The 126,056-nt window shown below is 39.3% G+C and overlaps 3 protein-coding genes across 3 annotated transcripts; 1 reads left to right on the top strand and 2 right to left on the bottom strand.

Annotated features, from left to right (window-relative positions):
* Nucleotides 1-20,661: 20,661 nt before the first annotated feature.
* On the top strand, nt 20,662-24,722 carry CCDC190 (coiled-coil domain containing 190). The gene is made up of 3 exons (XM_070939209.1): nt 20,662-20,836; nt 23,184-23,301; nt 24,134-24,722. Exons 1-3 carry the CDS (start codon nt 20,662-20,664, stop codon nt 24,720-24,722), a joined length of 882 nt encoding a protein of 293 aa, XP_070795310.1.
* Nucleotides 24,723-30,886: 6,164 nt separating this feature from the next.
* Nucleotides 30,887-49,872, bottom strand: HSD17B7 (hydroxysteroid 17-beta dehydrogenase 7). The gene is made up of 9 exons (XM_070939208.1): nt 49,790-49,872; nt 41,422-41,625; nt 39,856-39,948; nt 37,924-38,038; nt 37,579-37,773; nt 36,235-36,339; nt 35,517-35,573; nt 34,905-35,003; nt 30,887-31,383 (listed from the first exon to the last, which is right to left on the bottom strand). Exons 1-9 carry the CDS (start codon nt 49,822-49,824, stop codon nt 31,285-31,287), a joined length of 1,002 nt encoding a protein of 333 aa, XP_070795309.1. The 5' UTR covers nt 49,825-49,872; the 3' UTR covers nt 30,887-31,284.
* Nucleotides 49,873-61,656: 11,784 nt separating this feature from the next.
* On the bottom strand, nt 61,657-125,602 carry DDR2 (discoidin domain receptor tyrosine kinase 2). The gene is made up of 18 exons (XM_070939211.1): nt 125,586-125,602; nt 124,591-124,595; nt 120,995-121,102; nt 105,288-105,390; nt 103,970-104,201; nt 100,249-100,396; nt 97,749-97,845; nt 91,519-91,702; nt 90,739-90,982; nt 87,025-87,087; nt 83,759-83,889; nt 80,976-81,186; nt 75,031-75,254; nt 68,581-68,708; nt 66,547-66,738; nt 64,582-64,816; nt 63,336-63,485; nt 61,657-61,983 (listed from the first exon to the last, which is right to left on the bottom strand). Exons 1-18 carry the CDS (start codon nt 125,600-125,602, stop codon nt 61,849-61,851), a joined length of 2,607 nt encoding a protein of 868 aa, XP_070795312.1. The 3' UTR covers nt 61,657-61,848.
* Nucleotides 125,603-126,056: the final 454 nt, after the last annotated feature.

Below are 126,056 nucleotides of genomic sequence, written 5' to 3'. Positions count from 1 at the left end.
CCCACAACGTGCTATACAAATGGAAAGGAAGTTTTAGGAAATTGAAGTCTTCAATTCTTCCAGAAATCTCTTTGATAAGGTACTGGTGCCGATTCATCCAATCTCCCAAGTGCAAAGTCCACAAATGGTTGCCAAGTGTTCCAAAAAACATTTTCTTTGTATATACCACTTCTAATTTTAATATCACAAGTCAATTTATCATTTAATGCAAATTTCCATGTTTCATTATACCATTCTTCTAATTTTAAGTCAACATTTAATTTCCAATATCTAGCAATTATAATTCTCCCCATTATAACCAAAATCCTCACCAATTCTCTTTCTCCAGTTGTTAATGTTGTTTCATTCAATATTAATAATAATATGGTTTCCAATTTCAATTTGACCCTTTTCTTAATCATTTCAAATATTTCATTTTCTATCCTAGACCAAAAAAGTTCAACCCCATTACATTTACACCACATATGAGCATATGTCCCGAGTCCCACTTTACATCTCCAACACATTTTATCCACTTTATTATCCATTTGAAAAAAGTCTTATTGGGGTCAAATACCACTTCCAAATAACTTTATAGTTATGTTCTTTAATCCTTATTGATAATGTCCTCATTATTCTACTAACCCAGTTCATATTCCAATTTTGATCAGAAATTTCAATACCCAGTTCTTTTACCCAATTCTCTTTCATTACCCTTCGTGAATTATTATCAAAGTTAATAATTTTATAAATTTTACTAACTAATCCCTTTGGCCCAATTTCATCTTTTATTATTCGAGATGTCAAATTTTCAAATTCCGTTTCCTTACTACTCTCATCATTCCTTTCTTTACATTTCCTATTCCATTTATTCATTTGAATTCTTTCAAACCAATTAATGTTTAATTTTCCATAAATTTCCTCTTTCCTCATTTCATTTTCTATAAATTTCAACCATTCACTAATTGTTTCCACTTTCTCTTCTATTATAATCCTCTCTCTGTTACTATTTAATTTCATTGGGCAATTCTCTTTCAGTTTACCTAAATACAATACGTCTGGTATTAATTTTTTTGCTACTCTGTCCCAATTTTTAGTCAAACTATTTAACCAGTAATTACAAATTTTAACCTTACCTTTAAAATTTTCCAAAAACCATTTGTATCCAAACTTCTTTATTTCCTTCATTTCCAAACTACCCCAAAGTTTAACATCTCCTTTTAAAATTTTTACTACTGTTTTTATATTAAATGCTCTATAATAGTTTAATAATTTTGGAATTCCTAAACCACCTTGTTTTTGGTTCTGATACCACATTTTCTTAATCAATCTTGGTTTTTTATCCCCATTACAAAATTTATCTATTTTTTTTTATATACTTCAATGTCCTTCTCGGTTAAAAAAATCGGAAGCATCTCGAATAAAAAGTTAAATTTAGGAAGTAACATCATTTTACATAAAGCTACTCTACCAAACCAAGATAACTTTAGTTTTTTATATTTCCCAATTTTCTCTTCAATTTCTTTTATTACTATGTCATAATTTAGTTTCTTTAAATTTTTAATTTTAAGTGAAAGTATAATACCTAAATATCTTAAATTATCCTTTATCCTAATTCCAAGTTGATTTTGTAATTTTTCTAATTTGTTTTCCCTATCAATTTCCATTAATAATTCTGATTTTGCCCAATTTACTTTCAAACCAGTCATATCTTCAAATTCTTTCAAATGTATTTGAACTCTTTTTATATCATTTGTAATAATATTTAAAATGACAAGAGTGTCATCTGCGTATAAATTAACTTTGATGCCTTTATAACCTATTAATTCTGAATCCTCTTCAATCAAAGTTGTTAAAATTTCCATTGCTAATAAAAATAGGGTCGGAGACAGGGGACAACCCTGTCTCGTCCCTGCTTCCAAATTTATATCTTGTGTAAATATACCATTTACCTTCACTCTTGCCGTACCCCTCTGGTACAATTTGGAAATAATATGAATAAATTTATTACCAAATCCTAATGCAGAAATAATTTCTTTTATAGTATCCCATTGTATAGAATCAAAGGCTTTAAAAATATCCAAGGCAAGAATACCTATCTTATCACCATTATTCTCAGCAATATCAATAACATTTAATACTCTTCTAACTAAATCACACATATAACGCCCTTTAACAAAACCTACTTGATTATGGTTTATATATTTATCTATAAAATTATTCAATCTATTTGCTACAATTGCAGTAAATACCTTAGCATCTTGGTTAATCAAGGAAATGGGCCGATAGGATTCAATCTTTTCTAAATCTTTACCTGGTTTCGGGATTAAGGATATAATTGTTCTATTCCAGGACATGGGAATATCACCTCCATATAATATCTTATTATACAATTTCTGTAGTTTTGGGATCAAAGTTTCTTTAAACTCTTTATAAAATTCTGCTGGTAACCCATTCTCACCTGGAGATTTTCCAAGTTTTAGCTTCTGAATCACATCTTTAATTTCCTCAGAGGTAATATCCTTTTCCATTTTTTCTTTATATTTATTATCAATTTTCTTCTGACCATATTTTTCTAAGAAATTTTTTAATTTACAATTATCAATTTCTTTTTTAACATATAATTCTTGAAAAAACTTTTTAACAATTTCACATTTTTCTAATTTTTTATAACATCTCTTACCTTTTTCATCTATTAGGACACCTATTTCTCTTTTTTCTTTTTTATCTTTCGCCATTCTTGCTAATAATTTTGAATTTTTATTACCATATTCAAAAAATTCTCTTTTTAAATAGCTTAATTTTTTTTAACTATTTCTGTATCTTCCGCTATTTGTTTATTTTTCAATTTTTTAAGTTCCTCCCATAATTTCCTATCCTTAGTCACTAAAAATCTATTTTCCAGTTCTTTTATCAATTTCTTCTTTTCCTCTATTTTTACTTTATAATTCTTATACTTCCTACTTGATAATTTAATACTTTCTCCTCTAAAAATTGCTTTCATTGTATCCCAAACTGTTCCATAATTGACTTCCCCATTATCATTCCAATCCCAATTTTCTTCCCATTTCTTAAGAATACGATTCTTCTCTTCCTCATTTTTATACAATTTTTCATCATATCTCCAACAATTTTCTTTTTTCTCCAAAAACATATCTAATTCTAGTAACAATTCTGCGTGGTCAGAGTCTTTAAATATTCCAACATCCATATTATCCACGTTACCCATCAGATTCTTGGATACAAAAATATAGTCAATTCTTGAATATGAATTAAATACCTTTGAATAAAAAGTATACATTCTTTCATTACCTTTAATCTCCCTCCAAACATCTACTACACCATTTTGCAACATCCAATTATCAAGTATCCCCATTTTTCTTATTCTACCATAGCGGGTAGGATTGGTACTATCCATCTGGTTTCTAATTAAATTAAAATCACCAGCAATAATTACCTTTCCTACCCTTTCAATTTGCAACAAATTGGTAATCTTATTCAAAAAATCTTTTTGATTCACATTTGGTACATATAAATTAACTAATGTTATTTTTTCCTCATTAATACATCCTGTTATTATCAAATATCGTTCATCGATATCTGCTATTAATTTGTTTTTTTCAAATTGGACTCTATTTGATATTAATGTTGCAACACCTCTAGATTTTGAGGACCCAAAAGCTTTTTCATAAACCTGCATCCCTTTTAAATACATCCTGTTTATATCCTCAGATTTCTGATGAGTTTCTTGCATAAAAAGTATGTCAGGAGAATCTCTTTTAATCTTAAATTCTAAACGTCTTCTCTTAATCTGATTCCTAGTACCTTTAACATTCCAAGTCATTACCTTAATTACCCCATTAATATTTTTAATTTTAACTATTCCCTCTTTTTCCTTTCCGTGACCCAAAACCCAAACAAATATATATAGACAACACATAACATAAAAAAATAATAAAAATAATAATAATAATATAAAACATGCAAACAACATAAAACAAAAACTAACATAACATACAACCACATAAAATCTTCATCTCCCACCGTCTTCATTAAGACACCCCTCGTTTTCAAGAGTGGGGGAGAGGGGACCCTGTCCATCAGCTGGGTCATCTCTTCATTGGCATAATTCTGGTTTCAATTGAACAACTACAAGTTCTTCGTCCCCGCACTCGGGCTCATCTTCCCTTTTATGTTCAGAGTCCAATGTAATCATCCTTTCCACTCCTTCACCAGTAACATCTCGACTTTTCTTCTGTACCTCCGCCAAGGATGGAGAAATATCTTTTGTTGGTTTTCTTTTCCTCTTTGGTTTTGGACCTAAACCTCCGACCGCTCCTCCTTCTTCCTCTGGTGTTGATGTATATACTTCAATTCCACCCATTTTGAGTAATTGTGATCTTAATTCACTTTGTTCTTCCTCTTTTTCCAAAAAGCCAAGCTCATTGTAAAAGCCAAGCTCTATTGTAAATATATGCATTCTATTTTTATAGAAAAATTTCATTCGCTGTGGTGGTCTCCAATTATACTTAATACCTCTATCTCTTAATATTTTAGTAATTGGCTTCAAATAATATCTCCACGATCTTTCCTCTCTTGAGATATCTTGAAAGACTTGGACCTGTTTTCCCTCAAGCTTCAGCACAGCATCACCATTTTCTCTAATTTTTGCCATTACTTGTAATTTATCATTAACACTTGCAAATCTCACCAAAACATTTCTTATTATTTCACGTTATCTTCTAAATCCAATTCGATAAACACTTATCAAATCTGTAGTTGTAAAATTTTTATCCAATCCGAGTTCATTAAGCCATTTCAAAACACGTTGTTTAACATTGTCCACTTTTTCTTCCACTATGCCTCTTATAACAATGTTAGACTTCCTAACTTCTTCTTCCAGAATACATATTCTTCTATCCTGTTTTTCATTTTTTTAAAAAATTTCAGTTATTTGCTTATCAATTTTTTTTGTTTGCACTTGTAATTGATCTACATTATCTTTTATCACTGTTACTTCTGCTGTGTATTTAGCAAAATTAACATTAATTTCTTGAACAATTTGTTCCAGCTGATTGGATCTTTCCTTCTTTTCTTCATCCATTTTTAAATGTATTTTTTGAAATTCTATATCCATTATTTCAATTTTATCACTTAATTTGTTTAATGCCAACACAATTTGAGCTGAGTCAATACTAGCTTGAGAAATCTGTTTAACCTTAGATTGCACCGACTCATCTTTAGATGGATCCATCTTAATAACTCCTATAATTTTTGACCAAATATTTCTATAACCTTATTCACAATTCAAAATCAATGGGTCATCAACTTGTATTTAAGATGTTGAATTGTTGAAGAGGAAAATTTTTAACCATCAGTTCTGTACCACAGATACTCAGAAGGGTCTTTTCAGAAGGACTTGGGCTTATTTTACTTTCACTTTAAGGAGCCAGAGACGACAAATAAAGCATTAAGGAGTCCCAAATTTAAAAAAGTTGAAAGTCCAAATTATTGAAGGCTTACTTACAATTGCTTCTTGCACCAGAGACAGTGTAAAATACAAACAGTGAAATTCCTGTAGTCACGTTAATCAAGATCAGTTACACTCTTCAGTGCCATTTTGCCCGCTGCGAACTTCAAACAGCAAACGTACTTTAGATTACTTTAAAACTTTTAACTTTTAGTCCACAATTTTCACAGCGTCTTCAAAAAAAAGGGATAATTGCTTTCAAATTTTCAGACGATCCCACAAACAAGCCATTTAAATATTTGGCTGTTCCCCCCCAAAAAAAGGTTCCTGTTCTCCACGTTTATGTCGACTCCAACATTCAGGCAGCTCTCATATATCTTATTTTTATCTTATTCAAACATAGCCATAAAACTTAATTTGCTGCCCTTCGCCCTGCGGACATTTTTTGTGGATCCAGCTCACAATTAAGTTCAAATTTATTGTTTTTCAGACCTCTTTAAATCATCATTTCGCCATTTCATCACCCCCTCTGCTCACTTTTATTTCCCCGAAGGGAAAGCACTTTAAAAAGAAGCCTCAATTAAAAGCAGTTCAGGGTGGCTTACCACATCAATCTTAATCCAACCAAAACAGGAACTCTTCAATAATGCATTTAGTTGTTATCGGACTTCAAAAATGCTGTTTATTTTTATTTTTATCCGCTTTCAATTTTCCATATGCCGCAGAGAGACGAAGACAATGTCTTCTAAGCCACAGCCATGGACACGCCCGGGTTGAGGCCATTTTAGCATCCGACCCACACACACAAAATAAAGGTTTGCCGAGGGCAAGGTTCGGTTGTGGACGCAGGCAGCAGGCAGAAGGAGAAGGTGACCCCCCCCACCCCTCCCCTGGCAACCCCAGGGCCAGCTGAGAGACCCCCTCTCCGCTCTTCTTCTCCTCCACAGGTCTTCTGGCATCCACGGGGCCAATCACCACCCACCCACAGGGGGCTCCTTTCAGTGCAGGGAAGCAGTGGGATGTCTCTGCATTCTTCCATTGTGTGGAGCCAGGTGGGTGGGCAGGGAAGTGAGGCAGGAGCCCCTGGTGCTGCCTTCCAGTCGAGGGAGGGCCAGAGGCTGCTTATAAAATCCACTCGTTGGAACTGCAGGCTCCCCTTTTCCTCCCCGGCCGGCTGGACTCCTTCACGGGGCTTGCAAGGGGCTCCTGGTTGCAGCTTGTCTTTTCTGGAGCGGCCACCCCCATCAGAGACCCATTTCTCCCCCAAGCTGAGGCCAATTGGCGGTGGGGGCAGGTGGGAGAAGTTGCAGCGAAGAGGTTAGAGCGGCAGGAGCCGCTTTTCAAGTGGGGCCAGAGGGTGCGGGCATGAGGGGGGGCTTGCTGGGACAGAGCTCCAGCACCAGTACCCCTCCCCCCCCAGTCCCAGGTCGACAGGACTAGGGCTGGCAAATTTTTTTGCGGTCACTCTTTGCGCCCACCACTAAGAGAAGGGGTGCGCGAGCTAGGGTTTGCAGGAGCGGCTTCTGTGAGGCCATTCCGTGTGGATGGCAGGGGTGCATGGGGCATGTTCCCCCTCCCTTCCCCCCCCTCTGGCCTTGTCTCCTTACATCGTGTTGTTTGCGTGGCAGCTGCGCATGTGTCTAAGTTTTGGGGGGGCTTATTTTGGAGGGGCTTATTTATATGCGCTCAAAAGCCCGATTGGGCTTATTATCGGAATATAGTTTTGGGGAAACATGGTAGAATGCATTAGAAAGCTGCTGGATACCAAGTAAGAATGATAAATTTGATCTTTGGGTTACAAGTATGGCATACTGACCAAAATGTGCCCAATTAAACAAATCATTATTATTAACAGAAAATGCTAGCATATTGTTGGATGTAGTGGACAAGGCCTTGCTCTAGTAGCTGAATGATTCATTTTTTTAAAAACAAGTTTTATTGGTTTTTTTCTTTTCTCCTCTCCCACCTTCACCCACTTCTTTCTTTTCTTTCTTTCTTTCTTTTTTTTTTTTTGGAACAGAGTCGTTTTTTATCTTATACAATTAGTCAAATTCAAATACATTTTACTCAATTACAATTTTTGTCGATATCGTCTTCCCCCCTTTCTTTTTGTTTGAATATACATAAACACCTTCATTTATCCCTAAATTCTAACTTTACTATTTGTACATATTTGTCCTCTTTTATTCTTCAACAATTCATTCTTTCTCTTAATATATTTATATCTGTTTATTTAGAGCTGCCTTTCTTCCACTTCATCTTTTTTTTATTGTACCGCAATCTTTCTCCTCAAACCTAACCTCTTCCTCTTCTCCTTCCAACTTTCTTTCCCCACCTTCTTCTTCTCTTCTCTACTTCCCCTTCCCTTCTCCTTCTCCTCCTCTCTCCCTCCCCATCTTACCTTCTCTCCTACTCTGCTTTCCCCTCCCTTCCTTCCTCCCTACTCTTCCATCCCTCTCTCTCCCTCCTCCTCCCTTCCAATTCCTTCATCTCTCTCTATTGCTGTATTCATTTTCAATTTAATGTTTTCCATTGTGGAGTTCAGGCACCCCAGATCCCTTATCTTTTTAATTATTAACCATATATTTCATCTTGTTCTCTTTTTTCCTTCAAATCTTTACTCAAACAATTTTCTAATCTCTTATCTTTTTTACTTTTACCAATATATTTTTTCTGCTTTACTTCTTGCAAGTATAACATTTAAATCATTTTTATCATTTCAATTTCATTCAGTTTTACATTCAATTTCAATCATTAAATATATTTCTCAAAACATCTTAACAATAAATTTCCACTTATTCAAATATATATTTATAAAGTGCATCTTAATCCTTTCTCATTTTACCCAATCCGATTAGTTCTTAAAATATTCTTAATTTGTCTTCTTTTTTCTTTTTAAATGTGTTTCAAATATATAGTTTGAAATATTTCAAATATTACATTTCCCCCAACTGGTTTATTCATATTGTTAAAATTTATCATTCTATAAACCTCCAATATTATTGAGCATGTGACATTTATTACAGTTTTCCCTTTGTTTCTACTTTTCTTTCTTTTTTGTATCTTTTTCTTATTAATATTTTGTATCTTAAAATCGTGAAATCTTTGCCCTTTATTTTCCATTATTTACCATCCCTTTTCCCTCTTTCTTATATTTTCACTGTAAATCCCAGTGTAATCATTTATGTTTTTAATATTTTTTCTTCTCCTCCACTCTCTTTTCCTTCTTTTCCTTTTGTTTTCCCTTTTTCTTCCTTTCTTTTGTATTTTAAAATTCTGCACTATCCTATTCTGTCCTATATTTCCCATTTTTTCTCCTTTCTCTTTCATTTTTTGTGTCTTTTCATTGTTAATCCCAGTTCTTTTATTTTGTCCTTTGTTTCTTATTATTTTCCATCTCTTTTCCGTCTTTCTTATCTTTCCACTGTAAATCTCAGTGTAATCATTTAAGTTTTTTATATTTTTCCTGTTCTACCCTCTTTTCCTTCTTTGTTTCTTTTCTTTTTGTCCATACTTAATATTACAATTGTTTAATTTTCCATAGTCAGTCTCTTTGTCTTTGTCTTCTTCATTATCCATCTCTCTTTCTTGTTTCTCATTAGTCATTTCCTTTTCATCTTCAGTGCATTCTAGCTTTGTCTTTGTCTCCTCAGATTTCGATTTTCCATGCAAATTTATAATCATTTTCTTTATTTCCAAACACATTGTCTTTATCAGTTCATTAAATTCCTGTTCCATTTTATTCTTTCTGGGTTGAATTATTCCAGTTTTAAGACACATTAAGGTCCTTCTTTTATAATCATCAAAGTCTATCCTCTTGTAGGCAAAACATATCTTCCTTAGTTCTCGCCAGTTATCTTTTTAAAAATTCAAGGTTTTATTTTTTCTTCTTCATTTCTTCAAAGGTTTTCTCAAAGTAAACAATTCCATGTCATGCTCCTCCTTCTCCTGCAGATGTCTCTCTATAATCCACCATTTTATTTGTAATTCACATCCGTATTTACCGAGTCATAAAAGAGAAAAAAGCCAGTTTTCACATCTTCTTTCACCTTTATATACCACCAATCAGTTTATAATCCAATCCAAATTGAATCCAAGTTCCAGATTTACATTTCCATTTGTCAATCACTTTTAATTCTTTATTTGGGTTCTTCTATGGCGCGCTTGTCATTCTCACTTTCTCTTTCCATCCGCCATCTCCCCCCGCCGCTATTTAGCCACAATTTCCATGCCAGGGTAATTTTAGTAATAGTTTAGTAGTTAAAAATATTTAGAATTTTCTTTTTATTGTCTGTGGGTTAGCTAATCACTCACCCAAAACTAGCACTCTGTCCAAATCTTCCCTCCTGCACATCGCTTGCTCCAGAGGCTCCAGCTTCATGGCAAATCACTCTGATCGCTGCCCCCCATCACTGGCTTGGAGAGAGTTTCTCAGGCTATCCAAGGGACTTGCCTGTCCCTCTTTAGACACTGAGCTGCCTCTATTTCTTCACTGTCCCTACAGGACAGCATCGATCCGAAGACCCTCCGGTGTCGGTTCGTCTGGCTGGTTTTTGCTGAGCTCGTCGGAGCCTGGCATTTTCCCAGCCAGTCACGCCGCGCCGCTTCCGGATTTTTTTTGTAGCTGAATGATTCTTGAAGTATGCTCTTCCATCACTTTAAGCCTCCACTCCTTTTTTATGATCTCAAATAGCAGAAGGGGATAGCCTTTTCCTTTACTTCAGATCTTGAAACTAGGGAGCAAGTTGGATAAGAAGAAAAGCAGAGCAAAAAAAGTAGTAGCATTCCTGGGTGGGCAATAGAGTACACTGGCAAACAATAGACCAGTGATGGCTAACCTTTTTGCCTTCACATGCCAAAAGCGGGGGGAGCGATGGGGGTCATGCGCACGCATGCCCACACCCATAATTCAATGTGCCCCGCCCCGTCCTCTGCGCAGCTGCACCAGGGGTGGGTTCTACTTACCTTTACTACCAGTTCGCAATGGGGCCACGCACACACGCTTGCTTCACTCGCGTGCGTGCGCACTCTTCTGCACAAGCATTTTGATGACATCAGGGTCAGTGGGTGGAGCCTCCTGCTGGTTTTACTACCGGTTCTATATAACTGGTGCGAATCAGAGGCAACCCACCACTGATCACGAAACGAGATTACTTCGCCACCCTCATTGCATCTGCAGAAAACCGCCCAGCGTCCCTGTTTTATGTGACCAGCTCCCTCCTCAGTCAGGGAGCGAGGGAAGACCCTTTACAGGGCCAAGCTGAGGATTTTGTACAGTTTCTGCATGATAAAATCGCTCAGATCTGAATTGGATTGGACTCTGACTGGGCAGAATCCAATCGGGAGACTAGGGTGGGTCTTGAGAATAATATCTGGATTGAGTTTGACCCTGTTTCTGTCAAGGAAGTGGACAGGATTATGAGCAAACTTAGTTCCTCCACTTGCTTATTGGACCCTTGTCCCTCCTGGTTGGTTTCGGCTGCCAGGGAGGTGATTAGAGACTGGATCCAGGCAATTGTCAACGCTTCGTTGAGAGAGGGGAACTTCCCCGCCTCTCTTAAGGAGGCGGTGGTTCGACCTCTCTTCAAGAAGCCTTCCTTGGACCCAGACTCACTTAATAACTATCGTCCCATCTCCAACCTTCGCTTCATCGCGAAGGTTGTTGAGACTGTAGTCTCAATCCCTCCAAGACTGAGTGGCTGTGGATGCCAGCATCTCGGGTTTCAGAGGCCCCATCACTTTTGATAGATGGGGAAAAACTTGCCCCCGTTGATAGGGCTCGCAACTTGGGTGTCCTCCTGGATGTTCGGCTGTCCCTAGAAGACCATCTAATGGCCATGACCAGTGGGGCCTTCGCACAGGTTCGCCTGGTGCGCCAGTTGCGCCCTTTCCTGGACCGATATGACCTTTGCACAGTCACTCATGCCCTGGTTACTTCCCACTTGGATTACTGCAATTCCCTCTACATGGGCCTGCCCCTGAAATGCACCCAGAGACTCCAGCTGATCCAGAATGCAGCCGCACGGGTTGTTACGGGAGCCCCTCATTACTCCCATATAACACCCCTCCTGCGTGAGCTACACTGGTTACCAGTGGTTCTCCAGGTCCGCTTCAAGGTGCTAGTTCTCACCTATAAGGCCCTACATGACTTAGGTCTGGGATATTTGCAGGACCTTCTCCTGCCTGCCTCTCACCATCCTGTTCACTCACATAGGGCCGCTCTCCACAGGGTTCCAACGGCAAGCCAATGTCATCTTGCTATGCCCAGGGGTAGGGCGTTCTCTGTGGGTGCTCCCACCCTCTGGAATGAATTACCTACCAAGCTCCGGATGCCTCCTGAACTCCATTCCTTCCATCGGGACCTGAAGACTTGGCTATTCAAACAAATAGGCTGACTCTGATTCCGGGCTTTATTATTTACTATTAATTAGTTATTTGGTTTAAAATTGGATTTTATTGTACTTGTTTCTTAACTTGTGTTTGCCGCCCTGAGTCCTTCGGGAGAATGGCGGCATATAAATACACGTAATAAATAAATAATAATAATCTGCATGCAACACCACCACTACCCGTGCTTCCCCCGCTTTTGGCATGTATGGCACAGTGGACCCAGTAGGCCCGTTTTTTTGCCCTCACCAGGTTCCAGAGGCTTTCTAGGAGCCTGGGGAGGGTGAAAACAGCCTTCTCCACCCATCCGGAGGCCCTCCGGAGGCCAGAAAAATGGCCCGTTCCCGACTTCTGATGGGTCCGAAAGACCTGAAAATCAGCTGGCCGGCATGCACATGCATGCTGGAGCTGAGCTAGGGCAATGCTTGTGTGCCCACAGATATGGCTCCGTGTGCCACCTGTGGCACGCGTGCCATAGGTTCGCCATCACGGCAATAGACCATCTCGCTGATTGCTGTATCTGAAGGATATAGAAACATCTGGTTGTTGTTGTTTTTTAAATGTCCCCATTAAATTCATTAAATTAAATGAAGAAGTTAAAGAAGTGACCCAGGCCTTATTATGCCAAAATAACACTACAGGTAGCCCTTGTGTTAAACAGCAATTGGTATCAGGATTGACATCACTAAGCAATGCGATTGTAAAGCGTGATAGTACATGATTGCACCACTTACCAATGACAATCATGGCAGTCCTGGTTGTCACTGTAACCCCAACACATGCAGGTTATTAAGTGAGTGGGGCCTTCCATGTGCCAGCCACAGCCGGGGACATGCCTAATGCAATAAAAAGATATCCCAATGAGAGCTAAGTGGGTGAAATAAATAGTCCTGAAGTTATTCAATAAACTCAAAAATACTTTTTTCAAAAGAAAAAAAGAAAAGAAACATGCATATTATAGATGTAAACTGCTTGTTGATATAAATCTCCCTTTCCTACCTGCCTACTACATTTTAAGAAGGAAGGTGTTTTTAATCATCATCATCATAATTGAAGCAGAAGTTAATAACTACAAACCATTTTTTGACAATGATGACATAGGAAAGATTGCAACTTGGAACAAAGAAAGTAAATTGTAGAGTTCATGCATTAATGAATAAAATGAAAGAGAAAAACATGTCTCGCATGAAATTTCAGATCACAAATGCAGCAAGTACATATGGAAGGCAAGTAATAAATATCATTTCAGACTGAGGAAACAGGTTGTCGTGGAAATTTCTCTCTGCTGTCTTAGCCACTCTGATTTTCACCTGTTTCTGTTTTTCATTTTAAAAATGCACCAGATCTTATGTCACATTTAATAATCTTTTGGTTTAAAAATATTTATTCAGTGTTACCTAAAATCATGTATAAATTTTTCTATAAATTATTTTCAATATGGATTAATTTCTATTTTTCCTTTTAATTGGCAAAATTATGAACAATTTGATTTTGTTCTCATTACCTTTCTGGATTGGTATTTTTTCCCATGTCATCAGAGGTGGGTTCCAGCAGGTTCTGACCAGTTCTGGAGAACCAGTAGCGGAAATTTTGAGTAATTCAGAGAACCAGTAGTAAAAATTCTGACTGGCCCCACCCCCATCTATTCTCTGCCTCCCAAGTCCCAGCTGATTGGGAGGAAATGGGGATTTTGCAGTATCCTTCCCCCGGAGTGGGGTGGGAATGGAGATTTTACAGTATCCTTCCCACGCTCACCAAGCCACGCCCATCAAGCCATGCCACACCCACCAAGCCACACCCATAGAACTGGTAGTAAAAAAATTTGAAACCCACCACTGCATGTCATCCATAGTATTCTATAACATAATGGAAAAACAAATAATATACAGCAAAAAAGACCAAAAAATAAACAATTAGGAAGTCAAAAAGAAAGAGAAGGAGGTAGAAGGAAAAGAAAAACATTAATATCTAATTTAGGAACTAATGGAAAGGCACAAGTTTTAATTTATTCCTTAAGATGGAAATGGATCAACATGACAAATGTCAATACAGATTTTATTTAACTCCGTTATTATTTTTTCAGGCACATTTGTTACCAATAACCACTTGCTGAACATATAAAAACATATTTAAAAAGTCTCCTGAAACACTGGTTCCATCCTGTAAATAAACAAACATGTAACTTTTGTACACTAACATTTTCTAATATATTTGACACAGTTATTTTGTTTGAAAAGTGCAGAGGAATCTGTGCTCGTAGCTACAAAGGCAAATTACAATTCTGTTCTGTTTAAAGATGCCTTAATCAAGGGCACAAGATGTTCAGATTTCCAATGTGGATTGTCCATGATAAATCTGAAGCATCTCTGAGGGGTTCTCTTCCTAACTTGGCTCCCAGGCTTAGCTCCTAAAAATTTAGGTGGAATTACAGTGACACCTTGTGGTAGATAAAGAGCACCATTTTATTCCTATTCCACTTTCTGCATTGACAGTAGTAATCTTTCATTGCTCCTCCTGGAACTGGCCTTCTAGCAAATGCATTCCTTTTTATCCTGCTTGTCTTCCTTAAATATAATAGAACATCAAAGACCAGAAAGGTAAGAACTTAATCTTTCCTGCTATTTGGAGAATTCTACTTTTGACAACAATCTTTTGAAAAATTTTCTTACAGAAGTGACTGTCTTTTGCTTCAGTAGTGATAATGGAAAAATAATACCCTCAGCTAATGTGGCCTCCCATAGTGCCAAGGGAAGCAAACTATAGTCCCAGGACCACTGACAGTCAGTGGTCCTGGGTGCCTCTTCTTTTTTTAGCTTTTAAGAGATTCTTGTGATTACGATTGCTGAAAACTGTTGGAACTTGCCAACTATTTAGAACATAGAATAATAGAGTTGGAAGGGATCTTGAAGGTCTTCTAGTCCAACCCCCTGCTCAAGCATTATACCTGTGATGGTGAACCTATGGCACACTTGCCACAGATGGCATGAAGAGCCCTCTCTGCGGGCATGCAAGCCGTTGCCCCAGCTTAGCAATATTGCACATGCGTGAGCGCCTCCTGCCAGCCAGGTGGTTTTTGGGTCTCTGGTGCGCATGCCTGGGGGAAAGGGCACATGTGGGAGATGTGCATGCATGCGCAAGGGGGCGCATGCATGGGGATCACACATGCATGTGTGGGGTGCACATGCATGTGTGGGATGCACGTGGGGGTTGCACATGCATGTGCCGTTCTGGGGTACACATGGGGGTCACTCACATATGCACGCGGCAGACTGTACGTAGGGATTGCAGGTGTATGCATGGGGGGCACGTGCCTGCACATTGCATTATGGGTGTGCGTGCGTGCACTTTCAGCACTTGGTGCCAAAAAGGTTAGCCATCACTGCACTATACCATTTCAGATAAATGGTTGTCCAGTCTCTTTTTGAAAGCCTCTAGTGATGGAGCATGGTTTATTTATTTAAAAATAAATAGATTAAAAGTGTGACCTAAAACCTCAAAGTAGGCATATTACAATTCATCTCCCTATTTTTGTTCTCAAGCTATTCCTTTCCTGCAATGTACATAACCCTATGCATTTGATGCCTTTACAAAATGTTGACTATGGCTCTTTGCCACGCAAGGGTTGCCCAATACTGCTGTAAGAAGAAACAATTTGACGTAATCTATTCTGATGTATTCAGCCCGGGAATTCAGACTGTGGAACCAGAACTGGGGAGGAATAAGGACCTAACCTGGAAAGTCAGTGCAGAAGATATATCAGTGCTGGTGGTCTTCTTCAGGTTCTTACTGCATTTTTAAAAAAACCAAACATTGCACTTCTGTAATTTAATAGTTTATTTTTATTTATTTTATTTAATTGTTTTGTCAACAACTACAAGGAAACAAGTATCAGTATAGACATAGACATGGCCACATGAAAAAATGGCACAAATAAATGAATATAAATAAGCAAAACATAACCATAAACACATAAAATGAGTACATATAAATGGGGACAGTAGGACAGGGATGGTAGGCACACTGGTGCGCTTAGGCACGACCCCTTAGGGACCTCTTAAGAAATGTGTAAGGTCCACAGTAGACAGTTTAAGGTAAAAGGTATGGAGGTTAGAGAAACTAACAACAGGATCAGGTAGAGTGTTCCAGGCATTTACTGCTCTATTGCTGAAGTCGTATTTTCTGCAATCAAGATTAGAGCGGATTACATTTAGTTTGTATCTATTGATAGCCCTCGTGTTATTGCGGGTGAAGTTAACTGTCAAGTGTTGATAATACAGTGTGGGTGGGATGGGGGTGGCTGGCATTGTTCTGGAGTACACAAACATGTTGCATGTTCATGTGATTATCTCTTCTCAACATTTTCACTATTGCTAACACTCCCTAGAAGCTAGGAAGGTAAGAATTGAGGCTGTAGAAACGCAAATCCTTTCTATTTCTACAATAACTATCTGTTCCTCTTCAGGATTTCAGTTTGGATCCTTTCCTGGCCTTTTTTAGAGTTGCCAGGACCTGTAATAGGATTTTCTGCATGCTGAGGGGGTATTTACAGAGCTAATGTTCTTCCATACTTCTAAAGTACTCAAAATGTTAAAAATTTTCATTCAGAAGTGTTTAGTCTTCTTCGTCAATATGTTGCTGTCTGAAACATACTAATAGCACCCTTGGCTACAGCCAACACTAGGGAAAAAAGCATGCAGCACCATTCAGAATATCTGGTGTTCTTTCTTGACCAATTATGCCATCCAAAACCAATATTTCAATCTGTTGTATGGCTGGGGGCTTTGGGATGCTTTTCTAGGAGCACTCAGAGGTGCATCATATGCTCAGGGGGAAACACAGATAAACAGCCTGAGAGCCAACAAATCTCTTGGTTTCTTGTTGCTAGGATTTTGATACAATAGCAGCCTTTGTGGCACTGTGCATATTTGTCTTTTGCTTGATTATACATATCAGGTAAACTCCACAAAGAATGAAAAAACGTTGTCCAGTGGCTCTTTAAGTCCCCTTCTTGGGGTTTTTGCATGCAGAAACTAAAGATTGTGGAGAAAGATTACCTAATACAAAGCTGGATACCTGAAAGCCTTGGATGACCTCCCCAACATATTGTTACCATACTACTAGAGTATAACATAAAAAAATAGGGAACATGTTTAAATATAGTCTTGGAAAGCAATCATATGAACTAATTTAGATATCATTCAAATGAAATCATATATATGGCCTTCCCCACAAATTTTTGGAGTGTGCCTCTGGCCAGACATTAAAACAAGAGTGCAGCCCTCAGCCTGAAACAAATTTCCCAACCCTGAAACTAACTAAGGGTCTAGGGTTGTGATGGTGAACTTATGCCACGTGTGCCAGAGGTGGCACGCAGAACTCTCTCTGTGGGCATGCACACCGCCACCAGCTGCTCTTCCGTCACACACACACACACACACACACACACACACACACACACACACATTCTGGTTTGGGTACTTGGTGCCTAAAAGTTTCGCCATCACTGGTCTTAGGGTTTAAGAAAAGGTCTCCACTTTCTTTGCCATTTGTTTTTATGTGTATTGATTTTTAACAGTCTAAAGCTTTGTTACTGTACCATAAGAGAGTTTATTTGGCGCTTGTGAAGTTTTTCCTGAGAAACTGGCAAACTCGACAAGTCTGTTCTCAGTATGACAGCATTTGACAGGCTGCTTTGTGAACCTTTTATGAGAAATGAAGATGGTTCTAATGGGAAGGAGGAAGGGAGGAAGGAAGGGAAAAGGAAGGAAACCCATTTTTCATAATGATTTCTCAGCAAATATATAGATTTCAATTGCATTGCATGGAGAGAAATTTTTGACAGGATTGACTTAATTATGTGTGTGAGAAAGAAGGAGGGAGGCAGGGAGAAAACTGTAAAATTGGCACATTTTCTAACTGTGTTCTGTCTAAAGACTTCTTTCTTCTGGGCTGCTCATCTGAGTCAAGCAGCAGTTGAAGTTCCATAATCTCCGCCTTCCAGGCAACAAGCAACAATAGCTACAAAGGGATTTTCATGAAAGGCTGAGAATGCACTGATTTCATTTGCTCTGTGGGCAGCCAGAGCTGCTGAAAGATTTTGCTTTTGCTTTCCTTGCTGCTGCACTTCCTCCATTTGCTCTTTTTTCCCCTGAAGGGGACAGGAGACAGGCTAATGGCAGTCTTTCATGTCCCTTTGAATCATGCTGGGTTGATAATTTCCTCACCCAGCTTCACATTCATCTTGTGCAAAAGAGCATTCTTCACTTCAGCAAGAATTCTACAACTGTAAGTGCAATTGCTGTTTGTCAGTATTCTTCCTATGTGCATTTGGGGCAGTGATGTACTACCGGTAGAGTGGATATTGTGGATATTTGAATTTTTTCCCATTTTTGTTCAATAGTCTCACTGAAGTTATCATGTCAAAACCAATCTTCCATAGGTCTTTTCTGCTTGGTTACCCATAAATTTCAGTAAAGAAAGTTCTGGGTTCACCTGAATAGTAGTTTTTAAAATTCTTTGTATCATTATTATGCATGGGTATCACTTTTCCTCCCCTTTTTCTCAAGTCTACCATGCATGGTAAAATGAGTCTTTTCCACATTTTCAACACTGATTAGAATACCTTTCTACACCTTGCATAAATCATCATTTTGTAAGAGTTCTTTCTTAAATTGTAATAATATGAATTTTAGTCCTTTGACCACATTCTCTCCCATTGGTCCATCTGAACATTATAACCAAATTCTTAGCCCATTTTATCATCTTTAACTTGTTCTTCCTCCATTTTAACTCTTAGCAGAAGTTTGTACAGTTTAGCAATCACAAATTAAATTTCAAATTCTATTCTATGTTTTTGAATTCCAATTACTTTTTTATTTATCTTTCTCTTAATTGTACATATTTAAGTTTCCCATGTTCTTCTTCTATCAAATCTTGATGTGTTAACCATTTTTCTTTACCCACTGTTTCTATTTCATAATGTAAAATGTTTGGGCTGAAAACAGTAAAGCCATTTTTGGGCACAGTTGGGGTCTGTACTAGCTATTCCTTATTCATAGTATGGCACTTCTAACATAATGGTTTTTAAGTCTACATTAACCTTGTCATGCCATTAAAAAAAATACCATCCAAACCTGAGATTGTGTCCTTCTAATTCTAACACAAACAAATGTGTTCTGATTTACTGGCCTGAAACACTCTGGTGATGTTTCTGTTGCCTTTGCTAATTGTGCCAGAATCCCGGAGTTCTCTGCATTCCACCCTATCCCTTCTTTGTTTTGCTCTCTTAACAAACATGGGACACCTAGGGGGAAAACTTCAGGACAAACCTTAAAACTACCATACTTGCATAGTTTGGAAAGTACCCTTCAAGTTCCTTGTTGCTGCTCTCATAACTTGGAGAGAGAAATAAATAATTTAAGACAGCACTGGCAATAATAGGTTCATTTGAACTTTAAAAGGGGCAAGTCAACACAAATGTTTATCTTTGAAGATTACACAACTGAATTAACAAAATGTATTAACTATGGGTTGAGCAACAACTCTTTGCATAGCAACTCAATCCCATGAACATAACAGAAACCTGTTCTCTATTCTGAGTTCCACTATCCAAAGGCTATTTCCTTACTTTACTACAAGCAGATTTGTAAATCTATTGACTCAGAAGTGAATTTACTGAGTTGATCTTTGGTTAAAATCAGTTTCACTACATGCACAAGGGATTGTGCTCAAATGAGGTGTATATTATATGTGTATTAGAAGCTGTAGCATATACTCACACACATAACTGCATATAAGCAAAAAACTTAGAAAAAGATGGGATGCCATTCCATGGGATGGGATGGGATGCCACTCAAGTCTTGAGTTTGCTGACATAGGTAAATCTTAGCCTTTCAATGATGCAGTAGAGTGAGTGAGTGCATTCTGGGCCATGAAGTCCTAGACTCAAACATTACTTCATTTAAAATGTTTTAATTTTTAAAAGTATTTAAATTAAAAAATATATATTTAATAAAGACTCTAGCCCTCAGATTCAAATTTTGCTTACATTGGAGGAAAATACAAAGCTGCAGTTTTTGCATTTTGTACCCTATGACATTTGGAAAGGCATATATCTTCTAGAATAGCATTTTTTTCTCTCTCAAGACCCCTTCCCACTTTTAAAAATTATGGAAGACACCAGAAGTGGTTTTCTTTGTATGAGTTATATTTATCGGTATTTACCATAATTAAAAATAAAAATTGAGGCATTCACTACTGCTGCCACTTCTCATGATTTGATGTTTGGTAGGATTTTAATATTTTTATTTTTCAAGGTAGGTTGGAGAATGATTTTGATTCAGTAGACCCCTGAGAGGGTCTTGAGGGGCACTTTGAGAACAGCTGCTTTAAAGAGGAAGGAAGAAGGAAGACAGGGTTATATTTTCCTCCTACTTTTCTTCAGAGTGAATCTGAAGGACCTAAAGAAGAAGCTTTCCATTCATGCAGTCAAAACTATGAGCAACTGTCATAGAGGATGGCAGAGTCTGGCAATTGCTTTCCTGTAGAAAATTAGCCAACTAGCAATGCCGACGCACTGATGACCCTCACATGGAATCTTACTTCTGAAAGATTTGAAAGTTGATAGACAGAAATGTTCTAGTGCCACAGGTCAGAAAAATGTTTGGAAAGAGGGTTAAATAATACATTTTTCTGTTTCAGGATAACATTATCCCAAGGTAAAAAGAGACTGGAAGTGAAGTCCCCAGGATGGTCAATACCAGGTGTTTCTTCTTTCTTTCTAGGATAACCATTGATAGGTTTTTCTGCAGCCTTTTCAAATAAGCATGGCAGAGGGAGGAGCTTCAAGGCACTGGGAGGCAAAGAGACGTGATGTCAAGAGGGCAGAGGCCAGACTTACCCTGGGGCTGCGCAGTTTAGAAGAAGCCCGGCTCTACTGTCTGAACACCATGACCAGGGAACAGCAGCGACTCCAGCAGGAACTCCTAAGGTTACAGAAAAGTGAGGGTGCCTTTGCCTCTTTTCATCCAACATTTTGACATGAAATCTCTACTTTCTAGTTGTTTAGCAACAACAGAGTAGAATTGATTTGCAGGAGTTGAGAAATGTTGCCAAAGTTGTCTTAAGAAAAATCCATGGTTAGAAATAGTGTAATTCAACTTGGGAAGAAAATTCCAACTCTACCAACTTACTGGTCCTAATCAAATACAATTAGGGTTTACTAGTTATATATAATTTGAATGCCAATTTAAACAAAAATATTTCAGTTTGCTAATTTTTCTAGGAGCCAGTTTGGTGCCCTGGTTAGGATATCAGGCTAAAAACTAAGAGATTGTTAGTTCTAGTTCCAAAAGCTAGCTGGGTGACTTTGGACCAGTGGTGAGTTGCCCCCAGTTCACACCGGTTCTATAGAACCGGTAGTAAAACCGGCGGGAGGCTCCACCCACCGACCCCGACATCATCAAAATGCTTCTGCGCGCGAGCGGCCCCATTGTGAACCGGTAGTAAAGGTAAGTAGAACCCACCCCTGCTTTGGACCAATCAGTTTCCTTCAGCACCAGTTAAAAGGCAATGGCAAACCATTTCTGAAAAACCTTGCCAAGAAATCTGCAGGGACTAGTTCAATTGGTCTCCAGGAATCAAAAATTGACCTGAATGCACAAACTCCCCCCCCCCACACAAAATCCATAGAGAGTGTTTTCCTTCAAAATAACACATTAAAAGTATCTCAGATATGAAATTTCATATTTTTAAGTTTTCAAGTCTTTTGGCTTTTGGCTTTCACAAGAATATATGTGGAAACTTAACTCAAGTCCTATGATAAAATAATATACCTTATTATGGAATAGCAATAGTGAAAAAGCAATTAGATAGCTGAATAAACAGCTCTTCTAATAGAGAAATATAAACACTCCCAACAATCCGTGATAAAACCACTGGTTTTAATTTAAATCATCTGAAAGTACTTTGTAAAATACACAGTAAGTTATTCTAAGTCCATAAAGGTATAATTTTAAAAAGTGTGACAAATTACAGGAATATTATTTCCAATTGGAGCAAAAGGATATGAAAATGTCAAATGTAGTGCAGTATAAGCAAATGTTACATATGAATAATTAACATATAATAGGCAACTGGAAGAGTAAAAACACAGTGTAGGGTGAGTTTTAAAAGTGATTTAAGAGGATTAGACAAGTCATTGTGATTATGTATATCTTCCATTATTTTATTTTATTTTTTCAACTGATTGGTAGCTATGTTTTACTTGTGGACTTATAGAAGGGAGAGGCTCTGATCCACTGTAGTGATTATTTTATTTCTTGTGATACCACTCATTATTGCATGAGAACAATGAATAATATGAGAACAATAAGAACATGAATTCAAAGATGCTAAGATCAAAAATAGAAAGATCAAGAATTAAAAGGCTGCTTTAATTTGAGTCTTTTTAGAACCTTTAAGAGCTGATCAAGAATTCAACATGGTGTGCATTCCTGGAGCAGGTAAAGAGAAGTTACAACCTCAGTTTGCTCCAAGACATCCTGCAGTAACTTGGGGCAAATCTCTTTGGATTAATTTAATAAACAGGGAGGATGATTTGCATTGTTAGACCTCTGGAAAGTTAAAATCCCAGTACTCTCCAGCCAGTGTGCCTTTTGAGCTAGTCTAAGTTTACAAAGAATATGTTTGTAGGCACCTTGCAGTTAATTAGTAGATATAGTTTTACCATGATACAGAAAGAAGAGCATATGCTACGGAACACTCCATCTCTTTCTGTCCTCCTTTTGCCACATCCATTTTAGACTTCAAAGACAAAGGGAGAAGGGATATTCCAGATATCTAGCCAGCCCGAGTCCAGTTAAGTGGGTTACTTCATACCTGCTTTCTCTTAACTGGTCTGCTGATGGAAAATCAAGCTTCCCTTCTGAAGATTGTGTTAATCTTCTGCTCATCACACAGTTCAAGGAATATATCAATTTAAATAATAATCTTACCCAGAAAAAAAAAGTCTTGTTGCACCTTAAAAGCCATTATATTGTGTGGCTTCATGGGCTCAAATTCACTTCAACAAATGCACAATGCAGTGTCCCAGCTGAGGAGAAGAGAAAAAAGAAATTCTCCTTTGAGGGGGATAAAAGACGGTTGAACAATAAATATGAACTTGGACAGATTTAAGAGACCCTTCCTTTATTTTCAAATTGGCACTCCTTGATGGCTTTTCACTGGAAATAACAGGGGGGGGGGAGAATCATCATTCTCAGACAGTTCACATGTGCTCTCTTATTATTGTCTAGTCTGCCTTTAGAGATGAAACTGGATAGCAATTATTTCTTTACCTCTTTCTTAGGCCGATCCAAGCAGAAATTCTCATTGGGCCCTGGACATATTCACTTTAAAGCAACATTTCCTCTACCTCCTTCTCTGGTTGTGCAGAATTCTGGTGACTTCCATTATACAGGATTACGGTAAAACAAATGTCTCATTTGAGTTGTTCAGTGATATAGGAGCCTTGGCTGTCTACATTGGCAAGTTCTACCTTATTAGTTGGCTGCAGTTGGCTGCACTTGTAGCTTTAAATTGAAAGGCAAAGATGAGATCCCTCAGGGATGGTACGCTGTCAGTGTAACTGTAAGAAACTAAGATGCAATTGGTCCAGGTTACACACTTAGAAGGACCAGGCCTTATTGAATTTAGTGAGCCCCTGGTATTCCTGATCAACAGCTATTGTGTGGCTCTTCAGTCTTTTCAGTAGTATTTCTACTAAGAGAAGAAAAAATTTGGAAGAAGCCACCAGAAAACATGATGGAGGGGGAGGTTACAGAGATAAAAGCCTCTTACAATAGTCATGAATGAGCTAACCTAATTGTGCAACTGCATTGCCTTACAATGGAAATTCCACTCCCAATTGTAATTATAATTGTAAGCTACCCAGAATTACTCTATGGCAAGATGGATGGCAAATAGATTTTGCAAATAAATAAATAGTGATTAGTGGTTGTAAGCCAAGGACTACCTGTGAGGAGAAGGAAGTTGGAGGTGAGTAGCAGTGGGCCACATTCATTTATTACCAATGATATGAACAGGAACTATTTTAAAGACTTTCAGGTGAGAAAAGGTTTGTTTCCTGTCAATTTTCTTTTCTCTCCTGAAGCAAGACACTGCCAGGCAAGATAATGATCTCCAGTAGGATGGATTAGATAGATGGGTTTTCCATGCCTCCATTAGAGACTACAATCCATTGATTACTTGTGAAAAGAATCCTAATGAAAGAATAGCATTTCTCTCCTCCTTTTCTAGATCTCGAAGAAAAACATTGCCTAAGACTGGGGAAGTTGCATGGACAAAGCAATCTCCCATCCATCCATGGAAGCTCAGTGGAGATGTCTCTGGTTGTGAAGGAAAGAGAAAGGGGCACTTGCCACCCTTAGAGGCCAAAGTCCCAAATGTTGCTGATGACAGAGATATGAGCAGCCTTAAAGACTCCATGGCTAAACAGCTAAATATTTCAGTAGAGTCTGTGGACCGGACTGATATCATAGAAGAGCAAGGAAAAGACTCAATGAAAGAAGAGCCAAGGGATTCTCAAGCCAAAGATACCATGGCCATCACCAAACCCATGAATCTCCCTGAGAATCGAAGATCTTCTCTTGATCGTGAGAAGCTGATCATGGATCCTGAGGCCTATGCTGCTGATGGACGCCTAAGGACTATGTACAACAGGCCTGATTTCCTCAAATCTTATGGTGAAGTTAGGAAAGCCCGCTATATTCGGCATAAGGGCATCCCAGCCTGGGAAAAGGAGCTCAACCTTCAAGATATATTTGGGCACAAAAAAAACATGGGGCATTCCGCCCAGGAAATGGTTGCTGCCAAAGCTAAGCCCTAAGCAGGCGGAATGGGCAGATCTAGCAAAGTAAAGTACCAAGAGGCCTCTGTTGAAAAGGCTGCAGAGACAAGATCATTTAGCTACTTGCAACAGGCTAGCTAAATGCAGCCTGGTCTCAACAGGCAGCAAAAACAGGTCTTTTATTTAGTCTCTGGTGGGCTGCTGTGCACAAGGACAAGGTGGGGAAGGAGGGGTGGGAAAAGGGGAGGTAAAGGCTCAAAGGTTCATTGGGAACATACAATTTGAGATCAGTGAATACTTGGTGACTTAGTTTTATAAGAAGGAGTAATCAAGTCACTCATGGCTTAAACCATACTGATATGAAGGAGGTTTGCGGAAAGGATATACATGATGGACTGTGACAGTTCCTATTCCAATTTTTTTCTCTAGAAGAAACTGGTAATTCTAAGTACATTTTGTGCATTAGATTCCAATATTGTACTAAAAATTAAAAGTAAATCAAAATAGGTAACAGAGCAGGATGTTTTTTAAAGCTGGGTCTTGGTTAACGTATTTTGACATCTTTTGAGCTGATAAACCTTTTTAGCATTTTGGTATGTAAATCCCGCCCCCAGCTTGCCTTTTAGTTTTTAATGAGGGAGGGGGAGAAAATAGCTATAGAGTGAATCTTCAATTCAGTTTGGCTCCTGGCATCTCTCTAGATGAGTCCCTGCCATTTTCTTGTCCCTGCCATTTTCCTAGCAAGTTTTCATAAGTGATTTGGCATTACCTTCTTCCAGCAATATTATGTAATGCCTTTATTAGGTCCAGCCAAAATGGCACAAAAACATGTGTATATTTCCTTCAGAGCAATCTATTAGGCTAAAATTGTTTCTAGAAAGTGAACAATTAAAAAAAAAGCAGGAAAGTTCAGACATTAGGGCATATATGGTGCCTGTGAGTTCTGTACTTTAAACTCAATCTGAATACATAAAATGCTGATTGCAGATATCAGATTAAAGGCCTGACACTGAAATCTGCAGGTATCAGATTAAATTTAACATTCTAGGATAAAGAAATGATGAGTTCCTCATTTTTGTAAACAATATGGTAGTCTATAAATTTGTCTCTTTCTCTGACAAGTTTGCTTTCTGGTTATAGATGACTGACAGTCCAGTTCTTCATAGCAGCCAATATGTTCTCAGAATTAAAAACATATCTTAAAAACATGTCTCAAAAAGATTAAAGGCACTTATTGCATTGCTTCATTAAAAACTCCAAACAATAATACCAATGTGCTTTTTTACTTAAAATGTCATAAATTAGTAAGTAAGCTTTCAAGGTTTGAAGAAACCAGGGGTTTCTTCCTTCCTGTTTTGAGAGGTCGCTTTCAAATGGAGCTTCAAGCTAGGGGACACAGTAAAGCCCTACAAGGGATTTATCAGAATTGTCCACTGGTGCTAGACTGCTTAGCTGGCAGGACTCTGACTTGTTCTAACCGCACAGACTTTTCTGGTTTCCTGGATGCCTGAGTGTCATGGCAGGACTAGCTATGAGGCAAGACACCACTATCCCAGCAGCAGGGAAAGCCCTTCCATTCTGTGACTGGAAATACAGAGTCCTATGAATGATGGTTATAACTATTTGGCATCAGTACCATGACATTAATCAAGTAGCACAAGCCACATCTTCCCCAACTTTGGTTAGAATTTTTTGCTAGTTTCTAAAACTCTCTTTTTTAGTCTGAATTATAGCTATATATGTATTTGGATTCACATATATTTCTTTTTAAGAATAAAAAATACACTCCTCTACCTTGAACCCCCACTGATACTACAATTCTGACAAACCCAGCCAGCATGACCTTATACCCAAGAAATTAAGACTTCCATTCCCCTTAATAATGTTTGGTTAGGAGAATCAGCTCATTTAATGCAAATACATACTGGGAATGATAAAATTAGAGATACTTCAGTTAAATTCGGTTACCATTTCACTTTTCTGTAACACAACCATTACTTTTCATCAGCATTTGGAAACTCGTGAGAGTATGTGTGGGCTTCCAAATGTTATAGTCTAGGAAATATAAATTTAGCATTTGTTATTAAAATGTTCTGGGAAATGGATGGTTCCATTATGCTATGCTTTCTTTATTGAATATCCCCTTTATGTGATTATGGGTTTGAACATCCTCTTTTCCGAAACTAAGAAAGTCTAGATCCGGTCAAAGATTGGGTGTGGGACTACTTGGAAATGCTCCAATACCATATTTGATTTGCAAACTCTATTTAAATATACCCCAAAGACACTTCAGGCTCCACTGGATCTTTTATGCCTTTATTTTTCAGTAATCTAAAGAAGAGATCTTTTTGGCCTTTCAAGACCCTGGCAAAATTATTTATCTTCACTGATGCATTGCAGTTATTGCACATTTGGTAGATTGTTTTGGCAGGGAGCATTTTTAAACAGGTCTGATAATCTGGTACTCTTTACAGTGTATTGACCTACCATATTTTTCAGAGTATAGGACACACCTTTTTCCCCCCTAAAAGGGGGTGAAAATTTAGGTGCGTCTTATACAACGAATGTAGCCCCACCCACCCACCCACTGGCCCCCATCATTTGGCCTCTGCCTCCCAGCAGTTTACCTTCTTGCAGCAAGCAGCAAGAAGAAACAACTTGTTTCAGCTTCAGCACATCCTAATTAGCACAAGTTGATTGGATCGGCCTCCCGACTCTCGGCTGTTTTGCTCTCAGCTGTTTTGCACAGCCTCTGCTGCTTGCTGCAAGGAGGTAAATTGCTAGGAACAGATTTTTTTTTCTTGTGCTATTCAAGCTATGCTGAAAACGAAAATGAAAGTAAAGCAGGCTATTTGCTATTTGCTGCAACAAGGCAAAATTGGGCAGAGGCAGATTTCTTTTTCTTGTTTTCCTACCAAAAAAGGTAGGTGCGTCTTTTTTTTATATATAAATTTTATTGAATAGACAAATATATTACAATTCAACCTTTTCGGTTTGGCAACGTGTAGTCATACTATATGCTTATAAATATGGTAGCTAATAGGTTGTATAGATGATTTACAGTTAGAACATAGGATATTTATGAAATTAATATAAGTCATAATATAATAATACATAAGTTAAGTTAGTAGTTAAGCGTTGTCCCCCTTAGTAGTTAACTTTTGCATTTATTTCCCAACCACCTATACCACAAATCCCATACCGTATAAAACTCGGAATCCTCCTTCTCATTTAGTACTTTGTTAATCTACACATTTCTGCGCATTCCAATATTTTGTTAACTATGTGTTCCTCAGTTGGACAACTTTTCTCCTTCCAATGTTGTGCATAAGAGATTCTCGCAGCTGTGACGATGTGGATAATTAGATATTTCTTCTTCTTCCCATATGCTTGTTTCAAAACTCCCAGGAGGTAGATTTCTGGTATAAAGGCAATATCCTCCTCTATTATTTCTTGGATCCATTTTTGTATCAATTTCCAGAATTTCCTCGCTTCAGGACACGTCCACCACATATGGTAGAAAGTACTTGCCAATGACCGCATTTCCAACACTTGGGGTTTGCGTTTGGGTATATCTTTGCAATCCTAGATGGTGCTAGATGCCACCTATACAGCATTTTATACTGATTCTCCTTGTAAGTTACCGCTCTTGTCAGCTTCAGGTTATTGTTCCACACTTCTTCCCAATCATCTAGATTTATTTTTGATCCGATATTCCTCCCCCAAGCAATCATCTGGTCCTTGAGTATTTCCCCTTCTCTATCATATTCAAGCAGGTATGAATATAATTTAGCTAATAATTTGTTCTCACCACCCATCCATATCTTATCAAAGCTATTTGTTCCCATTTCTATACCATCTTCCTGCTTGTCCTTCCTATATCGGGATTTAATGCAAGTGGCATTGGCCTTCCTTGATGCTCAGAAGGCCTTCGACAATTTAAATTGGAGATTCATGACCCAGCAAATTAAAAGGATGAATTTTGGGGAGCACTTTGAGAATGTGATAAACACAATTTATGATAAGCAGAGAGCAAACATTATACTTAATGGAGATATGACTAAAACACTCCAGACTGGCAAAGGAGTAAGACAGGGTTGCCCGCTCTCACCACTCTTATTCATACTGGCTTTGGAGGTGTTGTTAAGGAAAATTAGGCAGAATAATGAGATCAGAGGATTGGAAATAAGGAAAGAAAAATTCAAAATTCAAGCATTTGCCGATGATGTGGTATTGATCATGGAGGAGCCGCTAACAACCGGGAAAGGAGTATTGGAAGAGATAGATGAGTATGGGAGGTTATCTGGATTTAAATTAAATAAGACTAAAACCAAAATGTTAACTAAAAATATTACAGCAGGAGATCAGAAAATCTTAGAAGAAAATTTGGGCATCCAAATAGTTAAAAACATAAAATATTTAGGGATTTGGATTACAGCTAGATGCTCAACCCTGAAAGAGGACAACTATATACCACTACTGACAAAAATCGCGCAAGATTTGGAACAATGGGGGAAGTTACAAATTTCACTATTAGGTAGGATAGCCACCGTCAAAATAAGTATTCTCCCCAAATTGATATATTTATTCCAAACTACACCAATCAATGTAGGAAAAAAATATTTTGTAGAACTAAACAAGATAGTCAGGTGCGTCTTATAGTCTGAAGCGTCTTATACTCTGAAAAATACGGTAATTCTATTGCTATTGGCTTTCTTGACTGGAGTTGATGAGTATTGGTATCCAGGATCCCTAGAAAGTACCAAGCTGCCCGGATCTTCCTCAATATTTATCAGAGACTCACTCAAGCTACAGTGACTTCTGTATAGACATAAATCAGATTGTACTGTAACTTGCCTGCAATCATTAGAAGAATTTATTTCAAATAAAAACAGTGATGGAAAAAACCTAGGATGTCTTAACTTAATATTAAGTTATTAAGGTACTACTTATAGGCATGTATGTTATTTGTTTTGTTGTTCTGTTTGTCATTTATCTGGTGTGTTGTCTTTTTTAATGATAAATGTAAATAAAGATATTTTTTTTTTTTAAAAAAAAGATCATCTTGCTGTTGAGATACAACTTATTCCAAAGTAAGTTGTATCTGAACCGCAAAATAATGTTAACCATATACATGGTTATTCAGAGATAAATTCCATTTTCAAAATTGGGACATACTCAGTGGTTGAAAGAGGTCTGCCAACAAAAAGACAAAGATCTTCATTCCAGCAATTTAGACTCGGTAAATATTCTTAGTTTTTTTCATAGTAGAAATTAAAACAAAAACAAAAACTGAAGCTGCTGTTCCCTTGGACCTTGAGTTATGTGGTGAGAAACCTGGCTCTGCCATTGAGGGCAGATAGAATGACTTGTTGAAAGGAACACTATCTTGTTAGAGAAAAGAACAATTTTAAAGTAAAAGTAATAACATGATCATCTTTAGATACAGAAGTGGTTCAACACCACTGCCTTGATTATACAGTCTTTTGAGAAACAGAAAGGATGCCATAGTGTGAGGGTATACATAGTGTGAGGGGAAGAGTTTAAAAAAAGTCAAGATGAGAAGTTCAACTATAGGATCAAAACCCTGCACCATTTTTATGTGTTCCCCATTTAAATGAGGCTTTGATCAAGCATTAATGCCTGCCATCTTGTCCCTTTTGACTTCCCTTACAAATGCCCCTGCTAGAGTGAGTAGTGTCAGCCTCCTTGGGCTATGTCAGTCCAGATTGGTTTGCCAGTCCCGTCCCCCCCCCCCCCATTTTGGGGTCCCAAGAAGAGATGCTTGGATTTTCTCTCATAAAATCTATTGCCAGGACAGTGTTTGGGGGCCTAACCAAAGTACTTGGAGCCCCAAGGCAGGGTTAATTGAGACCCCAACTACAGGTGCCATATGTTGAATGAAGAAGCATCACCATTAGGGTGTTGGTCAAAAAAATTCATTATAAAATACCCTTGGGAGGAGAAACAAGGTCAATCAATCAGAATGGTGTCATGCTTCCAAGTAATGATCCTAATCAATTCAGGACTGTAGCTTTTCTCAAATATTTCCTTTATTTGGTATGTATTAGCACTTTTATGTGTGAATCCAACTCTAATATTTCCCACTGTTTGGTATAATTAAAAATAGCTATTCCCCACACCCCCACCCTCCCCATGTCACAGATCACGTTGACCAATCAGGTAAGCAGCAGGCTTCTCAGCTGCTCCCTCCAGTTGTTACGAGCGCTCATTGAAATGACCTTGGTTCCCACAAGCCCTATCACCGTTATGCCTGGCACATTAGAAAACATTTCACAGTACATTGGTCCCCCACCCCCAATATGTATGGCAACTAAGAAACGAAGAAAAAGAGAATATGGCTTCAGCTAAAAATGTTTTCAGAGTTGACAAATGGAGTTGGAAAGGACCTTGGAGGTCTTCTAGTCTAACCTCCTGTTCAAGCAGGACACCCTATACCATTTCAGACAAGTGGCTGTCCACACTCTAGTCGTACAATCCTCCCAGCAGTCCACTAGGAAAATCTGGTTTGCAAAGGCAAACAATAATAACAAAGAGTGTTCCAAGTGGAAGAAACATTTTCCTGTGAAGAGCTGTCTTGCTATTTTTTATCTGGGTGATTGTTGCTCACTAAAACTTGCTTTTCTAATTCCAACAGCTTCTTGTATAGTTTCTCTGCTATGTCTTCATTAATATCCATCTGGAAATCAAAGAAACAGATAATAATTAAATACGCATATACATTTAATAAATAAAATTAATAAATTGGGCGGGGGGAGACTTAAAGGGTTAGCTCAACTTCTGTCTCTTATGCGAGATCTTTCTCTGCACAAAGTTGCCCAATTAAAAGCCACTGAAGCTGAAAGTATGTGCAATTCAATGTCAGAAAAGCTGAAGGGCAAAAAGATTAAATGAGACCCTGCATGGTACACCTCCCAAAGCGGTGTGATTAGAAAAATCCCAGAAACTAGACTGGAGCGAGGAGAGACAAACTCAAAATGCTAAGTTTGGGTATTTCTAAAGATCCAGTTTGGGATATGCCTAAAGAATCCTGCTTCCACATCTGTCTGCCACATTTGAATAAAGTGGTTATTAGTAAAATCAACTCACATATAATATTTAGAATGACAAAATATGTACAGGTAGTCCTTGAGTTACGATCATAATTGCACATTTAAGTCAGAAGTCAGGAGGACATTAAGTGATTCATGTTAAGTGAATGAGCCTCCACTCCAGCTCTCCTTAATGCATTTGTTAAACAAATGCATGGGTTGTTAAGTGAGCATGGGATGAATCAAGAGTGGAGAAGACGATGGGGGGGAGGGGGGGGCTAGTGCAGGAACAAGACCACCTGCCTCCGGCCTCCCATTGCCTTCCCCCACTGAGATATCTCATGCCCCGCTTCACTTGGGACTCCTCTGTACCCAGCCCCTGCACCCACCACTGATCAATCACTCACTTATCTGTCGAAGATCTCCAGAGCCAAGGATGTCAGAGTAGGAAAGGAGGACAGGCTGTTCCTTACTGGGCCAGATGGCAGAAAAGCAGCTTTTTCTGAGACGCTGCCAAAGCTGTGTTTTCGGCAAAACTCTTTCCTTGCTACACGCTGCCTTTTTCTTCCAGCAAACACATGTGGTCACATGATGCTTCTTTCTCCCAGCGAAACAGCAGGAAATCCCCTTCCCTTGCTATCATTCTTCCTCATACAGCCACATGCAACCTCTTCCCTTGCTATCACTCTCCCTTTTTCTGCAGGCAAACGTATGTTCTCCCAAGGAATGGATGCATATTCCCTGCTGCATGTGTGCATTTGTAGGAGAAAGAGGCAGGGTGGGTAGAATGCATTTGCAGGGAGGAAAGGGAGAATGATAGCTAGGGAAGAGATTGCATTTGCTGGGAGAAAGAGGCAATATATGGTCATGTGCATTTGCAGGAAGAGAGAGGCAGCATGTAGCAAGGGACACTGCTTTTCTACTACTTGGCTCCATAATGGAGTGGTTTCTCCCCTTTTCCTACCCCAACATCCTGAGCTCTGGAAAGGTAATTGAGCGATCGATGATGGGGTGGGGGGGTGGGCAGGAGTGTATATAACTTGCAGGCTCAGTGCCTATGGCGAACAGGGGCAGGATGGGGGGAAATAGGTGAGGGGGGATTTGTGTTGCAGCATCTCTGCAGTCAGTCCCGATCCAGTCGTAAGGGCAAACGACCACAGAGGCGCTGCAACATATGTAACTTTGGGACTGGATCATAAGTACTTTTTGAGTATCTGTCGTGACTTTGAACTGTTGCTAAGTGCCCTATCATAACTTGAGGACTATTTGTATGTGCCTAGGCTCTAACACAAGAAAATTAGGGGGATAAAAAATAGGGATAGATGGGGATTGTTGCAATGAGTATAGCTTACACAGAAATCTCTCTCTAATTTTTAAAATTCCAGATTCATTAACATTTGCCTATGTGACTTTACAGTGGGGCAAAAACGTATTTAGTCAGCTACCAATTGTGCAAGTTCTCCCACTTAAAAAGATGAGAGAGGCCTATAATTGTCATCATAGGTAGACCTCAACTATGTGAGACAAAATGAGAAAACAAATCCAGACAATCATATTGTCTGATTTGGAAAGAATTTATTTGCAAATTATGGTGGAAAATAAGTATTTGGTCACCTACAAACAAGCAAGATTTCTGGCTCTCACAGACCTGTAACTTCTTTAAGAGGCTCCTCTGTCCTCCACTCATTACCTGTATTAATGGCACCTGTTTGAACTTGTTATCAGTATAAAAGACACCTGTCCACAACCTCAAACAGTCACATTCCAAACTCCACTATGGTGAAGACCAAAGAGCTGTCGAAGGACACCAGAAACAAAATTGTAGACCTGCACCAGGCTGTGAAGACTGAATCTGCAATAGGCAAGCAGCATGGTATGAAGAAATCAACTGTGGGAGCAATAATTAGAAAATGGAAGACATACAAGACCACTGATAATCTCCCTCGATCTGAGGCTCCACACAAGATCTCACCCTGTGGGGTCAAAATGATCACAAGAACGTTGAGCAAAAATCCCAGAACCACATGGGGGGACCTAGTGAATGACCTGCAGAGAGCTGGGACCGACGTAACAAAGGCTACCATCAGTAACACACTACGCCGCCAGGGACTCGGATCCTGCAGTGCCAGACGTGTCCCCCTGCTTAAGCCAGTACATGTCCGGGCCCGTCTGAAGTTTGCTAGAGAGCATTTGGATGACCCAGAAGAGGATTGGGAGAACGTCATATGGTCAGATGAAACCAAAGTAGAACTGTTTGGTAGAAACACAACTCGTCATGTTTGGAGGAGAGAGAATGCTGAGTTGCATCCAAAGAACACCATACCTACTGTGAAGCATGGGGGTGGCAACATCATGCTTTGGGGCTGTTTCTCTGCAAAGGGACCAGGACAACTGATCTGTGTACAGGAAAGAATGAATGGGGCCATGTATCGTGAGATTTTGAGTGCAAACCTCCTTCCATCAGCAAAGGCATTGAAGATGAAACGTGGCTGGGTCTTTCAGCATGACAATGATCCCAAACACACTACCCGGGCAATGAAGGAGTGGCTTCCTAAGAAGCATTTCAAGGTCCTGGAGTGGCCTAGCCAGTCTCTAGATCTCAACCCATAGAAAACCTTTGGAGGGAGTTGAAAGTCCGTGTTGCCCAGCGACAGCCCAAAACATCACTGCTCTAGAGGAGATCTGCATGGAGGAATGGGCCAACATACCAGCAACAGTGTGTGCCAACCTTGTGAAGACTTACAGAACAAGTTTGACCTCTGTCATTGCCAACAAAGGATATATAACAAAGTATTGAGATGAACTTTTGATATTGACCAAATACTTATTTTCCACCATCATTTGCAAATAAATTATTTCCAAATCAGACAATGTGATTGTCTGGATTTGTTTTCTCATTTTGTCTCTCATAGTTGAGGTCTACCTATGATGTCAATTACGGGCCTCTCTCATCTTTTTAAGTGGGAGAACTTGCACAATTGGTGGCTGACTAAATACGTTTTTGCCCCACTGTATAAGATGTACTGGAAAGGACTTTCTGGCAATCCTCAGTGGGAACCCTAATTTACACTGCCTGGTTGTAGAACTGTCCAGAAATGTATTGCGCAGCACCCTACATCCCTACAGAAAGAGTGCTTACTGTATCACTTCCTCAAAAGTATTGACTTACCTTGCGGCTCTCACTATAATTCTTCCCCAAAATGGTAGTACAACTGTAATATTTCACCAGGGGATCCAGCAACTCTGGCTTCTGCTTAAACAAGCAAATCTAGAAGAGAACCCAAACATTTCTTATTCCATAGGCTCTCCATTCAAGACACTCCATGACGGTGCTGAGAACATTTAACATCTCAGCACTGGGAGCCTAGTCACAGAAAACAAGGAACAGGGTGATCTATCTAAGGGATGGTAGGAAGAGACAAACACCTAAAGAAGATAATAAGCAGGTGAGTCCAGAGCACAAGCAATACAAATATGTTAAAAGAGATGGAAGCATTGCTCAGATTTCAAGAGAACTTGGCTGATTTCAGAATGCATGGAAACGAAGCCATCTCTCCTGGTCACTGCTGAGTTCTGATTCCAATTTCTAACTCTACAAGATCAGTCTGCAGCCCTCAGCTGTGAGAGAAAGAAATCTTGTACATGTCATACATTGTTTCTATAGACTACTTTTTACTGCCTATTTTTTTTTCATTAAAAGGAATTTAAGTAATAATGACAGGATAAAACCAAATGGATGTGAGGGTGCCCTGAGCCATGGATATATCTAACAGTAGTTTACCTGTGCTTCTGCTCCGTTGTACGGTGTCAGAGTGTATGTAGGGGTCAACAGGCGTAGCTGGTAGAGCAAAAAAAGCAAAAAGTTAGCTTTTTCTTCCCCCATGAAAACTCATTGAACTAAAAAACCTGTTTCAAATGAATCAGTTTTACAATTTCACTGAATATTAGCCATTGTAATATTCCTGTCAGAAAATTCTCAAATAGTATTTGTACTGTGGGTACTACAAGATACAATGGATGGGCAACCTTTCTGAGCTAAGAACCTAGTTTGAAACTTAACATCATATAGTGGATGTATTCACAAAATAGCCACCATGGGAACCTTGCCACAATGGACACAATCATAACAAAACAACTGTTTATTGGAAGGTAAGCCAGAAAGGTAGACTTGTTAATAAATATGATTCTAAGGACAAGTGCCTCCTTTGGCAATATGCCTGCTTCTATTTAATGGCTTTGCAAAGAATTCCTTTATAAATCCAGTGGGCAGAGAATCTGTTGGGCACCGGTGTTTAGGAACACACTGGCACCTGCAGGTTTGAAGTAGCTTATCCCTATATAACAAAGTAAGAGATATTTTAGTACAATTTTGTATTTTTCACATTATGCTGAATCCTGAGGTACAAATTCAGTTTTTCCTATGATTCTGTATGAAACTGAATCAATTCTTCTCTCCCTCAAGTTTACATCTGTGGTGCAATACTTCAAAAGGCACTTACCAGCCATAAGAAAGGGAAAAACAGCTTCCAGAAAAGAGGGGACATCATTTCATATGTCATATTGGTCATTACAACACCTGGACACATGACACTTGAAAATAAACCCTAGTTGAGGAAAAAGGAGACAGGGGAGCGATGGGAGGTGGAAAGAAGTTCATCATATAAAATATAATCACACTACACATAGAGTTATGCTCAGCTATGCTTGTTGACTAATACATACCCAAAAAAGGAAATAAATGTTTTTCTAAGCTTCCCTTTCCAAAATGGTCTCTTCTGCGTTTTATGAATATAAACAGCAGAGGACTAAAACGGTGGTATTTGGCCTTGAGGCCAATAGAAAGGGACCTCCACACAGTGAAATTGTTCTCCAGGCTTAGGGATCTTTTGGCAATGAGGTTGGTTGTTGTTGGCCAAATGAGACAATTCTCCCCATGTCCTGGTGGGTCTTTCAAAATTATATAAGACTTTAAAATTTAAGAGACCAGTAATTTAAATATTACAACCTAAACTACATAATGGCACAAGCAGAGAATCAACTGGTTGCAACTTTTATCTTAAAAGCAAACCCCATCTCTAAGATTAAGGTATCTACAGCAACCAGAGATTACATGACGAGGTTCAAAGTAGTCAGGAGAATGTTTGTTGTTTTTCTACATGGTAGCCTGGCTTTATCTTGCCAATTGCCTCCCAAATCTTGAATCTCAGCTCTTTCGTTTGTCTTCTCTCTAAAGCAGGCGCCTGGCCCATATAGGGAAAAATGGCAGTTAGAAGGACAAAAGAAGGACAAAAGAAAAGACAGGATGGGAGAGGTTATGGCTATGTTCTACTTTGATATAGTGACAATGTAATATGTACCGATAAGTAATATTTCTTGAATAATCAGACAGAGTCAGAACAATGGCAAATTCTAAATCTGCATCAATATGTATCTAAAAAGTAAAAATGTATCTTTATCTGAAATATGCTCATTTGATAATTTGTTTACAATAACTTATTTCAGGGGTGTCAAACTCGCGGCTCGCAGGCCAGATGCGTCACGTGCTGGCCTGGGCCCCGCCCGGTTTAATGAAGGGGAAAAAGTCCCAATACGTGACGTGACACTGCCGTGAGGAAGCAAGTTTAACACCCCTGCCTTACTTGATTCCATTACTTGCTATGAAGGTCAATGTTGTAAGATATTGAAATCTATAAAGCTGCCCTTTCTCTGTCTCTGAAGCTTTAGAAATCTCAGTTATGCATTATTTACAATCTTTGAAGCTTATCTTTCCAGCCACATGGACAGCATACTTGTTCTTTGATGTTTCTGCTGCAGTCCCCTGAAAATCAAGAGCTGAGCCTCACCTGCTTGTTGAAATGGTTGTTTAAAGCCACACTTGTAAGATCAGTGCAGTATTTAGAGGAACTGTAGGACTCTTTGCCCTGCTTGTGTTGGATGTCATCAAGGCTAAAGTTAGACTTATTGGCGCTGACTGAAGAAGTCCAGATGAGCTGGGAAGGATTTTCAAGGCAGCAGAGCAGAGGCTCCAGCTGCCGGATCTGAAAGTAAACAAACCAAGGTTTTCTAAGATTTCAAGCCTATAGAACTGGGAAACATAGCAGCTTTACAATATCAATGCTATGAAGACATGCCTATTTTCAGAAATTGAAACTACAAGGCATACATGCATTTACTCAAAACTTCCCTACCAATAGAAAATGTCCAAAGAAGTTGGTTGCAAAGACTTCCTGCAGGCCATCTGGATTGACCCTGTCCTGCTGGGTCATCAGCCCCTCTGCTGTGGTGAGCATTCGAAATACTCTGCTGAAAAGAAGATAAGACATTACATTTAATTTTACCAAGGAAAGGACTGGAAACATCATTTCCTTGCCATTAAGCATTTGTATAGAGGTCCAATTTTTCTTTTTGTTACTGTGAGAATTGGCAGAATCCTTAACTTGAAATCAAGTTTCATTTTAAATTTGACCATCAACAATCTCTGGTAAAGTTTCAGATGTTCTCTAAGACCTCAGTGAAAATAACAAAAAGTGAGACATGAGTTCTAGTATTTTTCTGTAGCATACAATTGGCTAGTGTCCTCTATTGAAATTGTTATTGAAAAGCAGCACTTTATTATGTTCTGTTTGGCAGTATAAATGCTTGATCCTGATCATTTTCTCTTAAACCTATGCAAAAAAGCAGTGCCTCTATATATTTTTCAACTTTAATGTGATCCAAGCCTCCTAGTTCTTTTTCCTGAAGCACGGCTAATTTGGTTGAAAATATTTGGCACTGGCACATAGATGCAGTGTTTATTTTCTTTCTGAAGCCTCCTTGTTGAAAAACTAGTTTGGACTAAACGTGACAAACTTCAGCCAGATTTATCCCACAACAATAGTCACCCTGACAAATGAAATTAGAAGGAACCACAGGGTGTGTGTTGTGAAGAACAAAACAGATAGTAGTCTTGGGCTTTTTTAAAGTCAAGGCTTTTAAATTTATGCCACCAGCATAAAAGCAAATTTTATGTCTAAGCTGTGAAACGTAGAAAGTGATTTTAAAACTTGGAAAGAGATTCTAATTCATGGATGTCCCAAGTTGGATATATATCTTCTCTTAGCAATATTGCACATAAGAAAGGACAAAAAAAGGCATGTCTGTGGACAGGAGTTGAATTCTGCTCTCTACAAAGTAGAAAGGGTCACACCTCATGGATCTGACTCCAAGAAGGCAAATTCGTAACTATTGTGTGGCTGTAATGTTTTTAACACAGGAAAAAGTCTGCTTGGGTGAAGGGTAAGGCCATGCTCCAACATTGGTTAACTTATCTATTTGTTACCCTTTACTGGAATATCCATTGTATCCATTCCTTGCGATGGGTCGGACACAATTTCGTGACTAACAATAGCAGCAACACTTTTATGAGAGCTGCATTGCTTACTTTACTTTACTAGTCACTGCTCTAGGGGGTGGTACTCACCTCCATTTTAAGGGGCATTGAGCCAGTGCTTTTTGCAGTCATGTAGCCAGCTTGATGTCAGAGTGCTGTTACTTTCCGACCAAAGTGATACCTATTTATCTGTTAGGTTGGCAGGAGCTAGGGCAAAGATATGAGGTCGCCCCACTGTGCGATGCTTGGGTCTCAAACCTGGGCCGTCAGCTTTCCAGCCAAGCCCAGCATCTTCATTGCTGAGCCACTGGACTGCCATGGAGGTGACTAGAAGATGGGCTTTCTCCACAATGCCCCCTGCTCTATGGAACATTCTCCCTTCAGAGATTAGAATGGCCCCAACTCTGTTAGCCTTTCATAAGGCTCTAAAAACCTGCCTATGTTCCTAAGCTTAGGATACTGAATGTGTCAAGGGTCCCTGGCTGTATTGCTGATTGGCCAGGTATCTCGGCTGTTATGTATATTTATTTTAGATGTTTTTATTTTTTTTTATTATTTAAAAATGTTTTAATGTCTTAATTGTAATGAATTTTTTTAATTGTAAACTGAGATGGGTGGCTATAGAAAAGGAAGAAAGAAAGGAAGGAAGGAAAATTTCTGACACTCACTGTCCATTTCCCACAAGGAAACGTAATGGGAAGTTTGAAGCCACTCCCACTGATTTTTTTTTAATCCAGTTTATATAACATACCTGGAGAAGAGGCCACGTAAAAATGCCCAGAAACTGACACGCGGATTGACCATGATCCCAGCATTCAAGAAGAGATAATCCAATCTATGAAATCTGTACAATGAAGATAATACCTGGTTATTGCAAGAAGAAACAGGCAGAAAATGCCTTGCCAAAAGCAAAAACCCTCTTAGTAGGGTAATTTAACTTGAAAGGCTTAAATGAATAACTAATCTAGAAATGTAATATGTCAATATGTAATAACCAGTGGTGGAATTCAGCCAGTTAGCACCACTTCGGAAGAACTGGTTGTTAACTTTCTGAGCAGTTTGGTGAACTGGTTGTTGGAAGAAATCATTAGGGCAGAGAAAATGGTTGTTTTCTGGTTCAAATCAAATTATTTGAATCCCACCACTGGTAATAACTAATAACACTCTATCTTCCTCCATGAGAAGATGGGCTAAATGTTCATGTTTATGCTTAACTGAATTGTTTCATGGAGAAACCAGAAGGCTGATTTTACAATGACCTCTCACTGAGCAGGAAGACAAAGAAAATCTTGCCTTGTATTCACATTTAGGAAGATTAGTTCTCTTAGCAGAATATTTAAACATTTATGCCTGAAGAGGAAGAGTCCAGGAAACGTTTTACTACTTGATTCTGCTAACTGTACAAGGACGCATTTAGCCATTAAGCAGTGGGACTAAGATTCTTACAAAACCTTACCATTAGATGTTCTTATTGGCACTGGTGAGTATGAACTTCAACATTTATGAAGGATACCCAAATGATCTATTTACTCACATACTACATAAGCACAATGATTTTTGTTATTGGTCCAATACGATTAAGAAAAGCTTGGATTAAGAACTCTGCAGTTATCTTATGGCCCCAATTTTTGCATATTCCATAATTCATACTGCATAAGAAAAGCATCTTAGGTCAGTGTAGAGAGGAAAAATCAACACGTCATTTTACATTAGAACAAACTACTGCTAAAGCCTAGACCAGGGGCCTCCAACCTTGGCAACTTACCAGGTTAAGCAGCAAAGCTTAGTCAAAGCAAAGCTGGCTGAGGAATTCTGGCAGTTGAAGTCCACAAGTCTTAAAGTTGCCAAGGTTGGAGACCCCTGGCCTAGACTGTAAAAGTAAAATTAGAAGTAGTTGCCACTGCAGGGACCAGCAAAAAGCATGCTTTGTAGCTACGCCCTTCCTTCACAATGCCTTTCTCCCATCTTTCTATTGCTTCTTTGCTAGACAAAGGTTCTCAGTTGTTTGCAGAAGAAATAGTGCAAGGACTCCATTGCCTCCTTTCCCTGTTGTTCTGTGGCTGGTCCTCTGGCTTATTTCTACTATCAAATGTTTCGGTCTGCTTTGAAAAAAAAAGATTAGTAGTATCCTTAACATAGCTACTTTTTGAAAAATTATTCAAGATTAATTTATTGTAGAAATATGCAATATGGATATGACTTAGAAATCCATCCTGGAGAACTGATTGAACAGAGCTTCCTGAGCTACATATAGCAACAATTCTTCTCAATAGACTGCTTCTAGCTACTCATCCATTTGCCCTTCTCCTCCCCATACCTCATCTTTATTTCTTGAGCTGCATGTAGGACAGAGTCCAGCCTGCCAACATCTATTTTAACAATGCTGATGTTTGCACGGGGGAAGGAAGATAATAAGTTGTCACGGGTGGCATTGGCTTTGTCCATGTTTCTGCAGGCTAAACAAATATGGATGTTTTCATCTTCTTGGAGCAGACGTTCACACAGCGCAGAACCAATCCCACTGCAAGAGTAACAACATACAGTTAAGGCCTGTCATCACTATCCATGCTCTATGAAGTTCATTGTGCAATAGTTGAGAAAATATATTCCCTAGTATCTCTCTGTAAATGTATCCATTCCATAAATACCAAAGTGATTTTCCTATAGATAATAGAATAGAATAGAATAGAATAGAATAGAATAGAATAGAATAGAATAGAATAGAATAGAATAGAATAGAACAGAACAGAACAGAATAACAGAGTTGGAAGGGACCTTGGAGGTCTTCTAGTCCAACCCCCTGCCCAGGCAGGAAATCCTACACCACTTCAGACAAATGGTTACCAACATCTTCTTAAAAATTTCCAGTGTAGGAGCATTCACAACTTCTGCAGGCAAGTTGTTCCACTTATTAATTGTTCTAACTGTCAGGAAATTTCTCCTTAGTTCTAGGTTGCTTCTCTCCTTGATTTGTTTCCACCTATTGCTTCTTGTTCTACCCTCAGATGCTTTGGAGAATAGTTTGACTCCTTCTTCTTTGTGCCAACCCCTGAGATATTGGAATACTGCTATCATGTCTCCCCTACTCCTTCTTTTCATTAAACTAGACATACACAGTTCCTGCAACTGTTCTTCATATGTTTTATCCTTGAGTCCCCTAATCATCTTTGTTGCTCTTCTCTGCACTCTTTCTAGAGTCTCAACATCTTTTTTTACATTGTGGTGACCAAAACTGAATGCAATATTCCAAGTGTGGCCTTACCAAAGCATTATAAAGTGGTATTAACACGTCACGTGATTTTGATTCTATCCCTCTGTTTATGCAGCCCAGAACTGTGTTGGCTTTTTTGGCAGCTGCTGCACACTGCTGGCTCATATCTAAATGGTTGTCCACTAGGACTCCAAGGTCCCTCTCACAGTTATTATTATTGAGCAAGGTACCACATATACGGTACCTGTGCATTTTGTTTTTCTTCCCTAAATGTAGAACCTTACTTTTTTCACTGTTGAATTTCATTTTGTTAGATAGCACCCAATGTTCAAGTCTGTCAAGATCCTTCTGTATCTTGAGCCTATCTTCTGGCTATTCCTGCCAGCTTGGTGTCATCTGCAAATTTGATGAGTTCCCCATCTATCCCCTCATCCAAGTCATTGATGAAGGTATTGAACAGTACTGGGCCTAAAACAGAGCCTTGGGGTACTCCACAGCATACTTCCCTCCATGTAGATGCAGTTCCATTGAGGACTACACGTTGAGTGCAGTTGGTCAGCCAGTTACGAATCCATCTGGTGGTGATGCTGTCTAACCCACATTTTTCTACTTTATCTGGTAGTAGGTTATGGTCTACTTTATCAAATGCTTTACTGAAGTCCAAGTAAATTATACTGACAGCTTTCCTCTGGTCCACTAATTTTGTCACTTTGTCAAAGAATGCAATAAGATTAGTCTGGCATGATCTATTTTTGACAAACCCATGTTAGCTTTTGGTTATTACTTTGTTTGCTTCTAGGTGTTCGGTGATTTGTTCCTTGATTATCTTTTCCAGAATCTTCCCTGGTATTGAGGTCAGGCTGATAGGTCTGTAGTTTCCTGGATCTGTTTTTTTTTCTTTTTCTTTTTTGAAGTTGGGAACTACATCAGCTCTTTTCTTGTCCTCTGGCAGTTCCCCTGTGCTCCAGGATCTTTGAAAGATATAGTTCAGTGGTTCTGAAATCTCGTCTGCCAGTTCCTTCAGAACCTTGGAGTCTAATCCATCTGGTCCTGGTGATTTGAACTCGTCTAGGGTAGACAGGTGTTCACTTACCATTTTCTTCCCTATTTTAACTTGTGTTAAAAGAGATGTTAAAAGAGATTTTATAAATTAATTGATCTGAGATACACTAGAGTAAGAACAGTGATCCAGCAGACCCTGTCTTCATTGGTGGACAGACAGTGGCTTTGCTTTGTCTTCAATGACTTCATTTAGCATGCTGAAGAGATTTTGGAAAGGGATCCAACTTAAAGTGCATCACTGTTCTCCTATCCTGTGACAAATAATCTCATTACCATTAATTGTGTAGCTATGATGAATGTGAATGTTGGGAAGGTAGGACATCATTATAAGGAAGAAAAAACTTATTTATAAGGGATAACTTGATTCTTTGAGTACAGATCCAACTGACATGCACAAAAGATTTATCTGCCATTATATATTTGAATATATTATATATTTGATAGAAGGCTATTGGTTCATTATCCAAATAACTGGTGGTGGATCCAGGAAAGCTCCCTGGTTTACCAAGGAGCTCAGGGAGATGAAGCGCCAGAAGAGACGTCTAGAGCGACGCTGGAGGACCAGTAACTCTGAATCTGACCGAACACTCTTAAGAGCCTATATTAAGACTTATTTAGTGGCGATACGGGCGGCAAAATGTTAACATTTTTCCGCACTTATTGCATCCGCTGATTCGCGCCCAGCCGCCTTATTTAGGGTGACACGCTCCCTCCTTGATGTAGGGGGAGTGGAGGAGCCCTTCCAGGATAGAGCTGAGGAGTTTGTGCCGTTTCTGTCGGATAAAGTCGCTCAGATTCGGATGGACCTGGACTCTGATTGGGCAATTCTGACCGAGATGATGGGGGCAGGTCTTAGTCCTATTGTGTGGGATGAGTTTGAGCCTGTGACTCCTGAGGAAGTGGACAAGGCTGCAGGGGCGATGAGTTCCTCCACTTGTTTGTTGGACCCATGCCCCTCCTGGCTGGTCTCGGCCAGCAGGGAGGTGACACAAGGCTGGCTCCAGGTTTTTTTATTTATTTATTTATTTTATTTTTATTTTTTAATTTGATTTATATGCCGCCCTTCTCCGAAGACTCAGGGTGGCTTACAATGTGCTCAGCAATAGCCTTCATCCTTTTGTATATTTATACAAAGTCAGCTTATTGCCCCCACAACTGGGTCCTCATTTCACCTACCTTAGAAAGGATGGAAGGCTGAGTCAACCTTGAGCCTTGGCGAGATTCGAACCCTGCAGTAATTGCAGGCAGCTGGTCTTAATAAGCTTAATAACAGGGTGCCTTAAACCCCTGTACTACCAAGGCTCTTTTTAGTTAATACGTCCTTGAGGGAGGGGTCCTTCCCGCAACCATTGAAGGAAGTGGTCGTAAGGTCGTAAGAAGCCTTCCCTTAATTAAAGAACTTTAACTTAAAGAATTAAAGAACCTTCATCCAGTCTCCAACCTATCCTTTGTGGGAAAGGTTGTAGAGAAAGTGGTGGCACTTCAGCTCCTGCAGTCATTGGATGAAATGGATTATCTGGACCCTTTTCAGTCTGGCTTCAGGCCTGGCTACAGCACGGAAACTGCTTTGGTCACACTGATGGATGATCTCTGGTGAGCCCGAGATGGGGGTCATTCCTCCATCTTGGTGCTACTTGACCTCTCAGCGGCTTTCGATACCATTGACCATGGTATCCTTCTGGGACGACTAAGGGAGTTGGGAGTGGGAAGCACCGTGTTACGGTGGTTCTCCTCCTATCTCTCTGGTCGGTCAGTCGGTGTTGGTAAGAGAACAGAGGTCGACCCCTAGGCCACTCGTTTGCAGGGTGCCTCAGGGCTCGGTCCTCTCTCCCCTCCTATTTAACATCTACATGAAGCCGCTGGGTGAGATCATCCAACGATACGGGGTGAGATATCAGCAGTACACTGATGATACCCAGCTGTATATCTCTACCCCGCATCAATTCAGTGATGCAGTGGATGTGATGTGTCGGTGCCTGGAGGCTGTGAGGGTCTGGATGGGAGTCAACAGGCTCAGACTTAACCCAGACAAGACCGAGTGGCTGTGGGTATTGCCTCCTAAAGACTATATTGATTGTCCATTCTTGGTTTGGGGGGGGGAGAAATTGTCCCCCTCAGAACGGGCTCACAATTTGGGTGTCCTCCTAGACCAGTGATGGCTAACCTTTTTGCCATCGCGTGCCAGGAGAGGGGTGGGTGGTGGAGGGGCGCACGTGCCCATGCACATGTGTGTGCAACCCCCTCCCCCCTCCCAGCACATGATGGCCTGGTAGGCCCGTTTTTCTTTCTTACCTGGTTCCAAATCCTCTCTGTGTATCTGGGAACGGCGAAAACAGCCTTTCCCACTCCCTTGGAGGCCCTACGGAAGGGCCCATTTCCCAACTCCCGGTGGGACAGGAAGTGACATTTTTTGCTGTCTCCAGCCTCCAGAATATCTCTAGGAGTCTGTAGGAGCCTCTCTAGGAGTCTGTAGGAGCCTCTCTAGGAGTCTCTGGAGGCTGGGGACAGGAAAAAACGTCACTTCCTGTCCCACTGGGAGTGGGGAAATTGGCCCTTTCAGCCTCCGTAGGGCCTCCAAGGGAGTGGGAAAGGCTGTTTTCGCCGTTCCCAGATACACAGAGAGGATCTGGAGCCAGGTAAGAAAGAAAAACGGGCCTTCCCCACCCCCCCACACCCTCCAGAGGCAGGAAACAGCCTGTTTCCCTACTTCTGGTGGGCCCAGAAGGCCCGAAAATCAGCTGGCCGGCGCACGCATGCACCCCAGAGCTGAGCTGGCGTGCCCACTAATATGGCTCCTATGCCACGCGTGCCATAGGTTCGCCATCACGGTCCTAGACTCACAGCTAAGATTAGAGCAACATCTGACAGCTGTGGCTAGGGGGACCTTTGCACAAGTTCGCCTGGTGCACCAATTGCGACCCTACTTGGATCGGGAGGCTCTCCTCACAGTCACTCATGCCCTTGTCACCTCATGGTTAGATTATTGCAATGCGCTCTACATGGGGCTACCCTTGAAAAGTGTTCTGAGACTACAGTTGGTCCAGAATGCAGCTGCACGAGCTATCGTGGATGCACCTAGATACACCCACATTACACCAATTCTCCGCGAGCTGCACTGGCTCCCTATTGATCTCCAGGCACAATTCAAGATGTTGGTTATTACCTTTAAAGCCCTACATGGCTCAGGGCCAGGTTATCTTCGAGACCGCCTTCTACTACATAGCTCCCAGCGACCTGTAAGATCCCACAGAGTTGGTCTCCTCCGGGTCCCGTCAGCTAAACAATGCCGGCTGGTGGGCCCGCGGGGGAGGGCCTTCTCTGTGGCTGCCCCAGCTCTCTGGAACCAGTTACCTCCTGATGTCCGGACCACCCCCACCCTATTAGCCTTTTGAAAAGCCCTGGCTTTTCTGGCAGGCCTGGGGCCGTTGATCTCGCTGTTGCGATCTGGTGAGATCCGGCCATGAATGGTGTGAATGGGTTTTAATATGTTAATTTTTAACATATTAAATGTTTTTTTTTTTTATTGAAAAAGTTTTAAAAACAAACATATTTTCCCCACAACCCCCCCCAACCCCCCTCCCCCTCCCCGACTTCCCAGAGCAGAACACAAGGTATTTCTATTGATCTTTAACAATAATCTAAATTGCATAACCAATCATTAAACTAACATCCCTATAAAAAAAAATTCTTAACCCCCTATATATAAAATCCTATTTCTTAAACATAATACTTCTAATGTCACTTATATAACGCTTATACAAATAAAAGAAATCATTCATAAGCTATTTGATATTTTTTGGTCTGATACTTATTTTGTATATAATCAATCCATCTTCTCCAGTCCTGTATGTACCTTTCTTGTGTGTGATCCTTCAGATATGCTGAAATTTTAGCCATTTCAGCTAAATTAGTTACTTTCAATATCCAGTCATCAATAGTAGGCAAAAAGTCCTTCTTCCAGTATTGTGCTACCAACAATCTTGCTGCTGTTATCAAGTTCAAAATCAATTTAGTCTCTGCAACTGTACAGTCCGTAGTTATACCCAGTAAAAACAACTGTGGAGTAAATTTCAGTCTCTTTTTGAGAATTTTCTGCATCACCCACCAAATCTTTATCCAAAATGCTTTGATTTTTCTACAAGTCCACCATATATGATAATAAGTTGCATCATCACAGTCACATCTCCAACATTTAGCTTGCACATTAGAATACATACATGATAATTTTTTAGGATCTAAATGCCATCTATAAAACATTTTATAAAAATTTTCTCTTAAATTTTGTGCTTGTGTAAATTTCACATTTCTAATCCAAATCTTTTCCCAAGTTTCCATCATTACTGGCTCTTGAAAATTTTGTGCCCATTTAATCATACAGTCTTTAACCAATTCCGTCTCAGAATCTATTTCCAATAAAGCATTATACAACCTTTTAATATGCATTTGTTTTTGATCTCTAATTTGTTTTACCAAATTCTCCTCATTTTGCACAAAGCCAATTTTTTGATCTTCTTTCCATCTAGCTTGAAGTTGACCATACTGAAACCATGTATAAATTAACATATTAAATGTTTTTATAATGGGTTTTTTTAAAAAATGCATTGTAAGCCGCCCTGAGTCTCCGGAGAAAGGCGGCATATAAATTGAACTAATAATAATAATAATAATAATAATAATAATAATAATAATAATAATAATAATAATAATAATAACTGGATATCATTAAAAATATAGATAGGTGCAATAGCGTGAAAAGCATATAGATAGTTGTTAGAACTAGAAAGGAATAATTAGTTATGGGGCATATTAGCACCAATAGTTCCAGAAGAGTTTTTTCCAAAAGGCAACCGGTCTTTCTTGGCTTTTTCTTCAAAAATGTTTCCCTTCTTATTCAACAAGCTTCTTCAGTTTTAATTTTAGAAGTGAACCTAGTAACCTGGATGATTGAGGATCTAAACAGACAATTAGCACCAGTAATATTTGAGAAATATAGCTGTCATTCCAGAAGCAAAAAAAAAAGTTTGGTAAGGAGGATGCTAAAATCCAAATAGTCCAAGATAAGCCACCTGCCACTTGTTTCACATATACAGTCAATGAAATTTCTTTGCCATGGAGACTACAATGGAAAAAAGGAATACCAATCCATATCAGTCTGACATAGATGAGGAGGTTTATGGTGGTTCTAGAAAAGGGGAGTCTGGAATGAGAGTATACAGAGTACAGTCAGATCTGCTTTCTTGCTACCCACAGGTCTTGCTCCTTAGTTCAATACACTGTAGGCAATATGGCTTCAAAACATGGGGCAGAACTGCCTTATTGGTTATGAAATCTTCTAACAAGGCATCTTCACTCTGTGGACTCATCCCTTCACTCAGAAAATTTTTCCTTCTCCAAAGTAGCCTGCATTTATAGAATAACTTGCGACCATTCTGCCTTGCCTGATTTCACAACTAAAATTGCAAAGACTCCAAAATATTACCCTCTAAAGCAGGGACAGATTTCTTTTACAGATGATGTACCGTATCCTCTTATTCCCCACGGAAGAGACCTCAGTGAGACTTTTAAGTGCATTCTGGGAAAGAGAACCCTTCCTCTGAACTAGTTTAAATAGTTGTCTAGACTCTAGGTGGTGTCAAATACAATTGAGTTATGCACTTGGAAAAAAGTATTTTATTTTATTGGCCTTAAATCTTTTGCTAGTCTACTTAATTTAGCGACTCCAACTTACAGTATTAAGGGAAGTTTCTTCTTTTTTCCCAGTTGAAAAAAAAAACCTTTATCATGTAGAAAAAACACCCAGATACTTTAATGTTTCTTCACAAAATTGCCAACTATTGGATCCCTTCTTTTAAGATCCAGTTATTTATCAAGTGTCTAGCCCTTTCACTTGTGGAAAGGCAAGGAACTTGAATATCCTGTTCTAGCTGTCAGTCAGTATAAAGTCAAGCTACTTTGCCTTTAATCCTGCGTTTTGTTAAGGGATGCAAAGACATTAGGCAAGAACTAAAGTCAAGTCTTAAGTAAAAATAACAAGGCATCCTTTAATTTATTATACTAATATATACAATTTAATTCTGCTTCACCGCATTTATCCCTGTCCTACAGAGCCCATTCACTTTATTGAGCTTTCAAGAGGATGGTGACCACAAAGCAGCTTGTTCTTAAAAGTCAGTCAATAAAAATTAAAATATCAAAAGAATATAACAAATGTAGCCTGGGCACAATTCAACAGAGTAAAATATTTTCAAGTTCCCACCGATCCTACGCTTTTACCCGCATCATGCCATCGGATCTAAAGCATGCTGCTCCTTCCGGACCGTCTTCTATGGGACCGGAACATCCTTTCAAATTAACTGCATAAACAGATTTCATCCCCCCTGTTCTAGGCTTTATCTCAGCGATCCGCTCTCACCTGGTGGCGCCGGTGACTATAGCTACCCTTTGCATAGCTGTAAGGATCAGACGGCAACGGGTCGATTGAAAATGAACGGGAGACGCCGGGACTGGTGATTTATATCAGGGTGCGCGCCGCCTCTGAGAATCTGCGAGGCTTCCTTCTGGGCGGTCCCAGCAAGCAAGGCCCCGCCCCTCATCAACTCCTCTCTGGCCCAGCTTGGTGGCCGCCTCCCAGGCTCCAGTCCGGAGGACGGTCTGAAGCAAATGGGGCGGTGGCGTGACAGTAGCCCGACGATGGAAAGGCGGGACCTGGGGAAACTCAGCCATTTAACTTAGTCACAGGCATTGGGACGGCGAAAGAACGCTCCCGGCGTTCTGAGCTTGTCATTGGTTGGAGACAATGAAAAGGAATATGTAAATAGCTATGGCTCTGCTCTAAAAGGCGCGAAAGGCAGCTAAGGTAAATTACGAATGAAGCTGATGCGTAGCAGCTAATTAATGAGCAGAATAAGTCAAAACCTATCTGCTTGTTCCTAGACTTCGGCTTACCCAGATCCATTGAAAGAGATGATGAGATCTTAACAACCAATTTAGAAGGCTTCAAATACAGACCTATAATATATCTGCTGAGAAATTAATACCATTTAATTTAATGAAATTCACGGAATTGAACATAGGATGATAGCTTTAAAAGCGGCTGAAGGAAATCATGGATCGAGGCAGACCATCCGGTTAAAGATAGCCTCCCAGTTTGGAAGGATCGTATCGCCAAATACCACTTACAAGATGCGCAAATAAAAGTAAAGGTAGAAGCTTTTCACATCAACTATAAAGCTAATTGCAAAGATTGTTAAACATTTTAGATTGCTCAGTTGCCAAATTCTCTGTGCAGTTTACAATAAAACACAATAAAAGATCACTTTGAATTCAAACATATAAAGTCAAATACAGTGCAAAATGAAAACACCATGCAACCAGTCAGCAGCAAGGGGGGCTTTCAGCATATATTATGAGGGATATGTTCTACTGTCCACTGTAGCCACTTGCCACCCTGAATTATTGGGGAGTGGAGTTGAAATTGACCAAAGTTCTACTGATTTCCTTTTCTTAACCCAAGTGATGGGAGGACCAATAAAGGTTTGTTCACAAAAGAGCCAAAATGGCAGGCTGGTCAGCAGAGGACAAGCACAGTATTAAGTGGGAAGGAATTCTCTGAGCATACTAAGTAAACAACCTGAAGTTTAGGGTTGCCAGGTGTCCACTATTTGAGCGAACAGTCCGCTTTTTTCACATTATGTTCACTATTTTTTTTCACAAAATAGTGGACATTTTTTTAATTCAAAAGCTTTATGATGAAATGGTACGTAAGTTTTGCGAGTCAGAATTCCATGAAGTTTTGCGCCATGTTCCAACACGTTGGTTAAGTTTGTTTAAAGCGGTCGAAAGACTTCTTTTAAACTGGATACCTCTAAAATCGTATTTTATTCCTCTTGGATCTGATGAGTGCCATAAGGTTATCTGGAACCTTATTTCAGATCAGGAAAATTAACTCGCAAAGGACAATGAACCAACAATTTCAGAATTGTATTTATATTTCATGCACTTCTTCGTGTCAATAATTCAAGACACCCTACTGAAGCTGGAAAGCAAGAAAATTCTTGCATGTGATCTTCACATTATCATGTGTAAGCTGCGTGATTCTTTGCAAAAAAAACACGATGAGCAGTTTTTTGGAATGAAAGTTTTATTTGCCTTACGTAAAAAACATTTGCCTGAGAATGCTGTGCAAAAGTTCAAGAAAGAAGCCATCAACGTGTATCAAAGAGCCATTGCATACCTAGAAAAGTGGTATAATTTCACTGATTCAGTATATGAGACGCTAAATTGTTTCAATCTAATTGATCGCAATAATCCTCCAACTTTAGAAGAAATGACGAACATCTGGTTATTATCACCATGGCGAGAAGAACTTCCATGCAACACTCTCTTTGATGAAATTTCTGCCTTAGAAGAAGTTTATGTTCATCTGCAGAGCGATTCATCCCTTGATAAGTGGACGTACTTTTTCAAGAAAGAGCCAGCTCCGAGTTTACTGAAACTGTTCCAGTATTGTGCATCAATTCCGGTATCAAATGCAAACGCTGAACGAATTTTCAGCGTCATGGGAAATTTGTGGACTGACGAACGTAACCGACTGCTTGTACCATCAGTTCGAAGTGAACTTTGTATATTTTTTAATATTTCTCAACGTTGTACTGAAATTAAAGAATTATTCCTTAAACACAAAGAATTGATCAAAGCTGCGCAGTCAAATAAAAAATACACACGACAGCAAAGTAAAATGTAATTTAATATTTTACATCTTATTATAATATATTTGATGTTTTGAATTTTAAGTAAAGTTTTGAAGTGATTATTTTAATACGTGTTAAAATGTTTGTAAGAAAATATATAATTTAATTGTAAATTTATTTTTTATTTTTTTACTACTTACCCCCCCCACCCCGCTTGTCCGCTATTTTTTGGAAGCAGACCTGGCAACCCTACTGAAGCTTCATTCTCTTCTACTCCTCTGACCAGGAGAGCAGGCAGTCTCTCTCTCTCTCTCTCTCCTAAGTTTCATGCTAAGATGGAACTAAAACACACAGTCTTGTGGAATGGAGGAATGTACATTAACATGGTTTTGAGAGAGCCCTGGGAATTGCTATATGTTTATCCAAATAAAACCAAGTATAGAGAAAAATCTCCCTTGCATATTGTAAATTACATTTCTCAAACTAGGTGATATTAGTAATCCAACAATTCAGCTCTAGGCTATATACAGTATATTCTCCACTATGAATACCAGGAATATTTCTGAATTCTTCTAAACTTCCTTTTTCTTTTTTGGAAGTTGAACACTGTGTGGCCCACAGTATATTCTATGTATTCTTGGCCTTTCAGGAATTACTTCTACGGAAATAAACTTCATTGTAGCTGGATTCTACCTGCTTTTGAAGAAACATGGGAGTAATATGGTGAAAGTGCCCAGGGTAACCTTGATTAGTTGTCATAACTTTCAAATACTCATTTCTTTTTCTTTCTTAAGTTTGAAGTTGCCTTGGCTGAGATGATACCAGCACCGTATCAATAAGAAGCAGCCCTTCCTAGTTCAGACTGTTGGTAGAAAAAGGCCAATCTGCCTCTTTTAGGGTCTTTAGAAACAATTTAAAGATTTGGGGCAAGTCTTTGGCCTTTTCATATTTAAGAAATGTCTTAGGTATAGGACATAAAGTATAGGATTTGTTAATTTGGCAATAATCTTATGGCCACTATGATTGCACTATTGTTCGCTTGATCCATTTACTGGATTAAAAAATAAGATATACAAAGAATCTAAGTTCAGTAAGAATGATTACACTTAATGACAGGCAGTTTGGTGTAGTGGCCAAAGCCAGGAGATTGGTGAGGACTAGTTTACCCTTAGGCATGAAGTCAAGTGAAAAATATTACCAAGAAAACTTCAGGGACTCATTCAGGCAGTTGCCAGAGTCAAGACTGACTTGATTTACACAAAAATATACCTCAAAATATTGATTTATTATGCCTGGCTTTACCATTCTATTAACAAACTAAGAAGCTCGATAAATCAATGTTGAATAATTTCACAAAATCTAAATGTATTTATAAAATGCACGGGCATTCAAGACTATTGATAATTTCAATAGATCGCTTGAGGATGGCAATGGGAAAGCAGCAGTCATAACCACTTTCTTTTGTTCATGTGCTGAATTTATTTTGCAACATTTGTAGGAGTTACTGTAGGCAAGAGCAAGCTCATTGCCAGAGAAACTTTGTCCCGCTGCTTCAATATATGAAGGAAATAGGAACTATTTTTCCATTAAGATATCAGGGTGAGTCATTTTAAAAGGAAAAAAAAAATCTCTCGGCTCCAACCTAGTTAATGCTATAGGACATTAGGGAAGCATGAGGCCATTATTTCGCCCATTCTGCTCCTCTGCATTCCTTGAATGGCAGGCAATTCTTTATTTTAACTCCCCCAGTCACAGCCTTGGTTCCCCTGAACTCTGCGGTTTCTCTTAGTGATTATCATTCAAGGACAATCTCTTCCTCCTAACCCAATGGAGGAGAAAAGTCAGATACAGCTTTCTTAAAAGCTTCTCTTTCAACAACAGAAGAACAACAATAAAAATGGAATTCAGAACAGAAGGAACAAACAGTCTTGTTTACAATTAAATGATTTGATAGCAATACCATTAAATAGAACTTTCCAGAGAATAAAAGAAAAAGACCTATACATTTATGATTAGGCATATTTTTAAAAAAATATTCAATTTTTTATTGACAATAAATGTCTGTTATCTACCATTATCAGCCTAGATTAAGCATGACACCTGTACTTCCTAGAAATGGAGGGAACTCCGTAATTATATATCTATATAATATATATATCTCCTTCCCTAGCTTCCACTCTGTAGAAAATCATTATCCTTGGGCTGAGGTTGGCCCCACCCCTCTTGTCCCTCCAGAAGACCATTAAAATGTGGTTTTGTCAACTTCTTTGGGCATCCCATGATAGAGTAGAGCCTGCAGAGGGTGTGTGTGTGTGTGTGAGAGAGAGATGGGCAAATGTGATTAAGTAAATAATAAAATGTGATTAAATAAAGCACCAGCATGCCTACCGTCCCTGTCCTAATGTTACTTTTAATTGTACTCATTTTATGTATTCAATTCATGCTTATATATCTAATATGTACTCGACAAAATAAATAAATAAATAAAAATATTTATATTCTCATTTAAATCAAGGGGGCTGATTTCTCAGTAGATATGTAGAGGATTTGACTATGAAATTGTCTCAAGAAGCTGATGTCCTGCATATTCAAGACAAAGATCAAGATCCAAAGAGCTGCACCCCTTAGCTGAGCTAAGAGCTGAGATTTGAGTTTTCTCATACCACACAGAAATTGGTGGGCCAGTTGTGCAGATTTTACCTACCTTGAGGCTATCACTGGACAGTCCAAAAAAGGAGGGGAAGACTCTTCAATAATGATATTGCTAAGGACAAGAATGAAATTCAGGGGGGAGCAAAAGAAACAACAATGTGCCTGGGCCTCACGTACAGGTAGACCCCAAGAAACGATTGCTAGCTGACCCTATCCCCTAAACCAAGGGCTCTGTGGAGGAAGGAGGACCCTGAAGATAGAAACTGCAACTGGTGGTGTTCCAGCTAATGGGAATCAGCTCTCCTTCACCCACCCTCCAGAACTCCAGGCTCTCAAATCACAAAAGATAAATTTTGTAATGTGAATTTTGGGCAGGTGAACTGGACAAAAGTTATTTTGATAGCTCAACAGAGATATTAGCAGGGGAACTTGGGGCCAGAGCCTCAAATCAGATTGCCCATAGTAAAACTTCCAGGGCTGTAATAACCTTGTCAAAATGTACAGTATAATAAATGGCTTCATGAAACTAAATCTAATTATGCCATTTCAAAATAAGTAATATAGACTTGAGAAAAGTATGTATTTCACAAAAGCAAGAACCCCAGCATCCCATGAGATGTAACACATTGTGAAAATTTAGCTGTTTAATTTCTAATCAATTTAACATTGGGATCTGCAGAAGAGAAGACACATGTTATAATGTCCACAGGCATCACACAGGCTGACCCGACTTATCCAGTAACCTTGAAAAAGCTTTTGGTGATGTTGTAGTGACTTGTGTAAAGAAAAACCCTGAAAACCAGTCCTCTGTGTCATCTTTATTTAAAGACCATTGTTCCTGAACAGATGTGCATAAAGTTACTGAACTTAACAAAATATTGAGAGAATGAATTTCCATTTCCCCTTGAATTGTAACAGCTTGGTTTATGTTTTGATTATAAATACAAATGATAAAATACAAATGTCTCTGAAATTTCACTGACTTGTCTAGAAATTACAAAACTGTGCTCTAATATGTGATTCTTGGCCATATTAGCCACTCAGTGACTACTATAATCTATTCATTAATTTGCTTCAGCAAGATAATAATTGTAAATGTGAGGGGGGAAATCAGCATAGACTCTCTTGCAGTTGTAGAATTCACTGAGCTGTGCACAGTCTTTTGCGTGGGGTGAGTAGCCTTCTCTGTAAATTACATTTTTTAAAAAGGCACTTTTTGCTGTTCAGTTTTTTATAGGAGTAGGTATGGGAGGTCTGGAATTTCTTTTAAAAAATAAAGAGAGTCAATAAAATAAACACATGAAGTCTAATTTAGGCTTAATTTATTATTTTTTTTTAAAAAAATACTATTTAAAACTGCTACCATAATTTGGGAAAAGCCCAGATGTCATAAAAAAGAATGGTAGATGCTTCAGTTTATAGATGCTGACCTATGCTTCAAGATCTAGTGTGATACTTTACAGAAAGTTTACAAATGAATATTTTTAAAAAATACGTAAAAACACTGCATTTACTAGTTACTGTAGTTACTTATACAAACTACTGCTTATTTCAAGGTTCTAAAATTTGTATTTTCCCCGTTTTATTTGTACTGCACTGTAAATATGACTTAAATACAGCTTTATAGATGAATTTATGAAAATGTGCACCTATATTGTAGCTTGGGGAAAGGGATTACTTACACAGCTTCAGCTTGATTGTCCATAAAGGATTGTTTCTTGCCTTATTCTCCTATTTGTGAGCAATGTGAGTTTATTGGCATTGTGTTTCTTGAAGAGATAAGTAAAGGACTGATTATTATTGCTTGCGAGTAAGAGGTATATGTGAGTGATTGAATTATTAAATATGGAATCTCTAATCCATATTTTGAAATCCTAGTTTTCCTACAGTATTTGGAAGGCATTAAGTAATGAGATGCTGCCTTATAATAGCCATACAAATTTGGGACCCCGTTAGAAGCTCAAGCCCAGCTTCTAATTAGAAGCTCAAGCCCAGCTAGAAGCTCTAGCCAATTCATCTGTAATGTAGGAGAGATAAATAATATTCATTTTCCAAAGAAGAAGTGTGTGGTAAGGAATATGTGTGGTCAGGATATGAAGATCATTTTCTTCCTACATTTAACAGTTCAAATTCCATTTCATTCCTAGCCTTGTTCTCATTCCACAAGTGAGTTATTTTCATATGGTTTATGAGCACAAAATAAGTACAAAGGGAAGAATTTCCTATGGCTGCATCCTAAATGAGCAATCAAAAAGAAAAAATGCTATTGAATTAATAACATAAAATTTGCAGAAGCCAGGTTTAGGTGCAGAACTTTCTATCTACAATATAAGATACACATTCATGAGTAAAACAGAAAAGCAGAACTGGAATACATGAGTTTCCCAAGACATTAAAGATAAAAGAACCTGACCAGTAACTTCACTTTTCCTGTCCTTGACCAATGATCAAAGAAAAGGTAGAGAAGCTGATCATAAAGCTCCGCAAAGCTTGATTTAAGGTTCTTTTGTAGATGAATGCCAAGAAAACAGAGATATATTCCAGCAGCAATCCATTTGTGCAGTATGCGATAAAACTGTGCAGCAAACATATTTTCTCATCTCAGTCAAAACATGCCAAGCCAGACCAGCCTTGAAGTTTCAGGAAACAATTTCTCCTCCTCCCACTCCTTTGCCTAATCTCTCCAAGGAAGCTTACTTTATTATTTCTAAACTATATTATTATAATTTTGTGGTACCCAGATGTTTTTCAATGTCATTGAGACAATCTGGTCTTTGTTCAGGGTCTACTGATCCCACAATCTGTACAAGAAGCAACTCACCCATATATTCCTTATTATGCTCTAGATTTTCCAGCAATTAACTGATGGTTCCAAGTCATATCTACAGATCACAACATCTTGGTGTTCTGTCACCAAACAAATAAGGAGCCACTGATTTCATACAAAATCTATAGCATTAAAAGATTTGCTCATCCAAACTTTGGAAAATATCAGTTTTATATTCACAATGAAAAAATCCAAGACATTTGATTGCAAGAAGCACGAATCAACCTATTGTTAATATGGTTCATAATCTAATGTGAACTATAACTATTGAATACCACTCAATCTATGTCAACTGTCAGTTTATAGCCTGTCTTCCATAGATTCCACATACAAAAGAAAAGCATAAGAAATCTACTTTAACTGCACATCACAATGATTTTTGAGGATTGATCTAGCAGCAGTCCTGTATCAATGTTCTTGCTTTTTGTTTAACTGGACATCCTAACTGTATGCATCTTTTTAACCCCCATACTATGCATGATTTAATAATGACAATTTTTAAAGCCCATTTTTAAAGCTTGTGATTCACTTAGATCTAAATTGCATGCCCTAGCATCCTGAAACTATAGTGCCAAATACCAATGGGTTGGGTTTTTTTAGTGATAAAAATGGGAACATGAGGATCTTTGGGCAATTTTTTTCTCGTACTGTATTCCTATATCTCGAACCTTCAAACTAAACTGAAATTGCTTGTTCAGGAATTTGGGTAACTGAGAGTAGAATGTATCTCCCCGCACATACATGCAAAAAAATTTGAAATGTGCTCCACAGATAGCTATTTCTCTATGTTGGCGGGAAGGAGCAGTTTGCCTCTTAGAGATGTCCTGCTTCACAAGTATCCCCAAAACCTTAAAAAAGTTGCAAAAAAAAAAAAGCTGAAACAAATTTAGTCCCTTCCCTTACATCACCAAAAGGTTTCTTACAGTCCACTGGAAGGTCAGGAGCTAAACTGGGGTCTTGACTGGTTTGTCCCAATCTGTCCTTAAGTAACGAGCATCACATATGCTCCATTCCTTTAATTATTCTGATTGCATTTCATTGCTCTTTATTGACATATCCTCCTTTCTTTGGGGGGCAATCAGAATTATATACAGGCTTCCACACTTTAGACACATAAAGCCCATGAGAGAGGACATCTAGGGCATCCAAAAGCATGACTATAAAGCAGCATGTATTGCAGCTGTTAACAGTGGGGCAAAAAAAGTATTTAGTCAGCCACCAATTGTGCAAGTTCTCCCACTTAAAAAGAGGAGAGAGGCCTGTAATTGACATCATAGGTAGACCTCAACTATGAGAGACAAAATGAGAAAACAAATCCAGACAATCACATTGTCTGATTTGGAAAGAATTTATTTGCAAATTATGGTGGAAAATAAGTATTTGGTCACCTACAAACAAGCAAAATTTCTGGCTCTCACAGACCTGTAACTTCTTCTTTAAGAGGCTCCTCTGTCCTCCACTCATTACCTGTATTAATGGCACCTGTTTGAACTTGTTATCAGTATAAAAGACACCTGTCCACAACCTCAAACAGTCACACTCCAAACTCCACTATGGTGAAGACCAAAGAGCTGTCAAAGGACACCAGAAACAAAATTGTAGACCTGCACCAGGCTGGGAAGACTGAATCTGCAATAGGCAAGTAGCGTGGTGTGAAGAAATCAACTGTGGGAGCAATAATTAGAAAATGGAAGACATACAAGACCACTGATAATCTCCCTCGATCTGGGGCTCCACACAAGTTCTCACCCTGTGGGGTCAAAATGATCACAAGAACAGTGAGCAAAAATCCCAGAACCACACGGGGGGACCTAGTGAATGACCTGCAGAGAGCTGGGACCGACGTAACAAAGGCTACCATCAGTAACACACTATGCCACCAGGGACTCAGATCCTGCAGTGCCAGATGTGTCCCCCTGCTTAAGCCAGTACATGTCCGGGCCCATCTGAAGTTTGCTAGAGAGCATTTGGATGATCCAGAAGAGGATTGGGAGAATGTCATATGGTCAGATGAAACCAAAGTAGAACTGTTTGGTAGAAACACAACTCGTCATGTTTGGAGGAGAGAGAATGCTGAGTTGCATCCAAAGAACACCATACCTACTGTGAAGCATGGGGGTGGCAACATCATGCTTTGGGGCTGTTTCTCTGCAAAGGGACCAGGATGACTGATCTGTGTACAGGAAAGAATGAATGGGGCCATGTATCGTGAGATTTTGAGTGCAAACCTCCTTCCATCAGCAAGGGCGTTGAAGATGAAACGTGGCTGGGTCTTTCAGCATGACAATGATCCCAAACACATCACCCGGGCAATGAAGGAGTGGCTTCCTAAGAAGCATTTCAAGGTCCTGGAGTGGCCTAGCCAGTCTCCAGATCTCAACCCCATAGAAAACCTTTGGAGGGAGTTGAAAGTCCGTGTTGCCCAGCGACAGCCCCAAAACATCACTGCTCTAGAGGAGATCTGCATGGAGGAATGGGCCAAAATATCAGCAACAGTGTGTGCCAACCTTGTGAAGACTTACAGAAAACGTTTGACCTCTGTCATTGCCAACAAAGGATATATAACAAAGTATTGAGATGAACTTTTGATATTGACCAAATACTTATTTTCCACCATCATTTGCAAATAAATTATTTCCAAATCAGACAATGTGATTGTCTGGATTTGTTTTCTCATGTTGTCTCTCATAGTTGAGGTCTACCTATGATGTCAATTACGGGCCTCTCTCATCTTTTTAAGTGGGAGAAGTTGCACAATTGGTGGCTGACTAAATACTTTTTTGACCCACTGTATATACCAGGTAAAAGCAAATCCATCTTTGTGACTGTGAACTATCTGCTATAAGCTAAAAAAAAAGGTCAGATGTTTAAACAGGGAGCCAGAAGCCACAAGGGGAAGTAAGCAAGATATACTTAAACGTTATGGTAACTGCAGCACAGTACAGGAGGAATTGACTAATTTTTCCAGTACCTAAGTTCAGAATAAAAGACGTGTATTTGAATCTACCTAGCATCAAGTTTTTGTATATAACGAAGTGAAGGGAGTTGCCTCTATGTCTGAGCCAGACTTTACGCAATGCTCCTATCAAATGCCTTGGCCAAGCCTGGTTGACTGGTGAGATTGCATGTACAAATGGAGTATGGAGTATGCTTTGCATAAGAAAATCAACAGCTTTATTGTTATTCTGCTTTCACTCAGGAACTGCACATCTTTATTTAAAGGACTTTTAGTTGATCTTCAAGATGTCTGTACCTGTCCCAAAGATGCTTTTCCAAAAGTTCTGAAGAAACTTTTTGGATGAGAAGTAAAACATTTTCAAGGAAAAAAACCAAGAAAGTCTGGTTGCCTTTTAGAAAAGCATCTTTGGGATAACCATGACCTGGATGATTGAGAATCTCCATAGACACAATGTCTGCTACCTAATGATAGTGTGAATACATATCGCCTATTGTAACTTTTCATCTGTACATCAGGATTGGGGTATCCCTTCTCTTCTGACAGCACTCAGATTAAGAGTCAGGGAGAGAGGCCAAGGCACTCTACAGGGCAGTAAGTGAAATGTGTAGACTATAAGCAAGACATATTCTATAACATCCAAATTTTTCTAACACACAAATATTTTGCTCAAAGCAATCTAGGTTCCACCCCAAATTAATTACATTTTGCAAAGTCTGAGTACTTTTTGTTAAATGATACAAAATTGCATACTTTCTCTAAATTTACCCAACCCATTCTGTATTAGCAAATCTTGTCCTAACTCACAGAAAATCTATTTCAGTACCTTCTTTGGCTTTTGAGATTTCAGCAAGCATTGTCCAAGCCACAATGTGTCCAATATGACATTCTGCTCTTTTACTGCCTCTTACACCATTACAGCTCTTGCACACAGCAGTAGCATAAAACACTACCGTACTAATTGCTTCAGTACTTTCCAAGTTCATGTGCCTATTTCCAGCTCAATTCCATTTTCAAGCTTTTTTTCATATCCTTTTTTAGGGAGAAAGAATATATTTTCTTCTCTTTCATAGACAAACTCCATTAAAAAACACACACACAACCTAGAACATTTACAAGATAAATAACGTTTTCAGTCTTTACCAGTCCAGAACACAGCACCATGAATGAGATTATTATGTGGCAGACCTGGTCAGATCCCCATTTCTCTCTCATCTGTCCTTTGATGGTTGATTTGAGTCCAGCTGTGTTATTGAAGGAAAAGTGAAGTGGCTTAAGTTCTGGGTATAACTTGGGGAGGGTAACGTGGCAGGGGAAGGGATGGTCTATAGCATTTGAAGGCATCACTATGAAGTGGTTATTTCTTGAAGAAAGCAGTGGATTTCTTGGAAGGAAGGGCGAGCTTTGGTATCTCGTCTCCAACAGTTGAGCATTAGCTTATATACAGGATCAGGGCAACATGGAGGCTGTGGAAGGTAAGTCTGAAAGGGGAGAGGGAGAGAAAGGCAAGTATTGAAGGAAGGCAGAACAATTCCTTCTTTAAAAACATTAAAACCTCTTCTGTTCATATTTTGTTCTGTTCATTTATGGGATGTTAGTTGCAGAATGTGATTCATAGTAGATAATTTCATTTATTTTGTGATGGTGGTTTGTTTAGCACATTTGCATCTCATCTCTTTTCCACAGAGTTTAGTTTGTAAGATGCTACCTCTCTCCATTCTTGAAACAACACAGTGAAATAAACTTAGGTTAAAAGTGATTTTATCAACACATTGCCCAGTAATATTTCTTTTTCTGAGTTAAATACTGGTCTGCTCTGCAGAATCAAGCTTGAGCAAGACACTGTTTCTTGAATGCAAGAATGCATGATGTTACTATCTACCCAACCTGAGCCAACGCAGAAGGAAACCTCCACCTCTCAATCCCTACTGTTACACATCAAAAGTAGTGTGTTTGACTGGCACTAGCACAAGTGGTGCTATCTGATTTTCCTATTGTGCTTCATTATATTGCAGGCAAACACTTTCAGTCCAATTGGCTACTCCGTGCTGTAATACAGAGAGGAAGTGTCACCTCCTATTGTCACTGCTTTCTTTACATGGCCCTTTTTTAAAGATATTTTTAAAATGGTGAAAAGCTGGACTTTTGTTGTTCTTATTAACTCCTTAATGAAAGATGGTCATTTTTCCTTTCTTTTTAACCTTGGGAATATGACAAGAGTTGTGCTAGTTTCTTTTCTAGCTCAGGTGTCAGGAAGAATGGTAAAATTGGTGGGTTTCCTCCCTCTTTTTAACCAGTCAGTGAATGCAACATGAGAAAAAAAAAAAAGCATGTCTGTTCAAGCAAATAACGTGAACAAATTATTCATAGCTAGATATTGAACTGCATATTAAAACAGTATAGATTTCTGAAGTACCGGAGGTCCTCACTTAAGGCCAACTCACTTAGCACCCAGGTCACCATTACAACATTGCAGCATCCTCTGGTTACATGGTCACCATTTACGACCTCCACTGCCACCTTCCAACAAGAAAAGCCCATGGGGAAATCGGCATGAGTATGCAAATGGTGACCATGAGATGTTGTGCTTAACAACATCACACAATTCCTTAACTGTTGTAATCGTAAAGAACTAGAACTGCTGTTGCTAAATGGGATGGTCATGTGACATCAGGCTTCATGACCACATCACTTAGCAATGGAAATTCTGGTCCCAATTACCATTGTTAAGTAAGGATTACCTGTATAGTTTTCCCAACAGATCAAATAATGTTTTTCCATTTTCTGAGTCTACAGACATCTATCTATCTAAAATATTCATATATTTTTATACCTGTCGTCCCTGATTTCTGAAAAATTCTCCGGTGTTCTCAATTACTTGCTCATCAGATAGTTGAGAATATGGTTGCTCTCGGCAAAATGTGAAGGTTTCCCAGAGTGTAACACCAAAAGCCCACACATCACTTGCAGTTGTGAATTTTCCCTGGTTGGAGGAACAGAGGGGAGAAAATCAAAATTGCTTATATATAACTAATTGGAGATTCATGGTTTCCATAAAAATTAAGCAGCTCCAAGGAGAAAAACTGCCTACAGGAAAATAAAATTGTGTGAATCATATAGAGCTGTATGTTTCTGGAGATTGGAATAGATCTCTTCATGTTCCAGTCCTCATCTGGTGCTGAAACTTTTCAAAGAAGCTACTGTGTAGAAAAGTACACAGGAAGGAAGGTAAGAGGATAGCAGGGAACGAAGGAAGGAACAGGGAGGGAGGAAAGAAGAACAAAGAATGCGGGAGGAAAGGCAGGCAGGCAGGCAGGCAGGCAGGCAGGCAGGCAGGAAGGAAGGAAGGAAGGAAGGAAGGAAGGAGAATTTCTGACATTCACTGCCCATTTCCCACAAGGAAACCTAATGGGAAGTTGGAAGTCGCTCCCACTGGTTTTTTTTTTAATGCCCATGATCATTCTGTTTCTGTTTAGGTAAGAAAATATCTTTGAAATGGTGACCCAACAAGTCGCGGGTGGTTTAGTCCATGATTAAATGTGCATTAGGATAAGAATGGAAATATTACTTTAATACTGGCACAGATAAATATGGTATAAAGATATCTCAAGCATGTGCTGGTGATGAGATAAAGGCAATATCATGAGATCACAGCAGAAAACAAGAGGATGCTTAGTGTGATTAATTGAAAGTAAGGGTAGGCCCTGTTCAGTTTTTTACTATCGGTTCTGTGGGTGTGGCTTGGTGGCCATGGCTTGGTGGGTATGGCAGGGGAAGGATACTGTAAAATCTCCATTCCCATCCCACTCCAGGGGAAGGTTACTGCAAAATCCCCATTTCCTATCAATCAGCTGGGACATGGGAGGCAGAGAATAGATGGGGGCAGGGCCAGTCAGAATTTTTACTACCAGTTCTCCGAACTACTCAAAATTTCCACTAACAGTTCTCCAGAACTGGTCAGAACCTGCTGAAACCCTCCTCTGGCCCTGTTGTTAGATTAAGTGGGCAGTTAGTTCATGACTATCCCTAAAAATTTTCACTAACCTCTTTAGTCACAATAGGAAGTGCAACATGCTCACCAAAAGAATGCTTTCCCAGGACATCCAGCGAATAGGGAGCACTGCCCGGCCCTGGATTCTGTAGTAGTCCCCACTGTAGAGGTTGCGGCTCATGCCAAAGTCTGCTATCTTGATAGTATAATTCTTCCCCACCAGACAATTGCGGGTAGCCAAGTCTCGGTGAACAAAATTCAGGGAGGAAAGATACTTCATGCCAGAAGCAATCTGGATAGCTATTAATTTCAGATTAGCGTAACTGAATGACAGAAGAAAAAGAAACAAAAATAGGTCCTTTAGTAACTGTCAGCAGTTTTAAAGAGTAAACATGCCACACATACCATCAGCTATCCAGGACAAAAGAGAAGGATTTCCACTCAGAATGTTTATCAAATCTTCTATAGTTTAAAGTATATGATACATAAATTGGGTGTTATTCTGTTTAAGTTCCACTTATGTGTTTTTAAATAAATTGCAGTCCAATCAAGATCAGAACCATCACAATTGAGGAAGAAAGAATCATTCCCACCAGGCCCTTTACTATATCTTTACAATCATGATTGCCTTAAATAACTTTCATGGACATAGAGGTAGTCCTTGATTTATGACTAATTTTCTGTTTGAGCTCAAATTTTCTGTTGCTAAGAAAGACATTTGTTTATTGAGTTTTGCCCCATTTTATGACCTTTCTTGCCACAGTTGTTAAGTGAATCACTGCAGTTGTTAAGTTAGCAACATGGTTATTAAGTGAATCTGGCTTCCCTATTGGCTTTGCTTTTCAGAAGGCCACAAAAGGTGATCACATGACCCCAGGACACTGCAACAGTCATGAACCAGTTGCTAAGCATCTAAATTTTGATCACATGACCATGGAGATGCTTCAATGGTTGCAAGTGTGAAAATCAGTCATAAAACAGTCACTTTTTCAGTGCCTTTGAAATTTCAAATGGTCACTAAGTGAATAGCTGTAAGTCGAGGACTACCTGTAATTTAAAAAAAAACAAATAGAAATCTCTCATGGCTAGGGATGAAATTTTAATTATACAACAAGAAATTTAAGGAAGCTTGAGGTTCTTTAGGTCTAAGGATCCCCAGACAGATCAAACATTATGTATTTAACTACAAAGTGAATTAAAACTTGAGTAGAACAGCATGGTACACAATTAACATATTGTCTAGTTTAATTCTGGGTGCTATGTTTCCACCATGCTAAACAGTGCAACTTTTCTTTTGACAGGCAGGCAACTATCTGGATGGGAATTTGCAATCAAACAATAAGGAACAATCTGTCAAAGCTGACTCGCTTTCATTGTTGCTTGCATCAACGTCTAACTCGCAGTTTGCCAAACAAAAATAGAAGGTGGGTTGGTAAATTTCTAGGCCGGGGGGGGGGAGGAGCAGGGGGGGCTAAGGAATGCATGAGAGCCTTCTGCTGCTGGAGAGCAAATACCCACCAAGGCCAAGTTCTCAGAGCTACCAACCAACTCAGAATGTTTTCCCAATACAAAAGTACTGAGTGTAATTGGTGGACAATGAACTGTGGGTGGCCCAGGGGTGAAATGGGAGTTTTACCTATGTGTATTTCACAGGAAAACCTCAGAGCTGACTTTGCTTCTGCTGTGCCTAAATGGATCTTTCAATAGTTTTACTCTTGGTAGTTCCTACGTGCCAAGAGTTTCTTTTTTGGATGTGCCAAATGGGATGATTGATACAATCTTCCTTTCCTCTGACTATTAGCAGAGGTCAAAGAAGAAGAGGGTGAAGAATTTTTGAAGAAAGTCTTCTCATCTTCCCAAAGCCAAGGAGAAATGAGTAGACGAGATAATTACAACATCTTCGGCTCTAACTAAAGCCTCAAAAAAGCTTACAACACTCTTATCATACACACATATTCCCAGGCTAAGATAGGTGTTCAACTGAAAAGTGGAACAGGCCTACCTCACAAGAAAAACTGTACAGGCTAGAATTGAGGGACTCCTTATTTTCTACCTGACAGGAGGAGTGGAGCTCTCTGATAAGTTTTGGGGTTCCTGACGAGACAGAAACTGGTTGAGATCACCATTTTCCATGTACTCAGTAATCATGCAGAGAGGGTCATCAATGATGCACACAGCCAGCAACCGGATTATATTGGGATCCTTCAGTTTGGACATAATCTTAATCTCCTTGAGGAAGTCATTCCTGCCAGAAACAAAAGCCATGCAAAGGTGAAATTAGTGAGCTATGTTGTTTTCAAGAAAACTTGCTAGTATGGGGTAGAAGCCAATAACCTGCTGTAAATATATGTGAAATGTTTGAACATTCAAAAGCATTATGTAGAAGCTATGTGTATTATTTTAATATATGGCATTAATTTACTGGGTCAGTTTACCAATAATCTATTTTTTAACTTGGACTGGCAACAAGCTGTCCAAGTCCTTTGACTTTCCTTTTTGCCTAGATAGCAAGAAACAAAAAAATCAAACAGCAACTGAAACCCCAACATGTATATTAATTAACAAAGGACACAATGCACCAAGAAGGCTTCCAGCACAAGTGCCTCTGAAATGAATGGAAGTGGCAAGACCTTTGCAATATATCGATTATGACAATTATGATATAAATTATATTTGCCTTAAATAAAATCAGGAACAGGGGGAATTGAAAATAATGCCATCCCAACCAATTATTGTACCTTTGGTAGTAATGCTGTAAAAAATCAGTTGGAGATAGTCGTGTGGATCCTTTTTTTTCTTACATACATAGAACTCTATATTCCCATGTGATGGCTGAGTATACAGTACAGAATTAAGCATTTATTTTAATCATTAGATACTTATACTCTGTTTTTTGTCCTGTCTTTGATCTAGAACACCTGGGTGGAGGGGATTTTCTTTCTCATGTTCAATACACTTTAACCTTGGGATAGTCTCAGCTTTAGCAAGATTAGGTACTTCAAGAAAAATAAGATAAATCTATCATAATTGCCCTTGGCAAAATCAAGCTGGCAGCCCACTCGCCATCCATGTTTTGAAGTTCCCTGACAAGCAGAAGGGTTACAGGGCCTTTCTTATTCTCCTCCCTGCATTTCAGAATGTCATAATCTTATTTTATCCCCAAGTGCATTGGAATAAAGCCTTAAATACTCATACCTGTGGGATTACTACATTATTTTTGAGAAACCCAGTCAGATCAGTGAATCTGCCATTCAATTTTTAAAAAAATTACTACTTTGCTTATTAAGTTCTTTCTCATATATCCTGTATCCTGAAATGTATTGGTTTATAGCTTTAGCCTGGTGCCTAAGCGCCCTGGCATTTTCACACCTTTTGGGGAATGTAAGGGGAGGGAGGGCCATGTGGATTCCATCGGTCGAGAACCAGAGGAAGGATGACCCTGAGAAAGTTTCCTTATTACTTTCTCAGAGCGACTGGTACAATAACATCTTCGCACCTGTGGATTGGCTGAATCCACATCGGACTCTTGGGAGGGGTTTCTAATTCCTTTATTCTAACTTTATGGCCTGAGGGCCCTCAGAGCTTGCTTTCTCTTTCGCTCTGCTATCACCTCTATTCAATAAAAGGTTCCTTTTGTAAAGCTCAGATTCAAGAGTCTTTACTTTTTTGAATAAGGGGGAGAGGCAGGGCCTTACACCCAATCTGGAGGGTCAGTTTTGAACATTTTGTCCAATTTTGTCATGAAATAATAAAACATTTTTTAACATGAAGATTTAGAAATGTCCTGTACCAGTTTACCAGATTTGAAATGTGATCCATTGTGTGACTTTTTACTTTTCAGTCAGTTCTGTATAATAACAAAAATGCTTATACCCATTGACTGATTGTGGAGTCCTTGATGCTCTGTGAGTTTGATTGTTTCCTTGCCGACTTTTCAGTATGTGACTCAGTAACATCTAATGGTATCTTGTCAGGTGATGAAATATATCTGGGAAAACAGCCAAGCTCACAGAAGACCAAGGATTCCACTGTTCAACCCTGAGAACTGCAGCTGTATTTCGCCTGTTCTTCTGTTTGTTCCAAGCACCTGGCATTCTTGTTAGCATCAGCTCTCAGCATTTTCACAGCCAGTAGGACAGGCTGCATGACACTACCATCCAGAACAGAATCCTGATCCACAAATCTCTCCATTCCTTCCACTTCACAGAGGTGAACCTAGAGAAAAAGCAACGGGCATAAGTGGTTTGACAGATCACTCTTGTTTACATAGACAGAAGGTCTCGATTTTAACAAAAAGCCCCATAAGCTCTCATTTCCTATTCTTTGTGAAGAGTAGGAATGCATCCAAAATACTATCACTTTCAGGGTCAAACATACTTGGGAATGTTAAGATAATCTGTTTTTCATTCCAATGTGTTTATCCTTTATCAGAAGCCTCATAGACAAAACAATTATTATGTTCAAGGATATTAAACAGAAAAGGGCAACTTGACCGCCTAGAAAAATCTGATCGGAGCCCACTCTAAATCTCAGAGATTAATGATTAATCCTTGACTTTTGTGAGCAATATACCGTAAATATCCTGTGTCTTTGGTTATCTAACTGCAATATTAAATAATATTCTCCCTTAAAATTGAAGAAACCTTAGCAGATATATCTGGTTCAAATCAAAACTTTATCCTTAAATTGTTTAATACTGTTGGTATGTGATTGTTGCTATGTTGCCTTGAATATTTAATAATTGCTTTGGGGGCCCTTACAAGAAGCTCTATTGCTTCATTGTTCAAGCAGGTAGAGGATTGAAAGTGAGTATCTAATAGTCATAACATGATCAATAAACCTGTCATTTGATCATCCACGTAATCATGGACTTGGGGCATTTTCTGGAAAATATTAGGGTCTTCTTTTAGACCAATTAATATCAAGATGTTTCCTATGACAATACAAATATAAACTTTCAAAGCATCTATGCAGACCTACTTGGGTTACCAAAACAGTAGCCATCAGCATAGAGAAGAAAAGGAGTAAGAAGATGGGGGAGAGATGAAGAATGAAATTCTGGTTTATTGTTGGTTTACATCAACAATATCATTACTGTGACTTCCAGTTGGCACCACAGGCTCTGTGGACGGTCATTTATGACCGCCAGCCCTGGCTCTCTGTAAAAGCCGCTTTGACAGCGCAAATCAGCTGTCAAACAACTGAAAAAACTCTCCTTTGGGAAAAGAAGGAGAGGAGAGCCGGTGGGCGAGAGTAGAGCACCCCGAAAGTCCTCTGGATCATTTCCAGAGGCTTGGAGGGTGAGAGCTCCTCAGTCAGCCCGCCAAGAAGCTCCGGAGCCAGGACGACCCTGCAAAAGCAGGGCGAGAAGCCACGATCCGATCCTGCTTTTAAAGAGTGAGTTTGATTGATCCCAAGCGCAGGCAGAGCGGAAAACAGGAGAACAAGCCTTAAAAATACAGAGCTTAACTCCAAAGTTACTTTGTTTCAATCTGAATCTTGAGCTAGAGGCAGAAGATGGCGTCTTTGTTAGGGCTTTGAAAGTGAAAGCCTGAAATGAAAGTGCTTGAGAACTTTGCGCTGGGAGAGTGGATTAGCTGCCTATTAACTGCTGGGAACTGAGAGTGCGGAGGGAAGAGAATAAAAGAAAAAAAAAAACTACTTTGTCTGGCAATTTAGAGACTATAATTTAACATCTTTAAAGATTTTGTTGCTTTTAAAGAAAAGAGGGGGGGGGGAGGAAAAAAATGGCTTCTAGACAAGTGAAACCAGGAGTTGTTAAAGGAGGGGGAGGCTCCCCAGTTGTGTCAGTGGTGACACAGAAAGCACAACTTCCGGCTGATTCACAGAGCCAGACCCAGAGTCAAAACGCAGCACTTAATGATTTTAAGGAAGCTATGAAAGAAGCCATGAATAATCAAGCAACAGCAATGAGAGAAGCAATGAACAATTTAACATTACTTGTTGAAGGGAAATTTAAGAAAATAGAGGAAGACATAGGTTCGATCAAGGGAGCAGTTGCAAAGGAGCATGATAAAATAAGAGGTTATATTGTTTTTGCTGTATCAGGACTCTCAAATCTTGTTATCCAGCTTGATGGGAAAGTTGAAGAAATTAATGAAGCCAATTTAAATCTAGAGAGCAAAATGGGTGATGTCATGACCAGAACAGAGAAAGTGGATGATGAATTGGTAATATTACAATACAGATCTATGGAGTTTGCTCTGAGACTGAGAGGCCTGAAGGAAAATAGCAAAGAAAATTTAAAAGACATTTGTGCTGATGCTATGGCTGAGATAATTAAAGAAAGACCAGAAGATGTGGCAATCCAAATTGATAAAATTTACAGGGTTAATTCCTGGTTGGCAAAACAAAGACAGCTGCCACAAGATGTGGTGATTTACTTTACAACTAGGAGGATCAGAAATGAAATTCTACAAGCTTCTTACAAGAATAAAGTTCAGGTGGCTGGGCAGGAGGTGGTGGTTTTGAAAGAGATTCCTCCAAAGATGTTGAGAAGCAGGAAAGACTTTGGCTTTCTGGTAAATGAGTTGAGAAATCAACAGGTGGCATATAGATGGGACGTTCCAATTGGTCTAATAGTGACTTATAAAGGAAAAAGATACCAGTTAAACACAGTTTGGAAGGCAAAAGATTTTTATGTAAATGTGTTACAGGCTGGATACCCACCCTCACTGGGGGGGGGGAGAAAATGGAGATGTTACAACAAGAAAAAGATGGAAAACAGATACAAACCTATGCTGAAGTTGCAGCTGGAGGAATTATTATGGAAGAAGATTTGGATCTGAAGAAAGAATGTTAAACATAGAAGGTTATAATTTGTTATATGGATGGCATGCTTATTTGTTGTATGAAAAAAAAGTGGATAAAGTGTTTAAGGGTCATATACTTAGAAATGCATTGTTGAGGGTTTGGAAAAAGTACCAATATAAGCTGAACTATAAGATACCTATATGGGCAAACCCCAGACATGTAATAGAAAATATAAGTACAGAGCAAAAAATAGAGGTGATTACTTATAAAGAGCTTCTTCTTTTGGAAAGGGGCAAGTTGCAATTGAAATCTCTAGATGAATTAAAAGAAGAAGGGATAATTTATACTTGGTTTCAGTATGGTCAGCTCCAAGCTAGATGGAGGGAGGATCAAAAAATTGGGGTTATGCAAAATGAGGAGAATTTGGTGAAACAGATTAGAGATCAAAGTCAGATGCATATTAAAAGGTTGTATAATGCATTACTGGAAATAGACTCAGAAACGGAATTGGTTAAGGATTGTATGATAAAATGGGCACAAAACTTTCAGGAACCAGTGATGATGGAAACGTGGGAAAAGATTTGGGTCAGAAATGTTAAATTTACGCAAGCACAAAATTTGAGAGAGAATTTTTATAAAATGTTTTATAGATGGCACTTAGATCCTAAGAAATTATCATGTATGTATTCGAATTTGCAAGCTAAATGTTGGAGATGTGAATGTAATGACGCAACCTATTATCATATATGGTGGACTTGTAAGAAAATAAAGGCATTTTGGATAAAAATTTGGTGGGTGATGCAGAACATTTTGAAAAGAAGGTTGAAATTTACTCCTCAATTGTTTCTATTGGGTATAACTACGGACTGTACAGTTTCAGAGACTAAATTGATTTTGAACTTAATATCAGCAGCTAGGCTGCTGGTAGCTCAATATTGGAAGAAGGACTCTTTGCCTACTATTGAAGAGTGGATATTGAAAGTAACAAACCTAGCAGAAATGGTGAAAATCTCGTCGTACTTGAAGGACCACACGCAAGAAAGATACGTATCGGAATGGAGAAGATGGATTGATTATATTCAAAATAAGTATCAGACAAGAAAATATCAAATAGCTTATGAATGAATGTTAGTATTAGAAGTATTTGGTTATCTGTAGTGGAGTTAAGGTTTCAGTGGGGGAGGCAGTACTTTGAGGATAAGTAGATTAATCTAGTTTATGTTTGATTAAATGAAATACCTTGTATTTTGCTCTGGGAAGAGGGAGGGGGAGGGGGGATGAAGGGGGGGAAAGGGTGGGGGGAACAGGGGAAAAAAAATTTTGTATTTCTTTTTTGTAAAACTTTTCAATTAAAAAAATATCATTACTGTATAGATTAAACAATAATGGAGCAAGACTACAGCTTTGTTTTACACCTTTTAGGATAATGATTGATTGAGTTAGGTCTCTACAAGTAATGTTTTGATTTCCTCCAGAATCTCTCACATGGCATCAAGGCTAACTTAGGTTTATGAAAGTGATATAAAAGATATCTTTGGGAAGATGTAATATGTCTCAGCTAGGTGGTATAGTGTTGTACATTGATCCATAGTTGAATTTCCTTGACTGTTCTGTGGCTAAAATGTCTCAGAAATAATCCAGTCCAGAAGTTTAGAGTATAAAAATTGATGTATATAAGTCATTCATTACAGAAAAGAGATTAATAGGGTGGTAGCCTTCAGGAGGATTTATCCCCATTGATAGAATTAAGCCAGAGGTGGCATTCAGCCGGTTTGGACCAGTTCGCCCAAACCAGTAGCGGAAATCGTGGGTGGGTCTACCCAACCGCCCTGGTTCTATGCTATCCTATTTAGGCATGTTTTTTAGGCCGGGTGCATATGCGGAAGGTGTGTGCGCCAGCAAAGCACATGCGCGGAGGAACAGGCGCATGCATGGCCATTTGTGAACCGGTAGGGAAAGTAGGTGAATACCACCCCTGAATTAAGCCATTCTTTGGGAATTTGAAGGAGTTATTTGTGGCAGAAAAAAGGTGGACTATTAGAGATGCCCACAAAGCAGGATTAAATTTTAAAAATTCTGGTAGAATTATTATTTATTTATTTATTTATTTATTGGTTCAATTTATATGCCGCCCTTCTCCGGAGACTCAAGGCGGCTTACAATGCGTTAAGCAATAGCCTTCATACTTTTGTATATACCTACTTAGTAGGGCTTTTACCCCCCCCCCCCAGCGGTGTTCTTTTTTATGCAAAGTTACCTTATTGCCCCCATAATCCGGGTCCTCATTTTACCTACCTCGAAAGGATGGAAGGCTGAGTCAACCTTGAGCCTGGTGAGATTTGAACTTGCAGTAATTGCAGGCAGCTGATGCTACTTAACAACACTTTAGTCTGCTGCACCACCAAGGCTTTGCTGTGTCTTTGCTAGGAACTTTGTTATTTTTCAGTGGAATTTCTTAAAAAACTTCTGAGTTCAGGCTAAAGGCCATTTGGAAGGGGGTCATCTGGTGGCAGAACATAAGAATCAGCATATGGAGATGTATCAAATAGCTCATTGGAAGTTGCTGTCTCAAGATTGAGGAGAGATTAAATTGTTAATAGCTGGGCTAAATTTTGCTGAGAATCAGGAAATGAAATGCCAAAGCAGGCAGGCATCTTTATTTGTTACAGCTGTTGGAGCTTAGCTCAGTTCTTTAGCACATAATTTTGTTTCTCCTCCCATAGAAGGCTCTTGTGACTCTTGTTTAGAATATGAAATGTTTGCAGGGAGGAAAGATCATTATATGTTTAATCATTTTTTATGAAAATATTAGTAGTTCTTTCACTGGGTTTTGGTTGTTGATTAAATTGGAAAGAGAAGGAAGTTTATTTTATCTAAGAGCTAAACTAACTACTGCAAACTACTGTTGCAAAACTGTAATTATTTTATAAGCATTGCTAGCTACACTTTTTCAAATTATAGATTTACAGGGCTATAAAAATTGAGCAATAGTCACAGTGGCTTATTACACAATACTGGACAAAAGTAACTGTAGGTGGCAAGGAAATCAAGTGCTGTAAAGACTGACACTGTTCAGTTGAGTTAATAGTGAGGGATCCTGCCATGGGATGGATGGTGATTGCTTGCTAGATTGAAAGACAAAGATATATGTTTAAAATGAGGGGCAAACTCGCATAATCTAAAATGAGTCTTCTTCTAACTTCAAAAATTAATTCACTCTCTGGGTCACCAGGAATTGATCCACTGAGGATTTTCAAATCAGGAAAATATTATTATATTTATTTTTGGTACCTAGAATCTTGTTAAGTGAGTTTTGCCCTATTTTATGACTTTTGTTGCCACATTTGTTAAGTGAATCACTACAGTTGTCTAATTAGTAAGATGGTTGTTAAGTGAATCTGGTTTTCCAATTGACTTTGCTTGTCAGAAGGTTGCAAAACATAGCACATAGCTCCAGGATACTGCAACCATCATAAATATGAGTCAGTTGTCAAGCATCCAGATATAAATCACATGACCATGGGGTTGCTGCAATGGTCATAAGTGTGGAAAATGGTCATACGTCACTTTTTTCAGTGCTGTTATAACTTCAAACAGTCACTAAGTGAATTGTTGTAAATCAAGAACTACCTGTATACAATGATTGAAAACTAAGAAATAATGAATTACTATAAGCATAAATTTTACATCAGTTTTATTATTTATTTCCACCCACATTTTGAAGATAAATCTACTGTGAAGAACCAATGGAGCAAGTTCTCACCTCCCCAAACTGTCCTTCTCCCAATTTCTCCTTGAAAGTCAACAGCTTCCTAGGGAACTCAGCCACAGCCACCTCTTTGCCATAGAGTAAGTCCATGGTGATTGCAGGTACAGAATAGGTGTTGCTGCCTGTGACTCCCTGCAAGTTCACAATGTCTGCTTCTGCATAATGGGGAACCCCTTCGGCTCCGGTTGGTTGGGTAGGCTTGGTGATCCCACTGCAGCCTAAGAGGAGAGAAGATTAGAGACAAGAAAATCTCAGTGAAGAAAATCCTGAGCTTTGATGGCTGGTAACTCAGAATAACAGAGTTGGAAGGGATCTTGGAGGTCTTCTAGTCTTCTAGCCCTCAAGCAGGAGACTCTATACCAATCCAGACAAGTGGCTGTCCAATCTCTTCTTAAAAGCCTCCAATGATGGAGCACCCACAACTTCTGAAGGCAAGCCATTCCGCTGATTAATTGTTCTCACAGTTAGGAGAATAATAAGAACAATAAACAGTCAGAACAGGAGAACTCTGGAAAGAGAGCCTGCCTGATGCTGTAGGACACAAAGGACTGCCAAAAGAAGGAACTCCAAGTAAGCTATGGAGAAAAATAAGCATCAATCAGACTAATTAAGAGCTGTGGTGGCGCAGTGGTTAAAATGCAGTATTGCAGGCTAATTCTGCTGACTACCAACGGCTAGCAGTTCGGCAGTTCGATTCTCACTGGCTCAAGATTGACTCAGCCTTCCATCCTTCCAAGGTCGGTAAAATGAGGACCCAGATTGTTGGGGGCAATATGCTGACTCTGTAAAATCACTTAGAGAGGGCTGGAAAGCACTGTGAAACGATATATAAGTAAAGTATAAGTGTTAAGTGCTAACTATGGGCTACAGTTAATTAAGACACAGGGCTGTGCTGATTCTAAATTATTCGACAAGTACAGCTGAATTTGATAGCTAACTTTAGCTGCACAAATTAAATGCTTTTTTCTTAATTCATGTCATTTATATTGGTTTTCTTAATTATATGGGTGGATATGGAATTATACATAGATAAGATTATTGCATGTTTTAATCAGCCATTCCATTTAATTTTCCAAGCTCAAAACCATCTAGAGATTGGATGTCTCAAGAATTTCTTTTTTCCCTGTTAGCATTCTTACTTGAGGCACTTCTATGCATCTTCACATCATCTATTATAAGATAGAAATGACCCAGGACAGGGCTTTTTAGTTGTTCGTATCACTTTGTGAAACCTCTTCTATCACAATCCATTTTTGCTACCATGTATTCATCTTTATTGATGGTGAATCTTTTTTAAAGAATTATAAACAGGTATGGGAGATGCTTTTTCCCAACCCCCCCCCCCCAAAAAAAACTTTAGACTGTTTTCCTCCAGTAATTCAGTAAATGTTTGCACTTATGAAAAGGTTAAAAACAATTTTAAAATAAAATAAAAATAACCCTAAAAAGCTATGATTTTTAAGAAAGTAAATTCTCTACAACAAATCATATTCTATCTTTTAATTCCCACCCCCCTTCTATGGCTCCAAAGCTATTTATGCAACTCTAGACTTGCATTGTATTAAACGCACCCTGGTTGTACCTTGTTTTTCTTCTTTTGTCCCATGACATTGTCTTCATCTTGTCCCCAGTTCATGAGAGACAGCCCTAAGTGGTCCTAAATTCTACTAGGGTTAAAGTATTGCTTCCCCCTTAAACTGATAGCATCCAAAACCAGCAATTAAATATCTCACCCAGTACATTAGAGGACAAGTCAGATGAGCAGATGTCAGAGGGATCAAAGAGACACATAAAGAAATATGTCTTTCTGTCCCTGGTCAACCTTGTCTGCCATCATTTGACTATTGCCTTCCTAAAAAATGGGACCCAGCAGTGCTTAGCTGGTGGCCATCCAGATTTGCACAAGAGTGATAGAACTGCATTTTTTTAGCAGAGATTCTCCTTGTGGGGGTTTGATAACTCTACTCTAACTGCATGCTTGATTTCTTTCCACAGCTTTCATTGACCTATTAGCCCTATGACTGCAAATTTAAGTGGTGATCTATCAGAATTGCGCCATAGCATAGGCCACACAACCAGCACCATTTTAATTGTATAGCTAGAAACACCAGTTTAGCACAAAGCTAAAATAGTGGGATCCTTCCCAATGCCTTCAAACAAAATGCATAAGAATCCAGAAGCCAGCATGTGTTGCCTATGGACAAGAAAAAAACATAAGGAAGGCAAGAGAAATACTAAATAAAAATGCTGCTTTGTTACTCATCTCTTTTCATCATTTTCATTTTTTAAAAAAACATCATTTGACTCAGAGTATAACAGAATGGGCTGTGAAGAGATTAAATAGCCTAGAATAGATATAATAAAAAGAATCTTCCAGTCCAGGCCCATCAGATGTTTCTCTTCCAATTACAGCTGGTGACAGATAGAAGAGGGATAAGCAACCCACAAGATTCAATCAACCAGTCAACCAACCAACCAACCAATCAATCACTTATCTCATGCTGCACATGTATAATCACAACAGCCTCTCTTGTGGCCAACTTAGAACAGGGAAAATGGAGATGGGATAAGAATCTGCAATGGGCTCTATCATCACCATATAATTTCAGGGATATTGAAGGATAAGTGGATAGTATTGTGTTGACTGTGAGCAACAGCCATCAAGTCATTTAATCTCATAATATCTAACCTAAACAATTAGGGAACTTTCACTAACCTGACCTTGCATATTAGTTATATACAGTGGTGGGATTCAATTTTTTTAACAACCAGTTCTGTGGGCGTGGCTTAGTTGGGGATGTGGCTTGGTGGTCATGTGACCGGGTGGGCATGGCTATCTGCATAGGGACTACAGAGGGCTGAAAAAAGTCATATCTGACTGGTTCCTCGCACTTTTGACCGGTCCTCGCACTTTTGACCATCCTCACATTTATGCCCATTGCGGCATTCTTAACAACCGTGTCACTCATTTCACAACTGCTTCTCTTCATCATGGTGACAAGATAGGACAAAAACGTAAAATGTGAGGACAGTCGTAAGTTCGAGGACTGGTCAAAAGTGTGAGGACCAGTCAAAAATAACCTTTTCAGCCCTCTGAGTAGTCCATATGCACAAAAGGATTACCCAGAGGGCTGAAAAAAGTGATTTCTGACAGGTCCTCGCACTTTTGACCAGTCTTCGCATTTATGACTGGTCATCATTTATGCCCATTGTAGCATTCTTAACAACCGTGTCACTCATTTCACAACTGCTTCTCTTCACCATGGTGACAAGATAGGGCAAAAACGTAAAATGTGAGGACAGTCGTAAGTTCGAGGACTGGTCAAAAGTGTGAGGACCAGTCAAAAATAACCTTTTCAGCCCTCTGAGTAGTCCATATGCACAAAAGGACTACCCAGAGGGCTGAAAAAAGTGATTTCTGACAGGTCCTCGCACTTTTGACCAGTCTTCGCACTTATGACTGGTCATCATTTATGCCCATTGTAGCATTCTTAACAACCGTGTCACTCATTTCACAACTGCTTCTCTTCACCATGGTGACAAGATAGGGCAAAAACGTAAAATGTGAGGACAGTCGTAAGTTCGAGGACTGGTCAAAAGTGTGAGGACCAGTCAAAAATAACTTTTTCAGCCCTCTGAGTAGTCCATATGCACAAAAGGACTACCCAGAGGGCTGAAAAAAGTGATTTCTGACAGGTCCTCGCACTTTTGACCGGTCTTCACACTTATGACTGGTCATCATTTATGCCCATTGTAGCATTCTTAACAACCGTGTCACTCATTTCACAACTGCTTCTCTTCACCATGGTGACAAGATAGGGCAAAAACATAAAATGTGAGGACAGTTGTAAGTTCGAGGACTGGTCAAAAGTGCAAGGACCAGTCAGAAATAATTTTTTCAGCCCTCTGAGTAGTCCATATGCATAAAAGGATACAGCAATAGAGAGGGATGAAGGAAGGGAAGGGAAATTAGAGTAGGAGGGAGGGTAAGAGAGGGAGGAAGAGAGGAGGAGAAGGAGAAAGGAAGAGGAAGTAGGGAGGAGAAGAAGAAGGGGAGGAAGAAAAAGTAAGAAGGAAAGAAAAGAGAGAGGTGGTAGGTTTTAGGAGAAAGATTGCTGTACAATAAAAAAGATGAAAGGGAAGAAAGCCAACCCCAAACAAATATAAAGATATTAAGATAAAGAATGAATTGTTAAACTTTAAAGAATAAAAGAGAACAAATATGAAGAAATAACAATAATTAGAAACACACATACAAACATACAATGTATTTTCTTTGAACAGAGTATTTGGCCGGTTCATAAATTTAACCAGTGTTTAGTCATTTCAATTAAATTTACAATTTCTATATTTCCTTTTTGCCATATTTATTCCTCATCTATTTTTGTAAAAAACCAACATTACCCTTCATCCTCATCTCTAATCTTAATCAAATTCAATTTTTCCCTTCTATTCTATATTATACCCCTTCCCATTGTCATCTATTTTTATATCCATCCTAACATTGGTTAATTATGTAATATTACAGTTGTTTAATATAAATTCAACATTTTAATATAAATCAATTAGTTATATAGCTACCTTTTTTGTATATTAATCAATATGAACATGAATATTCCAATTATTTCCATGCAATCCAATTTCTTACAAATCCATTAATTATATTTACCAATAATAATAAACCAAATAATTTCCCCCATATATTCCTCCAAACCACAACTTAACCATTTCTGCTTTCAACACAATATACAATTAATAGTATCTCAATTATTACAATTCCCTAGTTAAATAGAGCTTTTTTTCTTTTGTGTTTTAAAATCTTGAACTCTCCTCTTTTCCTCTAAATTTCCCATTGTTTGCACCTACCTTTTTTGGTGAGGAAAAAGAAAAGAAATCTGCCTGCCTAATTTTCCAACGTTGCAACAACAGCAAAGCCAACAGCCTGCTTTACTTTCTGTTTCGTTTTTCAGCATAGCTAGGGGGAAAAAAATCAGCACTCTTTGCAAGCAAGCAACAGAGCCCTGAGCAAAACAGCTAAGAGCAAATCAGCTGAGAGTCGAGAGCTGATCTAAGCAAGGGCTAATTAGCCTATGCTGAAGCTCCGCAGGCCAATAAAATTACAAAAAAACACCGAATCCTTTGTTAAATTGCTGGCTCGCCCGCCCCTCGCCCACCACTATTTATTGGCAATAAATAGTGGTGTGGAGGGGCGGGGCAAGGGGTGGGGTGAGCCAGCAATTTAACAAAGGGTTTGGCTGAACCCCCTAGAACCGGCAGAATCCCACCACTGGTTATATAGATAGAATATAATACTTCTCTATTGCAGCTAAGAATTTCACATTTGACTTCAACAAAAATGCTGATTTTTTAAATTTAAATTTGTAATCAGTTTGATCTGAGAGCAACATGGGATGACATTATCCCAATGTATCCTTTCCACAATCCATACAGATGTTTACATAGAGCAGGGGTCCCTAACCTCTGGGCTGTGGACCGGTACCAGTCTGTGGCCCTTTTGAAACCAGGCCGTGCAAGTAATGGGTGAACACACAAAGCATTAATTGCACATGCATGGGATCTAGGTGGCACGTGTGAAACCAACCCCCTCCCCACCCGCTGCCACCACCACCATTGCTGCTCTGTGGGGCTAGAAAGGTTGGGGATCACTGACATATAGCAACGATTATCAATTCACCAAAGTTTGTTCACAGTTCTATTCCTGAGAGCCAAATTACTGTACATGATACAGCATAAAGGAATAAGAGAGTCAGTTATTGCTAGAATCAGCAGCCAGTCCTTCCCTCATTTCCACTGAATTTACCTCATCAAGTGGCAAACAGATAGATAATTAAAATTAAGACAGACTTTCTTATTCTAGATTATTCTAGTAGAAGTGGGAATTTGTTCACAGTCTCTTTACACCTAGTGGCCAATCTGACCTGCCTCGTCTTCCCCTGGGATGAATTCAGGAAGTTTGTGGATCAATCGCGATGGCTCTTGATAGTCAGCTCCAAGGGGGAATATGCGGTCATAAGTGGAGTTTGATTCTTGTTCACTGGATGGAGTGGAGCTGTTGTGGTGGAGCATATTGGATTCGCTAGGTAGAGAGAGACTCACAGTCATTTCATCATCCAGCATCCGGCGAGAGGCCTAGAAATCAAAAGAAAACACATATGATGCTCATATTCACTATAAATTGATAATGACAGAGTATATTATAGAGCAGATTCTAACATAAGGTGGCATTTCTGCTCAAATAATATTTATGTAAAACAACTTAGAAGCTTCCTATGGTACAGAGTTTTTAATGGGCCAGGTTTCATATTTGCATACTCTTCTGTTCACATACAGTATGATTTCATGGATCACTGATCAGTGACTCAATCAATCACAATTATATCAAGATTCTTTGGGTGCATGAGAAACTTACGTGTACATAAAAAATATGCATGAGCATATTAAGGGCCAGCCGTTCTGAATCTGACCGAACACTGGTAAGGTCTCATATTAAGACCTACCTGGTGGCAATAAAAGCGGCAAAGTGTAACTATTTTTCCGCTCTTATTGCATCATCAGATAATCACCCGGCTGCCCTGTTTAGGGTGACCCGCTCCCTGCTCCACCAGGAAGCGCGGGAGGACCCCTTGGAGGGTAGAGCCGAGGACTTTGTACAATATCTGTATGACAAAATCGCTCAGATTCGGGAAAATTTGGACTCTGACTGGGTAGATTCGGGAGGGAGGATGGAGGCAAGTCTTGAGAATATTACCTGGGAAGAGTTTGATTCTGTGACTCCGGAAAACGTGGACAAGATACTGGGCAGACTGAGCGCAGCCACATGTTTATTGGACCCGTGTCCCTCCTGGCTGGTGCTGGCCTCTCGGGAGGTTACACGAGGTTGGCTCCAGGGGATTATAAATGCTTCCTTGAGAGAGGGTGTCTTCCCTGCTGCCTTGAAGGAGGCAGTGGTGAGGCCTCTCCTCAAGAAGTCTTCCCTGGACCCAGCAGTGTTGGCTAATTAGCGTCCAGTCTCCAACCTTCGCTTCGTTGCGAAGGTTGTTGAGAGTGTGGTAGCACGACAGCTTCCTCAGTACTTGGATGAATCGGCTTATCTAGATCCATTCCAGTCGGGCTTCAGGCCTGGATACAGCACAGAAACGGCATTGGTCGCATTGGTAGATGATCTCTGGAGGGCCTGGGACAGGAGTTGTTCCTCTGTCCTGGTCCTATTAGACCTCTCAGCAGCTTTTGATACCATCGACCATGGTATCATGCTGCACCGGTTGGAAGAGTTAGGGGTGGGGGGCACCGTGTTGCGGTGGTTCTCCTCCTTTCTCTCTGATCGGTCGCAGTCTGTGTTGACAGGGGGGCAGAGGTCAACCCCGAGGCCCCTTGTATGTGGGGTGCCACAGGGGTCGGTTCTCTCACCCCTTCTGTTCAACATTTATGTGAAGCCGCTGGGTGAGATCATCCGTGGTTTTGGGGTGAAGTATCATCAGTATGCTGATGATACTCAGCTTTACATCTCCACCCTGGACCACCCCAATGATGCCCTTAAAGTGATGTCCCAGTGCCTGGAGGCTGTACGGATCTGGATGGGGAGGAACAGACTCAGGCTCAACCCATCCAAGACCGAGTGGCTGTGGTTTCCGACATCCCGATATAGTCAGTTGGTGCCATCACTGACTATTGGGGATGAGTCATTGCCCCCCACGGAGAGGGTTCGCAACTTAGGCGTCCTCTTGGACTCACGGCTGTCTTTAGAAGAACACTTGACGGCTGTGGCCGGGAGGTCTTTTTATCAGGTTCGCCTGATTCGCCAGTTGCGTCCCTTTCTGGATCGGGACTCGTTAAAAACGGTCACTCATGCCCCTCGTCACTTCACACCTGGACTACTGTAATGCTCTCTACATGGGGCTCCCCTTGAGGAGCACCCGGAGGCTCCAGCTGGTCCAGAATGCGGCTGCGCGGGTAGTTATGGGAGCAGCATGGCGCTCCCATGTGGCTCCCCTCCTGCGCGAGCTGCACTGGCTCCCTGTGGTCTTCCGGGTGCGCTTCAAGGTCTTAGTTACCACCTTTAGAGCGCTCCATGGCTTAGGACCGGGGTACTTACGAGACCGCCTTCTGCCACCAATAGCCTCTCACCGCCCAGTACGCTCCCATAGAAAGGGGCTTCTCAGGGTGCCGTCAGCCAAACAGTGTCGACTGGCGGCCCCCAGGGGGAGAGCCTTTTCTGTGAGGGCACCCACCATCTGGAATGAGCTCCCCCCAGAGATACAGAAGATTCCGGATCTGCGCACTTTCCGCCGTGCCCTCAAAACATTCCTGTTTCAGCAGGCCGGCCTGGCCTAACTTTCCCTTTATATTGCTTTTTGATTTTATTTTAAACTGGGATGTCTTGAATTATCTAGGACCAGAGTGTTTAGTATATTTTAATTGGTTTTTATTAACGTTTGTATTACATGTATTTTTATCGTTCGCTGTTCACCGCCCTGAGTCCCTTAGGAATAGGGCGGTATATAAATTTAATAAATAAATAAAATAAATAAATAATAAATAAATAAATAATTTACTTCCCAATTTTTATTAATGACCTTTAGACCAGAAGTTAATTTCATTAGCCAATTTCAATAATATTAATCCATATTGAGCTCTAGCCATTAAACCAGACATTCACTTCATTTATGATATGGGCATTCCTAGCATCTGCCTGTAATCTTACCTTTTCTAACATCTTCTGCCAAAACTGCCTCCAGAGAATGATTACAATGATAGCCACAAGAATAAAGATGATTGCCACTAAGCAGCCAATTAAGATGCGAGTGTTGCTATCATCTACTTTGAGAGTAGGATCTGTTAGAAGAGACAAGGATAATTGTGTATCATACATTTTAGGTGAAATGATGAAAACAAGACAGGAGTTGCCAACCCTTCTGGGATTCCATTCCTCTCTTCCTCCAAATTACCACTAGTAGTTTACCAGACATTTTAAAATGCAATAAATGTGTATCAGTTAACAGGATCCAGATGTCTATTTTGAAGTAAGTCTTTCTATCATAAGAATATTGCAATTTCTCATCAGTCATTGATAACATTTCCCTTTCATGGAAGGTGGATGGATATACAATTTATATTATGAGTTAAATAAATAATAGCAATAGCACTTAGACTTATATACCACTTCACAGTGCTTTACAGCCCTTTCTAAGCGGTTTATAGAGTCAGCATGTTGCTCCCAACAATCTGGCTCCTCATTTTACCGACCTCGGAAGGATGGAAGGCTGAGTCAACCTTGAGCCTGGTAGGACTCAAACTGCCTGGAATACAGCATTCTAACTGCTGCGCCACCACATAATAATAATATACAATAAATCATTTATTAACTAGAAAGATACAATTTTCTCTTACCATGATAACAGGTTTTTTTAATATGAATTTTTGAATTAAATAAATAACTATTACTGTATCCAATCTATCACATAAGTAACAGCTGGACAAGCCTCCAAGCGTAAAGAGACTTTCAATTATTAATAACTAAACTAGTCTAAGCATGCTAACACAGTGCTGGGTGTTAGTATTAGTGATGAGCTAAAAACAGAACAGCATCTTTCAAAATGTTCATTTTTATGTTCATTGTTTGAAGCATAATTTCAGGTATTATTTTTATTTTTTAAATCCAGAAGCAATTGGGGCTAAGACAGTTGACATACAATGCTTTACTGCATAAAATTGCCCTAAAATTAAAAAAAAATAAATAGGGGGAAGTGTGTGTCTTTGAGTCAATTTTTGACTACTTGACAACTTGGCAAGGTTTTTCAGAAGTAGTTTGCCAGCGTCTCCTTCCTAGGCCTGAGAGAAAGTGACTGGCCCAAGGTCATGCAACTGGTTTGTGCTTAAGGTAGGACTAGTATTCACAATCTCCCAGTTTCTACCCTGACGCTGTAAATATTGCACCAATCTGGTTCCCAAGATAATGTCTGGACACCTTTATTTGGCTACTAGATATTGAAGACATGGCAGCAATCACTGCAGTTAAAAGCTTTGCTGTTTTAGTTTAGCACTGGAAGACTTTCTCTCAAGGATTGAACTTTTGCTATTCTATTGGCACCAAAAAGACCTTTTATTATTAAATTTAAAAAAAAAATTATGGGTTGCCTATGTTTTACTGTATTGTTAAATATTTTTTTGGAACAATTCTGTCTTCCAGGAATAAAATGGAGGTATATAAAGGAGCTGCATGAGAATCACATGGCTGTCCTTCTCAATTTCAGTCCTGGGAAAAGATGCTTGTGGTTGACAGGGACATGTATGTGCCCACATACTCTCTGAAACACTTTTTTGCTTTCAAATTGAAACTGCTCCATAATTATTGCTTATTCAATAAACCACCCTACTCCATTTTGTTTCAGATTCTTTTCTCAGCAGTTAAATCATTTATCATGCTGGGGACAGGCCGAGGGGGTATGGAGAAAGTTAGTCTCTCCATAGTCCTAGGAATTTATGATGACACAATTGAATGAAATAGATTTGTAAACTATCTCTATAATATTGTGTTGACTCTTTACCTTTAATTTGTTAAGCACTTGATATTTTACTTACCTCTCAGTAATAGAAAACCTCTGTCTAAGGGCTATAAACCTTTCACTTCAGGAATGGTTCTCAAGAGAAAGATGGATTTCCTTACAGAGGTGTGGAGAGTTACTATTGAAGGCATCAGAAATAGTAAAGAACAGAAGCAAAATAGAAGTGAAAGACTGAAGGTGGTAAAGAAAAAGGTTTTGAGAACCTAAATGACAAAGACTTAAAGTTGGAATCCAGCAATGGGACTTAGAAGTTCCTTTTTTGATAATAGAATCCCTACAATACCTTGTAAATGTGTATGTTTTCATATCTGTACTTCTTTAATACATGGACATTGTTCTATTTTTTCTTTGTTAAGCTTTTTTTCTGGTTTTATAAACATTATCCTTTTACTATTTAGTTTTGTACACAAACATGCACATTAAATAATTGCACCTTCATACCCAATGACACTGATTCTAGGAATATCTCTTAAGTATCATTGAAAAAATAGCCTGGACAACTAATTATTTTTCCCATGATGTTGCACATTTCAAGCTAACACAAAGAGAGGTGAACAACTTTTGAGACTGGTATTGAATGTTGGGAATGTAAGTAAGTAAATTTATTGTTATAACCACAAGTCATAACATAAAGGTAAAGGTAAAGGTTCCCCTCACACATATGTGCTAGTCATTCCCGACTCTAGGGAGCGATGCTCATCTCTGTTTGAAAGCTGAAGAGCCAGTGCTGTCCGAAGACGTCTCTGTGGTCATGTGGCCGGCAGGACTAAATGCCAAAGGCACATGGAACGCTGTTACCTTCACACCAAAGGTGGTCCCTATATTTTTCTACTTGGATTTTTTACGTGCTTTCGAACCAGTGGTGGGTTGCCCCCAGTTCGGACCGGTTCACAAGAACTGGTAGTAAAACTGGTGGGAGGCCCCGCCCTGGATGTTGTCATCAGTGATCTGCACACACAATCCCATTACAAACTGGTAGTAAAGATAAGTAGAACCTACCCGTTTCGAGCTGCTAGGTTGGCAGAAGCTGGGACAAGTAACGGGAGCTCACCCCGTTACGCAGCACTAGGGATTCGAACCGCTGAACTGCCAACCTTTTGATTGACAAGCTCGGCGTCTTAGCCACTGAGCCGCCGTGTCCCTGTCATAACATATAGCATACCATATACTAAGAAAGTGCTATGAGAGCTTCTGAAAAAGGGCTGCCAAGGAGGACATATCAAATTTTAAAGTACCAATTTAGAAAAATATTCCCTTTCACCTCCAATAGCATCCACTCTTACCAGAAGAATCCTGCTATATCAGGGGATCCTGATATAAACACAGACATACAAATTTTGTGGTGCTCAATAAAAATACATTTATGAATATTTGCTTAGAGACCACAACATAGCAATATACATACCATAGGTAGTGGGAGTCACTGAAGACTCAGGAAGGGCTCCAGAATTGTTGTACATAGCTGTATCTAAGAAAAAGGAAAAAGGAAACAGAATAACAGAGTTGGAAGGGAACTTGGAGGTCTTCTAGTCCTACCCCCTGCCTAGGCAGGAAACCCTACACCACTTCAGACAAATAGTTATTCAATATCTTCTTGAAAACTTCCAGTGTTGGAGCATTCACAACTTCTGGAGGTAAACCATTGATGAAGATGTTGAAGAGTACTGGGCCTAAAACAGAGCCTTGGAGTACCCCACTGCATATTTCTCTCCATTTAGATGCAGTTCCATTAAGGACTACATGTTGAGAGCGGTTGGTCAGTCTCGTACGAATCCATCTGGTGGTGATGCTGTCTAACCCACAAACCATTACTCATATTCATAGCATAGTAGAGACAATTGCAAACTTTTGCTTTAAAAACAATGAACCCGTTTGAATGAGCTCAAGTATGTTGGATATCAGATTCAAAGCTGTCTGTTTCAAACTGCATTTGCATTTGCAATGGATATGCTTGTTAGAAAAACAATGCATAAAGGTATAAGTGCACTGGATATAAATCTAATATTTTCTTCAGGGACAAGAAAGGACATCCCACTTTTCTAAGTATTTGCCAACTGACAAGAATATGTAATCACAAATAAAATAAATCTAGCAAACTGATTTCAAATATAATCCATACAAATTTATAATGAACCTAGGATATCTCACATAAAGTAAATTATGGTTAACCATTCAGAAGTACCAAAGTAATGACTGGTCACATCTAGGTTTGACTTCTCCAGGAACAGATGCAATGGAAAATAATCAAAGATACATAGCTGGTAGGAGGAATGCCTCACCAATTGGATGATTCTCCCTTCGTAGAGAAATATAGGTGTCAAAGCTCTCCTATTTAGATTTTACAACAAATGCATACAGGGCAGAGGCAGTGGGCAGACCATCACTGCACATACTTTGCACTGCTATAAACAAATAGACCTAAAGAGTATAACTTGCAGTGTGCAACCTGGTCACAGCCTATGAGGCATTTATCTGAGCCCATCACCAATGAGCCAAAGGAATAGAGGGGGGGGGGCAATATAATTGAAATACAGTGATTTCCAGTTCAAAGCCTGGTGTGAATTAACAAAGGATCTTGGAATGTGTGGGAGTAGGAATACAGATGAGAAGCCAAACTCCCAACAGCAATGTTTATTGCAGATAATGACTCAGTAAAACCAACATGCAACTTCTGGCTGATAGTCCCTTTTAAAGGAAAACTATCAGCCTTTAACCAATAACTTTAAAATATGTCCCGCACCTGCATGGCAGAAGAAAAGTCTCTGCTCACACCTGCATGGACATAACAGATCTCTTGCAAAACTAAAAAACAACAACTGCCTTAGATTTTTTTGATATTTGTGATCATCAAGGCAAGGCAAGGCAAGGCAAGGCAAGGCAAGGCAAGGCAAGGCAAGGCAAGGCAAGGCAAGGCAAGGCAAGGCAAGGCAGGCAGGCAGGCAGGCAGGCAGGCAGGCAGGAAGGAAGGAAGGAAGGAAGGTTGGATTAAGGTTTTTTTCAGTGGAAGATTCTTTTCTTTTCCAAAAAGGGGGAAAGGTTCCTTTCCCAATAGATTTTCTTTAAATGCCTTAATCTAAGAACTTTAGAATGTAATTTGCTTTAGTTGCAGTCTAAAACAGAATCATCTCATTGTGTTTTTATTCACAACACAGTAGTCCCACTATATAAACTTTATTACACTGAAGAGATTTATGCTGGACTTTAAACTAAAAAATGTGTGTCAAATATTTTCTATCATATTAATTTAATATTTTCTATAACATTACACTAAAAAGAAACTATTACATTTATGAAGAAGCAAATAAATTATTTTAATAATATTAATAACAAACAGCATCTAGGCAATCTCTGTTACTTATTTTGCTAAGTATGACAATTATTTACCCACATCTGTTGCTTACTATCAACAGTCTAATAAAGATGGTGAACTTTTGATCCACAGACTGCATGCAATTCTGTAGCCCACCCAAAATATCCCAAGAGAACTGACCAAAATTTGTCAGCAAAATGGCCACATTTTCATGGTGCAATTTTAACTCATTATTCAGAATGTTAGGAGAATTTCATCATGAACATTGGAGCTGCTTGTCACCCTAATGAGCCAGGCTAAGATTCGATATTGGGATAAAACTCAAATATTAGAAATCCAAATCTTTGGTCAAGACAGAAGTGCCTCTTCCGTGCCAAGGTGCTGAGATGACAAAAGGTATTTGACGTAGGTACAGAATTGTAAAAGGGCAAACTGACCCTAAACAGATACATCCTGTTGTTTAATGTTTATTACACCCCACATGTCATGTATATCTTAGAAAAGAAATACTGCTTCCCTTACTGTCCTCTTTACTGCTCTTGAGGTGCCTTTGAGCCCCTTATCTCCTCTTTTATTATGTCTTGAGCTCCGGAGCTGAGAACCTGAGCCTGTGGGAAAAGGGCTGTTATGTCTTTCCTAGAGATAGATTAAAGGGTAACTTCTACGTGTGAAATGTCTCACTCTTTGTAATAACTTTGTCTTTATACTGTATAAATATCTGGCCAAAAGCAGCCATCATTGTTCAGACCCTTTGCTGTCTTTGGACTGTTTGAACCTTGCGCAATAAATTCTTTCCTGCATTGAAGAGCTTGGCCTAGTTCCGTCATTTCTCCTATAACACTAATGAGTCTTGCTCTTATTCCTACTATTTAAAATCTCAGACCGAAGAAGAAATACGAGGCTGAAAGCTTGAGCTGTGTTCTCTCATGCTTTAGCATTTGTCTAACACTCCCCTAAAAGGTGGGGCTATAACTGGGAAGGGAGACTTGTGTTCCAATGTTCATTTTTGGGTCTGTCTAGGTAAGAGATCTAAAGTTACATAATTGGGAAGAGAAGGTTTGATAAGGTTTTCCTCCTCTGAGGTAACGCCATCTATAGAGACCCCCCAAAGTGAGCCTTCTCAGTGATGGCCTCCTTTCTATGCAACAGCTTACTTCCAGATATCCACTCCAGCTTCATCTTATTGAACTGTAAAGACTGCTCATGAAAACATGTGGGGAAGTGAAAGTTTAGTCTACCTTTATGGATGGTACTGTTACAGTATGCTGATTGGGAATGTTTTGTGGAACTATTTTTTTTAAACCCTCTGTTATGGCTTTGTTTTTCCAACTGCTCAGAGCCTGTGGGAATTAAGCAATATAGTAAATCTCCTATCAACATTGATAAAAACAGTGACTGCTATCTATGGAAGCCTAGCATGTGTGAGACATGTCAGCCTGACCTGTATGCATTGGAATGCCTAGTTCAGCAAATTCTTTGTACAACTCAAAAGGAAAAACTGTTTAAGTCTATATTATTTACTAAAATATTTTTCTATTTTGACTCCTTGAGAGGGCCAAAGATCTCGGGGGTGAGGGAGAATTCTGCTGGCAAGGCATTAAGTAGTAGCATTGCAGCAAGCCCTAATCCATAAAATCCAATATAAAATCCACCATTGTTGTTTGTGAACCACCCAGAATCATGTAGGTGATGGTATAGAAATTTGATAAATAAATAATCTGTAACTTTATCTCCAGAATTTATTTATAAGTAACATTTTAGATGAGGCTATCTCTGCCCCTTTTTTAACATCCTGAATTCCCATCATACCTGACTGGAAAGTAATCTCACTGAACATCATCCAGGTATCAGCAAAGTAGAACTGGCATTTGATGGCATTAGCCATCCGATGGAAAAGGGGTACTGTAACAAAGCGAGCACTGGGATTGACATCATCTAGTACCAGTAACGAGGAGACGGTGTTTGGTTCCCATTCATTTGCATCAGAGCGGAAGTAACACTGCACCTCCTTGAAAATCTTTACTCCTTTGGCAAACATATTGTTGCAGTGAACCTGCGTAATAGAGATAGATGTTCTATAAACTGGTCATGTTTATTTACCTCTGAAACCATGATGTGTCCCAACTGTTTCCATTTTTTTACAAGTATGGCTGCTTCATATGCAGCTATAATATAAGATATGCCGGAATACTACGGTATGTCCCTACTTTCCAGTTGAGAGTCAGCCTGTCTGTGAAATTGCAAATTAGGAAAGCAAATTTATATAACTCAAGGGTTTCAATTCATCTATATTTCAGCTTGGTATTCATGCTTATGTGAACACACTAATATGCCAATGATTCATGGGATATTCTGAATTCACAGGAATGTCGCCAGGGTGAACAAATTCATAATTTTCTGTTTTCATTTGTTTTCATTTCTTTTAACTGCACATAAACAAAATTCACTATACAGGGATAAGAAGTTAATGAAAAAGATAGGTACTATTTTTGGATAGAGAGGATCCCTCAACTCTCCATATACTCTAAATAGTATGTGGTTGGCAACCTGAAAGGAATTCTGAATGCAGCTTCAATTTTGACAACTAACCTTCATGGTGGTGAAATTTCTGATTCGGTCAAATTCAAAGGTGATTTCCACATGTCCATTTGTGGTGCTCTCATTGCTCCAACCAACATAGTCATAACCAGGCCATACATGATATTCATGGCTCTGGCTGAAATCATCCAAGCCAGAAACCCCATCTGTTAGCTGTCCTAATCCTTCTGTCATGCTGATGGCAGACATATGAGAAGGGGAAAAAAAGAGGACAAGATTAGCATTTCCTTACTGAATTTCAACAAAATCAGTTTGTCCAAAACTGGTAGCAAAAGGGGATTTTTTCCAAACACAATTAAAATGGGATGGAGTGGTAGGCTGATTTTGCAGAAGCAGAAGCTGAAACATGGAATCCTTAGTGGAAAGTCCATTTAATTAAAGACAGGGAGCCAAAAAGCTGTCAGTGTATAAGAATTTATGAACTGGAATAGCCATAACAACAAGTCAGCCAATGGGAACCATTTGGTGACTGAGACACAGGATTTGTTGTGAGCCATGTCAGATGGCTCAGAGCCTGGGCGTGGCTTAGCTTAACTGTTCTGTGCTTAACTGTTTGTTTGTCTTTGATTGAGTGTTCTGTTCCTTGCTTCTACTTCTTGTCCTTGTTCTTGCTACTTCTTCTTTCTACCAGTTTGCAAGAGCTGCATTGTTCATTGTATGCATGCATCATGTTTTATATTATTGTATATAAATACAATATACATTTCTTCTATAAATGAATCCTGCTGAATTATTTATTTGTGCATTGGTTGGATAGCTACAGACTCTGAAAGGTTATGGGCCCAAGCAGTCCAAATACACAGTAAGACTGAACTTGTAATGAAGCTGGGGGACAGCCTGTGTTATAAGTAAAAGAGAACAAGGCTGAGAAGGCTTGCAGGATGGCTGTTGATTTCAAGGAGAGCTGTCTGCCTCCTTGAAAAATTTTATTATTTGGGCTGCAAAAATTGAATGTTTCCTGAAGGCTAAGGAGCTCTGGGATATTTTATTAATCCACCGCAGGCACCATTAGCATCTGCAGATCAAAAGCAGCATGATAAGGTACTACAAGACTAGCCCACTGACAATGCCACCATCCAGGCATTCAAGAAAGCCCTTTGCGATGATGAATGGTTCAAAACCCATAAAAACAACTGCTTGATTAAAAATGACTTAGCTTGGGAAGGAGGAAAACTGTATGTTCCACAACCCAATGCCTGGACCTTATGAAAAGATGCCACGGTTCCAGACTAGCAGGACATTTTGGGTTTGTAAAAACTCTGCACCTCATCAAAAGACAGTTTTGGTGGCCATCCCTGAAAAAGGACATAGAAAGCTATGTGGCCAGCTGCCCTGTTTGTGCTGCAGCTAAAAGATGGCAAGGAAAATTCCCCGGACTTTTGCAGGTCATAGCTGAGCCTTCAGCACCCTGGAGAGAGATCTCTATGGACTTCATTGTCGAACTGCCTGAAAGCACTGGAAATACAGTCATTTAGGTCAGTGGTCCCCAACCTTTTTATCGCCGCGGACCAATCAGCCTTTGATAATTTTACCGTGGCCCGCTGAGCGCGCGCAGGGGTGGGGGCTTTGGGCCACACGTGCGTACCTGCGCGGGGCTCTCTTCCCTGGAGCCTTTGCGCACGGCCCAGGAGCTTTTGCGCACGGCCCAGGAGCTTTTGCGCACGGCCCAGGAGCCTTTGCGCTGCAGCGTTCATGTCCCCCGGCCGCTGTGCGGCCCGGTGCCAGGTACTCCACGGCCCGGCACCAGTCCGCGGACCGGGGGTTGGGGACCACTGATTTAGGTAATAAGAGACCCATTCTCCAAACAGGTCCATTTTATCCCCTGCCCAAGAATCCCAACAGCTAAGGCATTAGCAAAAATGTTCCTGGTTCATATCTACCATCTCCATGGAGCTCCCCAAATGATTATTTCTGACAGGGAAGTTCAATTCTCAGAAAAACCTATGACTGAAAATCCACTAGAAAAAAATTGAGCGAGGCCTCCCAGTCATCAAGCTCAAGTTATAACAACAAACTGTTTGAGCGATGTTATGGTATTGAACACTGATATGAAGCCTTTTCATATTTCCTGGATGCTCAAGGTAAAATAGGTGGGAAATGCTACAAAGTGAGCTGTTTCCCCAGACATTAGTAGAAATATGGTAATGTCCAGTGGTGGGTTGCTACCAGTTCTTCCCAGATCGGGCGAACTGGTAGCAGTGGCAGCGGGAGGTTCCACTCACCCACCTGGACATCTCTGCGCATGCACAGAAGCAATGTGCACATGCACACGAGTGCACATGCGCCTGCGAGCAAACCGGTGCCAACGGGATTTGAAACCCACTACTGGTAATGTCCAAGTGAGAGAGATGCTGATGCAGTCTTGCAAATGTATGAAGAATATGTGCTGAGTGACGTTTTCTTTGGCAGCTGCAAGAGAGTTGGATATGGTGCAACAAGGAGAACCACAAGATGTAGGAAGACAGGGAACTCTGGTTTTGAAGTCTTTAAAAGTTTTTTAGTTGTTTTCTTAGCATTTCAGTATTTATTTTATTTATTTATTCAGCTTATTTATTCGGCTTATATGCCGCTCTATCTCACAATGGACTCAGGGCGGCTCACAACAATAAAACACAAGCCACAATAAAAATAAAGACTAAAATCTAAAAAATTTAAAATTAACCCATTAAAACCTTTAAAACCCCATCATCAGACCAGGTCAAGGGATTTGAAAAGCCAGGTTTTTAATTCCCGGCAGAAGGTGCGAAGGTCGGGCGCTAGTCGGAGCTCCAAGGGGAGTTGATTCCAGAGGGTGGGCGCCCCAACCGAGAAGGATCTACTCCTGGGGGCTGCCAGCTGCCACCGACAGCACCCTGAGTAAGCCCTCTCTATGGGCGCGAACCGGGCGATGGGATGTTGTTGCTGGCTGTAGGTGGTCCACCAAATATCTTGGTCCTAAGCCATGTACGGCTTTATAGGTCAACACCAGCACCTTGAATCTCACCCGGAGGGCAACCGGTAGCCAATGCAAACTGCGCAGGAGGGGTGTAACATGGGAGTATCGGGATTCTCCCATCACAACCCACGCGGCTGCATTTTGCACCAGCTGAAGCCTCCGAGTGGTCCTCAAGGGCAGCCCCATGTAGAGAGCATTGCAGTAGTCAATCTGCAAGGTGACCAGCGCATGAGTAACTGTGCGTAGGGCATCTCGGTCCAAGTAGGGACGCAACTGGCCCACCAGACGTATCTGGGCAAATGCCCCCCTGGTCACGGTCGTTATCTGGTCTTCTAAGCTCAACCATGAATCCAGAAGGACGCCCAAGTTGCGCACCCTGTCTATAGGGGGCAAAACTTCACCCCCTACAGTCAGCGATGGCACCTCTCCCCTGAACCGAGATGCCGGTACCCACAGCCACTCGGTCTTGGCTGGGTTGAGTTGCAATTTGTTTCTGCCCATCCAGACCCGTACCGCTTCCAGGCACCGGGCCATCACATCGAGGGCATCACTGGGTTGGTTCGGGGTGGAAATATAAAGCTGAGTATCATCAGTGTACTGATGATACCTCACCCCAAAGCCACGGATGATCTCCCTTAGCGGTTTCATATAGATGTTGAACAGGAGAGGTGAGAGAACTGACCCCTGAGGCACCCCACAGGTGAGGGGCCTCAAAGTCGATCTCTGCCCCCCCGCCAACACCGCTTGCGTTCGACCTGAGAGGTAGGAGGAGAACCACCGTAAAACAGTGCCTCCCACTCCCAACCTCTTGAGGCGATGCAGCAAGATACCGTGGTCGACGGTATCAAATGCCGCCATAAGATCCAGAAGGACCAGAACAGAGGAAAGACCTCTGTCCCGGGCCCTCCAGAGATCATCCACCAGTGTGACCAATGCCGTCTCCGTGCTGTATCCAGGCCTGAAACCCGATTGGCACGGGTCCGCTTCATCCAGGACCAGCGGGAGCTGACGTGCAACCACATTCTCAACAACCTTCGCTAAAAAGCGAAGGTTGGAGACTGGACGAAAATGATTTAATACAGCTGGGTCCAAGGCTGGCTTCTTGAGGAGGGGCCTCACCACCGCCTCCTTTAAGGCAGTCGGGAAGTTTCCCTCCCTCAAAGAAGCCGCTATCACCGCCTGGATCCAGCCTCGTGTCACCTCCCGGGCCAAATAAACAGCCAGGAGGAACATAGGTCCAACACACAGGTGGTCGCACTCAGCTTCCCCATGATCCTGTCCACTTCCTCTGGGGTAACAGAATCAAACTCTTCCCAAAACACAGGACCCGCTGTCTCACCCCCGTCTGACTCTGTCCAGTCAGAGTCCAAGCCATCCCGAATCCGAGCGATTTTGTCCGACAGGTGCTGACCAAACTCCTCGGCTCGTCCCTGTAAAGGATCTTCCCTCACCCTCTGATTTAAGAGGGAGCGGGACACCCTGAACAGGGCAGCTGGGCGATTCTCTGCAGACGCGATGACATCGGTGAAGTAGCGGCGCTTTGCTGCCGCCAGCTCCACCAGGTAGGCCTGTGTGGTCAACCTTAATTGAAATTGGTCGGATTCGGAATGGCCCGCTCTCCAATAGCTCTCTAGGCCTTGTCTACGCCGCTTCATCTCCCGGAGCTCCTCGGTAAACCAGGGAGCCGGCCGGGATCTGTGACAAGTCAGAGGCCGCAAAGGAACGACCCAGTCCAGAGCCCCGGTAGCAGCCTCTTCCCAGGCCTCTACCAGGGTCGTGACTTGGGCGTGGGAGAGAGAGAGAGGGATCATCCCAAGCTCCTTCTGGAACCTCTCAGGGTCCATCAGGCGCCTGGGGCGGAACCAGATGGTCGGTTCCGCCTCCCAGAGAGGAGGGGCGGCGTAATGGAAGCCTAGCCAAAGGAGATAATGGTCGGTCCATGACAGGGAATAAATAGTAGGAGATCCCCCACCGAACTCATCTCACCACTGCTCCGAGACAAAAAGCATATCGGGTGTGTGCCCCCCCCATGAGTCGGGCCCTGGATAATCTGGGTCAGGTCCATAGCTGCCATGGAAGCCATGAACTCCCGAGCTACACCCGATGCCACACCCAGGGACAGCAGATTGAAGTCCCCCAGAACAATAAGTCTGGGAAATTCCACCACCAGCCCCGAGAGGGCGTCGAGCAGCCCGGGCACCTATATTGTATTTGATTTTTTCTTATTTTCTTTTTATCTTGTAAATTTTGATATAAAAGTCTATACAAATCTGTTAAGCAATGGTAATAAATGATATTGATAGTGGGGTTTATTATTTATCAAGTTAATCACAGTGATATAGGAATAGAATAAAATATTTCTTTTAGCTAGGGCTGATTATCTTTTTTTATTTTAAAAGCAATTTATGGAAGAAAGGGTTTTGGAGGCCACTCCCACCATCCTAGAGATTCATAGACACTTGTAGATAGCATTTGCAAAAGAGCCTGATGTCCCCTTGTGACTCCTATATACAGGTAATCCTTGATTTATGATTGTAATTGAGCCCAGAATTATGGTTACAAGTCATGCCAGTTGTTAAGTGAGTGACTATGTGACCATGACTGATTTTATGACCTTTTTTTGCAGTGGTCACTTACTAAACATGTACTGTAAGTTAAGCAAACCTATTGCCCCGAAAGGGTATTTTTTTGCCAGAAACCAAAATTATTCCAGCAAAAAAAAATGTTGTAAATCATGGTCACATAACTGCTGGATGCTGCAAATGGGTATAAATGCAGGCCAGTTGCCAAAATGAGATCACATGACTGCAGGGCGGGGGCAGCCATTAGAACTTCAAAGCTGGGTGATAAGTAATACTGGGGAGGTTGCTAAACAAACAGCCATTAAGCAAGGATTATTTGTATTAATATTGTAAGATCTCTTTGTTTCTCTTTCTGTCACCTCATAACATTTTTTTCAAATGCATATTTTGTATTTATCAGATTTATAATGGTATATAAGTATGGCAGTTTTTAGTTGTTGTTTTTTTTACAAATAACTGAGTTTTAGCCTACATAAAATGCACATTTGGAAATAAGGATGGTTGCACTGAACACAAGATGTCTCCCTAATCATCAAAATCATATGAAGGTGCCAGAAAGCCAAAACCTTCTGTAAAATACTGTAGTTACATTTTATATTTTACTTCTATTTTTCACATTTAAACACTGGACAATTTTGCTCAAACATTAATATGGTCTAAAAGTTTTCTCTCTCCCTCATTGGACATATGAATAGAGAACTCACCTATAACCATCATAGATTGAATCATTCAAGTAAATCATGTTGCCATCGGGTAGAACTAATTGTTGCCCTGCTGGAGTGTTATATGAAACCAACCCATCTGTAGAGGAATAGAAGTAGAGTTACTTTTGTTGTTTCTTTTTTCCAACATTTTATTAAAAGGCATAAGCTTTGTGAATTACAGCTTACTTCTTTAGATGCAGAGAATGGCTAGACCAGTTATGGCTAACCTTTTCCAGACCAAGTGCCCAAAGCACGCATGCGCCCCCCCCAATTGCAATGCGAGTGTGGCCCCCTTGCATGCGCCCCTCCCCCCATACATGTGCGCACAGCCTCCATGCATGCGCAGCAGAGACCCGAAGATCAGCTGGCTGGCAGGAGGTGCGCGCACATGCGCAGCAGAGCTGAACTGGGGCGACAGCTCGCGTGCCATCACGGGGCTGGACTGATGTAAGTTTAAATTATAAAATATACAAAAAGTATGAAGGCTATTGCTTAACGCATTGTAAGCCACCTGAGTCTCTAGAGAAGGGCGGCATATATAAATCAAATCCCCCAAAAAAAAATTGGAGGGGGGGAGGAAGGAAAAATAGGTTGGTTATGAAATATAGGTTAGATGCAAGACAGATTATAAGTACCTTATCAATTAATGTGTAATTTAAAAATATTCAATATATCCAGTTGAAATATTTTGCTTCATGTTATAATTGTAAGTGAAGTGTTCTTCTCCTTTAATTATAATCTCTAGTGTCCAATTTTAAAATCTTATCATATTGAGTTTTCCTATGGGAAGGATTCTTTATAATTAATTCCAAAATCTTATTTCAAATTTATCTGGACCTTCTTTCTTTTTGTATAATTTAATAAATCCAGCCTCTGCACAAAGATAATACATTTGTTTTTTGCCTTTTAAATTGTTTCCATTCCACATACTTCCTTAGCACTGAAAAAACTCCTTGGATGAGAAGCAAAATGTTTTCAAAGAAAAAAACCAAGGAAGCCCAATTGCCAAACCACCATTGGAACTACCAGTAATATAAAAGAATTAGGATTTGGGCATTAACAAAATAGTATGTCAACCAATCACTGCAATGATGATCAAACATTAATATAGACTAGATATTGCTACAGTGATGTAGTGATGTTACAATGTTCTAGAACAAAATCTTCAATTTGTATTTTTCCTGTACCAATTCAATTAACACTTGTAGGACACTTAATAGCAAAAAAAAGAGGAAAACTCTCCCAAGAACCTAGTGTCGGTCAATACTCTAGTTATCAATGATTAAGAGACACATCACATGAAAAATGGACATCATTTTACAGTACAGTGAAGGCGAACCTATGGTACACATGCGCGAGGTAGCATGCAGAGCCATCTTTCTGGGCACGTCAGCTGTCACCCAACTCACCTACAGCTATGCGCGTGCCTCAGCTGGTGTTTGGGCCTCCGGTGCCCATGTGCACAATTCAGGGGACCCAGCTGGTCTTTGGAGCTCTTCTGTGCATGTGCGAATGTTTGTGCATGCATGTGAGAGTACTTGCATGCAGCGCACGCATGTGTAGATGATGTTCATGCACATGCATTGTGCATGTGAAAACCGTGCACAAGCACAGTGTGTTGCATGCGCACTGCACGGGGGCACGTGTGAAAGCCGCACACATGCGCAGATGGTATGGTTGCACATGCAGCGCATGGGGGGCATGTGTGAAAGCCGTGCACATGTACAGATGATGCAGTTGCACATGCAGTGCATGGGGGAGGAGCCGCATGTTAGCATGGATAGCATGCGCACACAAAGTGCACGAAGCACGTACCTGTTCGGCACTTGGTGAATAAAAGGTTCGCTACCATTGTCATAGTATATTTCCTGGCAAATGTAAGTCCAATTTCATTCCACAGCACCAACATGCATTATGTTCCTTGAATATCCAGGGGTGGCAATGGGAATCTACTCCATCACACACACATACAACACACACGCCCTCTAGCTGGTTCTTCCTGGGCAAATCAAGACTATCTGTAAAAATCAGCTTCTGTTTACACTTATAGAACAATATTTTTTGTGCTTATCTCTGTATAGGAAGGTTGTACTTGCATTCCACACAGGCAGAGAGTAGGCTTGATTTTCTAGATCTGTTACTATTCATGATTAATGTCAGTATTATTTTTAATTTATTGTATGTTTATTGCTGGTCGAGGACCGTAATAAAGTTTTATTCTATTCGATTCCTATTTGATTTTCTAGATCAGTGTTTCTCAACCTCAGCAACCTTAAGATGTGTGGACTTCAGTTGAGAGTTAACGTCCACACATGTTAAAGTTTGTTGAGGCAGAGAAACACTAGACAATTTCGCAATGCACATCTCTGCAAACATCAACCTTTTGCATCTTTTAGCCTATTGACAATTTGGGTCTTAGGACCTCTCCTTTATCCATCTGCTGTTCCCTGACTGAAGTATTCTTTCAGCATGAATCCTCTTCAAAGGTTGTTGTGCTTACCCAACCAAACACAACCATACAGCTCGACTCTGAGACACACATTTGTAGAGTGATCAGTCACTGGGATAAAGCGAATGAATCGCCCAATAATAGGTGGCTCCAGGTCCTTGAGGACAATGTCATATGGATTAGTGTTTCCTTCAAGTACCTGACGAGAAGAAAAGGAAATGAAAGACAGAGGAGAAGGTTATTGGCCAATAAGCATGAGCAGAAGGAATTTAGTCATGCTAAATTATCAACTGTCATCTAAATATGTATGAAGATAACATAGCATATTTCCATTTGGTTCAATTCAGGGCATTTCCACATGAGCAGCTGGTACCAGTCTGGGCCCAGTTATGCAATATTGGCTAGTTTTAAAGAAACTGAGCTTTTTTGTTTTATTTTGCCACAATTTATTTGAAACCAGAGCAAAACATTTTTTTTGTCACACTGACTTTGTTGTGTCAGCTCTGCCAGAGCTTATAAAAACTGGGACAGCCAATACACTTTCATCCAATCATTCAGAAGGTACATTCTGAACACTCCAGAAGCCTGGAAAGGGAGATGGAAGATAATCTAAATTAGCAAACTAATCTTTGCTCACTATTTTGACCAGTAGTTGATGGGCTCCTATAGAACTCCTCTATCATCTTGCCAAGTCTCCATGATATACTATAGTTGCCCTATAATGTCCCTATATAACATAGTGACTCTGATTTTTATATATGATATTAACATAGATTAAGTGTGTGTATATAAGAATATATATATATATATTGCCCTGAATATATATATATTCTGAGGTTTTCGCGGGTGTTTGTATGTAGGTCTTTGGTTATTCGTGTTTTCTCCCACGTAAAATTGGAGGTGTCTTGGCAACGTTTCGACGAAGTCTCATTCGTCATCTTCAGGCTGGTGTTTTCGGCTTCGTGCTTCTAGGAGCAATGTGTGTGATCGCAGCTGTTTCTTCTTTTTAACTGCCAGTGGGGGTGTGAACTGATTGGGTGGGAGCTTGGCTGTGTTCTGATTGGGTGGAGGTGTGTTCTGATTGGTTGGCGGTTTGGCTGTGCTCTGATTGGATGGGGGGTTGGCTGTGCTCTGATTGGATGGGTATGTGTTCTGTTTGGGTGGGGGCTTGGTTGTGCTCAGGTTAGTCTGAGTAGCAGGGGGATTTGAGCTGGTGAGCTGTGTTGCTGTTGTTTGGCTTCATGTTCATGGCCGTGCTACCTCTTCATGGTGGGTGTCAGTCTGCTTCATGTATGGATTGGAGGGGTTTAAAGTGGCTAATGATGCAGCTGTGGTCTGGCTTCTGGTCCGTGGTCATGCTTCATCATCAGTGTGGGTTTGAGTCTGCTTTCTGCGTGGATGTGTGGTGGTTATATCCTGTGTGGCTCTCATGAGTGTGGGTCTGGTGTCATTCTTTGTATTAGGGACTTGTTTGTCAATAAGGGTGGGTTTCCAGCCATTTCCAGCCGAAAACACCAGCCTGAAGATGACGAATGAGACTTCGTCGAAACGTTGCCAAGACACCTCCAATTTTATGCGGGAGAAAACCCAAATAACCAAAGACCTACATACACACACACACACACACACACACACACATATATATATATATATTTGGATTATGTGCCAGCAAATTGGTGTTGACTCAGTGACCACTGACCACATAGATTGACCTCCTCCAAAACAATTATGTCTCCAAACCTGGCTTTTCAGATGCTTCCAGTACATCCATCACTGCTGTAATTGAGATCACCAGTCTTGTGGCTGGTAGTCATCTTTCTTTCACTCCCAAGATTATGGCCCTCTCAAGGGAGCCAGGGTTTTGCATAAGGTATCCAAAATATAGAGGAGTTACTATGACTTTTTCACAAACATAAATAAATATTTTCTTAGCATTACATATAAACTGGCTCACTTTCCAGTTTTGGGAATTTTTATCAGTTTTATCAGAATGTTGAAAATCCATTATAAATTGGTCTTCATGCTGAAAGACCAGATTGCACATTAGGAGACCCATGATTAATCTGAATATTTTTTTAAACTATAGGAACAAGGAGATTACTCAATTAATAAAATCCCCACCCTGCATGACATTTTCTTTAACTCCAGTGCTCTGTAAGAACTTGGTACCCATGAAATACTTAGACCTCATCTCCCATTGTTCATAGTGATCACATCTGATGAGAGTTGAAATCTAAAATATCTAGAGTACACTAGATTATCTGCTTCTATCCTGCACCATTTTCCTAAATCTAATATAGTGCCCGTTTGATAGTGTTCTTCTCTAGAGTTCTTCCATTATGAAGGAAACAGAAGCTAAAATGTAATTTGGATCAAATAAATTATGGAGAACATCCTGCATCTTCTCTATTAAGCATTTCATGGGCAGGAATTTTGTTAAAACATATAGTCAAATAATTTCTGTGGTCTGAAGTGGAATGATTGAGTTATAGGTTTTCTACCATGGTGAAAATTAGGCTGTTTTCCTTTTGCAGATCTACAGCTCCCACTGCTGGAATAATAACAGTTGAGTGTGAATAAAACAGACTACTAACCACAAAAAAAGAAACAAGCAAGTCACCACAATCATATTATATGAATTACCAGTAATATTTGGAGCCAACCAGGCTCCCTTTCTACTCTAAGGTGGGGATGGCAGAAATGTCTGCAAATGGTGTGTGTGTGTGTGTGTGTGTGTGTGTGTGTGTGTGTGTGTGTGTGTGTGTTGGTTGTGGGTATGAAAGAGAGAGAGAAAAATCAAGATGGTACCTTGCCTTTTTCCCTGTGCAAACAGGGCAGAACTTTCATTACCTGGTTGTGGTTACCATCTGTTAGCCCTTTGAGGTAGACCAGTCTAGGGAACTAAAGTTATACATGCTAATCCTACTTTTATTATAACGTTATTGTTATCGCAAGTCTGAATGTACTTACTCCCTCCCTCTGTTTATCTGGGTGAAAATTAGGAAATATCTTGCCTGAGATGCTCTTTCAGTTTACATTTCTGCTCTGGACTCAGATTTTATTCATTCATTCATTCTGTAGTCTTTATTTCTTTTAATTGAGTCCAGGGTAGGAAAAAGTGGACCTTGTCTTGATTGCTACTCTTCCTATACCTCAAAGTTATTCCTTCTGCCCATGACACCACCTTGATTTTTTTGAATCCCCTCTAAAGACATCTCCCCCTCACTGATGAAAGTTCAACATGAGATCAAAGTAAGTGTTCACTTCTTCAACCCAAGGATTAAAAACATCAGTTATGCCATGAACACTTGGCATAAATTTTGGACACACTAGTTAAGCACCATCATACATTATTTAAGCCTGTCCTTTATAGAGCTAACTCAAACAGCTGCTCACAGTTACTTTCAGTTAATAGTGATCACAGATCAGTCCAGAGTTTCTATTGTGGAACTCACAGTGAAAATCATGGACATTCTGCATTCAGAAACAAAATGTTTAAACATTTCATCCAAGTTCATCAATTGTTAATATTTCTTGAAAATCACAGCTATGTTTAACAGAAACTATTTGATAACAGCTAATATACATTTTATGCTAGCAGTAGCTCTGCCTTCTTTAGTCTTCAGAATTAGATAGGTTGCCTCCCATTTAGAGACAGAAAATAAATAAATAAAGCCTAAAAACAGTTCAGTCTTTAAATACAACCAGATGTTTCATGCTTAATAATGGACAATTACAATAACATCACAATCCCCTTTTCTTCCTTTCTTACCTGCCTTCCATGCCTGTTTTGCCAAGAAATCCAGCGAGTGCCATCCCGGCTGTAATTAATTTTGTACATTGGAGCAAATTCATTGCCATGGCCTCCTGCATGTCGGCCTTGTGTCCCTACTAAGGTGATAAAATGCAACTCATGTAAATCAACCTCCAGGAACTCTTTGAGATCATCGGGCTCCACAGGGACTTCAGGGCACCATGCACCATCACCATCTTCTGATCCTAGTCTAAGGAAAAGCAAAGGGGAAAAAATGGCTGTTCTTGTCCATCATCCCAAAGCTATATCTTTATCTTTCAAGCCTCTATGCATTACCAACTATGTTGTACTATGTTGTTGCCTCATTATCTGAAGAGCAGGCCCAGAACTTCTTTTTTCAGTGCTTTTGTGTCCCCGGCACATCCATATGACCCAAGCTTCTCAATTCCCATTCAGCATGAATTCATGGCAATGATGTTAATGGAAGGAACATGACAAGATAAACACAAGACTGGGAACTAAAACCCTAGTTTGAAATGTGAGATCAACTGACAAGTCTAGAACTACAAGGATATCATGAGGTCCAATTATTGTATGTTGTCCAAATGCTTGTACTGAATGATTTTCAACTTATTCCAGCTAATTGCAGCAAAATGCAAACAACTCAGTAGACAGCATAATGACTTTTTTAGGCTCTTAAACTTAATTAACTGAAATCTCTAAAACAACACGTGAAGGCCCAGATCTAAGTACGCAATATGAAACTGAAACTGATGAAGTATGAAATGTTAACTATATGTTGAAATTGGTGCTTTCTATTGTATCATGTTTGCTTCCATTTTATTTGTTCCTGAAAGTACTTAAACAAAATAAAGTCAACTAGGACACAGGGTTTGTCAGGTTCCCCAAAATGTATCTAAGGCCACATTGTTTCATGTTCATGCCCAGCATCGATAGGGAAAGTGTGAAAAGAGGACTAAGGCATCCCAAAACTACAAATACTTCTTTTGTAGCTCAGAAAACAAAACTCCTTCATTCATAATGATGCTGATAATCAAGGGCCAGATTTTTATTTACAATATCCAAAAATTAAAGCAAAAGATAATTTGAAAAATTTTTAAAATTTTATATATTTGTTGAGGGGGCTAAGCCATGGATACTGTAGTCATCAGCCTAGCCATGCTAATTTCTTATCATAACTCTAAACCTAACCCTAAACTACTTATCTGGATACTATATTGTAAAACTTCTGAATTAACTAAAAACATTTATAGCCTCAAGCAATCTGGTACATCAGTCTAGCTGGCTAAGACACCCAGGTTCCTATCCTTCTTACCTTCCATACTTGGCTGCTGTGGATTCCGACCATTGGCTTGAAGCAGAAATGTCTTCATCAGGGATGTGCCCACCTGACATACCTAAGGGGTAGCGACAAATAGCTGCAGAAGAAGAGATAGGAAGAGGATAGAAAGATATATCATTCACTTATAAATGAGTAGTGAGAATTTAAACCTCCCTGGCAGACCCCCTTTTCTTCTTCCAGAAAATTCCCAATAAAAGGTTTTTGATAGGCTGTTACCAGTAAGGCCAGACTTTTAACCTCAGTATAGCTGGGGATGGAGGAAAGTTGGCCCCTTTACCCAGAACAGCTCTGCTCAGCTTTCAGTAAACAGAAAGAAAAAGGTTTGGGGATCTGTTATGGACTCCGAGAGTGAAGGAGAGGAGTTGGCAAGGCCTCCCTCTCCAGGACCCTCCTCTCTGGCAATGCCTTCGGTGTCCGCCAAAGGGCAAGAGATAGGGCCGGGGCCAAGCACGTCCACGCAGCCACAGATGGACAGTGATGAGGGTAATGAGTCTTGGCTGGATCCATGCCAGCGTCGCAGAGATAAGTGCGTGCAACAGAAGAAAAGGCGTGCCCGAGGGAGCGTGGTGGCCAGTCAAACCTTGTGACGAACAAAGCTGAAAGCTTCCACGCCATTCTGCATTGCTGGACTTTTTGCTATAGACTTTGCTGGATTATCTCTGGACTTGATTGACCCCATAATTATTGAACTGTTTCTTTTGATGTACCAGGAGTGGGGAGAAGTTATCTCTCCTCTTCGTAAATAATAAACTCTTGGCAGGAAGCCACTAGGTTGTTGCCAAATTCCGTTATCATAAGGAAAAGGATTTTGCTGACTAGTTTGGTCTTTAACTCTTGAACGTCTGTTGGTGTGTGTGTGTGTGGTTGGGGACAGAACAGGATCTTGCTGCCCAAAATGCAGAACTTAGTAACACTTATTGAGCCAATCTTGAGTACAAAGCATAGCAATTATAAAAGCACAGCCAAGTTGGTATAAGGTGGCAAAAATCAGGGGACAGCATCTTTTCTGATTAATGCTTTCTATTTAAAGGCATGTGCTTTTGTAAGCTGCAGCTCACCATCAGATGTATAAAGTGGCTAAACTGATGTAGTATTTAAATTGGGATTGTGGGGAAGGGAAGGGAAGATATGTTGGTTAAGCAAATTATATGCAAGACAAATTGCAAGTACCTTTTCATGTAACAATTGTAATGTGTTAACAACTCATTGTGTTTTCTGAGATGACCTGAAACCTTTTGATGTATGTGAATTCAGCAATTTCTTGCTTAGTGGTGGTTTTAAAGTTGTGCAATCTTCAAATAGGAAAGTTTTAATAAGAAATTGCCTCATAAAATTAGTCACATCATATTTTAGCTATGTAAAGAAATTTATTCAGAAAACGGAAATATAAAAAACAACAACAGGAAGCAACAATTACATTCACAATTCACAATTGGAAATAAAATGAATATTATCAATATAGCTAACCTAGTTATTTATGGCCTCCTTTTTGGGTTTTAGCACATATCTTTTGCAGAGGGGTAGATAGTCGGAAGAGATATTTTGGGCCTTGTATTTTGATGTTCATAGACATGACATCTTGTTCTTTCTTCTACTGTTCTGAACACTTACTTATACTTGGCTTTATAGAATGCAGGGGAAAAGGGGAAGCCAGCCTCTTAGGGGAGACTGTAGTTTTGCTCTATTGAGGAGAATGCTCTATCAGTGTTGACTTGGTTCTAATCAGCAAATCAGCAAATATCTAGGAGCTATGTCCACCTTCCTAACAATTTTGGATGGATTACAAAGACCCAATTTGGTTTTCATCCATTCTGTCTTTGTATAATGAGATTACACAGGAGATGCTCTTTTCTGAAACAAAAATTGAATTCCTGCTAGTCAAGTCTTCTCAGCATGAAGAGTCATGCAAAATCCAGGATTTGCTCATATTTACTCGGAAATGACTTTTTTAAAGAAATGTTTGTTTTTTTATAGTAAGTCAAAAAGTTCATAGCTAATATAGTTTCTTTCTTTCTCTTTCTTTCTTTCTTTCTTTCTTTCTTTCTTTCTTTCTTTCTTTCTTTCTTTCTTTCTTTCTCCTTCCTTCCCTTTTTACAAAATGAAATTCAATGTAGAGAAAAGTAAAATCTTACACTTAGGCAAGAAAAACCAAAAATACACATATAGATTAAATGAAACCTGGCTTAATAGCAGTAACTGTGAGAGGGATCTTAGAGTCTTAGTGGACAATCAATTAAATATGAGCCAGCAGTGTGCAGCAGCAGCCAAAAAAGCCAATGCAATCCTGTTAACTTGCATTAATAGAAGGATTGAATCAAGATCACATGAGGTACTAATACCACTTTATGAAGCCTTAGTAAGACCACACCTAGAATACTGCATCCAGTTTTGGTCACCAGACTATAAAAAAGATGTTGAGACTCTTGAAAAAGTGCAGAGAAGAGCAATAAAAATGATTAGGGGGCTGGAGGCTAAAACATATGAAAAATGGTTGCAAGAACTGGGTATGACTAGTTTAGTGAAGAGAAGGACCAGGAGTGACGTAATAGCAGTGTTCCAATATTTGAAGGGCTGTCACAGAGAGGAGGGGGGTCAACGTATTTTCCAAAGCACTCGAATGCCATATAAGGAACAATGGATGGAAACTGATCAAGGAGAGATTCAACCTAGAAATAAAATTTTCTGACAGTGAGAGCAATCAACCAATGGAACATCTTGCCTTCAGAAGTTGTGGGAGCTTCATCACTGGAAGCTTTCAAGAAGAGACTGGACAGCCACTTGTCAGAAATGGTATAAGGTCTCCTGCTTGAGCAGGGGTTGGACTACATCACCTACTAGGTCCCTTCCAACTCTGTTATTATTCTATTCTGTAACTCTTTCTTCCTTCTTTCTTTCTGTTAAAAAAAACTTTATTTACCAATAATACACATATATATGTACAAATATAGAATTATATATTCATTTCCATCTTTTAAAAGGTACATCAATGTTTAATTTGATGTAGTGTGATTGCTTTTTTATTTAGTCTTATTGTAAACCTGTTAATTTAAAAAAGATATATTTTCAAGAAAAATATTATCTATGAACAGATAATTACTGAGGCTATCAATTATTACTCAATATAACAGATTCTACAATAATAATGATAAAAAGTATAAATGTGTGAGTTAAGAGACCATATCTCGACTGTGGTAGTATTTAAAATAGAAGAAAAAGAAAAAAAGGGAAAAACACACTTAAAAACAATATAGGTAAAGATTTAATTTCTGAGTTCTCCCTTCTTTGCATTCCATGTATTCCACTGATTTGTTGGCATAATTTTGAGAAACCATACTCTAAATATTTTCATTTACCTTGCTGTGCAATATACAATATATACAGAAATAATTATTGCTTAATACAGCTTCAAATTTTAAGATACCGTGCATAAGTTCACATTACTTATGAATAATAAAATAAAATTTTATTCATCCAAAACTTACATGAAATAAATAATGCTTAAAAACTATCAGCGAAAGCACTTTGGACTTGTTAAAAACCAGCTGCAAATTTCATTTGCATATTCAGCAAGAGAAATATGCATGCTGTAAAAGAGTAGGAGGAGATCTAATGTTGCTTTTACTTATTTAAAAGTAATCTTTATTTAACAAGTTTCAGCTAAACGTAGTGTAATACTGTTAAACTCATTCATCTTCTGATTAAAACACTGCATGTGGTATTGCATTTGGAATTAGATAAAGACGGTTCTGTCATTCAGGAAGACTGAATATAATCCCCCCATACTTTTTCACCTTTTTGAAAGTATTTTTATTCAGCTAATTCTAAATATGCAAATTGTCTTACTTCCATAGATGAATTCATTTCTGTGGAACCTTGGAAGACTGTAACAATTTTCAGTTATTGTTTAGACAGTTGTTTATCTGTTAATTATGAAAAGGTTTAGTGTTTCCTAAGCTTAAGAAAAGTTTAGATGACAGATTTACATATGATGCAGTGAGTACAGGAATATAAATATTTAGTGAAACTATTTAAGCTAATACAGTAGTAACTGAACATTGCACTCTAAGTGGGTTATTTTTAGGGCCATGCAAACTTCAAATGCAAATATTACATTATTTTTTTCCTAGGGTACCTGTTGTAATTGAATGTTCATAAAAATATTGTTTTAAAACAACTTTCATTTAGGGCACCTATTTGGGGAACAAGAGAGCTGTATGGTTTAGAAACAATACCAGCAAAGTTTTAAAAATGCAATTCTTAATACAATTAAGTATTGAACAGAAGTTAAGACTGAAAATGATAACCTTTGGAGGTGATCTTCCTAACTGTTCACTCTGAATTACTGCTGTATTTGGACAGCATTATTTGCTATTCTTTCAGAACTGAACTTTATCATTTTCAGCGATTCTTTTTTAAATTTGTTTTAATCTAAATTAATGTTGACATTTTATTGGTTCATCCTTTAATTTTATAAAGATCAATACACTAAAATAATAATAATAATAATAATAATTATTATTATTATTATTATTATTATTATTATTATTATTATTATTATTATTATTACAATAAAAAATATTTTTATTGAACCTTTTCAGTGGGCTACATAATAATAATGAATAAAACAATCTACACATTGGAACAGAGACATTCTTCCAGGGGAAATGTTAGCATATTTCCTATCGTTATATCCACAATTTCCTCCCCCCACTCCCACTTTTTGAAAAAATGCATTGATTTAAATGTGAATGAATAAGATTAATTTTGTTCAATATCTTGAGATGTATTCTTTTGTGATTTTTTTTGTTTTTTCTAATAAAAATTAAATAAAAGTAGGAAAAATTCTCTCCTATTAAATGGACAGAGGGCAATGCTTAAAAGTTATATGCAGGGGAAAAACCAAGACATGCTGATGTAAAATCAAGGCTAAAAATGGAATTCTTTGCAATGATCTTGCTTTCTGAAAATGTGCTAACTGGAAAAACAGATCACTCTATCTTAGTTCTATTTTTCACCTGTGCCATAATCAACATTTTAGATGTCTCCATCATTTGCCAGATATATTTTCATATTGAAATCTTATTTCTACAACAGAACCTGGTAGGACTTATCCAGTTTCTGCTCTCAATTGTTCTGAACAACACTTCCAAGAAGCTCACTTCTTCCATGCATTTTGGCCTGTGCCCATATATCAAACAGCATGTCTAGTTGCAATGGATCAGAGCTCAGGCTGCCCTGTAGAAAGTTGCAGTGGTACCTAACTGACCTCCTAGAGTTTTCTTTGGGAAACTATTCTGAAGTTTCTAAAATAAACCAGCCATCTTACTCGAAAAATCTCTCTGAGACTTGAGTACTAGCTCCTCTGGAGAAAGAAAAGCAACTGCCTAATAATGAAATAATCTCATCAATTATTTTCATCCACTTAGAAGCAGAAAGCAGAAAGATGGATTTTGCAAGAAAGGATGTAAAATACTGATATTTAAAGAAATGAATGAGAGACCATTTAAAAATTTACTTATTCTTCCAAACAACTTTATTTTGCTTTTTGAGAAGTTGACTACTCTGTTTTGAAAGAGCCATTATTTCACAATTTCCAAGGTACAAAATGGAAGATTTCATTTTATGAGTTATCCTATGACTTACATTATATATGTATAGTGGTGAAATACAAACTTCAATGTCCCTTGAATATATAATAATTTTCTGAAAGAACATAACACAATACAAGCCAAATTTTATTGCAAATTATTGTTTTGGATAAGCTATTGTCACCACTTTTATTTATACTAATTTGAGCTAAATTGAACCAAAGCTTGTTCTTATGACAAATCAAATCCTTTTAGTAAAATTCTATATATCCATATACACTATATGTATGAGATGTCATTATATAATGATATTTTTTCTTTTCTTTTCCTTTTTCCTGTTAATTGAAGGCAAAACAAAAACTACAATATTGATGAATAATTTAATTCCACATACACACAAACTGACTGCTTCATTGCATGTTACTATGATTATAGAATTTGGAAAGGCTTTTTGAATGCAAGTTTCTGCCATACTACATAATTCTTAGAATGGCTTTTTAGACTTTTAATTCATTTATAATTTTTTGAATACTACTATACTATCACCTCTCATAGCAGCCCTTCAGAACAGACTTCAAACTGCTAGGGAAATGTAACAAGTACATTTAGATTAATGCATCATCATCATAACAATAATTTATTAAATTTATATACCAATGATTCTGGGCAGTGGACCATGGAATGGGATTAGTGAAACAAGCACACTAGCAAGTTATTTATTTTTTTATTTCTTTACTTACAAAATGGGGACATATTATATTGGTGGAAAGGACAAGCAAATATTGGTCAGCTTGGAGCCAGAGAGGAGAACACTAATTGTTATAGTAAGCGGAAGAACTTTGGAAGATGAAGAAAGATTGAACAGAGAGCATACTTCACAATTTCTCAGCATGAAGCGTCTGATACTTAAATGGTGGCAGTATCAGTATGATGCTGCCTCAGCCATGTTAGAGGTTGCTCCACTGCTCTCTGCTTTCACAATTCTGTATTATTTCCCTCTCCAAAGCACAGATTGCATTTTCAACTTAAGGAATATCTCAACTAGCATTTCATCTTGGCAGACAGAAGATGAAGACGAGGGCTAAAACAACTATGGAAACTCTTCTCCAGAAGCACAATGCCTTATGATGACTTATATATGGTACTTATTTTCTTGCCCTGCATGAAATTGGAGTAAAGAATTGCTATGGGCCTGTCAATTGGCTGCCATCTGGGCAGCTCTGATTTAGAAAGGCCTTCTGGATGCCAGGCTCAGAGCCCTTCCTAGAAGTGAAAGCCCTTTAAAAACTACTTTAAAATATGGGTGGGTGAGTGTAGAGTTAATCTTGCACACCCCCAGAATCATTGCTGTGAGATGGCCAGCTCTAGAAATCATTTAAACAAATAACTCTTTCTATTTTTTTACAGATAAAATAAAATCTATAAATGAATAAATTCTGTAACTTCAAACCTAGAGAAAACAAATTACCATTAAATTACCATTAAAAAAGTAATGCAGCCAACCAATGGGGGGGGGGGGAGGAACTGGAAGGCCTTGTCTTTAGTGACTGTCAACTACATAATGACACAATAGCAAGTCCAGGTGGCAGCTATTATCTTAATACACAAGAAGGATATTATTATATAACATGATATATTATAATTATTGCATCATAATGCCAGGTTCACTCTTTGCTGAATAATTTCATGAAATAAAAATATGGTATTACTGGCTATAAATAGGCTTTAAGATTATAATTTGTTTTTATAGGTTGTGTTATTCATACAATTTTGAAAAAGATCAACATCCAAACATAAATGTGTGACTAAAAAAATATCCTTACCAGCATAAATGTACTCTAGAAACAGTGGAGAATGAAGATTTATACTACCCTTCAGAATACCCAAAGTATTCAATATACTTGGTCTAATTCACATATAATATAAAAACATCGTGTAGTTTATCTGTTTTAGCCCATTATGTCTTGTTCAAAAACTCCCAGTTTATTGTTTTGTACACACCAGACCAGGTATTGCTTGGGGCAAAAAGAAGAGAAACAGAGGAACAAAACTGTATGGAGATGTGATGAAGGAAGGAAAAACCTGAATTGGGGAAGTGGAAGTAAGACAGCAAAGTCCTTTTAGCATTTCAAAAATAATCACTCTATTCCAGGTAACAGCTAATTTTCAGGTTTATCTCCAAAGGAATCATTTTTGAAGCAGTGCCTCCTGAAGCCATTTGGTTATATTATTTCAACAGATTCTCATCAGCAAAAAACAAATAAACAAATACCTACCTCTTTTGGAATAAATCAAATGCACGTCTATTGACACCCTCCTGTAGACACTGGGAAAGGGTAAGTGTTTCTAATTGGGCAAGGATCAACTCAGGACCTTTTGCATATGTCATTCCACCTTTTGACTATCATAGAACATGATAGGTATGTATCAGATACAAAAATCAGGGCTTTGTTGTAAACTCTTAGTAAGTACAGTGGGTTTTCTGTTATTCCAGACAATGAACTGTGGCAAAGGAGAAAGAATGAGACTTTCCCTGTACCATATTTAGCAGTCTGAATGAAGAATGGCCAGCTAAGCTTATAGTAAGGTAAATAAAATCCAAAAGAAGAGCAGCACAACATTCATTTTATGTATTTTCTGTTTAGCCCTCAGATCAGGGATCAGGGATCAGATCAGCGCCTTGGGAACACGGTGGAACAGATCCCTTCCCAGTCTCTTCCTCCAGTTTAGAAATGGAAAACTACCAATGCTTCTGATTTGCAAGAGGTTAGCCAAAGCATTTCAGAAAGCTTTGCTCAGCTACCTGACATTATTTTTGTAAGCCGAGCTGCCAGAAGAACTTCTCAAAGAGCTGCTTATTTTACAGTATTTACTGTCTGACCGCTGGATCCAGCCCAAAACTCTCTCCATAGTTGCCTGGAAGTTAATGCTTAAAAACCAAGCTACATGTGGCATGAAAAATGGAGCTCAACCTAATTTTTTACACAGAGGAATCCTGCTCCAATTTAAGGATAACCAACTAGCCATCTTCCAAATCTTTTAGATTACAACTCTAACAATCCCTTGCCATTATGCATGCTAACTAAAACTAACAGGAATGATATCAAAACTTCTAAACTGTGCTCTAAAATATTTAACATAGCCCACACATTCTAGAATGGTATAGACTGGAGTGATCTGATCCAGTAAAATTGCCTTCAGATTCAGTTAGAGCAGAAGAAACAAAATATTTCTCACATGTATAGAATTTTCTGCAAAAAGATACAGTAGCTGGCTAGCATCTTGAATAGCTTGAAATTCCATTCTGTAGAATTGCATGAAGGGTAAGTCCATTAATAACTGTAGCGAACGGTACTACAGATTCAGAAGTGTGCTTCTCAGTGCCAGACTGCTGAGATAAATAGCAGAAATGAGAATTCCTGCCCAGATCGTAGTTTTCTAGAAACCACGAGCCAAGTGCTACCAGAAGCAGAGCCCTGTGACAGATGGACTTTCAGTTGGGTTCAGTAGGAATCGTTTTAAGAGATCAGATGAGATAACAATTACAAGTGCCCTAAAATAACTATTATTTATTAAAACTGTAATTTCAAGTGCCTGAAACAGCCAACATCCATTTAAACAAATCCTATTCAACTATTGCAATCACCAAAATAAATTCAGTAATTTTAGTCGTACTATGATGCTGGTCACATTTAACTTTTGATTGAAAATACAAAGGGCATATAAAGGATGCACATTGCCTTTGGAGTGTACTCAGAACTCTATTGTAATAATACAGTGCTATTCTTCTAGAATCTAGAACATCAACCAATTCAGTGCTAATGTTTATAGTTCTGCATCTCTCTTATTTCGTCTTCGGCTTCACCATTAATGCCACGTCCTCCAGGAAAGAAATTAATTACATAGTTATTACACATAACAAATATAAACGGTGTGGTTTCCAGTAATCTCAGGCACCTGGAAGCAGGGGACTGAGATCCAGAATAGATTATATGTTTGCCATGCAGTTATTTATACTGGAATCTTTTTTTTTTTAGGTAATAATATATTTATCATGGAATTAGGGCTATGAGATGGCTGCAAAGAGTTAGAGAAAATTCTGTTTGCAGCCATCCAGTAATCATCAGGATTTTTAAATATATATTTATTTATTTAATTTATAGGCTGTCCTACTCCCAACAACTCTAGACAGATTACTATTTTAAGAAAACTAGTTTTTAACAAAGGCCAATAAGTATATTTCCTACTGTCTATACATTAGTGGATACCAGCTACTTTTCCCCATAAAACAGGGATCTTTAAGACTTTTCTGGAGCCCAGGGTGGTGTATGATTCAGAGGCACTGGGCTAGAGACCAGGAGACCATGCATTTGAGTTCTGCCGTAGGCATGGAGCCAGTTGGAGAATTGGAGCCAGCCATTCTCTTAGCCTTAGGAAAAAGGGAAGGCAAACCAGTTGTGGAAAATGTTGCTTAGAAAATGCAATTATTTGTCCATGTAGTCACAAGTCAAAAGTGACTCAAAGATAAACACACATATATATAAAGTCTTGGAGGGTGCTATTTTCCATCAACAACCATCTGCATAAATATGCCATTTCCTGTCATTACACTATGGGAGATTAATACCATCTGCAAGGGATTTTGGTAGAAAAATGGCAGGGAGGAAGGGGTTGGGTTTTTTTATAATATTGATTAACTCACTTTTTACTAACGGTTTCTTAAGAAAACCAGGCAAGTAATTAGAGAGGGCAAGATTGACACAAGAACATTCTGTTCATGAAACAAGATCTTATGCCTTATTCTCAACTAAGTGATACCTCCTACTTTGGGAAAATTTAAGACCATGGTAATTTTATATGAAATTTGATATTCCCCAATAAGATTCACAAAACTGGATATTCCTACACCTGGCTGCAGGTTATAAATCTGATTCAACAAACTTAATGAATGATATATGCCTATGAATCTTAAAGAAGAAAAATAATATATCAAGAATATTTTTATATTAAGATAGATCAATATGAATATCAAGAATATCAAAATATCTGAAGATCAAGCTGGCTTCTCGGGAGGTGACGCGAGGCTGGCTCCAGGGAATTATAAATGCTTCATTGGGTGAGGGTGACTTCCCCGCCACTTTGAAAGAGGCGGTGGTGAGGCCTCTCCTCAAGAAGCCTTCCCTGGACCCGGCAGTGTTGTCTAATTATCGTCCGGTCTCCAACCTTCGCTTTGTGGCGAAGGTTGTTGAGAGTGTGGTTGCGTGACAGCTCCCCCAGCACCTGGATGAAACGACATATCTGGATCCATTCCAGTCGGGCTTCAGGCCTGGGTACAGCACGGAAATGGCATTGGTCGCGTTGGTTGATGATCTCTGGAGGGCTCGGGACAGAGGTTGCTCCTCTGTCCTGGTCCTATTAGATCTCTCAGTGGCTTTTGATACCATCGACCATGGTATCATGCTGCACCGGTTGAAAGAGTTAGGGGTGGGGAGCACTGTATTGCAGTGGTTCTCCTCCTTTCTCTCTGACCGGTTGCAGTCTGTGTTGGCAGGGGGGCAGAGGTCGACCCCGAGGCGCCTCATATGTGGTGTGCCACAAGGGTCGGTCCTCTCGCCCCTTCTGTTCAACATTTATGTAAAGCCACTGGGCGAGATCACCCGTGGTTTTGGGGTGAAGTACCATCAGTACGCTGACGATACTCAGCTGTACATCTCCACCCTGGACCACCCCAACGATGCCCTTGAAGTGATGTCCCGGTGCCTGGAGGCCGTGCGGATCTGGATGGGAGAAACAGGCTCAGGCTCAACCCATCCAAGACTGAGTGGCTGTGGTTTCCGACGTCCCGATATAGTCAGTTGGTGCCATCACTGACTATTGGGGGCGAATCGTGGCCCCCATGGAGAGGGCTTGCAACTTGGGTGTCCTGGATTCACGGCTGTCTTTAGAAGAGCATTTGACGGCCGTGACTGGGAGAATTTTTCATCAGGTTTGCCTGATTCTCCAGTTGCGTCCCTTTCTGGATCGGGACTCGTTACGCATGGTCACTCATGCCATCGTCACTTCCCGCCTGGACTACTGCAACGCTCTCTACATGGGGCTCCCCTTGAGGAGCACCTGGAGGCTCCAAGTGGCGCAGACTGTGGCCACGCGGGTGGTTATGGGAGCGACATGGCATTCCCATGTAACACCTCTTCTGCGTGAGCTGCACTGGCTCCCAGTGGTCTTCCATGTGTGCTTCAAGGTCTTGGTTACCACCTTTAGAGCGCTCCATGGCTTAGGACCTGGTTATCTACGAGACTGCCTGCTGCTACCAGTAGCCTCCCACCGGCCGGTATGCTGTCATAGAGAGGGGCTCCTCCGGGTGCCGTCGGCCAAACAATGTCGACTGGCGGCCCCCAGGGGGAGAGCCTTCTCTGTGGGGGCACCTACTATCTGGAATGAACTCCCCCGGAGATACAGAGGATCCCGGATCTACGCACCTTCCGCCGCACTCTTAAAACCTTTTTATTCCATCAGGCTGGCCTGGCCTAATATTATCCCTTTTTCCCTTTCAAAACACAAATTTTAATTTGTTTTTAATTTATTGGGTTGTTTTTAAATCTGTCTTCAGCCAAATTGTTTAATTCGGTTTTTTTCTGTTTTTAAATTTTGTATTTATGTGTTTTTATCTTGTGGCTGCTCACTGCCCTGAGTCCTTCGGGAGTAGGGCGGTATACAAATCAAATAATATATATATATATATATATATATATATATATATATATATATATATATGTGTGTGTGTGTGTGTGTGTGTGTGTGTGTGTGTGTGTGTGTGTGTATAGCTATATATATATATATATATATATATATATATATATATATATATATATAATGACTGCATGTATGGCACTTATTTTAAAAGGTGCTAGAACAATCCTTAATTACTTCAAAGAACTACAAATACCAGGGTTCTCCATGTATTTTTCAACACAACATGAACTCTCTTTTTATAAAGCACTAGGAAAAGTACTGTATGCATTCAAAAGCCTGAAGTATATTGAAGAGCATTTTAAAATTTGGTTCCTTTTTAACATTCAAGAAAGTTTCCACCTATCACTGAGAAAATGTTGAAGAGCAATGAGAACCCAGCTGATTAGTGATTCCTTTCTGCCAAAGAATGACATTTGACCCAGTTATAATGTAATTTTCTTATTGAAGATGAAGATCTTCCCCAAAGTGAAATTGCAGCTGGAATAAACTAGGATTCCATTGGCCACATGTAGCTGGGGTTGTGCTGAAAAAACAGGCTGGTCAGAAATTTCATTTTTGTTGCTCAATGACATACATATTCAGAGCCAAGTTAAGATCTTGCAAAAGAACTGGATATAGGAAAACAGGAAGTCAGAAGACAGCAATGTTTTTAGAGGCCAGTGAAAGCAAGGGGCCTTTTAGCCATCTATTACAGCTTCTCAGTACTCATCGACATTCCAGACATATATTTTTTGGTGTGGGAAAATAAGGAGGAAGGAAGTACAAAGGAGACAGAGTGGAGAATAGAGTAAAATTAGAATATGGGCTGAGGGCTGCTCTAGATAATAACTTGGAAAAGTTTTATAACTACAGGCAAATATATGTTATCTTCTGGATGAAACAACAGAATGGGATCTGCTGAGCTTCTATTGGCTACTTTAGGTTGCGGTCATACCTCCTTCCTTTTGGTCACTGGCCATTGCCCTCTATGGTCATTTTGGATGGGGTTAAGGGAGAGACTGGACTTCTAACTTCCACACAAGCATCTCTCCATACAATACTTGACCAATGTTTCAGAAAGGGCAAATAACTAAAAAAGTAGAATACATATCTACAAATATAAATTATACACACAAACATACATACTAAGGTTAGCAATTTCCCTCCAGAGAAATGTTTTTGTGCCATCCTCTGCCTCATAACATTCTGCTTAGATCATCCAGTGATGAGCACCAGTCCACTCCTCCCTACAGACGATACAGATGGCTGCTTTCCTTCTGCAAACTGAGGATTGTATAGTATTCGGAGCCCTAATAAAAATTCAGCATGCAGGCAGGAGCAACAGTAGAAAAAAGGATGTCCTTTGAACCATATGCAGAAAGCCATTTGCCTGCCTGCTACAGCATTCACAAGCACTGAACCACGGATCGGGGAAGACTACCCAGTGAAGTAGGGAGGCTCGCAGAGGTTGCGAGATAAAATAAATAACTATCCCTATTTCATCAAGTGCCCATAAGGGGTAAAGCCTATCTTCCTTATCAAGTGGTATTACACTTTGTCAGTGAGCTGACCCCATAGGTCTAACCATCAGTCAAAATTTGCCTTCCGTTGTAATCTCTGGGAAAGTAACTATTACTGTTGCTGTCCCATTGGCTGATGGTACTTGATGGAAGGGAAAACAAAGCAAGGAAAATCATTTTTCTTAAATTCTCCTGCATTAAATCTGTAAGAACAATACCAATCACTAACCTTGTACTAAAAGAAAATAGACCCCAGCTGTCAGAGCAGAACTATGTAAAACAGCATAATTTTCTGCTAATCCAAGAACTGGAAGAATTATGTTAATAGACAGAGATTGGGCACAGAATGAGGATTCACAAAATAACAATTTTAAAGATCGTTTTTCAAAGCTTACATTTTGCTACAGATATTCACGTTGGTTAGCATCTTCCCTTGAGTCTAAAATTTCATCATTTTATCTCATTTTGTCATCTCACCACACCTTTGCTACAAATGATTTACCATTATCTGCATTTCCACAATATCTATAGGTTGAAGTCTTTAAATTTATGTTGGACTATAGAAAAATATCTTGAAAGTTGTGAGCTAATGTTACTTGAATAGTGTGATTCCAGATTTCAAATTATGTTTCCACAAGGTCAGAGAAGATAAGTGATTTCTATCTATAATTGGTTGTCCCAGCTTCTACTGAAAATACCTAGCTCAATGTGAGTTTTCTTTGGTTTTCCACATGCTAGGACTTTACCTGAAAATTACATGCCTTTCATATTACCACATCTGCAGCCACTTCAACTTAGTATCTCTTATAATTGAAAAAAATATGGTGCTTTACACTTTAACGTTCATGTATCCTTAGGTCATCTAAATTTACTGATGGTGTTGAGACAAAAGGTATAGAAATAGAAGAGAAATAGATCATAAATGAAAAATAAACTGAAATTTTAAAAACCACTTGATTACAGCTTAGTAGAACAGTGAAAAATAAACATCATGGACTAATAAGGCAAAGTCTGTGGCAGAATCGGAAATCTGACTAGAAAATAATCTCATCTGGAATTTTCAGATCTTGTAACACAGAGTATATACTTTATAATACTGTATATGCATTGCAGTACAAATTCTATTTCATATACTGTATATGAGACATCTCAGAAAGTATCTAATATCCATTGGTTGAAATTCCCTTGTAGTTGCTGGAGGTGGAATTCAGGAGGTGCAATATTAACTAACGTCCTATTATCTACACAGACACACCCATTTGGGGTTGAAGACATAGGATTCTTAAAATGATGATAGAATTATCATTGCAGGTTAAGGATTATATTTTCTAATTGTCCATGTCCCTAGCTGTGGGAATAAAAACAAAGAATTTGGGGAAGAATATTTATTTGAAGGCCCCTCTTCCTCCTTTTAACTCTGAACTCAATTTTTACTCTTCTCCCTTTTTTGTCCCTTAAAAGTAGTGTTCTCAATAACTGTAGTGAAAACCCAAAATATTGAAATAAGTTTTGGGATTCCATTTTAACTTTTTAAAATTTCACTACCTTAGTGAAAATACTGGTCACTTTCAGATATTTTGGATAGACTCTCTGTTTATGCCTCGAGCAATTGTCACCACCAAAAAATCTCTTATAGGCACAAATAGTTTCTGGCTGGTTAACTGACCTGGACTTTCTTTGTCATCTTATTATTACTGACTTAATAGAGAAAAACTCTTATTTGTGCCTCTTCAACAATTCCTGGAATCAACTACTCCACTTTAGGAAATTATGATATATTCCAGTTCTCACATTTTGTGGACTCCATAATACTAGCAGTAACAGCATTCTTCCCACTTACCTGGGTTGACTTGAGTTTTCACAGCAGTTGGAATATCCAGCAGCAGCAGTAGCAGCAAAGGCATCATTCTCTGAGAAGAAACAAGCATCTTCCGATATTCCCACAGCCCTTTACCAAAAGAAGAGAGTCAAAGTCTATAATTAATAACATACTTATTGTGAATAAAGCAATAATGGGTGACTTTGAAAGTAGGGATGTAAGCTTCTTTTGGCCTTAAAATGATGTTAATAAAAAAAAACTGATAGTCATTAGATACCTATAAGAATGTGTATCAGGGACTTTTAGCAGTTGTAGTGGTACCCAATCTGAATGGTTTAAAAAAATTATGCAGTTTCATAGAGAATAAGCCATTAATGTTTACAACATTTATTATCTCTTGAATCATAAACAGAGTATCTTCAATAATGTTTTCCGGGAAGCAACCATGGAAGGAGCCTATCTCCTTTTAGTCCAGGCTGAAAGATGACATGCATTAAAGATGGTTGGTGTGCTGTATACATGTTATCCTTTCTCTCATACCTAGCTGTCCCACCAAATCAGCCAATGGTGAGCACCATCCCTTCCCACCCTGCAGCCACCTCAGTAAACTGGGTGGCTGGCATGGCAGCTGGCAAGAGCTGTTTCCTTACTGCAAGTCCAGTGTTGCATGGAGAACCCAGATGAGGGATTAACATATAGGAGAAGTGGTGGAAGGAAGGAAGTTAAGTTTTTATGAGTAGTGTTGAGCAGCTTGACAGAATCTGTACAGTCATTTTTTTCTCTGCAGTTTTGGGTCCTTCTTTACATTATCAATCTTAATAATTTGTGCAGGGTAGTACTTTTTATTGAGTCCTTGTGCTAAAATCTTTTCCTCAAATGTTAAATACTTTCCTTACCCAGGGAGCCTCTCCTGGACTGGCTAATTTAAGTAGGCCAATATTAAAGAATTACCGTACCTATTTAAAAATGGCTGTTTACAGGCAATATATTAATTATTATATGAAATAGTTAAGGGAAAATCCCTGTCAGACAAAGTTTACATGAAATACTCCTTTTCTATATCCAATTCAATTGGATGAAGACAAGTCAGCTATGTTATTTGTTTGCATGCTTGTTTGACTACTAGGTTTCTATGCCACTATGAACCATTAAGTGACCTACAAAACCATCTCCAATAAGAGAATTAAAAACACTACATCAAGTGTAACAAAAAATTAATCAAAATAATAAACAAAGTGCAATTACATTCACTTCACACCAAATAAATAATGAAGTGTATACCCCAATGGAAGTAGGGTAGAGGAGCTCTCTTTCCACAGCAATTGTTTTGTTACCTTGAGAAATAATTTATATATTAGAGGATAAAGGACTGCTCCTATTGGCTCTCTTAGAACTCTTGGCAGGATCTCGTTCGCGCAAGAATGGAAATCCAAAAATATTCCATCGGAGGCTACGTTAATTGCAAAGATCATGGACTGTGCAGAAGCAGACAAGCTTACTGGACTTTTGCGAGATAGACAAGAATCGGGGTTATATAGGAGCTGGGACAGATGGTATGCTTGGCTGAAAAAAAAGAAATCTTAAGAAGAATGAAAATATTAACCTTAATGTGAACGTGAGTAAATATTTATAGGAGCATTGCATGACAGTTGAGAATTTTTTCTTCTGGATAAACTTTTCTTTCTTTTGATGAGTTGGTACTTTCTCTAGGCGAAAATTGATACTTTAAAACTCTATATGTATTATATTACTCTCTGCAATTCTATCCATATTGTTATACTTTTTTTCTGTATTTTTTAATAATTTTCAATAAAAATAAAAAAATAAAAAGAACTCTTGGCAGGTTTTGATACCATTGTCCACAATATTCTTCTGGATCTTTTCACAAAATTGGATTACTATAACACAACACAATGGTCATTGACTCACAGTTTCTTATAGAGTTTTATCTTGTCTAGCTTGTTCTGTAGTTACACGGTACTGACTGAAAGACATAATCAACAATGTGGAGTTCTTTTGCTATTTTCACCTAACTCTAAAAACGAACTGAATGCTTCTGAACATTGGCTAAATTCATTAATGGTTTGGTTGAAGATGAACAGTAAGAATGAACAGAACTGATTTTACTCAGTTACAGTCAGGCAGAGGTCAGAGACTGAATTTGTTCTAGAAGAGGTTCTGCACCAGGGATGGGATCCTACCGCTTTAACAACTGGTTTGCTAAGCGCGCATTTTGCTTGCGCACTCTTGCTGCGCTCATGCGCATGCCAAACACACATGCACAGTTTGGAGAAAACTCACATGCACATTACTGTCGGCAAGGGAAACAGCTAAGGTGCGGCAATCCACTCTGCCGTGCTGATCAGCTGGGCTTTGGAAATGGAAATATATGTGAGTATCCATAAATTTGGTTTGCAATGATACCAGTAAGAAGCTTGTATGTTGTTGGCAAACAGGTGATTGGCCTATAGTTTCCAGGGTCCTTTCCTTTTTCTTTATCTTTTTGGATCAAAAATGTCCTTCTAGTTGTCATCCATTCATCATTTTCATGTGTTTTTAGGATCTGGTTCATTTGGGTTGCCAATCTTTTGTACACACTTGTAAGTGCCTTTAACCAGAAGCCATGCAGCTCATCTGGTCCAGATGCACTCCAGTTCTTCACTTTTCTTGACTGGCTTTGCACCATTTCTTTTGTTATTTTCACGTCTTCCATTTTATGCACTTTAATAGAGTCCTCAACCTGTTTGATCCATTTTGCATTTCTGTTGTGCTTCTTGTTGTTTTCCCACAAATTCTTCCAGAATTTCAGAGCTTTCTCTTTATCTGGCTTTTCATTTGTTGTTACTCCGTCTCCATTTTCTAAGCTCTTATAAAACTGGTGCTGGTTTGCTCTGAACTGTGAGTTTTCCTTGAACTGAGTTATTCGGTTTTCATATCTTTTAATCTTTTCAGCGATGGCAACAACCCTCTGCTTCAGCTCTTCAATTACTACCGCAATCTCCTTATTCTTCAGATCGTATCTTGCTTCCAGGCTGCTTTTGACTTGCTTGTTCTTTAGCTGACCTTGCCTTAGGTTCTTCAAGTTGCTCAAATCTCCACGTAATTTTTTGATCTTCAATTCTAACCGAATTTGCCACTTAGGCTTCCCCTTCTTGCCTCTTCGGTTCTTTTGTATTTTCAAACCCAGTTCTTTGGTTGTTATGACGGCTGCTGCATACATCAGTTGGTTTGTTTCGGCTAATGTAGTGGTTTGGATAGTTTGCACAGCCTCATTGACCTTTTTTAGTACATTTCTCAATTCTTTCCGGTTCACTTGGTTCAGCTTTGGCAAACGTGTTCTTTCAGCATCTTCCATTTGATGCTTTATTTTTCCAGCTAATTGAGCACTATCTGTTAGTGTTTCTTCTTCAGTGCTTCCTTGTTCTCTATCTTCATCCATTTCAGTATCCTCTTCCTCCCATTCTTCCTCAATTTGCTTTTGAGTCTGCAAATCATTCTTGATGTTACTCTTCTTTGTTGGTGTACTCAGACCATTAATTGCTTTCTCTTCTATTGCTGTTAATTCTTCTGTAATGAAAAATTTGTGGTTTAGGATTACATGTCATTGGTCCATTAACCTTTGCTCGCTGGTGTCACAGTCCGTGGGGTTCATCTTCCAAATCCGATACATTCGTTTTTGAAATCCATGTTTTGCTGGCTCAGACTGATAGTAAGCTTTCATAATAGAGATGTTTTCATCTCTAGTCCAGATTTTTCGCTTTTGGGGTTTTTCTTCCAGTAGCTTGTCAGCTCCATGCCCTGATTGCCTAGCAGAGGGAGCTGAGCCCTGTAACTCATTTTGCGTAGAATGCCCAGGAGCCATAGCATCCAACAGAATCCTTGTTAATCCAGGCGACGGTTCAGCCAGCATAAATTTCATTTTTTTTGTATTCACCATGTTTGAATAGGTTGTTGTTGTTGTTGTTGTTGTTGTTATTATTATTATTATTATTATTATTAGGAAGTTGTTACTTCCTCAAACCCACATAGCTTCAACCTTAAACTGACTACTCTGGACCTCACACCATTCCTAAGAGGTCTGTAAGGGGGCATGCATAAGCACACCAGCCCTATCCTACTGTCCCCATTTATTTGTACTCATTTCATGTACTCATGTCCATGTTTCTACTTATGCCTGTTATCTCATACATGTTTGACTAATTAACTAAATAAATAAATAAATAAAATTATTTGTTTCTGAAAATGTATTAATTTTTTTCATTACTAAATATTCTGAATGAAATTTTTTAGGGAAAAAGAATGTATCAAACTAGCATCAGGGCTACTTGCTACTAAAATTTAAAATATTCAGGACGTTCCCATTTTTCCTAAACCCACAGCATTGAACATACAACATTTGCATTTATGAAACTGTATTACCCCTTTCTGGCTTTGAGATAGTTGCTAATAGACTTTGAAAAAAAACTCCTGGGCATCATGCAACATGCAACAAATTGCACCATGTTAAGCAAATGTAACAGTAAACACATCAATATCTCTGCATCTTTAAGAAAAAATACATGAACAGCACATTAGGATCAGAAGGATTCAACTAGAACAGGACACTACTTACTTCCCATAACATCCCATCAGTTATTTCAAAGAAAACAACGTCACAAGATAGCAGCTTTCTCCATTTATTATTCCCAATAAACAGACTTTAGTTTGCCCTGAGTGCCATCTATCCATTAGAACAGAAGAAAAAAGTGTAAATAAGAATAAAAGTTTATCGGTATATTGCCTCTGGCAACTCCATTTTGCTTTGATGGACACTGATCGTCTTTGGTTAAAATCTTTTAATTGAACCTTTTGAAAGCTATTGAAGCCATTGATGATCACCACTTATTTTGAATTGAATTCCATAATTTAATTGAGGCTAATTAATAGTAGTTTGTTTAATCTGATCTAATCTATTGTATTGGGTTACTTACTAGTACTAAAGAGAAGGCAGATCTTTCTGTCAACTTTCTCTACTTCTAGTACAATAATTTGGAATATAAAGCTGTTATTATACTTTTCATGCATTCAAAGACTTTTCATGAGT

The sequence above is a fragment of the Pituophis catenifer genome, unplaced genomic scaffold (genome assembly GCF_029215685.1).
Source record: "Pituophis catenifer annectens isolate HBS135680 unplaced genomic scaffold, rPitCat1.0.hap2 SCAF_3, whole genome shotgun sequence".
Classification (NCBI taxonomy): domain Eukaryota; kingdom Metazoa; phylum Chordata; class Lepidosauria; order Squamata; family Colubridae; genus Pituophis; species Pituophis catenifer.
The sequence above is the reverse complement of the archived record's forward strand: the minus strand, read 5'-3'. Positions and strand labels throughout refer to the sequence as shown.

Excerpts from the sequence above, each read along its gene's own strand:
- HSD17B7 (XM_070939208.1), bottom strand. The coding sequence starts at position 49,824 with ATGCAAAGGGTAGCTATAGTCACCGGCGCCACCAG. Across the intron at positions 41,626-49,789 it reads ATAGTCACCGGCGCCACCAG|TGGGATTGGTTCTGCGCTGT; the intron begins GTGAGAGCGGAT and ends TTACTCTTGCAG. Across the intron at positions 37,774-37,923 it reads TCTTTGGACATTTTCTATTG|ATCCGGCAGCTGGAGCCTCT; the intron begins GTAGGGAAGTTT and ends GTTTACTTTCAG.
- CCDC190 (XM_070939209.1), top strand. The coding sequence starts at position 20,662 with ATGGCAGAGGGAGGAGCTTCAAGGCACTGGGAGGCAAAGAGACGTGAT. Across the intron at positions 20,837-23,183 it reads ACTCCTAAGGTTACAGAAAA|GCCGATCCAAGCAGAAATTC; the intron begins GTGAGGGTGCCT and ends CCTCTTTCTTAG. Across the intron at positions 23,302-24,133 it reads TTCCATTATACAGGATTACG|ATCTCGAAGAAAAACATTGC; the intron begins GTAAAACAAATG and ends CTCCTTTTCTAG.
- DDR2 (XM_070939211.1), bottom strand. Across the intron at positions 75,255-80,975 it reads CCCAGGGGAAGACGAGGCAG|GCTGCAGTGGGATCACCAAG; the intron begins GTCAGATTGGCC and ends CTCTCCTCTTAG. Across the intron at positions 66,739-68,580 it reads GATGCTAACAAGAATGCCAG|GAATGACTTCCTCAAGGAGA; the intron begins GTGCTTGGAACA and ends TGTTTCTGGCAG.